The 144,179-nt window shown below is 45.0% G+C and overlaps 1 protein-coding gene across 3 annotated transcripts; it reads left to right on the top strand.

Annotated features, from left to right (window-relative positions):
- Positions 1-59,693: 59,693 nt before the first annotated feature.
- On the top strand, positions 59,694-107,078 carry LOC127585861 (uncharacterized). Of its 3 annotated transcripts, none has more exons than XM_052043566.1 (10): positions 59,694-59,848; positions 78,312-78,617; positions 90,681-90,929; positions 94,810-94,926; positions 96,931-97,011; positions 98,034-98,156; positions 98,246-98,329; positions 100,016-100,114; positions 104,801-104,838; positions 106,323-107,078. In XM_052043566.1, exons 1-10 carry the CDS (start codon positions 59,791-59,793, stop codon positions 106,338-106,340), a joined length of 1,173 nt encoding a protein of 390 aa, XP_051899526.1. In that variant the 5' UTR covers positions 59,694-59,790; the 3' UTR covers positions 106,341-107,078. The 3 variants fall into 3 exon arrangements, with proteins under 3 accessions (XP_051899526.1, XP_051899527.1, XP_051899525.1); XM_052043565.1 differs by lacking the exon at positions 59,694-59,848 and adding an exon at positions 76,790-76,908; XM_052043567.1 differs by lacking the exon at positions 78,312-78,617 and having other exon boundaries at positions 59,696-59,848.
- Positions 107,079-144,179: the final 37,101 nt, after the last annotated feature.

Here is a 144,179-nt window from a genome sequence, read left to right as displayed (position 1 = left end):
GGTTAAATTTCTCATTGAAATAATAGTTTGTTCTCAAACAGAGTCCTTTCTGTCAATGATACCAGGCGAATGAACTTATGTCTGATCACTGATAGCAAACTCTCTCAGTAATAAACTATGATATTAAACTAATGCACTGATGTGACTGATAGGGTAAAAAATCCTTGTATAAAAATCTGGGGTAAAGTTTAAAGACTTTAGCCAGTGTTTTGGGAATGTAGTTAAGACACAATTTTATACATGAAGATATTTAAAATGTAAACTTTCTTCCTCCTCCCCCTCCCCCCCCCCCCCCCCCCCCCCCCCCCCCCCCCCCCCACACACACACACACAAAAAAGACAACAGATGTCAGCTGAAAATGTTAACTTTAAGCCTGGATTGAAACAGAGGGGGAGAGAGGGGGAAAAGATTTACTGACACCCTGTCATGATCAACACCTTAGGAGGACCGTCATTTGTACAATCAAGTTCCATTTTCCCCTCATGAATCTAATTTCCATGACTCTGCCTGAACTTTCCCTCCTCCCAACCTCAGTGCCGATCTTCCACCATTCCCTATTTCTGCTTCCCATTCCACAATGCTGAAACTTCAATCATTCTGATTTGTATAACGGCTCGGATTTTATCTCACTGGTACAATAATGGGTAGTAGATCATAACCCCATATGGACTCTGCCATGGAATAGCAGATAATATCGCAGCCATGGAGGACATATACAGTAAATGGTAGGGCAGTAAGAATGTTGATTAACACAGAGACTAAGGGGTCCAAGTCCATAGTTCCGTGAAAGTGGATCACAGATCAATAGGATGGTGAAGAAGGCATATGGCATGCTTGCCTTTATAGGTCAGGGCACAGAATAGAAGAGTTGGGACATTAACTTCCAACTTTACAAAACACTGGTTAGGCCACACATTGTGTGCAGTTCTGGTCACCACACTATAAGGAGGACATGATTGAGCTGGAAAGAGTGCAGAGGAGATTCACCAGGACGTTGCCTAGATTGGAGGACTTCCACTTTTGAGTTGAGATTGGGTAGGATGAGCTTGTTTTCCTTGGAGTGAAGCAGGCTGAGGTGACCTGATAAAAGCATATTAGATCATAGGGTATAAAATATTATTGGATATATATAGATAGTCAAAATCTTTTCCCCATGGTAGGGTTATCAAAAGGAGAGCATAGGTTTAAGGTGAGAGGATGGAGTTTTAAAGGCGATCTGAAGGGTATTTTAATTCTTTTTACATAGAAGAGTTGTGTAAAAGAATAAATGGTGTCTTTTGACTATACTGGTGCTGATGGGATACTTGACATTGTATTAGAGAACTATGCTTGCAGTCAACAGTAAATCTTAGCTTGAAGCCAGCAGGTCTACAGAAGACTTCTGAAACCAGACTTTGAAGTAAAACAGGTTGCGAGGTCAGCCTTGAGTGCACTGATAAGGGGAACTAATTGGTGTTTCTTTGTCTTATCTTGATCTACGTGTAACAACTGTAACTGAACTACTCAGGTGATATAGCTGTTGTTTTAACATATAAGCTAAGCTTGTAACCTTCTGTATGTTAGAATCTGGGTGACAGTGGAGATCGCTGCCCACTCTCCATGGTACCATGTAAAATAAAGCCTTGGAACAAAACTCGGAGTTATCATCTCTTATTGTAGATTAGAGTTTCCACGAGAAGTTGATATCCGGAATGTGTTGCCAGAGGAAGTGGTGGAATTAGACCATGTTTAAGAGGCATTTAGATAAGGCAAGGCATGGAAGGCTACAGTCCTAATGTGGACAAAGGGGATTAGTGTAGGTGGGCAAAAGGTTGGCATGTACGTGCTGGGCCAAAGACCCTGTTTCTGTGCTGTACAACTGTGATTGAACAGCTGCATTCATTTGCTAATTTTTTTTTTCTACTGGGTGAAGAAATCAGTTTAGTTTGTAATGAAGGCAACAGTCAAAAACCCCGTCTGGACAGTCAGTAAATGAGTAAATAATTCACCATCTTCAATACTTCCAAAATTTACAAACAAGTGAATACTTACAGAAGAGAAACAATTCTATTATGCTTGTCGTTCTCTCATCTACAACAAAATTAAAAACCCCTTGATCCTCAGGTTTCAGGCTGTGAACCAGCAGACACCCACTAGAAGCGTTCAACTGTAAACGGGATCTGAATTGTTCATTTGGTTCCTCCACAGGTTTATCTGGAACGTAATCCACAATAGTAACAGGGCGTTTGTTGCTGACAGTGAAGGTCCATAAAATTTCACTCCTGCTGAGATCACCTTGGTGTTCCGGGTCCAGAAAAACCGATGAACCAATGGTCCCAATTGCTTCTTTCCTTTTCACTGATCAGGATAAAAAAGAAAATCATTATACTGTAGCGGTGAAACACATATATTCAACAGCATAAAGTAAAGCAGCAAATGAGAACATATTGACTTTTTTTTTGAAGTGGTAACAGTGTATCGCTGAAGACAGTGCAGTAGATGTGGTTTACATGGACTTCAACAAGGTCCAACATAGGAGACTGGTCCAAAATATTAGGACCAATGGGATCCAGGGCAGGTTGGCAAATTGGATCCAAAATTGGCTTGGTTAATGGAGAGAAAGTGATAACAGAGTGTCATTTGTGATTGTATGCCTGTGACGTAGGGATCGGTGCTGGAACCCTTGCTATCTGAAATGTCCATAAATGATTTGGATGTGAGTGTACAAGGCATGATCAGTAATTTTGCAGATGACACAAAGATCGGTGGAGTTGTTGATAGTGTGGACAGTAGTCTTAGGCTACAGGGTGATATCAGCGTGTTGGTGAAATGGGCTGAGAAACAACAGATGAAGTTCAATCCTGATAAATGTGAGGTGATGCATTTTGGGAGTACTACCGAGGCTAGGACATACATCATGAATGGCAAGGTCCTATGGTGTATTGAGGGACATTGACGTCCAAGTCTAACGATCCTTGAATTTGGCAGCACAGGTAGATAATATGGTTAAGAAGGCATATGGAATACTGGCTGTCACTGGTCAGGCCATTCAACACAAGAGCAGGGAGGTTATGCACAACTTTATAAAACATTGGTCAGACCTCAGCTGGAGTACTGTGTGCAGTTCTGGTCACCATAGTACAGAAAGGCAGTGCTCTATAACTTGCTGCAGCCATTATTTGCTTTCACAGCCATAGAGATCTAACGTTCATCTTCTCTGTGATTCACAGCTGAAGACTCATTTGCTGACGTTTTCAGATTCAGCATAGGTCATTATGGCTTCTCTAGCAGCTTGGCAGAAGTCCCACATACTTCACCCTGCAAGATTGTTCTCTGCTTAGGCTGTTGCCTTGCTTCCATGAGAAGAGATGAGACTGGACTTGTTGGAGGCTCATATATCAGTACAGCACAGGAGAAGGCTACCTTGCTATTCATGCCTCTTCTGAATCTTTCAAAGAGAAACATAAATCAATCCAGTAAAACTCACGCCCACTCATTTCCCTTCAAATTATTTTCTTTTCAAACAGTATCAAATTCCCTTTTGAATGTTCCTACTATTGTTTCTGCCAGCCTATCAGGTAGCTTGTTCCAAATCCTGTTCAGGTGTTGCATAAAAGTTTTTCACTTGAGGGGACACACAAGTTCCCTCAAATCTGTATTATTATTTAATACAGGTTGCCTCTACCTTGCTTGTGAAGTAAAATTTTAAGCCCACAAACTGACAGCAGCTAAATGGAATGTTGGAAAAAACAGCATTAACCAAATTTTAAAGCTGATATCTTTGAACTTCAGACTGTGAGGCTACAGCTGCTCCTGGCAACCAAAGGATAAGGATTGGATTTCATACGCTGTGGGTTTAGCCTGGAAAAAGCAACGCATTTTACAGAGGAAATGAGAATAGAATTATTTGACTGAAAGCATGGAAACATGATCAGATTAATCTGATCAGTCCCAGGGATAAAACCAGCTTGTTATTAACTATTTGGCTTATTTCAGGTTAAAGATTTAGCAACAGAAATGTAAGAACAAGAACAATCTGAAGCCTATTCCATCTGCAAAATCCCACCCATTCTACAAGCCATTCTATATTGCCCTGAAGACTCTCAATCCTCCTCATACCAGTTTGTATCTTCAGTAGACTCGAATATACCAAGGAATTGATTGTGGACTTCAGGCAGGGGAAGTCAGGAGAACACACACCAGTTTTCATTGAGGGGTCAGCGCTGGAAAGGGTGAGCAGCTTCATGTTCCTGGTATCAACATCTCAGAGAATCTATCTTGGGCCCAACACATTGATGCAGTCATGAAGAAGGCACACCAGCACCTTTAGGAGATTGAGGAGATGTGGTATGTCAACAAAGGCTCTTACAAATTTCTATAGATGCACAGTGGAGGTCATTCTGACTGGTTGCGTCACAGCCTGGTATGAAGGCTCCAGTGCACAGGATCACAAGAGGGCTGCAGATGGTTGCAGACTCAGCCAGCATCACGGGCACAACTCTCCCCACCATTGAGGATGTCTTCAAGAGATGGTGCCTCAAGAAGGCAGCATCCATAAACTAAGGACCCTCACCATCCATGACATGCCCTTTTCTCGTTACTACCATCAGGGAGGAGGTACAGGAGCCTGAAGACCTCGCACTCAACTATTCAGAACAGCTTCTTCCCCTCTGCCATCAGATTTCTGAATGATCCATGAACACTGCCTTCATTATTCCTTTTCTGTGCACTAGTTGATAGCACTTTCTATGTTGTTGCACTGTACTGCTTTTCCCACATCCAAGTTTACTGAACAATTAGGGGACAGCACTGATCCCCACTTGTGTAGCCAAACCTACAATAAAAATGCATGTAACTCATGGTAGATACTGACCAAAATTTCAAGAGACACACGAGACTGCAGACGTGAGAATCTGGAGCAAAACACAAACTGCTGGAGGAACCCAGCGGTTCAGATAGCATCTGTGGAGGGAAATGGACAGTTGACATTTCGGATTGAGATATTTCATCCTGACTGAAAGAGCGGAGATAGCCGGTATAAAGAGGTGAGGGGTGGAGCAAAAGCTGCCAAGTGGTAGATGGATCCAGGTGCTAAGATAAGATTTCTTTATTAATCACACGTACATCAAAACACGCAGTGAAATGCATCTTTTGCGTAGAGTGTTCTGGGGGCAGCTCACAAGTGTCGCCATGCTTCCGGCACCGACATCGCATGCCCACAACTTCCTAACCCGTACGTCTTTGGAATGTGGGAGGAAACCGGAGCACCCGGAGGAAACCCACGCAGACACACGGGGAGAACGTACAAACTCCTTACAGACAGCGGAGGGAATTGAACCTGGATCACTGGCGCTGTAAAGCGTTACACTAACCACTACACTACAGCTAGGTAGCTGTGGGAGTCAGTGCATTTGTAGTAAATGTCAGTGGATAGTTTGTCTCCTGAGATGGAGACAGAGAGATCAAGAAAGGGGAAAGAGGTGTCAGAAATGGTCCAAGTGAATTTAGGTTGGGGTAGAAGCTGGCAGCAAAAGTTAATGAAATTGACAAGTTCCACACAGGTTCAGGAGGCAGCACCAATGCAGCTGTCAATGCAGTGGAGAAAGATTTGGGGAGTGGTGCCAGAATAGGTTTGGAACAAAGACTGCTCCACACAGCCAACAAAAGGTTGGTCAAGACTAGGGCCCATGCATATGCCCATGGCTACACCTTTGATTTGCAGAAAGTGGGAGGAATCAAAAGGGAAAGTAGTTCATGGTAATCACAAGTTCTGTCAGGTAGTTTTCTGCCAGGGTAATAGCAGAGGGCAACTGGGTGGATCTATGTTCTAGAAAGAGACGGAGAGTCCCAAGGCCTTCCTGATGGGGGATGGAAGTGTATAGGGACTAGACGTCCAGGCTGTAAGGAGCCAGGGAATTGAAAAGTTGTTAAAGTGATGGAGAGGGTGCGAGGGTGTCCCAGATGTAGGTGGGAGGGGACTGGACAAGGGGGAATAAGATGGAGTCGAAGTATGAGGAGATACGTTCAGTGGGGGCAGGAGCAGGCAAAAGCAATGGCCTGATGGTCATTGGTGGGGCCATGGTCAAGGGGTAGGTATGAGCTGCCTTCTGGCCTCTTCAAGGTAGCAGTCAGTCCACCAGACCATAACAGCACCGCCCTCACCTGCAGGTTTGACTGTGAGGTTGGGATTGGTGCAGAGTGGAGAGCAGTATGTTTAGAGGGGCTGAGGCTGGAGTGGGTGAGGGGATGGAGAAGTCAAGACAGTTAATGTCACATCTGCGGCTGGAAATGAAAAGGTCGAGAAAGGGTAAAAGGCCAGAAGGGGCAGAGCAGTGTTGGAGAGGGGAGAAGGGGTCATCAGTGGGGGGGGGGGGGGGGGGGGGTAAGGACTCCTTACCAAAGAAATAGGCACGGAGGCAGAGGTGATGGAAGAGCTCAGCGTCATGGCAGGCCCGGAACTGGTTGACATATGGGCGCAGGGGTACAAAGGTGAGGTCTCTGCTGAGGACAGACCACTCTGCATCAGAGGGGATGGTAAAGACATGGCAGGGGTTGGAGCTGGGGTCAGGTGCAGGATCAGAAGAGTGCAGTGGGGTGGAGGTGGGGGGGGGGGTGAGGTGGTGGGGGGAAGGGGTCTTTGAGGAGAGTGGAGGGCAAGGGGTTGAGGGTGGGATATGAGATCAGGGGTGGGTGGGGGATTGTGGTGTGATCGATAGCGGGGACGAGCGGTGGGAACTGTAAGGAACCAAGGGCTTTTAAATGAGCTTTTAACGTATGCTGGAAACTGAAGTAAATCTACTGCCTGTTTTCTCCTCAGGGCATCTGTGATGCAGCTGTCACCAAGATTTACATATTGCTCCACCAACTCAACTGGTTTCTTTCCCCAACAACCGTTAAAAATAATCAGCCTCAAAATTATCACTAGAGTCTAGTCAACCGTTCAGAATCATGAGCAACACACACAAAATGCTGGAGGAACTCACTCAGCAGGTCAGACAGTATCTATGCTGTTTGAGGTGTTTCAGAATGATGACCTTTCTCAAACTTTCCCCATCGCAAGATACTTGGTGTAAATGGAATAACATCCAGTTTTTAATCATTGACTGGTTTGCTAAATCAACTAATTCATAGTCTTGCAACAAACAGATAAAAGTGGTACATTCCAAATAGAGATGTGTGATTTATACTTTACATGTGTGACTTATATATTACAAAGTAAGGAGATCAAGGGAAAAAATTTGCATCCAAGAGCTCCAAATAAGATGATCTCACGACTTAAACATTTAGCTGCTGTGGCTGAGCTTCCCCCTACCTCCCCCCACCCCCCACCTCCCCCCACCCCCCACCCTCCAGTTACTCTGGATACAGTCTCCTTATTTTGTCCCATTCCCTTGTTCAATGTCTCAGGCCTGCAGGAATTATCGGAGGTCTCATTAGGGAGTACATTGTTCCTTTTCAAGCACCAGTGAGTCTTGTTCACATCATCCTCATAGGACAGGGCCTGCTGACTTTGTCAATTTAACTAAAAAGAAACTGCTGCTGTTTTATGTTTGTGAGTTAACCCTGTTTATCTAAAGTTTCCCCTCAAGGTTGAACACAGAGAATAGGTGTAAAAGGCAACTGCCAACCTGCACCACTCAGGGTAAAGGGAGCGTGGAAAGTGGCGTTGAGGCCAAAACTGGATCAGCTGTGATCTTACTGAATGGCAGAACAGGCTTGAAGGGATGACTGATATATTCCTGTTCCCAGTAACCCATATCGATGGTTCCCTTCACATATTCTACTTGTTCCACCCACAAAAACAGATTTGTCAAGTATTTTTTCCTTCTCATAAATCTATGTTCATTATGACCAATCCTGTGACTACTATCTTGGTGCCCCGTCACCATTTCCCAAATAATTCACTCTAATATTTACCCAACCACTAATGTCAGGGTAATGGTACAGAACTACACACTTTCTTTTTCCATTCTAAAACAGTGGGGATACATTTGCCACCTTCCAATCTGCAAAATCCTTTCTAAAGTAAATGGAATTTTGGGAAATGGCAAACGGAGTGTTCAGTCTTAGGGACTTGCTCGACTTTCAGTCCAATCAATTTCTGTGTATTTTCTTTTCCTTCAGTTAATAATTTACTCTACAGCCATTGTTCCCCTCTATTTCGGGGAGGCTTTCTGTGTCCTCTTTCATGAACAACAGCTAAAATATTTGTTTTATTTCTTCTCCAAATATAATTTAGAACAGAACAGTACGTACAGTACGGGCCCTTCGGCCCATCATGTTGTGCCGACCTATATAAACCTACTCCATGATCAATCCGACCCAACCCCCCAACACAGCCATTAACCCTCCATTTTTCTTACATCCGTATGTCTATCTAAGATTCTTTTAAATGCTCCTATTGTTTCAGCCTCTACCGCACCCCTCCCCACCCCCCGGCAGTGCATTCCAGGCACCCACTACTCTGTGTAAAAATAAACCTACCTCCAATATCTCCCCGAAACATCCCTCCACTCACCTTAAATGGATGTCCTTTGGTATTGGCCATTGCTGCCCTGCGAAAAAACTGCTGGCTCTCCGCTCTATGTCTCTCTTAATCTTATACACCTCTACCAAGTCACCTCTCGTCCTCCTTCGCTCCAAAGAGAAAAGCCCGAGCTCGCTCAACCTTTCCTCATAAGACATGTTCTCTAATCCAAGCAGCATCGTGGTAAATGTGCTCTGCACCCTCCCTAAAGCTTCCACATTCGTCCCATAATGAGACAACCAGAACTGAACACAACTGAATTCTCCATCTACTACCACCCTCTGCCTTCTGTGGGCAAGCCAATTCAGAATCCACACAGCCAAGTTTCCATGGATCCCATGCCTCATGACTTTCTGGATGAGCCTACCATGTGGGGAAGGTTATCAAATGCCTTACAAAAATCCATATACTGTACATCACATCCACCGCTCTACCTTCAATTTGTTTGTCACTTCCTAGAAAAACTCAATTAGGCTCGTGAAGCATCACCTGCCCCTCACAAAGCCACGTTGACTATCCCTGGTAAGACTATGCTTCTCCAAATGCTCATATATCCTGTCCCTAAGAATCCTCTCCACTTGTTTGCTCACCACTGACAAATCACGGGTCTATAATTCCCAGGATTATCCCTGTTACCTTGAACAATGGAACAACACTTGCCATCCTCCAATCCTCTGGTACCACTCCTGTGGCCAGGGAGGATGTAAAGATCATCGTCATCGCCCCAGCAATCTCTTCCCTTGCTTCCCGTAGTAATCTGGCCCCAGTGATTTATCTATCCTAATGGTTTTCAGAAGGTCCAACACTGCCTTTTCCTTAATCTCTACATGCTCCAGCATATTAGCCTGTTCTGTGCTGTAGTCACATTCAAGGTTCCTCTCCCTGGTGAACACTGAAGCAAAGTATTCATTAAGGACCTCCCCTACCTCCAGGCGTGTTTCCCCCTCCCCCCCCCAGTGGTCCTACTCTTGCTCTAGTCATCCTCCTGTTCTTCACGCATGTGTAGAATGCCTTGGGATTTCCCTTACTTAGATCCTACTCACCAAGGCCTTCTCATGTTCCCTTCTATGCACCATCCTGTCTACCTTACGACTCTGTCAGATTTTTCCTTCCTAAACCTTAGGAATGCTTCCTTCTTCTTGACTAAATGTTCCACCTCTCTTGTCAACCATGGTTCCTTCACCCTACCTATCTCAGTGGGACAAACCTATCCAGAGCCCCACACAAGTGGTCCCTAAACAACCTCCACATTTCTGCCGTGCCTTTCCCTAAGAACATCCGTTCCCAGTTTACGCTCCCAAGTTCCTGCTTAATACTATCATAATTAGCTCTTGCCCAATTAAGTACTTTCCCATATCATCTGCTCCTATCCTTGTCCATGGCTTTGCTAAAGGTCAGGGAGTTATGGTCACTATCTCTGAAATGCTTGCCCACCGAGAGGTCTGTCACCTGACCAGGTTCATTGCCTAGTTCTAGATCCAGTATGGCCTCTTCTCTAGTTGGCCTGTCCACATACTGTGTCATGAATCCTTCCTGTACACACCTCACAAATTCTGCCCCATCTAAACCTTTTGCACTAAGGAGGTGTCAATCAATACTAGGGAAGTTGAAGTCACCCATGACAACAACCCTGTTATCTTTGCACCTTTCCAACATCTGCCTACTTATCTGCTCCTCAGTGTCCAGGATGCTATTGGGCCTGTAGAATACTCCCAATAGAGTGATTGCTTCCTTCCTATTTCTGACTTCCACTACACTGACTCAGTAGACGAACCCTCCCTTTCTGCAGCTGTGATACTAGCCTTGATTAGCAATGCCACCTGCTCCCCACCCCCCACCCTATCTTTTACCTTCCTTCCTATCTCTTTAGAAATACTTAAACCCCGGAACGTCAAGCAGCCAATCCTGCCCTTGTGACAGCCAAGTCTTGTAATGGCCACACAACATCGTAATTCCATGGTCTCAGTTCATCACCCTTATTCTTAATACTCCTGTCTCAGTCTGTAAAGGACCCACATTTAGTTAGCTACTCTTTTCCATTTTTATACATCTTTGGCTATTTTAGCAGTCTGATTTTGATCCTTCTTGCTCAACTATTCTTGTATTTCTTCGTCCTTCTGTGCTGAATTCTAAAAATTTTCCAGTCCTCCCACAAATCTATCTCCCACCTCTCCAGCCACACATTTATCTCTGCCATCCTCCTCTTTCTACTCTCACTGTTGTGTAACACAGGAAGTAATCCAGAGACTGCTACCTTTGGGGTCCTACTTCTTACTCTCTTCCTTAACTCCATAAAACCCACCTACAAGAACTCACCCATGTCTCTACCCATGGCACTGGCACCAATGCAAGCTAAAATCTCTTCATTAGTCACATGTACATCGAAACACATCTTTTTGTGTAGAGTGTTCTGGGGGGCAGCCCGCAAGTGTCGCCACGCTTCCGGCGCCAACGTAGCATGCCCACAACTTCCTAACCTGTACGTCTTTGGAAAGTGGGAGGAAACCAGAGCACCCGGAGGAAACCCACGCAGACACGGGGAGAACTTATAACCTCCTTACAGACAGTGGCCAGAATTGAACCCGGGTGGCTGGCGCTGTAATAGTGTTACGCTAACCGCTACACTACTGTGCCTGCCCACAACTGCTGATTGTTCACTTTTCCAGAATTTCACACAGCTGCTCGGCGCTATCCTTAACTTCGGAGCCGGGGATGCCACAACCCTCTCCTCTCTACATTTAGGAAGCTAAATGCAGATTGGGTACCCAGTTTGCTTAACAGTCTGCCAGGGTAACCCTGAGCTTTATCACTTGCCCTCCCACTCTGACCTCTCCTACTCTGGTGCCCAACAATCTCAAGAAACAGCACCTCACCTTCCAGACTCAGTGAAGAGTTTAGTGATTTCACATTACCAGCCTTCTCATTTTGTGTCAGTACTGGCCAATTCTGATGAAAGGCCATCGACCTGTAATATTAACTCAGGTTTTTCTCCTCTCTCCACAGACATTGCCTGACCCGCTGGGTATTTCAGCATTCTCTTTTCTTCCATCTTTCCCAAAATGCTGTGTTCTGTATCTCACATTTCCAGCATTATTTTTTTCCCCATAACTGCACAGCACAAGACCAGGCCTTTCCCCCCAACCACGTTTTTCTCTATCTGCCTTCATCCATCTCCATCTATTCCAGACAGATCAGCTGTGATTAACAGGTATTCACCACCCTCTCGCAGCTAGCGCCAACACACCGCTATCGATCAGTCTCTTCTGGTCTCCACTCTATCAGATATTCCCTGTTCTCTCCACTTTTTCTGTAACTTAAAACATGTTTAGAACATAGAACAGTACGGTACAGGAACAGGCCCTTCGCCCCACTATGTTGTGCTGAACTAATAAAGCTAGTAATTAAATATCCCTTCTGCCTACACAATGTACATATCCCTCCATTCTCTGCACATCCATGTGCCTATCTAAGAGCCTCTGAAACACCTCGGTCGTATCTCCTCCACCACCGCCCCTGGCAGCCCGTTCCAGGCGCCCACCACTCTCTGTGTAAATAAACTTTTCCCACACATCTCGTTTGAACTTTCCCCCTCTCACCCTAAATGAATGCCCTCTAGTATTAGACATTTGGACCCTGGGAAAATACCTGCTGCCTATCTCTGCTGCTCATAAACTTACGAACTTCTATCAGCAACTTCTATTGTTTTTTTTAATTTTCAGTGTTCTGATGAAAGGTCATCAAACTGAAATGTTAACTCTGTTTCAACTCCCCTCTCCACAGATGCTGCCTGACCTGCTGGTATTTCCAGCGCTTCTGTAATATTTCAGGTTGATAGCATCTGCAGGGGTTTTTTTTGCTTTTCAATTTAGGTAATATACCATCCTGGAACATGACCACAAAATCCCCCTAACCATAGAATTCCCCTGATAACTGTGCTCTCTTCTCATGTGGTTGAGCTTATCCGGTGCTCTGGAATTGACTTTGGCTGCATACTGTTGGAGACATCTCAACCCCCATCAGTACTCAGAAATGAATACTGTTATAAGATAAGATTTCTTTATTAGTCACATGTACATCGAAACACACAGTGAAATACATCTTTTTGCATAGTGATTTGGGGGGCAGCCCGCAAGTGTTGCCACGCTTCTGGCACTAACATAGCATGCCCACAATTTCCTAACCCGTACGTCTTTGGAATGTGGGAGGAAACCAGAGCACCCGGAGGAAACCCACGCAGACACGGGGAGAATGTACAACCTCCTTACAGACAGCGGCCAGAACTGAACCCAGGTCGCTGGCGCTGTAATAGCGTTACGCTAACCGCTAAACTACCATGTCTGCCCACAACTGCTGTTCACTTTTCCAGAATTCTACACAGCTGCTCAGTGCTATCCTTAACTCCAGAGCCTGGGATGCCACAAGCCTCTCCTCGCTACATTTAGGAAGCTAAATGCAGATTGGGTACCCAGTTTGCTTAACAGTCTACCAGGGTAACCCTGAGCTCCCAAACAACTGTCGTTCTACCCCCTGCCCTCCCACTCTGACCTCTCCTACTCTGGTGCCCAACATAATCTCAAGAAACAGCACCTCACCTTCAGACTCAGTGAAGAGTTTAGTGATATCAGATTACCAGCCTTCTCTTTTGTGTCAGTACTGGCCAATTCTGATGAAAGGCCATCGACCTGTAATATTAACTCAGGTTTTTCTCCTCTCTCCACAGACACTGCCTGACCCGTGGGTATTTCAGCATTCTCTTTTCTTCCATCTTTCCCAAAATGCTGTGTTCTGTATCTCACCTTTCCAGCATTATTTTTTTCCCCATAACCGCACCACAAGACCAGGCCTTTCCCCCCACCACATTTTTCTCTATCTGCTTCATCCATCTCCAAATCTATTCCAGACAGATCAGCTGTGATTAACAGGTATTCACCACCCTCTTGCAGCTAGCACCAACACACCGTATTGTTCAGTCTCTTGGTCTCCACTCTATCAGATATTCCCTGTTCTCTCCACTTTTTCTGTAACTCAAAGCATGTTTAGAACATAGAACAGTACGCAGGAACAGGCCCTTTGCCCCACTATGTTGTGCTGAACTAATTAACTAGTAATTAAATATCCCTTCTGCCTGCACAATCATTATCCTCCATTCTCTGCACATCCAGTGCCTATCTAAGAGCCTCTGAAACCCTCGTTGTATCTGCCTCCACCCACCACCCCTGGCAGCCTTCCAGGCACCACCACTCTGTGTAAATAAACGTTCCCCCTCTCACCCTAAATGAATGCCTCTAATTAGACATTTGGACCCTGGGAAAAGTTCCTGCTGCCTATCTCTGCCGCTCATAAACAAGAACTTCTATCAGGAATGTTTTTTTTAATTTTCAGTGTTCTGATGAAAGGTCATCAAACTGAAATGTTAACTGTTTAAACTCCCCTCTCCACAGATGCTGCCTGACCTGCTGGTATTTCTAGCACTTCTGTTTTTATTTCAGGTTGATAGCATCTGCAGTTTTTTTTTTGCTTTTCAGTTTAGACAATATACCATCCTGGAACATGACCACAAAATCCCCCTAACCATAGAATTCCCCTGATAACTGTGCTCCTTTCTCATGCAGTTGAGCTTATCTGGTGCTCTGGAATTGACTTTGGCTGCATACTGTTGGAGAAATCTCAACCCCCATCAGTACTCAGAAATGAATACTGTTCTCTTCTAATTTATTCATTTCCTGGGGGTTGTGTCTGGGTAGAGTTGTTTAAGATCAGGACCAGTCTGAATAGTGGGATCTACAGCAGTGAAGCACCCCGGCGATGGTTACTGCTGAGAATGAGGAATGGACATTTGAAAAAGATACAAGACTAGCACTTACTGACCACCTCAAATGCTCTTGTGAGGGTGGTGACCACCTTCTTCGTCCGCAGCGGTCTTACTGGTAAGGTACTCCAATAATACTGTTGGGGAGGGAGTTCTAGGATTTAGACCCAGCAACAATGAAGGACTGCAGTTAGGATAGTGTGCGAGTTGTATCTGCTGACCTTGTCCTTGGTGGAAGTGGTTGGCACTTTGCCTGTGCTGTTGGGGCAAGTAATCGCAGTGTATCTTATAACAGTACACTCTACAGATACTGGGCCCCTGTGGTGGTTGAATGAATATCTAGGGTAGTGGATGGGATGCCGGACAAGTGGGAGGCTTGGCCACAAGTGTGCAGCTTCTTGAACATTATCGAGCTGCATTCACCCCCACTTCTCAGTCGTGGAGAGACACGGCACAGAAACAGGTTGGTTGGTGGCCTGCCTGCTGAGGTCCATGCCAACCATCAACCGCTCATTGACTTCATGGTGAAGGAAGGTCATTAATGAGTAGCTGAAGATAGTTGGACCCACTGCCCTGTGGAACTCCTGCAGTGATGTCCTGGGACAGGGATGATTGCCTCCAATCATCACAACTGTCTTCTCTTGTGCAAGGTATGACTGCAGTGCAGACCCTTTGGTTCTTCATGTTTAGCCAGGTGCCTTGATGCTGTGGTTAGTCAAATGCTGCTCGGTGTAGAACACAGAGCAGTACGGCACAGGAACAGGCCCTTCGGCCCGCGACATCTGATGGTGCCCAACATAATGCCAAATTACATTAAATCTCTTCTGTCTGTACATGATCCATATCCTTACATTCCCTGCATTTTCATGTGTCTAAGAGTCTCTTAAACACCACAGCCGTATCTGCTTCCACTACAACTGCTGACAGCACATTCCCTGCACCCACCACTCTCTGTGTAAATAGACTCGACCCCTACATCTCCTTTAAACTTCCCCACCACCAAGCACCCCCCACCTTAAATGCATGTCCCCTAGTACTCTTCTACCCTGGAAAAAGACTTTGACTGTCCACCCTATCTGTGCCTCTCATCATTTTACCAACTTCTGTAAGGTCTCCCTTCTGCCTCTGACTCTCCAGGGAAAACAGCCCAAGTTTGTCCAACCTCTCCTTATGGCACACCCCCTCTAATCCAGGCAGCATCCTGGTGAACCTCTTCTGCACCCTCTCCAAAGCCTCCACATCCTTCCTGTAATGGGGCAACCAGAATTACACATAATTAGGGCAATCAACTCATCTCATCTTTGAAATTCTCCACCCAAAGGGCCGGTGGCAGCTCAGTATGTTCAAGAAAGAGACCGATAAGTATTTAGATACTCAGGAAATTAAAGTGAGGGAAGGTGGCGCTTTCCGAATGGTGGAACGGGGACGAATGGTCGACCCCGACTGCTGTTCAACAGAATCGCAGAACTGGAGTTACCCTCGACCCTGAGCGAGGGCCAGAAGAAGAGACTGAAAATCCTGATTCCCGCTCCCTTTAAACTCCCCGGGTTCATTGAAAAGGTATACTACTGTGTGACATTTAAAATAAAGTTCATTGGATTATTAAGGGAAGTAATAATCCAAAAGTCCGGACCCAGTCCGTCACCAAAGCCCGAGTGTGCTGGATTATCTAACTTTCACCATATCGCAGCTTTCTTCTCCGTGTTTTAATCCCCGGCTCCGTTTGACACAAGGAATTTCCACGCTCACTACACATGGTCCTTCCACGCACATGTTTCACAGTCGGAGCCGGGATTCAGGGAGCGAGGGAGAGGTCACACCCCGGCTGTGCCCTTTACAACAGACCCCGGTTCCTACCTGCGGCTCCGAACGACAGCCCAAGCAGCAAAAAGAAGAAGAAGGTAGAACGACATAACCGGAGCTGTTAACCCTCGCCGTGTGGTGTCTGCTTCAAATTTCCATTTCACTCAGTGATCAATGAGCTTTGTGGGCGCGATATCGCAAATGCGGAAATCCTGTGCAAATAGCAAGTGGGTTCCCTTCCATCACCATCAATGCTGCCCTAACCTGTATCTCCTCCACTTCCCTCACTCCCTTCCCCCCACCCCACATATAACCTTGTCCTCACCTACCACTCCATGAGCCTCTGCATCCAACACATCACTCTCCACAACTTCCACCACCTCCAACAGGATCCCACCACATCTTCCCCTGACCCCTCTCTCTCTGCTTTCTGCGGAGATCGCTCTCTCCGCGACTCCCTTGTCCACCCGTCCCTCCCCACTGATAACCCCCCCCCCACCCCCGGCACTCATCGCTGCAACCGCACCAAGTGCTACACCTGTCCCTGCACCTCCTCCCTCACCACCATTCAGGGTCCCAGACAATCCTTCCAGGTGAGGCAGTGCTTTACCTGTGAGTCCGAGGGTGTCGTTTATTGCACCCTGTGCTCCGGTACGGCCTCCTGTACATCGGTGAGACCCGACGCAAACTGGGGGACCGCTTCGTCGAGCACCTTTGCTCCGTCCGCTGCAACAGCCAGGACCTCCCGGTGGCCGCCCACCTCAATTTCACATCCCACTCCCACACTGACATGTCTGTCCACGGCCTCCTCGACTGCCGCGTTGAGGCCAGGTGCAGGTTGGAGGAACAACACCTCATATTCTGCCTTGGGAGTCTCCAACCTGATGGCCTCAACATCAATTTCTCTAACTTCCGGTAACCCCACTCCTTTTTCTTACCCCCCAACCCCCCGTCTTCCCTTATTCCTGTGGCTCCCTTCCCCCACCTTAATGACCTGCCCATCTCCTCTCCTCCCCTTCCCCATCCTTTATTCCATGGTCCACTGCCCTCTCCCACCGGATTCCTTCTTCTTCAGCCCTCAGCCTCTTTTACCGATCACCTCTCAGCTTATTACATCTTCCCCCAACCTACCTTCCCCCCTCACCTGAACTCACCCGTCCCCTGCCTGCGTGTGCTCCTCCCCCTCCCCCCCACCTTCATATTCTGGCTTCTGCCCTTTCTTTCTGGTCCTGATGAAGGGTCGTGGCCCAAGATGTCAACTGTTTATTTCCCTCCATAGATGCTGCCTGACCTGCTGAGTTCCTCCAGCACTTTTTGTGTATTGAGCAAAAAGAAACACTGCTGGAAGACAGTGGGTTGAGCAGCACCTATGGGGGGGGGGGGGGGGCGCGGGGGAGGGGGGAAAAGAAGGAGAGAGAGAGAACGAGAGAACTGTCGAGACCCTGCGTTGGGACAGAGGGAAGAGGTGTATAAAGAGGGGTGAGGCAGGGGCTGGGACAGCTGCTGGAGGATGATAAGCTGACAATAAAGGCGACCGGTGCAAGTAAGGAGGGTGATAATGGGAATCCATTGGGGAGAGGTTAAGGGCAGGTGGACCCAGATGGGGGAGAGGATATGTGTGGGGAGAGGGTAGATAGAAGCAGTACGGGGATGAGAATGGATCATGTGGGGCGGTGTATGGGAAAGGAAATAAAAATAGGAGGACTGGCGGTGAATCAGGGAACACCAGAGGTGTGGGCGACCTGAAACTGGAAAATTCATATTTATGCCATCGGGTTATAGACTACCCAGGCAGAATATAAAGTGTCATACTTCTGGTTGGTCTTCGGCCTCACCCCGGCAGTGAAGGAGGCAAGGATGGACAGGTTGGTATGGGAATGGGAACAGGAGTTCGAATGGCAAACAACTGGGTGCACAATTAGTCCATTACACATGAAGCACAAGTGCTCTGCAAAATGGTCACCCAGTCTGTGCTTGGTCTCGTCGACGTAGAGGAGGCCACATTGCCAGCACCGATTGCAGTAGATGAGGCTGGAGGAGATGCACACGAGTATTTTCCTCATTTGGAAGGGTTGCTTAGGTCTCTGGATGGTGGTGAGGAACAAGTGTTGCAGGGGAAAGTGCCAGGGGTCAGGGAGGGATGGGTGGGGAGGGACAAGCAGACCAGGGAGTCGAAAAGAGAGCAGTCTCTGCCGAAGGTGTAGAGGAGTGGGGAGGGGAAGATATGGCTGGTGGTGGGTTCCTGTTGGAGCTGGCGGAAATGATGAAGGATGATGTGCTGGATGCAGAGGCTGGTAGAGTGAAGGACCAGGGGAACTTTCTCTCTGTTCTGTCTGGAGGGAGGGGTTGAGAGCAGAAGTAGGGTAGGCACATTGTTTCTGCCTGCTCTTGTCCACTGAACTTATCTCTTCATACCCTGACTCTATCTTGTCTCCCCTTGTCCCATCCCTTCCCACCTACATCCAGGTCATCTCACACGCCCTCCACCATTCTGCACCCTTGCCCCTACCACCTCATCTTCACGATGGATGTTCAGTCCTTATACACTTCCGTTCCCAATCAGGGAGGTCTCAAAGCCCTTCACTTCTTTCTGCAATAAAGATCCAACTAGTTCCCTTCCACCAATACTCTCATCTACCCGGCAGGACTTGTTCTTACCCTGAACAATGTCTCTATTTGATTCCTCTCACTTCCTACAAATCACTCACGTGGGCCCAAGCTATTGCCTGTCTTTTTGTTGGCGATGGGCAACAGTCCTTGTCCAAACCTCCTCTGGTACCACTCAACTCTTTCTCCGTAACATCAACAACTGCATTGGCGCCACTTCCTGCACCCAATCAGAACTCGTCAATTTTATCATTTCTGATACCCCTCTCCCTTTTCTGAATCTCTCTGACTCCATCTCGGGAGACAAACTTCCACTGGCATTTACTATAAACCAACTGGCTCCCACAGCAACCTTCACAACACCTCTTCCCACCCTCTCTTCTAAGGAAGCCATCCCTTCTCCCAGCTTCTCCATCTCCACAGCATTTGCTCCCAAGAAAAGGCCCTCCATTCCAAAACATCTGAAATGTCCTCTTTTTAACCAGAAAATCTGGTTTCCCCTCTACTGTGATTGATGGAGCCCTGTTCCTCATTTCATCCATTTCCTGCACTTCTGCTTTCAAACCCCCTCCCTCCAAACAAAGCGAGTTCCCCAGTCCTCACCTTTCACCCTACAGGCATCCACATCCAGAACATCATTCTTCTTCAGTAGTGAACAGTTTTGGTTTTCCCTGTTACAGGAACGACTTTATTAAGCTGGAAAGAGTGCAAAGAAGATTTACGAGAATGTTGCCAGGAATTGAGGGATTGAGTTGCAGGGAGAGGTCGGGCAGGCTATGACTTTTGAAGACTGAGGGGTGACATTGAAATTTCAAATTTGAGATAATCCTCACCTCCTGTGTGTTCTCTCTCTCTCTCTCTCTCTCTCTCTCTCTCTCTCTGTCGCTCCTCTCTCTCTCTCTCTCTTTCTCTCTCTCTCTCCTTCCAATCCACCCCCTCTCACCCAGGACCACCACCACCTGCCTTTCAGTCTCTCCTGATCTCCACTCGATACTTTTGATATCTCCACCTCTCCCACTTTCTCTGCAACTCAACACTTGTTGCATTATCTGGGTTATTGAATCTAAGATCACTCTGAAGGATCAAGGAAAGTATAATTACAATTGATTTGGTATAACTTATCAAATTTTGTTGGCCTTTTGCATTGTACCAGCCAGTTTAGCCTAGACTGAGAACTCTGGCCCTTTGACCAACTCTGCCATAACTACGATATGTTCTTATTTGTTCTGGGGCTTCTGATTTTTGCTTCTCCATTTCAGAGTCTCACGTGTGGAAAATTCGAAGGATTCACGATCACCTGAGGAGAGATTCCTCCTCAACAGTCTCGTGCTGCCAGTCTTTATCCTGAGACTATGCCTCCCAGTTCTGGATTCCCACCAGAGGGAGTGTCCATAATCAAGCCCCCTCAATCCAATATGTTTCATGGTGATCACTTCTCATTCTTCTCAATACCAAGTACAGACCCGGGCCAATCAATCGTTCCTCACAATCCTTTGGTGGTTTCATTCATAAGGGTAACAGGTAGGGGTTTCTGTGTCCACAAGCAAGACTCCAGGATGCCCTGTTGCCTCTGCACCGTTAGTGTCCAGGATGTCTCGGAGCAGTTGCAGGCTCTGGAAGGAGAGGTTAAACAGCCAATTCGAGCCATGGGAAACAGGCCCTTCAGTCCAACTGGTCCATGCTGACCAAGATGCCCATCCAAGCTAGTCCCATTTGCCAGTGTTTGGCCCATATCCTTCTAAACCTTTCTTAACCATGTACCTATCAAATGTCATTTAAATGTTGTTATTGTACCTGCCTCAACCACTTCCTCTGGCAGCTCGTTCCATATACGGACCACCCTATGGGTGAAAAAGATGCCCCTCAGGTTCCTATTAAGTCTCTCCCCTCTCACTTGAAACCTATGTCCTCTAGTTCTTGATTCCCCAACCCTGGAAAAAAGATTGTGTGCATTGACCCTATCTATGCCCTTCATGACTTTATACAACTCTATAAGAGCACACTTCATCCTCCTACACTACATTGAAAAAGTCCCAACCTGCTCAACCTCTCTCTATGACTCAGTCCCTTGAATCCTGGCAACATCCTGGTAAATCTTTTCTGCACTCTTTCCAGTTTAATGGCATCTTTCCTATGGCAGGGTGACCAAAACTGAACACAATATTCCAAATGGGGCCTCAGCAATATCTTGTACAACTGCAACATTACATCCCAACTTCTGTACTCAATACCCTGAATGACGAAGAAAAGCCTTCTTCACCACCCTGTCTACCTGCAATGCCACTATCAGGCAACCATGCACTGATCCCTCTTGTTCTACAACACTCCCCAGGGCCCGACCATTCACTGTGAAAGTCCTACCCTGCTTTTTCTTCCCAAATTGTAACATCTTGGAGTAGGGAGCAGCTTGGAATCCACAGGCTGGGAAGCCTTATATCAGTGGTGGGGAAGTTTTAGAGAAGATTCTGAGGGACAGGATATTCACTTTGAAAGGCAATGACTGATTAGAAGTCAGCATGGTTTTGTGCATGGGAGATTGTCTCTCACAAAGCTGATGGAGCTATTTTGAGGAGCTAACACAAATTGCCAGAAAAAACAGCTGGCCTGGGATTAGGAGCAGTTTAGAATTCAGAAAGGAGGACAGAAAGATTAAAAGGGTGAAGATGGAAGATGAGAGAAAACTTCCACAGAACATAAAATACGACTGTAAATGCTTCTGTAAATAAGTAAAGAGAAATAGATTAGTGAAGTCAAATATAGTTCCCTACATTCAGAAACGGGCAGCACAGTGGTGTCTCAGGAGGTGCAGCTGTCTCACAGCTCCATGACTAAGATCCTATTCTGACCTCTGGTGCAGCCTGTTTGGAGTTTGCAGTTCTTCCCGTGTCTGTGTAGATTGGCCCTGGATGTGACAGGGTTTCCCCTGGGTGCTAGAGTTTCCTCCCACAACCCAAAGATGTGCTGGGTGTGAGGTTAATTGGCTACTGTAAATTTCTCTGTTGTTTATGGGAGCGGCTGGAGAATCAATGGGGTATAAATGGGCATGTGAGAGAAAATAAGTTATGGGGAATTAGGTTGGGGGGGAATGGGATTACTCTGAGAAGAAGCATGGACGATGGGTCAATGGGCCATCTATGTCATAAATATGAAATACAAGGGAAATTATAATTGGAACGAAGAAATGGCAGAGCAACTCAGCACGTACTTTGATTCTGTCCTCTTAAAGCAGGACACAAATAATGTCCCAGATATGTTAGAGAATCAAGGGTCTGGAGAGAGGGAGGTCTGAAGGAAGCCAGTACAGTGTAACCTCGATGTACCGAGTCTGTCTGGCAACAGCTTGAACATCTGCATTATGAGCCACCACATTAAATGAGAAACTAACGGATACCTAACTTTGGACCTTGCATTTCTATAAACACACAGTTTAAACAGACTTCAACAGCTACCAGCATGGATTGTTGTAGGGATCAGTGCTTGAGGCCCAGGGGTTCACAATATACAGTATATCAATAATTTGGATGAGACAACTGGATGAAACATTTCCAGGTTTGCGGAGGACACGATGCGGGGGCTTCGTGAGCTGCGAGGAGGATGCAGAAGGCTCCTGTGTGATTTAGACAAGTCAGATGAATAGGCAAATGCAGCTTAATGTGGATAAAGTAAAGGTTATCCACTTTGGTTATGAAAGCAGGAAGGCAGATTGTTTCCTGAATGGGGATAGATTGGGAAAAGGGAAGGTATAACAAGATCTGGGTTCCCTTTACACTGAAGGCAAGTGTTCAGTTGCAGCAAGTGGTTAGGAAGGGAAGTGGTCTTCACTGCAAAGTTTGACTCCAGCTGCAGCTGTACAGGGCCTCAGGGGAGTTGTGTGTGCAGTTTTGGTCTCCGTGTCTGAGGAAGGGTGTGCTTGACGAGAGGGAGTGCAACAAGCAATACATTTTTGCACAAAATTCACTTACTGGAAATTAAGAGTGTTGATCTAAGTAGTTCAGCCTCCACTCTTTGCTTGTGGATCATGTAAGGAAGAGATTCTTGGCTCATTCATGCGAGATGTGAGCATCGTTGCAAAGCCCATTCCCAATGGAGCCTGTGAACCGAAGATGCTCCCACAGGGCTGCGAGTTAGGGAGTTCCTTGATAAAGAGCAACAAGAATGAAGGAACAAACTCTTTCCAAATCAGGAGCCTCCGGAGTGGGGCGAGTGATGCAACGAGCAGTTGGACACTAGAATCAGAGGAGTGAAGGGCGGATGGAAGCCACAGAAGAAATGTTTACGTGATGACAAATCTGCAGAGCAGGAGACCAGCAAGGAAAATTTTCACATGAATATAAAGAAGGGAGGTGGGAGGGCTGTCATTTTAATTGCTTATGGCAGAGGTCCTGAACGGGATCCGAGTGATGGTAACGTTGAGAAACCAAAACTGACTGGATCTGAGAGAGAGAAACTTCAGAGCAAAAAAAGGAACTCAGCAGATCAAGCAGCAGCCGTAGAGGCAAATGGATAGTCAATGATTTGAGTCGAGACTCTGCCTCGGAACCCGCTGAGTTTCTCTGACAGTTTTCTTTTTGTTCCATATTTCAGCACCTGCAGTGTCTTATGTCTACATGAAACTTCAGAGTTTGGTTTCTGGGTCCACCAAGTGGCCAAGTACATACACAAACTTATTTTGTTCCATCTTTGTTTAGACACAACCGTCTTGAAGAATATCCCCTCCACTGCTCTGGAACTGGTTTCCAATACCCCAAGAATCTGAAGCCCTCCTTACTTCTCCACCCTGACCTGCCAAAGTCAAAGTCGGGTTTATCGTCATCTGCAAAGTCCATGTGTGCGCAGGTGCAATGAAAACCTTACTTGCAGCAGCATCACAGGCACAGAGCATCAGATAAGCAGCATTCACCTTATGAAGGAGATCACTCCTCTAACGTTTGGTTTGTTAACTTCCTTCCTGACTGCCTGGTCCTTTACTGCTGGACGTCATCCTTCTTCTTTCCTCTGCCATTGGTTCCCACGTGAACCATCACTTCTGGCTGTTCCCCTTCCCACCTCAGAATGATCTTGCACACATCATAATCACCTGTATTGGAGACCATTGAGGGGTCAATGGGAATGTGGGGAGAATAGGTTACAGAGAAAGTTGGTAGAAAATGGGATTGCTGTATGAGTCAGTATGGACCTGCTGGGCTGAAAGGGCATCCTTCTATGCTGTAGCGATCTTGGTAAATGGTCTGGTGAGAAATGCTATGCAATCAACTTGTTAAAGCTGGGAAGGTTCACACTCCAGAATGAGTCTCATCTCTCCTCAAGCTGTTCCAGTACCGTTGCATCACTGGTTTTGTAGATGATTGCCATGTCTACGTCTACCAAAAGCAGGAGGAATCCATTCTGGTATATTACCCTTCAATCAGACCACTCTCAAGTTACCAGTGAAATGATATGAAGTGCTGTCGGCATTCCCTCACCGACGTGCTCAACAATGATTGGTTTGGATGTGCTAGCTTCACTCAGCTGCTGAGTGCATTGCAGCTTTATTTCAAATTTAGACTGAAGAGCTGAATTCCAGAAAATGCTGGGATCATTCAGCAGGTCAGGCAGCATCTGTGGGGAGAGAAACAGAGGTAATGTTAGGTCCAAGTCCTGCTCATATTTATCGGCTTCCATCATGATAACATGCTGCTATCACCAACTACTCTTTCCCTTCTTACATTCCCAGTGACACTGCCCCCAGCTGAACTAATCATCCACTGTTATTTGGTCTTGATTCATTTTTGACTGCATCCATCTGTCTCACCTGGCTTCCCATGTTTCAACAGTCCATTGAAAATACATTCCTCTAGAAAACCTGATGCAAACCTCCAAATGGACTCCTGAGAAAGTATCACATTCTCAATACTAAGGTTGGATCTCTGGGGACAGTCTGTCCACTGAAACATGCAAGGAGCACAACAAGAGGTCAAAGTAAATACATCCCAGGGGATCTGTGCAAAGAAACAGGTCTTTGAAGGTGAACTGCATTATAAAAGAACTAGGCATGTATAATGGGCCAGCAAAAGACTAGTATTCAGGGAAGCAAGTAATTAGGAAAGTGAGCAAAATGTTAAGGAATATTATTGCTGGAGGAATTGGTAGCAGGTCAGCAAGTTCCAGTGGAATGATAAACTGTTAATGTTTCAGGTCCTAGACCATTTATCAGACCCGAGAGAAAACAAGTTTACAGTAGAAGAGAATGTGGGGGACAGGTGGGTAGAACAAAGGGAATATCTCTGATAGGGTGACACCAAATGACTTAAAGTGGGAGCAAACAGTACATCCTACTGCTTTGTCTGTGTTGTGTTGGTAATAGTGAGACTATGGGACATGCCCAGTAGGCTGGACTATACTAATGGAGAGAGAGAAAAACTGAGCCAAAAACATAGATGAATGATTGGCAGAAACCAGCCAGTTCTGATTCAGACAGAAAGAAAAAACAACTTACCCAAAGTCAGAGAATTCAGTATTGAGTCTGGAAGCTTGCAAAATGCCCAGATAGAAGATGGGATGTTGGGTCTCTTTTAACAGGGCAGAAGGCCACAGACAGGACCTTAAAGTGGCAGGTAACTGGAAGTTCAGGGTCACTTCTGTAGACTAAAGATAGGTTTTGCAAAGTGATCACCCAGTCTGTGTTTGGTTTCTCCAGTGCAGAGGAGACCACCTAGTGGGTACTGAGTTGAATGAAAGAAGTGAAAGTGAATCACTGCTTCACCTGGAAAGATTATTAGGCCCCTGGATGATGAAGGGACAAGGGTTGCATCTTCATTAAGGAATAACTGTATATGAGGGGTTTGTTCTTCAATGTAAAGTCACCGTGCAGTTCCACATTACGTTGCTTCACGAGCAACCAATCACATTTGCACACTCACTGCAGTGTCCCAGCATCATGCCACATGTGTCACCCAGTGCAAGACAACCTTTCATCTTCAGGTGACCTGCAAATGAGTCTGGAGATCTAGGCACAATTCTCCATGTCGCAGGCAGTGGTCAGGTTATCAAATGCGGTTCTGTTAAAAAACAAAATGGTCATAGATGAGAGAGGGAATAAATAATTCTTTTTAATTACACCCTTTCTGCCTTTAATTTCAAAATCAAACTAATACCTGCAGGTGAATTATACCAGGTACTTTAATCCCATTCAAATACACTTTTGGAAAGCTTCCCAATTTGTGATGTTGAACGTACAACTGAAATTACCATTACCAAAATCACTATGGTCCAATATAAACATTTCCATAAAACCATTAAAACATGAACTTACTATCACAATCTCCTTTGATTTTTCCTTTAATTTTTAGTATATATTTTTTGTTCTAATTGCCCTTTCCTGTAAATATTGTGTACAATTTGTTTATGTTTTTCTTGTGAATGTTGCTTATATAATGTTATGTGCCTGTGATGCTGCTGCAAGTAAGTTTTTCACTGCACCCGTGCACACCTGGACTTGTGCAGATGACAATAAACTGGACTTTGACTTTTCAACTTCGACATGTAATGCCTTTGTTTATTTTCCCAGTCCTAAAACAAACAACCTTTTGTTGGACTGACAGGTTTTATTCAACTTCAGTTTTGTTTTCCCCGATTAAACCTTATGTTTTGATATTCAGCAAACTCCAGAATACACTTCTTTTTCAAAAAATTGCAATCAATGTTTGATCATTCCCTTAGACTTAAGGTAAACTCTTCTCTGTATATTTGTTCCTGAAAAAGGCAATAGAGTCTCATTGTGTTAAGTCCAAATCTCTAAAAGGTAAAGGCTGATGGCCAAACTGTAGCAATGCTTTGTGCTTAAGTTCTGGAAGCTGAATGGGTTTCAGTTGAAAGGCCATCATCACCAGTTCAGGAAGAATAGAATCCCCTGTCAGGACCATGGGGTTAATTTATCACTTTTGGGACAACTGCAAAGATATCAACAGCCTACTGCTTTGTAATCAAACACAGAGAAGTACAAAGAAGACTTGTAAACCTTGATTTGGATGGAATAATTCACAGAGTTGGGGAGTGGACTGAAGTCCTGTGATGCCTGCTCGTTCTGCAAAATCAGATACAATTGTCTTTCATTCATGTGGTCTGCTTGCCAGGATATGTGCTCTGTACATGTCATTGTAGACGTTGAGTATGGTGGTGTCTAAAGTGAACAGTTTTTAAGTAAATAATGAATAACAAAGCAGGTGTTATTTAAAGTGTATTATATTGTTTCCATAATGCATAAGGTGGAACCCCGTTCAATTATTTTTATGTTTCTATTTTAAAAGCATTAAACAAAAAAATTACTCTTTCAACTCGATTTATGTGCTGTAAAATAACTTAAATATGTGAATAAAAATAAAGTATATATAATTATTTACATTAAACACGTATTAATGCTCCAAAACACATTAAATTACAGAAAATTAATCTGCCATAGAGCCCGGAGCTTGAATTTGGGCTGGTGTGCATGAAATGCCAGGGCTGATTTTTAGTCCCAACCCATCATTGTGTAATCCTCAATAGTTAATGTAAAAGAAAGATTGCCAGTCTGAAATAAAACAGAAAACATAGGACATACCCTCCACAGATGATACCTGACTTTATATTGCCAGCATTTTATCTTTATTCCTACAGTCCTTCCCTTTGTTGACTGTACTGAAATACCAACCGATTGCTCCATTACAAATATGATATTTAAGTACTTTCACTGAAATGTAATTGGCCCACCAGTTAACACGCCTGCTGCACCGAGCGGAAACGTTGGACACAGGTCTGGTACTAACGTTCCCTGTTGCCCACTCAACCCAGTCGGGTACTGGGCTGTCGCTGTCACCCGTCTCTCTCCCCACCCCTGTCCTTCTCCTCCCTTCCCCTGTCCTTCTCCAACTTTGTAAAGTTGCCAGCGCACCTTCGCCGCGGGTGCTTGCGGCTCAGGGTAAAGCAACACGGCTGTCAATGTAGAAGCTGCTCTGGTCATCGCCGTTGACCAGGGCAGGTTTCCTGGGTCACCCACCACACCGTCCTGCCCTCCTTTCATCTCGCTGCTTCCGCTGCCGTCAGGTACAGGTCTGGAAGGGAGAAATGTTTTCCTCTCGGGGGCGGCAGACGCAGTTCCGGGCTGATGTCACTGGTGTCATTTGATTTATATCGATCTAGATCGAAAGCTACGGACCAAATGCAGGTGAACGGGGCTAGTATAGAGGAGTACCATGGTCGTGGTGGGCCGAAGGGCCTGTTTCTGTGCTGTACGACTCAATGACTCTAACCCACCACCTCTGGGCACTCGGGATTCCTCCCACATCCCAAAGATTAATTGGCTGCTGTGAACTGTCCCCAGTTCAGGCAGGTGGTTGGAAAACCTGCAGGGAGTTGATGGGCGTGTGGGAGAGGGGAATGAGATTGACGGGACTGTTCTGAGATCTGGAATAGACTGGATGGGCTGAACAGAAAATCTGAAATAAATATATGTGAAATGAATGCTGGCGCTGTCAGTAAATGGCAAATTTTTCAAAAAAAAACTGCGGACGCCGGAAATCTGAAAGATAAACAGAAAATGGAAAAGTTCAGCAGGTCGGACAGCATCTGTGGAACAAGGAACATTCTCTGTTTTTGCTTCTCGCCTAAGTCCTGGCAAATGAAGAAAGTTAAAAAAAAGTATTCCATCTGAGTGGGAGAAGTTTCCCCTGAGGTGCGCGGCAGGAGCCAAGAACATTTAAAAAATGGATTACTGTGGGATTAGTGTAATTGGGCGCATGATAGTTGGCACACACTAGTTGGGTTTAGGGGCCTGTTTCTGTGCTGTATCTCTCTCTGACTCTGGGAAGGGGAGATGGAAGGATGAGAGAGCAAAAGTTATAAGGAATTCTACAGCTGGGGGAGTTGGCAGGCATTCTGTGGTGCTGCTAGTGATTCCAGGATGGTATGCTGTCTGAATCTCTTGCACTTGATCCGGGTCACTGCTGGTGTTGCTGGTATTCCTTCTTACATTGGTGATACTGCTCAGCCTTTGATGGCTGCCTGACATGCCAGTCAATGAGCAACTGTCTCATAACCCACTGTAGATCACCAGTCAGTGTGCACAGAGTGCAGACAACAGGACCAGCCACAGAAAACAGGTGTTCTGATTTACTGAACGCAATAATTGCCCACGTCAGAGACTAATAGTATGGATGTCTTGGAATCATTTTTAACAAAATAATACTTAGCATTCCTCTGCACATCATCGATGCTTGGAAACTCTTCAAGCAAGGAGTTTCTGTTTGTATTATAATAGATTTACATAGAACACTACAGCACAGTACAAGCCCTTTGGCCCACAATGTTGTGCTGACATTTTATCCTGCTCCAAGATCTATCTAACCCTTCCCTCCCACATACCCCCCTACTTTTCTATCATTCATGTGTCTATCTATACATTAAATGTCCCTAATGTATCTACCCCCACAACCTCTGCAGGCAGTGTGTTCCACACACCCACCACTCTCTGTGTAAAAACATCCCCCTTGTACCTTCCTCCAATCACCTTAAAATTATGTCCCATCGTGTTAGCCATTGTCGCTCTGGGAAAAAGTCTCTGAATGTCCACTCAATCTATGCCTCTTATGATCTTGTACACCTCTATCAAGTCACCTCTCATCCTCCTCCTCTCCAAAGAGAAAAGCCCTAGCTCACTCAACCTATCCTCATAAAACATGCTCTCTAATCCAGACAACATCCCGGTAAATCTGCCCTGCACCCTCTCTAAAGCTTCCACATCCTTCCTATAATGAGGTGACCAGAACTGAACACAATACTCCAAGTGTGATCTGACCAGAGTTCTATAGAGCTGCAACATCACCTCATGGCTCTTGAATTCAATACCCCGACTAATGAAAGCCAACATCCATACGCCTTCTTAACAACCCTATTGACCTGCATTGGCAACCTTGAGGGATCTATGGACATGGACCCCAAGATCCCTCTGTTCCTCCACACTGCTAAGAGTCCTGCCATTAACCTTGCATTCTGCCTTCAAATTTGATCTCCCAAAGTGTATCACTTACCACTTATCCAGTTTGAACTCCATCTGCCACTTCTCAGCCCAGCTCTGCATTCTATCAATGTTCTGTTGTAATCTACAGCAACCTTCTACACTATCCACAACACCACCAACCTTTGTATCATCAGCAAACTTACTAACCCACCCTTCCACATCCTCATCCAAGTCATTTATAAAAATCACAAAGAGCAATTTACCTGCAACCTTGTCAGAATTGAGGGCTCAAAGTTTGTTCGCCATTAAGAAGCACAGTTATGCTTCACACGTGAGGCAGAGTAGGTCAGCAAGCTCGGGCATAATGGGTGAACAAGGCTTGGAAGGCATCAGTGAGGGCAGCAAATATTTGTATAATGGAGGATGGAAGATCAGGCAGGGGAACATTGAGGTAGCCTGGGTATGATAGAGACGTTAAGGAGGAGGTCAGGAGCAGATGAGCCAAGGCAAACTTGGGGGTTGGCAATGGTGGAAGCAGGCGTCCTGATGGAGCAGATCTGTGGTCAGGAGTATATTTCAGGGTGATTCACGTCATCCAGAGTGACCAATAGTCTCATTGACTTCAGACCAATGCAAAGACGGAGGTTGAAAGGAGTTTGTTTGGTGTTTAAATCAAATCCTTCCCCTCATGTGACAATTGGAATTGCATACTGTGCTCCAGCTGTGGCCTAACCAACATTTTATAAAGCTGTACCATGACCTACCTGCTCTTGTATTCTGTGCCATATCTGATAAAGGCCAGCATCTCATGACTCCTTCATTACCTTAACTAGCTGTGCTGTCACTTTCAGAGATCTATGGGGCTTCATGCACCGAGGTCCCTTTGGCTCATCAACACTCCTTTCGGCCTCTCTCTGCCAGGTACAATGGGCCAAATGGTTTCCCGTGTTGTGTTACTCTATGACATTCACCATTTCTTTCCCAATTAGCCAGGTTTGCTGCTGCGATCAATTGATTTGTGATATATAGCACCAGTGAGACCTTGACCACCAGCAACTCAGCAATTTAGCTGAGGATATAAACGCACACCTTATGTCAGGCACCATCATTTCCCTCTGAGCTCATGCGTGGTTGAGGTAGATACTGCAACACATGTGGAAAGAAGCATGGTCTGATCAGGTGCTGATTAGTCCTGGTGACCAAGGACTCAAAGGACATCTCTTCCACTGGCTCTGCTGCCCAAAGAACAAACAGTCTCAGAGGATGGCAATCAATGGCTTTGATCAGCTTGCAGTAGCAGGGAGCGGGTTACCAGTCCTGCCAGCTGAAACAGAGCAAACCTACTACATTAACATTGTGACAGCAGTGGAGATTTTCACAGGTCCTGCAGACAGCACCTGCAAAAATAAAACCATTTTACTATCTTGCTCTTTACTCCCCCAGGACACCTAAGCTGTCTTAAGAAAAATCTAGCAGCAACATCATAGTCTCACCTCCAGGGTGGCAGTGGCCCAAGATGGCTCCTCTCCACTGAGGAAAGGGCAATAAATGCCGCTCCACCTTGCAAATGAATAAAAAAGAATATTATTAAAGTACAAGTTGCTGATGTAACATAGAAACTCTGCACAGCAAGATCTCACAAAGAGGCCAAGTTAATGACTTGACAATTTGCTTCTGGGTTTGCTGGCTAAGGGCTAATTATTGCCGAGGACACCCACTGACAGAAGCCCAGACCTTCCTCCCCTTTAAAGTATTGAGAGAGAAGATGGAGCTTGTGCTTAATGTCCCATCCAAGAGGCAGCACCAATGACAGTGCAGTGCTCCCTCAGTACAGCGGTGAAGCTACAGCCTGGATCCCACGCTCAAGTGAAACTTGAACCCACAATGCCATTAAAGAAAATATGGTTTGTATTGCATTAACCTCAGAAGAACAACATTGCACGATGGTGAACAGCCAAAGCCATCTGAAAAGACATTCACCTGCAGTCATCTGCATGTTATTCTGACAGGGTACGGTGCAGGAGAGCTGGAGTTATTCCCCGAATTCAGCAAGTAGTTTGAGGGAAACAATTTCACTCTGGTCTGTTTGACAGCAGCTATATGCAGAGCAAGGTAGTTAGTTCCAAGCAGTCCATTTCCTTAAAGATTTTCAGATTTTAAATACTTTCATTGTGTAGTTCAAGGTCACTTCCAATGGATCTGCATGTAGTTAGAGAGCACATCGATTCACAAAATACTGGTCAAGGTAAGGGGCAGGGGCACAGAGCGAGGGAGGGTGCAGGGGTATGGAGTGGGAGTACGGTGAATGGAGCATATTACAGAGAGGGTGTACAAAGAAGGGGTTCAGGGCAGGATACGAAGTAGGGTACAGCAACTGACACAAAGCAGGGGTGCAGGGCAGGATACGAAGTAGGGTACAGCAACCAACACAAAACAGGGGTGCAGAGAGGCGTAGAGAGCTGGAGTGGAGGGTGGATGTATGGAGAGAGACATGGAATGGGGGACAGAGTTGGGGGACAGAGCAGGAGTAGAGAGAAGGATACAATGCAGGGGTATGTAGCAGGTGTACTGAACACTATACTAAACAAGACGATGCAGGGTGATTACTGAGATCACTAATGACTGTACTAACCAAGAGGAAACAGAGTGAAGCGTCACCAAACAATACACTAACTACAATGGCAGAGTGTGATAGTGGAGGATCGTCACCCATTGTACTAACCAGATGGGCACAAGTAATGCTAGGTCACTAATCACCATACCAGCTCAGAGGGCACAGGGTTGTCGCTGAGATCACTAACTATTGTGTTAACCAGGAGGATTCAGGTTAATGGTGGGAACACTAACTATGTTAATGAGGATAGCACAGAGTAATTGGTGGAAGCACTTGGAGAATCCATGTCAAATACACGTGGATTATTGCATTATTTAAAGAGGAACAACACAATCTGAACTAAACATCTTCAACCAGGTATACTCTATCACCTGGGGTAATACGGTCAGGTACACAGCATTTCAGGAGATAATCCTGCACCTACACAGTTTAAAACAAACTCTGCCAAGGAGTCTTTGACCCAAAACTTTGATCCATTTTCTCTCTCCACAGATGTTGCCCGATCTACCTTTTCTGTTTTGATTAGAGAAAACTCCTTTACTCTGCTAACCCTAATCATTTCAAAAAATATCATTCATAGTAGACAGACACCAAATTCCTATTTAACCCCTAACATCTATCTTTAACTCTACCCCTGACTGCAACCTCAACCTTAAATTTATACTAATGCTGTCTATTCCTAATGCTACTCCAACTCTATCCCACATCCTAATCCTATTCTGAATCCTGTTCCTAACCCTAATTAGGGAGCCCAAGGTTAACAAGATTGACAGCTACAAGAAGGAAATAGATGGACACTGACAATGAAGCGCTTGCCTTGGGCGGAGACAAAATGAACATTAACTGAGATAAGAAGTCTGCAGATCAGAGCAGGAGCTGTGGCCGCACTGAGAGAAGTTGAGGAGCTGGGGACGTTTGCAGCTTCAGCTGGAACTCCCACAGGCTGTGGAGGCTGGCAGCGTAGTGCCTGTGTTAGTTAACCCTTTCCTTGCTGGATCAACTATTTTTGCCTTTGCTGAAAGACAAGAGTTAATAAACTAAAAGCTGACAGTTCTAGTCGCACAAAGGGTGTAGGAGTACTGAAGAAGGTACACATAAGACTTGGTAGAGTGGTGTCAGGCAATGAACCATCCTGTGGCTGGTTTCCCTGGAAAGGGAAGGCTGAGAACAGATGTGATGGAGGGATAAGTACTGGCGCAGGGCACCAGAGGTAATCTCCCTCTGTACAGATGGAATTTCCTCTGGATAAGATCAACCAGGGTCCAGAATGCTGGAGGAGACTGAAGGAGCCAAGTGGCCCCCTCCCTCTCCTGTATCTTAGCATTTCTCCCAATCTGCCTCCAAATCCCACTGTGTCTCGAGCTACTGGTGAGGTACGATGGTGGAGTAGGATTGGCTCTGAGGGAAATTCCCGACTGATAACCCTCAGGGAGAACTCTGCAGGTTCCCCATCTGAATGAGGTGTAGTCGTCACCATCAAATTTTGGCAAGAATCGCAGAACCTTCCAGATTCTACCTATCTGTCCTTACCCCCACTTGCAGAGTGCAACTCATCTGAAGCTCTGCTCTCTATATCCAAGTCCCATTTTCTCAACATCCCCATCACTGTCTCACAGTCCACCAAACTTTTAAAATTCTCAGGCTTGTTTTCAGGTCTTCCATGGTCTCACCTCCTTATCTCTGTAAGGAATTCTGGCTTCACCATTGCCAAGATCTCTTCACTCCCCTATCATACATCCCTGATTCTAAGCACCCTGCATCTGGCAACCATGTCTTCAACTCCCCTGGGTCGAAATGCCGGCATTTCCTGAATTTCTTCATTTCTCTTTCTTAGCCTAGCTCCTGTAGTCTGTCCTAATTATTGCCATTGTGACTTCCTGTTTCATTGTTGACCTGAACGTTGCCATGAAGTGCTTCGGGACATTTTACCACCTTAAAGGTGCTATATAAATATAGTATATTGTTGTTGTCTATGTTTGCCATCATTTGATTTTGTCGCTGATTACAGCTTTAAGCTTTTCAGAACTTTTCCCATTCAGTGCCGTCTTTGCTGAGAATACTGGAAAATTGTTCACTCCACGAGACTGACAAATCACTGCCTTGGAGTGTAAGGCTTTAAGCTCATTCACGTCACCTGGGCACTGATATCAGGTGTTGCCTTTCTGATGGACGATAAAGGCCACTATTTCTGCTGAGTTCTTTTGAGGGTCTTTGTTTCTCTTTTCACAGATGCTGTCTGACCTTTTGCGTGTTTCCATCATTTTCTGTTTTTATTATTAAAGATAAGGCCACTGTTTCAAAGAAGAGCAAGACAGTTCTCCTGGGAAAGATTTAAAAGAGACCCGAGGAGCAGGTTTTTCACACGGAGGGTAGTGGGTATATGGCGTGAGCTGCCAGAGGAAGCTGTAGAGGCAGGTACAATTACAATATTTAAAAACACATTTGGACAGGTACCCGGATAGGAAAGGTTTAGAGGGATATGGGCTAAACACAGGCAAATGGGACTGGCTCAGGCAGACAACGATCGGCATGGATGAGATGGACTGAAGGGCCTGTTTCTGTGCTGTATTACTCTAGGGACTCAATGAGCTCTGGCCAATATTTATCCTTCGAACAACATTTCTAAAACAGATAAACTGGACGTTGTCGCACCGCTGTCAGTGAGGCCTTGATGTGTTTCCTATATTACAACAGTGATTATACAGTGTATTTCTGAAGATTGCTTAGGACTCCCCTGGTGTTCAGAAAGAAGCTATAGATATGCAAGTTGTTCTTGTTGCCTTATGAACATAGAACAGTACAGGCTCTTCAGCCCACAATGTTGTGCCAACCTACATAAGCCTACTCCACAATCAATATAACCCTTCCTGTCTTCACAGCCCATAATCCTTCATTTTTCTTACATCCATATGCCTAGCTAAGAGTCTTTTAAATGCCCCTATTATATCCGTCTCTATCACCATCCCCGGCAGCGTGTTCCAGGCACTCACCACTCTCCGTGTAAAAAAAAATCTACCTCTGACATCTCCTCTAAGCTTTCCTCCATTCACTTTAAACAGATGTCCTCTGGTATTGGCCATTGTCTCCCTGGGAAAAAGGTGCTGGCTATGCCTCTCATAATCTTGTACACCTCCATCAAGTCGCTTCTCATCCTCCGTTGCTCCAAAGAGAAAAGCCCCAGCTCACTCAACCTTTCCTCATAAAACATATTCTATAATCCAGGCAACATCCCGGTAAATCTCCTCTGCACCCTCTCTAAAGCTTCCACATCCTTCCTATAATGAGGCAACCAGAACTGAACACAATACTCCAAGTGTGGTCTAACCAGAGTTTTATGGAGCTTCAACATTACCTCATGGCTCTTGAACTCAATATCCCGACTAATGAAGGCCAGCACACCAATACACCTTCTTAAACACCCTATCAACTTGCACAGCAACTTTGAGGAATCTATGGACTTGGACCCCAAGATCCCTCTGTTCCTCCACACTGCTAAGAATCCTGCCAGTGACCTTAGAGTACGTTTGATTTTCCAAAGAATATCACTTCACACTTTTCCAGATTGAATTCCATCTTCCACTTTTCTGCCCAACTCTGCATCCTGTCTATATCCCGTTGTAACCTATAATAACCTTCTACACTATTCACAACAGCTCCAACCTCCGTGTCATCTGCAAACTTACTAACCCACCCCTCCACTTTCTCAGGCAAGTCATTTATAAAAATCACCAAGAGCAGCGGTCGCAGAACAGATCCCTGCGGAACACCACTGGTCAACGACCTCCAGGCAGAATATGCTCCATCTACTACCAACCTTCTGTTTTCTGTGGGCAAGCCAATTCCGAATCCATGCAGCCAGGTCTCCGTGGATCCCATGCCTCATGACTTTCTGGATGAGTCTATCATGGGGAACCTTGTCAAACAAGGGCACAGCCTCAGAATAGAAGGACGTCCCTTTAGAACAGAGATGAGGAGGAATTTCTTTAGCCAGAGGGTGGTGAATCTGTGGAATTCATTGCCACAGACGGCTGTGGAGGCCAAGTCATTGGGTATATTTAAAGCGGAGCTTGATATGTTCTTGATTAGTAAGGGTGTCAAAGGTTACGGGGAGATGGCAGGAGAATGGGGTTGAGAGGGAAAAATAAATCAGCCATGATTGAATGGCGGAAAGACTGGCCGAATGGCCTAATTCTGCTCCTACATCTTATGGTCTAAACACCTCTAAAGTCCATGTACACCACATCCACCGCTCTACCTTCATCAATTTGTTTTGTCACCTCCTCGAAAAAATCAATTAGGCTTGTGAGACACAACCTGCCCCTCACAAAGCCATGCTGACTATCCCTAACAAAACTATGCTTCTCCAAACGCTCATAAATCCTGTCCATAAAAATCCTCTCCAATAGTTTTCCCACCACTGACGTAAGACTCACTGGTCTATAATTCCCAGGATTATCCTTTCTTGAACAACGGAACAACATTTGCCATCTTTTCATCCTCTGGTACCCCTCCTGTGGCCAGGGAGGATGCAAAGATCATTGTCAACACCCCAGCAATCTCTTCCCTCAGTTCCCGTAGTAACCTGGAGCATATCCCATTGAGCCCCAAGGACTTATCTATCCTAATGTTTTTCAGAAGCTCTGACATTACCTCTTTCTTAACCTCAATGCTCCAGCACATTAGCCTGTTCTACGCTGACCTCACATTCATCAAAGTTCCTCTTCCTGGAGAGCATTGAAGCAAAGTATTCATTAAGGACCTCCCCTACATCCTCCACCTCCAGGTACGTTTCCCCCTTTATCCCTCACTCTAGTCATCCTCCTGTTCTTCATGTATGTGTAGAATGCCTTGGTGTTTTCCTTAATCTTACTCACCAAGGCCTTCTCATGTCCCCTTCTAGCTCTCCTAAGTCCCTTCTTAAGCTTCTTCCTGGCTACCTTAATTCTCAAGAGCCCTATCTGATTTTTGCTTCCTAAACTTAAAGTATGTTTCCTTTTTCCTCTTGACTAAATGTTCCACCTCTCTTGTTAACCATGGTTCCTTCACCCTACCATCCTTTCCCTATCCAGGACCCCATGCAAGTGGTCCCTAAACAACCTTCAATGAATTTCCCTGAGAACACCTGTTCCCAATTTACACTCCCAAGTTCCTGCTTAATACCATCGTAATTAGCCCTCGCCCAATTAAATACTTTCCCATATCGTCTGCTCCTATCCTTTTCCATTGGCTATGCTAAAGGTCAGGGAGTTGTGGTCACTATCTCCAAAATGGTCACCCACTGAGAGGTCTGTCACCTGACCAGGTCCATTGCCTAGTACTTGATCCAACACGGCCTTTCCTCTAGTTGGCCTGTCCACATACTGCATCAGGAATCCTTCCTGGACACACCTAACAAATTCTGCCCCATCTAAACATTTGCACTCAGGTGGTGCCAATCAATATCAGGGAAGTTGAAGTCACCCATGACAATAACCCTGTTATTTTTGCACCTTTCCGAAATCTGCCTACTTATCTACTCCTCAGTATCCCAGTGGCTATTGGGGGACCTACAGAATATTCCCCTGTTGAATTGTTTTGGACATAGCAGCCTGGTTGATCAATACTGTTACATTCCCTCACTCCAGTACCAGCAGTCTGTACCATCTACAGGATACACTTCAGCAACTCACCAAGACTCCTGAGACAGCACCTTCCAAACTCACGACCTCTACCAGCGAGAAGGACAAGGGCAGCAAAAGCATGGGGGACACCACCACCCAGTGTCCTCCAAGCCACACACCACCCTGACTCAGAAATATATCACCGTTCCTTCACCATTGCTGGGTCTAAATCATGGAACTTCATTCCTAACAGCTTTGTGGGTACAGCCACACCGCAAGGACAGCAGCCGTTCAAGAAGGAAACTCACCACCACCTTCTCAGGGGCAACTAGAGATGGGCAATTAAATGCTGGCTCAGCCTGCAAAGCCCACGTCCCTTGAATGAATAAAAAAAGTTTACTTGTGGTGATAACACACACGGCAGATCTGTCAAACCGGCTGTTGAGTTCCTGCCCATACACTGCACATTGTATAAAAGCACCTACACAGCTGGTCTGAATCTGCAGCAAGCATTGTGATTGGTATCAATTGGCTGGTGAGTAGACAGTCTCGATCTCAGTTTTCCTTTACATGTGAAGCATCTCTAAGACCCTATTAATCTGTGTATGAACAAAATGTTCCAGATCCAGGATCTACCTTCCAGAATTGTAGAGTTGCTCCAGTACAGAACGAGGTGTTCAGCCCTCTGAGTCCATATCACTGTTGTAAGAGCTGCCCAGCTAATTTCATTCCTTTCTCTTCACTGTTAGTTCAATTTTTATCCCCTCAAGTATATCTCCACGTTCTTGTGAAAGTCACAGCTGACTCTGCATCCCCCACCCTTTCGGGTGGTGAATCCCCATCTTATCCCAGGTCACCCTTGGTTCTTGCGTCAATCACCTGAAATCCAGCACATGCAATCTTCTGTGTCTCCACCTTAACCCCATGTCTCTGGTTCTCAACCCTTCGACCATGAAAGCAGTTACTCTTCCTTTACTTCACTCAGATCCATCATGATTTTGATTAAATCTCCTCTCAGCTTTCTCAAAGAGTGCAGTCCCAGTGTCCCAGCTACCCATGCAACCGAACTCCCTCATACCTGGGACCATTCTTGTTCATCTCTTCTGCTCTTTCTCCAAGGTGGTTGCATCCTTCCTCCTGCGCAGTGCCAGCATTGAGCACGTCGTTCCAGTTGGGGGTGAACTGTGGCTTAAATACTCATTTTTTACAAGTCTCCAGTGTTGCTGTTTTCCTTCAGTTCTGGGCTCCTGTGCATGTTCATCACTCCACCACTGACAGCTCTGGAATTCCCTCCCTGTCCTGTGCATCCCTACACTCCTCTTTTAAGATGCCCAGCTCCTTGGTCGATCTTTGGGTCGCCTATCCTGTGCTCTCCTTCTGCGCCGAGTCAACATTTTATCACACTTCTTGACCAGCTTGATAAGCTTTGCTACGTGAATGGTGCTATATAAATGTGAGACACCACTGTTATCATTATTGTTCCTGCTGGAAAGTGATACTCAGTGTTACAGCCTTAAAAAGTTCAACAATAGCCCATTCAGACCATCAAACCTAAGCTGCCATTGGGTGAGATTACATCTGATTAGCACCTGAAATCCTTTCACTCTCCTTGGTTCCATGTTCCATAACCAATAAAAATCTACTCACCTTACCTCTGTGTTAGAAAGTCATGTTCACTTTCCACCTCCAATTTTGACCGTGACATTGAAGCTCTGTTGAAATCCCTTCAACTTGTTCATTCAGGGATTCTTCAAAGAAGCTTGAGCAATCATTCAAAGCCCAAAATAATATTCCTCAACATATAAACACTGATCTCATTTGCTAAACAAATTCATTGCGGATGGTTGATCAAATGTCAACACCCATCATGTCACAACAAATTAAGTGACTGTGAATGACTTTGGGAAGCCTCAGGCTCGAAGTGGTATTAGGTGTTCTCCCATTCGCTACAAATGTACATGCCTACTGTGGTGAAGTTTCACAGTGTGGATGCTGATACTTGTCGGTACGTACTCTGTGGAACTCATGCTGCAAGTATTATGTACCAGCAATAATAGAAACACAATGAACCATGTTTAAATGTTAGAATCTATTTATTAATAACTAGTTGTAATAATAAGAGAAATAAAAATGTTAGATATCAGACATTGACCCCCAAAATAAACCCTAAGTGTGTGCGTGGCAAGTTCCCAACCCCAAGTCTGGGAACAGATCTCAAAGTTCAGTTCAGCAAGTCACAGAGCAAAACAATGAGCAAAGTCTTCTGAAAACCACAGTAGAATGTAGAGAAAATAGAGAGAAGGAGTTTACGAAATCCACAAGTTCCATGATGGAACAATACGACACCTCAATTGCCAAAGATCTCCATTGCTTTGTTCTGAAGTATCTGCCACACCAAGGGCACTCGATACGTGGCTGCCCACAGATATACCTGATTCCTGGTACAGGTTAACGACAAAGTGGACGCCACAGATTGTTCCAAAAATGCATACAGGGATTGTATAGTGACAGTCACAATGATTGTGCTTCACTCGTAGACACAGAGACTGGCAGTCAGTGCTACCAACTCTCTCTCTCTCTCCGTCAGTCTGTGCAATTGCCAGCATGTTCCAGTTATAGTCGCTTTTTCTGCTCCCACTCGTAGTAGTCAGATAAAACCACACACACACACTACCACACTACCGTCCAGTGCAAGTAGCAACCTGGCTTGTAACATAAGACATACCAATTAATGAGACATGATATAGACGTGGAATTGTTTACTGCTGCTGGTTCAGGGTTAGCAGAGCTCTGGGCACTGGGACTGAATAGAGGCATATACCTCCTCCCTCAGCCATGTGTCTCCTTGGCATTGCCATTGCCCAGCAGAGTACAACAAAATGAGGCTCGCCCGATCTCCCACCAGCTCCAGAAGACATAATGTGGAGCTGGACTTGTCCACATCCCTACTCATCTGATGGAGTCGTTTAGATAGCCCAGACATTCTGCAAGCACCCCAGCTTTCTCCAGAATGTTTCCCTATCAAGAGACTTGCCTGACCTCTTGGACTCAGGACTACTGAGTGGGTGTAAGCTCTGTGGAGCCACAATATTGGGTTCCTTTCTCTTCCTGCCTGGCTTCAACCATCTAGTGCCAGGTGTGTAAAGGGGCCATTGTTTCCACTTGCCTAATGGCCAGATATTCTTGCCTTCTGATATCAGAAGGGACCATTCATTGACGGTGCTTGTCCAGGATCCCGCTTGGATAAGGGGCACACTGCCTGCAGGTGAAGGTACCTGTGCCGATGAATGAGTCTGAGGAACAGTGCCGGAGGTTTTGTGTTTCAATCACTTCTGGTCAAATATCACCAACTGGGAGATCTGACTGTGCTCTTTTGGTTGCAAATTCCCCGTGTGACCCCAGTGCAATTCCTGTGTCAGGGACACGCGATGACACCGTTCTCTGTGTAAAACTCCTTTTGGATATTTGCTGGGGAACGTGAACCACTGACCCTGGGAGCATTTGTCATTAACTGCTTCTGGGACAAATGGTCTTAATCCCACACTGCTTGACAGGCAGACCCACAGGTAAGTAAAATTACCTATTCAAATCCTTGGCCTTGTTGGATTCGACTGTTTAATATATTTATATCTTTTCTTTTTAGGTAATTTTTGCATGTATAGAGTTTGATATACCTCTCGTGGCTGTACGAGGTATAACTGCTTCTTCCCTGGTGTGTTCTTTCACCAGGTGAATGAGAGTCTTTCCATTGGTTGATTTTTGCCACAGTAATCAACAGGTATTTTCTGATTGGACCATTGTTATCCAAGGAGTGTCTCTTATCACAGGTGTAAAAGGAGCTGTTTTCTGTTTAAAAGCTTTCTTGCTTATCTTGCTCTCTCTCTCTTATCTCACTTATCGTGCACCTGTGCTTCCTGCTCTTCTATTTTTTTAAGTTGCCACATGCCTGTAACCGTTTCCTTTGTTCTCTCAACTCTCAATAAACGACCGTGAAGCAACAAGAATTTATGCTTCGTTCCTGACTCAGAAAAGAACCCAGGAACCAAACACCAGAACTCCACAGCCTCTCCACATCCTCATGGCAGCAACCCACTCCCCCCCCCCCCCACCACCTAACCCCTTCAGGATGTGCAGTTGGTGTTCCATCACCCCTCCCCAAATACTCCAATGCGCCCTCTCCTGTCCATGGGAAGTACCATCCTGTTTCTCCTCCCACTCTTGGCCACAAGCACCTGCTTCTTCATCTTCCCAACACCCAACCTCTCTGGCACTTCACCTCACGACCCCGAGTGGTCTGGAGTCTGCACTGCCAATGATGTAATATAAGCTCTAAGCTCCACCTCACTGTGGGTCCAATTGAGCTCAAGCCCAACCTCCCAAACCCGTCTTCAGAAGAGCAAGGCCAGGCGACAAATCTTCCAGTACTCACACGTGTCACCTCAAGGCCTTGGTCACAAGGAAACCTTGATGCAGTGGGGCAGAAACAGAAATGACATTGTTCCAACCCTATCACCACCCTTCCAATGCCCCTCTAGGGTGCACCAGAACTTCTGAACACTTGTTCCTTTTCTACATCTGTAAGTTGAAGAGTTTTTTTTCTCAATTTACTTAATGTCTCTTTAAAAAGCTTGTGTAAATGTCAGTGTCCACAATGTGTGGGAAGCTCCACCATCTTCATCTCACTTGTACGGTGAAATTTTTGCTTTGAAAACACACAACACCCTTCCCAATCACACCCAACACCCACGGCTTCTTCCCACACAGGCACCCCCCTCAATGCAACACCTGCCCATCACCTTTCACACCTTCCCACCATCCTGACCACCCCTTCAGTCAAGCAGCAGCTTATGTTATTCCTTCTTTAGAACACTTGTGCTTACTGCCCACAATGTGGTTTCTTCCAGACTGGGGACAACTAACACAAGTGTGACCCAAGTTTCCATGTTCCTGACACTTTACTTTTGGTTCCAGTCCCACTCTAACCTCTCTGCCCTTGGTTTTACTGCTTTGCTGTAATGAAGCTCAGTGCAAGTTCAAGGAACAACATCTCATTTTACATTGAGCCACTTGACAGCACGTCAAGATGCATTTTCAATTTCAGGTCATAACCACCGGAACCATTTTGCAGTAAGTGTTGGAAATGACACTGCTGTTGCCCTTACAACCATTTCAGTTGTGTTTCTTTGTTTCATCACTCTACTTGTTCTTTGCACCATCATTATTTGCTATTGAATCTTTCCTGCATTCCACTCCCACCAGATCACAAACTTTCCTTTTTGTCTTTTCCTCCTATTTCCCCTTTCCCTGACTCTGGAACCTTTTAAATCTCTACTCTTTTCCAGCCCTGACAATCAGCCTGAGAGTTGCTTTGGTTTCTCTCGACACAGATGCTTCCTGACCTGCAGAGCATTTCCATCATTTTTTGTTTTGGTTTCAGATTTCCAGTATTGGTGTTTTTTGCTGTTTTATTTCTATTATGTTTGCTCTTACAGTGCAAAATTCATTCAAACACCTGTACATTAAAATTACAAGTAGCAAATTTCATTCACGGTGTGCAAAGAAGGTCTTGCTTTGTACATGCACCACAAGTACAACAATTAGATGGATCCCTTTTCCCAAAATGGTCCAATGTAATTTAATCATTTCGTAATCACTTTCTCAATTTTTTATTTCGAACATTTTTAGTCTTCATACCACTAACGTGCATTTTCTCCTCATTAGTTCCTGAAGGCATCTCAGCATGTAACGCAGCTGAATTGTCATTGATGAAGTCTGCAACCGAATTAGACAAAAGTAGTCACAAATTGAGCTGATAAACAAAACCAGCAACAACATGAATTTTCAAAGCACTTTTAACAAAGTAAAATGACCCAAGGCATTTCACTGGAGCATTACTGATCAAAGTTCGACACCAAGTCATAAAAGGACTTAATACATATGCCGTCGCTGGGTAACGAGTGGGTTCTGTTTGTCCATTTTGTCCATTTTTGTCCATTCCTCAATATGGTAATCATACCTCCACAGTATTGTAATGAATGGCATCAAAACCATGTAACACTGATAAGAAATTACTAAAAGTGGAGAGAGGGACAAAACCAGTTCCGTCATTCATTGGAACAAACATATGTATGTACGTCAGACTTTGAATTTAGTAATATTATAGGAGCTCATTTCTATGTAAGGGTGTCCATAAGTCAGGCATTTGTCACTCAAGGATGGCCTGTATTAAGATTGAAAGCCAATGATGGGTCAAAGATGGGGTTTAAAGGAAAGTGAGGCAAAGATGGGGAGAGGTTCAGGGAGGAAATCCCAGCCTAGCAAACTGACAATGCTGCCCCAAAGAGCGGCTTAATTAACATCCTAGTTGACCCCGGAGGCAAGAGCAGGAGAAACACAGATATTGGGCATTTCTGGACCAGAGGAGGTCACAGAGAAAGAAAGATTTTGCAAAAGAGATTTGCAAGAATGATTCCAGAGGCAAGAGACTTTAGTCATGGGGATAGACTGAAATTAAGGTGGTTTTCTTTGGAACTGAGAAAGTTGAGAGTGGATCAAATAAAGGGATTTAAAATCATGAAATGTATAGACAAGATAAATAGAAGAAAACTGTTTTCATTGGTGAATGTGTCAGGCATTCAGAGGCATGAAATGAAGATGATTAACAGAATAGCTGAAAGTGAGCAAGGAAGACTTCTTTGCTGTGAGTGGTTAGGGTCCGGATTGTACGATTAGGGGGGTACTGGAGGCAGATTCAATTGTAATATTCAAAAGGCAGCTGGATAAGTATTTGATAGGCAAATACTTGCAGAGTTGGGTGAGAGGAACAAGCTGGATTGTTTCTACATGGAGCTGGTATAGACTTGACAGGCCAAATGGTCTCCTTCCACACTGTAACATTGTGGATTCTGGGGCCAAGAGATGAGCCGAAGGCTGTGAAAACTCTGAAAAATGTTGCAGTATCAAGACACCAGGAAGAGTTTGTAAAGACGTTGCAGGTACCAGTGCTTCAAAGGGCGTTTCAAACAGAATCATCGCACAGAATTTCTGTGGTCTCACTGGACTATAAGGTCTATAACATCTTTCAGTGTTGAAATAAAGAAGCTTCAGACAAGAAGCTTTGGTAAATCCAAGTGCTGATCTGCTTGTACCTGCACTCCCAGTAACAGCTAGTACCTTGAGACAAATCAAGCGAGGTCAGCAGTGATTCAGGTGACCACACACATTCAACATCACCTTGCGAACTAAATACTTATTAGAAGCTGCAGCTTAGTTGGTAGTTTGGCTTGTACATAGGGAGGTGTTGGCTGAGCTAGTGTTTTCTTTATTTAAACTGATAACTCTTCTATTTCCACTCCACAATGTGCACCTGAGGAAAAAAAACGGGTTGTCTCTAAGGCCTCCTGAGTCTGTAGACTCTGGTGAATAAATGTGCACATGTATGGAAGAGATAGCTTTGGTGACAATTAATTCTTAAACCCTTGTCTAAACTCTTCCTAGATCTATTCATAACATTAAGAGAAAGATATTCCATAAAAATAGTTTCTCTGGCTGCAAAGCAAAATAGAACTCAGAAAAACTCCTCTCAGACTCCAATATACTAAGATCACTGGGCAGACAAAGAAATCTTCAATAGGTCCCTGGGCATTTTGTAGTGGTTATTGTGAATGCTGATATCTAAGAGAAACTTAAGGTCCAAATGGTATACCTGTGTTCTGCACTGTGGCACCCTCAACCGTTTCTTTGGGAAAGTGGATTTTTCTTTTCTCCTTAGTATGTTGAGGCCATTGGAGTTCAGCATAGAGTGCGCCAGCTCGTTCCTGTGATTTCTGTTAAAAAGAGAAGCACTTTACTGAAAGGTGCAGTGCCAGCAGGTCCTTACCGAACAAACCCTGGCCTTGCTACAGCATTGGCATTGGTCCTGGACACACTTCAGTTGAGATATACATACATATCTGGAATATTGAATTACACCCATGTTGTAAATGTGATCATTAAGAAACATAGGAATTCCTTCCTATAACACTGCGTGGAAGAGTGCTGTGTGAATGAAAATAGGCTTAAGTGGAGCATGAACTCCTCCTGCCCATCTCACTGAGCTAGTGTGACAGGCCAAACACTCTTCCAAGCATTTTAGAGTGGCTATCAATAATCTTCTTCTCAATGCCTCCTTCTGTTGAGCTCATCCAACCCCATGGAGAGCACCTCTGACTGGGCTCAACTTCTATGGGGCGAAGAAAGGAGCTCCATCAAAGAAGCCCCGTGTTCCTTTCACACTCCCACCAATCCACCCAGTTTCTAGTTCCATTTGTTCACCTGTTCCTCCCTCCACCACTATCCATAAGACCATAAGATATCAGAGCAGAACTAGGCCATTCGGCCCATCGAGTTTGCTCGCCCATTCAATCATGGCGATTTTTTTAAAACTCCATTCTCCTGCCTTCTCCCTGTAACCCTTATCCCCTTTACCAGTTAAGAACCTATCAATCTCTGCCTTAAATACACCCAATGACTTGACCTCCACAGACAACGAATTCCACAGATTCACCACCCCCTGGCTGAAGAAATTCCTCCTCATCTCAGTTTTAAAGGGACGTTCCTTTATTCTGAGGCTGTGCCCTTGAATCCTGGACTCTCCCACTGATAGAAACATCCACCCTCCGTCCACTCTATCCAGGCCCTTCAAGTATCTGGCAGGTTTCAATGAGATTTCCCCTCATCCTTCTGAACTCCATCGAGTACAGGCCCAGAGACATCAAACGCTCCTCATTACTCAGACTCGTTACCCTTCTCTATGGGCCGGTCACCCACAGGCCTTTCTCCCTGGGTTTCTTGGTTGACCTTTCCTATCCCCTGCCCCACCTTGTTCCAACGGCCCATCATCCTTCCCTTATCTGACGCCACCTTTCAGTCTCTGTCTCTACTCTCCCCTCCCTGTTCCACCTGCCTAATTTTTTTCCCCATATCTGTTTCCACCTATCACTTACCAGCCTTTCACTGACCATCACTCTCTCCCCCCACTGGCTCCTCCTGCCCATCCCCACCTCATCTCGTTCCACGTCACTTACCAGCCCCTGCCTCACCCGTCCCTCTCACTTCTGTATACTGGCTATCTATGCTCTACACTCTCAGTTCTGATGCAGAATCTCAACCAGAAATGTTAACCATCCCTTTGCCTCCACAGATGCTGCCTGACCTGCTTAGTTCTTCCAGCAGTTTGTTCTTTGAAGAGAGGACTTCCTATTTCCCTCCTGATCAACTGCAGGCCACTGGTGCTCTGCATTCTAATCTCTGGCCACAAGGTGTCAGTATCTGAGCTGGTGTCCTGAGAAGCAGGCGGTGCCTGAATCTCCTGTGCCTCAGAAAATTTCTCCAGGTCCTGTGGAGTGACAACTTGCTGCACAGAGCTCACTTCCCTGCCTCTGCAGAAATGCTGAGAAGAAAAGGAATATGTTAGGTGATTCTACAGCAAGGGTCAACTCTAGTGAGTCTACCTTTGCATCAAGTGAGTCTCATGATTGCAGAACTCAACATCTTTCTGCTACTATTGACTTTTGGATGTCTTTAAAGAGGCCACTGGGTCCTAGTGCTAGAGATAGAAGTTGTGCTTAATGACCTATGATTGCCTGGCACTACTGGACACGTTTGGAGGAGTCAAAAGTTTTTAATGAAGTCTACAATCACCCATTACTTTCTGAGAAAGTAAGCATACACCAGCTTACAAATTTTCACTCAATATTGATATTTCATCTGTAGGAAGAGTTCTGCAGATGTAAAAATTTAATGTTACTTGACCCTTGTATGGCACATCTTTAACCATTGCTTTTTTTTATCTAAAGTAGTGTACTTGAGTATGCTCTGTGCTGGTGCCTGTGTTAAATGTGTGATTTTATATATCTTGAAACATGCTTGAGCGTTAGATCCATATCTGTGCTGCTATCACCTTGACATGATGTGCTATACTGTGAAGGAAGAAGTGATAAATACACAAACCTTTTTGCAGACAGCTGCTTGGTGCAGTTCAGAGATACTGTATATGTGTGCGATGGACTATTGTTTCCAACCGCCTCATGGTCAGCTATTCTTCACTGCTGATGCCAGAAGACTGAATCACTTTGAAAGTAGAAGTGCTTTTGTACAGGATCCCTCTTGGATAGAGGTGGCCTGCCTACAGGCAAAGACTCCTGAACTGCTGGGTAAGGCTGAGAAATGGTGCAATTAAATCAGACCCAGCAGATCTCAGATGCACACTCTCCTGCAGCAGCATCAACATGTTCCACCAAGGTGTCCGGCTGTGCCAGCCACCTATTCCTGGGAACCTTCACCAGTAAGAGAGAACAATTCCAAGAGTTGGGGTGGTGCAGTAGTGCAGCCTGTAGGGCTGCTGCTGCACAGTTCCGGCAATTCAGGTTTGATGCTGATATGGGGTCCAATTAGTGTATAGTCTGTATGTCCCCAGGTGCTCTGGTTTCCTCCCACATCACAAAGATATGCTGATAGGAAATGGCTGCTGAAAATTGCCCCTTCTGTCTCCTTCTGTCCTGTAAAGAAATAGGGGATGTTTGAGCAGGCTCAACACTATGGCATTTTTGCATGACTGTGCAAAACTGCCAGAGGAGTGGATGCCAGGGGAGTAATGGAATGAGGGACAAAGTATGCTGTTGAACTATTGCCAAGGCCCTCCCCCTCCCTTTAAGATGCCAGCTTTAACTCGATTTATGTGGCCCAGTCGCAGATTTATTTGCTGATTTTTCTGTGAAATGTCTCAGAACATTTTACGACATGACGTCCCAGAGTCCATGGATGCGGCATGGTACAAAAGACAAAAAGGCAAGTGCTGAGATTGTGGTGTGATTTTACTTTTGAGGTTTAATTTGGTGTAAGATGGGAGACCAGCAAAGTTTTAGAATGGTCAAGTCCAGTGATTACAGAGGCACGGATGAAGGTTTCAGCAGATAAGCTGAGGTGAGAACAGAGTATGACAATGTAAGGGGGGTGGTTTACGATGGTGTAGATTTGTAGTCAGAAATTCATTTTTACAATTGATTCTCTGTGTTTGACAAAAAGTTCCGTTTCTGATTAATTGGGTAAGTTGTTAGAGTGAAATTTTTTTTTAAATTGCAGATGCGGGAAATGGGTATGCGCACCTTCTTAGGGTTAGTAAATTTCTGCAGGCAGTGGCTACCTAACGTGGCGCTCCTTACTTAAGCACCTCACACCCTTGGCCTCAAGCCAGTCCGTGGGACCCTTTGAACTTACCAAGGAACAAAGGGAGGCCTTTGATAGCCTCAAGCAGGCTCTTGCCAGTGCCCCGGCCCTGGGTGGACGCCCTTTGTATGATCACCCATTTCAGCTGTTCGTGAATGTCCTGGAGGACTGCGCTACAGCCGTCCTTACTCAAACCCATGGGGATAGGAAAAGACCGGTGGCATACTACTCCACTCGGCTGGACCCAGTTGCAAGGGGACTTGACTTCCACCATGCTCACAAGTGCTTCCAGCCATTTATTCCCTAGTAACAGCAGCCTCCAATATAACCCTGCAACAGGCAGTGGTGGTTTATTCCTCCCATACCGTAACGGCACTCTTAACCTCTCACCAGACGCAACACCTTACCCAGGCCCGCTTAAACAGATGCGAGGTAGCTCTTCTGAATAACCCACTCCTCACTTTTGCCTACTGTACGACCGTTAATCCCGCCACCTTCCTAGAGGCCCCACCTGAGGATCTTGTGGACCCACCTCATGACTGTCTAATGCGTAACCACTTTTTAACTGCACCCCGCCCGGACCTTTCAGATAAGGCCATCCAGTCAGCCGACTTAAACCTGTACGTCGACGGTAGTTCCTACATTTCTGAACAGAGCATCCGCCTTAGCGGCTATACCGTGGTAAACGATTCCCAGAGTGTGGAATCTGCATCTCTGCAGCCCCCAGTCTCTGCCCAAAAAGCAGAACTCTTTGCCCCGACCCGAGCTTGCATCTTAGCCAAGGACAAAGTAGCTAATGTTTTCACTGACTCCCGCTATGCTTTTGGAGTTGCCCATGATTTTGGCCAACTCTGGGCACACAGGGGATTTCTGCCCTCTACAGGTAGCCCCATACAGAATGCGGTTTATGTAAAGAACTTCCTCCAAGCCATCCTCCTCCCAAACAAATTGGCCATCATTAAATGCTCCGCTCACCTTTCAGATGCCTCCCTAATAACCCAGGGCAATAACAGGGCAGATACAGAAGCGAAATTGGCAGCACGCCAGGGGTCTAAAATCGTTTCCACTATGGAAAAACAAGCAGTTGTTTGCAAGCCAAAGATAACAACGCCGGGCACCCCAGACATGGTCACTGTGCAGCACTTACAGGGGGACGCCCCTGACTCAGAAAAACACATGTGGAAGGCGCACAGGTGTACGCACTCTGCACTACACGGCCTCTGGGTTACTCAGTAAGTCGGTCAAGTATGTATACCTGATTCTTTGTTGCCAATGCTTATTGACTGCGTACATTCTGACACCCACCTTGGCAAGGAGGGAATGAGTAACATTTTACTACGTACCTGGTGGCACCCTAGATTGGAGGAAGTAGCACAAGGCAAAATATGGTCGTGTTTGATATGCCAACAAGCCAATGCTGGGAAAGGGGTGAAGTGCACCCCAGGCAAAACCCCCTTGCCAGGTGGTCCTCTTGAATGCATACAACTCGACTTGATTGAATTACCGCGTGTACATTGTTACAAGTACTGTCTTATTATTGTTGATGTATTTAGTAGATGGATTGAAGCTTTTCCAACCACCAACAATAAGGCCTCAACGGTGGTAAAGTTATTGCTCACAGAGGTTATACCAAGGTTTGGGGTACCCTGATGGATAAGTTCTGACAATGGCCCCCACTTCATAGGGAAAATAAATAAGGAATTGTGCGAGGCACTGCATATCGAACAGCAGTTCCACTGCACCTACCACCCTCAGTCAGTGGGTGTAGTAGAGAGAGCTAACAGCACCCTTAAGAATAAACTAACCAAATTAGTGTCAGAGACAGGTCTAAGCTGGTTGAAGGTTCTCCCCTTAGCATTATACCTTATGAGAATCACCCCCCACTCAGCCACCGGGGTATCTGCTGCTGAAATCGTCTATGGCCGTCCGGGAAGAACCCCATGGGACGCCGCCACCCAACCCCCCACACAGGTTGACCTTAATATCATGGGGGATGAACTACAAAGGTATTTCAGACAACTTACATCCTCTTTAAAGTTTCTTCATTCGCAGGTAGAGAGTGCCTTTAAACTACCTGAAGGGCAGAACACGGAATTGCCTGTCCTGGAAATCGGAGACTCGGTACTGATACGGGATTGGGAGCACCCTAAACTGGGACCTCGGTGGAAAGGCCCCTTCCAGATATTACTCCAAACACTGACAGCCGTGAAAGTAAAAAGCCAGGAACGTTGGATTCATCTGAGCGACTGCAAACGATGGCCACCGGAGGAAAGCTAATACCTTTTAAATTCGGACTCCTCACCATTACCAGTACTCTTGTGTGGGCGTTAGAGGATAATTTGTTTTACAGAATACATATGCAGCTACATGGGAATCGCACCGTTTGTTACCCCTTGGCAGAGTCAGTGGAAGGCCTTTTTAAAGCCACACCAAGCTGGAGCCCCAGGGCCCTCTTAAAGTATGAATTTTCAAAAACAAAGTGTGTTGGACAGATGGGAACTTACAGGAGGGTGCTGCCAGGTAAATGCTTGCAAGGAACAGTAACAGGACCTAGTAGTACAGCCCACCACCAGTCCTTCTCCCACTGTTTCACCGGCATAGGGTGGGGTTGTGGGCTAGCAATTGTACGGCATACGATAGCATGTGCCGCCACTACCTGTACAGAGAGGAATTGCGGGTTTAAAGGGGGATGGTTTAGCTGTGAGTGCGCTGCCACTAGGTGTGCTACGTTACTTGCAGGAGAGCGATGGGTTTGTGGAGAAGGGAACGGGACCCACGTGAGATTGTCTAACGTCTCTTTAGAATGGCTAACCAGGGAGAATTGCCTGAGGGAGCATGGGAGAAATGTTGCTGGGATCTCTTGGTATTCTCAAATGCCCAGTCCACGGCAATCGGGTAATGTAACCTGCTACAGGGCTAAGGAAGGGTATGTGTTCCTCTTTAATGGCACTTACACCACAGCCACCCCCACTCTGCCAGCCTGGTTTGTAATAGGAACGATCGGGCCGGTCACGGTCCCCTGCCCCCAGAAGGCTCATGTCTGACGAAGACTTGTGGTGCGGTCAGTTAGTGAGGAGTTCTGTGAGGATTGGAGGGATCCTATGTCATTGGGATCTCCCTTAGCATTGTTAGGCCATGGATTCCTGAGTACTCTTTCTCTGGGGGGTTCGGCAGGAACTATAGCCGCAAACAACCAGAACTACCTTATCTGTGGACTGGCTGCACTGGGAAACAGTACTATGGTGGGCCTGAAGGCGGTGAACCGGGAACCGGCAGAGCTTCGACTTTATGCTCAGCAGACCCGGTATGCTGTGGACTACCAGCTGGCTCAGCAAGGAGGAGTATGTGCTATAGTTGGGGACAAATGTATCACCAACGTGAGAGATGAGTCCTACAACATCTCCCATGCCATTCAGGACATTCAGACGCAAGTAGATAGCTTTAGACAGGGATTAACGGGAGGGGCAAGTTGGTTGGGATGGCTGCTAGGAGGGTCGTGGGCATCATACCTGCTGCATGGAGCTGTGGGACTAATCATGATTATAATAGTATGCTGTGTGGTGCTGGCCTGTCTAAATACCTTATTAATAAGCTCTCGGCCCCGTTCTCAGCGCCGCTCTAGTTTATCATGAAATGATAAAAAGGAGGGAATGAGGAAGTGAAGGGTTAATAATTGCAACCATACCTATAACTGGCAAATAAAATATATGTATATATGCATTTATATTTCTTTAGCAAGGACTAGCAAGCTGCTGACCCACTAGTTAGGTTGGAATGTTAAGTATGTTAACTGCTTTTGTTTCGGGTAACAAAACATTCCGATATGTCAGACGGTGGCGATACTGAGTGTAATTAACATCGAGGTGAAGACTCGGTCTGAACAATGAAGGGTGATACCTGCCTTTGAAAGCCTTGATTATAACTCAATTATACTAAGACAAAAGGTGTGATAGCTGTCTCGGGATCTCTATAGCTTGACCGAAACTCACGGCGCCGTTTGCATGGGATGTGCGTGACAATTCCTGTATAAATGTCTGTCTGCCCTTTGTTCGGGGAGAACTCGGGAAGCGACTCTTAGTGAGTGCTGAAGAGAATTCTCCGAGCGGTGCACTGCTAATAAAGGTACTTGTTCGAATCGACCTTGTGGCACTGTGTTATTTACAGCGGACAGAAGAAAAAATTGATTTTGGGACGACAATCCGACCTCTCCTCATAGCCAGGCAACCCTCTTCTGCACCTTCTCCATATACTTCCCACTATGAGTAGACAATGCTACAGATGTGGCCTAATTAAAGTTTTATACAGTTGCAACGTGACTTTTATACTCAACACCCTGACCAACGAAGGTATGCATGCCACATGCCTTCTTTACCACCTTATCTACTTGTGTTGCCACTTTCAGGGAGCTATGGACTTGCACCACAATATTCCTCTGCACATCAATGCTCCCAAGAGACTTGCCATTTACTGTATACTTTCCTCTTTGACCTCCCAAAATGTAACACCTCATATCTATCATTTCTCCACCCAAATTTCCAACTGGTCTACATCTTGCTGAATCATTTGATAACCTTTCTCACTATCCACATCTCCACCTACAGGCACATAGGTACAGACAACAAACAGAATATAAATTATACACAAAATATACAAGACACCAAAGAGAGGGAGAAAAAAGACTGTTTTTTTTTACAATATGGTCTTATTTTTGCAAAGACACAATCAGAGATAAGTCCATGGTAGTGCAGGAGGTGATCTGTAGTGTTCATTGCTGAGGTAGGGTTAGGGTTGTGCAGATCAGTTCAAGAACCTGATGGCTGTAGGAAAGTAGTTGTTCCTGAACCTAATAGTGTGGGACTTCAAGTTTCTGTACCTCCTGCATGACCCAAATGATGGGAATCCTTGATGGTAGATGCTGCCTTCTTGAGGCAGCACCTCCTGTAGATGCTGTCAAGGGTAGGGAGGTCTGTGTCCACTACTCTCTGCAGTCTCTTGCGTTCCTGTGTATGAATTTTCATACCAGGCCACGGTGCAACAAGTCAGGATACTTTTAACAGTGCACCTGTAGATGTTTGTTGGAGTATTTCGTGACATGCCAAATCTCCTTAAGCTTCTAAGAAAGTAAAGAAGATGGCGTGCTGCCTTCATGAGTGCATCTATGTGCTGGATCATCCAAGGGTCTATGTACAGGTCATCTGAGATGCTTACACCCAGGAATTTGAAACTGCTTGCTCTCTCCACCTCTAACCTACCAATGAGGACTATTTTAAAACCTACAAAATTATGGTCACTGTTCACAAAATGCTCCCCCATCGAAACTTCGCTCTCCTGACCAGGCTCATTCCCAAGGTCCAGTACTTGCCCATCACTAGTTGGACTATCTACATATTTTTCAAGAAACAATCCTGAATGCACCAAAAAAATCCTGCCCCATCTAAGCCCCAGGCATTAAGGGAGTACTGGTCAATGTTAGGAAAGTTAAAATCACACATAACAACCCATGTTGTTTTTACGTTTCCATGATCTGCCTGCAAATCTGTTCCTCTATTTGATGCTGGTTATTGGGAAGCCTGTAGTATAACCTCACCATAGTGAATGCACCGTTCTTACTCCTGAGCTCTATGCATATGGCCTCTCGGGATGAGCCCTCCAAGATGTCCTCTCAGTGCAGTAGTGGCAATCTCACAACTGCAAGTTCCCATTTTTTTTTACAACCCTCCCTATCACGTCTGAAACATCTACACCCTGGAACACTGAGCTGCTAGTCCTGCCCTTCTCTCGACCAAGTTTCTATTGTGACTATGACATCGTAGTTCCACGTACTAATCTAGGCTCTAAACTCACTTGCCTTACCTGTTACACTCCTCGCATTAAAATAAATACACCTGAGACTGTCAGTCCTGCTGTGTTCATTAACCTGGCCCTGCATATTATTGATATTGGACTTACTTGACTGAACCCCTACCTTCTCCTCAATCATTCTATCTGCTAACCTACTGCTCCAGTTCCCACCCCCACCACATTAGTTTAAACCCCCTGTTATGTCTGTTCTTCGTCAAGAGACAAATTTCGCGTCGGGTTAACATCTGAACATTTTTATTAACGAACACCAGGCTGGTTGCTTTCCCTCTTTTGAAAGCCACTTCCTGTTCCCCCCCATGTGACCCCTTGCATTGCTTACTGGGAACTGTAGTTCTTTATTATAACTACACATCTTGCCGCTTTAAAGAAAAACAAACACAATACTTTGTCATTATAGACCTGCCAAGAACCCTTGTCCACTCAGCAGCTTTCAATCAGTCTCTGAGGTGGTTTAATGATCCATTTTGGTCTGGTACTTGTTTCCACAGGTGTGTTGCTTTCATTTGCTGCATTACTATTGGTGTTGTCCTGGGAACTCTGGTCCACGTGTTCATTTTCTTCATATGCTGACTCCTTAGGTGTACTGACAGGGGATGGGTCACAGCCACCGGTTGGAGTTTGTGGTCATAGATCCACGCGGTTCCTCCTCAGAGGTGTCCCTCACTCCATCTAGATCTGATATGAATGTGGATTTACTTCCTCTTGCACAACTCCTTGCACGGACCATGTGCCAGAATCATGATCTCGGATTCACACTTGATCCCCAGGCTTCAGGACTGGTCGGCTTTTCGCTGTCTTGTCGTGATTCTATTTCTGTTTTTCTTTCCCTTCCTCTTTGGCTTGTTTGACCTTGTGTGCTTCTTCAGGTGTCAACAGGTTTTCATGTATTGGAAGGTTAGTGTGTATGTGTCGACCCATCAGCATTTGGGCTGGTGAAAGGCTGTCCTGCGGTGGTGCACTTCTGTAAATCATTAGACTTCTGTGGAAATCCTCTCGTCCATCTTGCGCTTTCTTCATGAGGCCCTTCACCACCTTAACTGAACTCTCTGCTAGGCCATTAGATCTTGGGTGATGTGGGCTTGAGGTTATATGTCGAAACCGCCAAACATTGGCAAAGGATTCAAATTCACAGCTTGAAAATTGTGGACCATTGTCTGATACTACTTCACATGGAACTCCATGCCTCGCAAACACAGCCTTCAGGAACATAATAGCTGCTTTGCTGGATGTTGATTGCAGTGTCACAACCTCTGGGTAATTAGAAAAGTGGTCTGTTACAACAATATGGCTCTTCCCATTACAGTCAAACAAATCCACTCCAACTTTGAAATACGGCCTGTCTGGTACAGGGTGTGGTGTAAGTGGTTCTGCTTGCTGCTTTGGTCTGTAGGTAAGGCATATTTCATATGAAGCAGTAGTCCGGCTGATGTCTTGGTTCATTCTTGGCCAGTACATCACTTCACGTGCTCTATGTTTACATTTTTCCTCCCAAAAATGCCCTTTGTGTATCTTCTAGAGCATCTCCTTGCGTAGTAACACTGGAATCACAAACTTGTTCCCTTTGAAGACCATATCTTTCACTACTGACAGTTCAGCTCTGCATGCCCAATAATCCCAAATGCACATTGGACAGTGATCCTTCGCTGGTATTGGTATTGGTTTATTCTTGTCACTTGTACCGAGGTACAGTGAAAAACTTGTCTTACAAACCGATCGTACAGGTCAATTCATTACACAGTGCAGTTACATTGGGTTAGTACAAAGTGCATTGATGTAGTACAGGTAAAATCAGTAACAGTACAGAGTAAAGTGTCACAACTACAGAGAAAGTGCAGTGCAATAAGGTGCAAGGTCACAACAAGGTAGATCGCGAGGTCATAGTCCATCTCATTGTACAAAGGAACCGTTCAATAGTCTTATCACTGTGCTGGCCATCCTTTCCATAAAGTATCATTGAGTACTTTCATTGTTTCATCTGCCTCTGCTGCTTTCCTAATCTGCTCTGTTCTATCTGGAGATACTGGAAGAAAGGTGACAATCGTGACAATCATATAGGCCTGTATATCCTCATTAACCTGTTGGTCACTCTTTTCTGTCTTTTCAACTGCTCGAGACAGTGCATTAGCAGCAAACATATATTTTTCCAGTGTGTAGATCATCTTCACATCATATTTCTGCAGCCTTATCAACATGCGCTGTATCCTCATGGGACAGTCATTCAGTGGTTTGGACATAATTGAGACCAATGGTTTATGGTCTGTCTCCACTTCAATAGCTTGCCCATAGATGTACTGATGGAACTTTTCACATGCATATGTACTGGTGAGAAGATCTTTCTCTATCTGTGCATAGTTGGCTTCCGCACTTGTTAAAGCTCTTGATGCATTGGCCACAGGTTGCCATGTGCTATCATGCTGCTGTAGTAGTACTGATCCAAGGCCGTGCTGGGACGCATCAGCTGATATCCTGATACACCTTTCCGGATCATAAAACTTCAGCATGGGCTCTTCAGTGAGGACCCTTTTCAATGTCTCGAAACACTCTCCTTGCTCATGAGACCAAATCCATTCATTTTGTTGCTCAAGGAGTGACCTAAGTGGTGCTGACACTGTTGACAGTCGAGGGATGAACTTAGCCAGGTAAGTCACCATCCCTAAGAAACGTCTCATCTCCTCTTTGTTTTGGGGCCTCTCCATGTTTTCAATGGCTAATGTCTTTCTTGGGTCAGGCTTCACTCCCTCCTCAGATATGACATCTCCTATGAAGATCAGTGTCTTAACAACAAACTCACATTTCTCTTTATTTAATTTCAAATTGACATTCCTTGTCACGTCAAGCACTTGTTTCAGTCGAGTATCATGTTCCTCCTTGGTGGACCCCCAGACGATGATGTCATCCATCATGGTCTCGACACCAGGTATGCCCTCAAAAATCATGTAGATGGTTTTATGGTAGACTTCTGGTGCGGACAGGATCCCATATGGCAGCCGAAGATAGTGATATCTTCCCTGTGGTGTGTTAAAAGTACACAGTCTGGAACTTGCCTCATCAAACTTCATCTGCCAAAACCCAGACGATGCGTCGAGCTTGCTAAACCATTTGGCACCTGAAAACCAGGACATGATCTCCTCCTGTGTTGGCAATTTAAAATGCTCTCTCTTGATGGCTTTATTGAAGTACTTTGGGTCTAGACATATCCGCAATGCTCCATTTTTCTTTTGCACAATGACCAGTGAACTCACCCAATCTGTTGGTTCTTCAATTTTCTGTATGACATTCATCCGCTCCATGCATGCTAGTTCTTGTTTAAGTTTATCTCTAAGTTGAAACAGAACTTTCCTGCATGCATGGACAACAAGAGCCACTGCTTCATCTATGTGAATTTTGTGTACACCAGGTAAGTATCCGAGCCCCTCAAAGACATCTGCAGACTCTTCCATGAGTGTCGTGTGGTCATCTTTGGTATGTGAAGCTACTATGAAAACTCTTTTCAATAGGTTGAGCTTTTCACATGCACTCAGACCTACTATTGGCTGCTCTCTTTTCTACAATCAGTAGCTGTGATTTTAAGTGCTGCCCCTTGTGCTTAAAGGTCACCATACAGCCCCCTTTTACTGGAACTTTCTCTCCAGTGTAGCCTGTCACTTTTAACTTCACAGTTTTATAATCATCCATGGATAACAGATTCACTTGAGCTCCGGTGTCAAGCTTGAATGGAATTACCATCTCATTCACAGTTACTGGAACAATCCATTCTGTTTTACCAGCAGCCACAGTCTGTACAGAATCCACAAAGAATTCCTCCATTTCCTCATCAACTGTGTGCACCTTTCTCTTGTTAGCCCCAGCTTGGCAGCACCTTGCAAAGTGATTCTTGTTCCCACAGCTATTGCAGGACTTCCCATAAGCGGGACACAACTTTGGAATGTGTCTACCTCAACATCTGCTATATTTGCTGTTTGAGCCTTCCTCTTTGCTTTGCTGTGGCTTTCTGAAATGCCTTGTGCGCTGCTTCTCTGTTTTCACAGCAAGCACTGTTGTGTCTGCCCTGTGCAGCTCCTTAGCTCGTGCTCGTGTGGTCTCTGCTGACCTACAGCATGGACGTGGCGGGCCGAAGGGCCTGCTTCTGTGCTGCGTGACTCGATGACCCTGTTACTCTTAAATGCTGCTCTGCCTGGCCAAAACCAGCTTCCCACACCTCTGGTGGACTAACTATTGCACGTAATCTTCTGCACACTTTCTGCATTTGTGAATCTTCTTTATGACAGATGCACCGCATCATTTACCAACTCTACAAAATAAGAAATGGGAAACGTATTTCCCATTCTCTCTGAGACTCAGACCAAGGTAACAGAAGTGGAAACATATACTGTTCCTCAATATAGTGTGACACAGCTCCTGACATAACATTGGGACTGAATACACGAGGCAGTGCAGTGGACAAGGGGGTCTGAGAAAGTTCACATTCCGGAAGCAGTCACCCTCGATCGTAATAAGTTCCACTGGGGAACATTAGAACAATATTCCGCTCCCTGGTCTGCTGCAAAACAGCTGCTTCACTTGTTTGTTCAGTGACTGCCCTTAATCTCATTTACTCTGTGCTGGTGAGATTTCTCTCCGCTTAGAATTTTTTTAACCAAAATAAACTTTGAATGGAGTGGACCTTAACAGGGTGGACACAACCACCATCTTCTTCCTGCCCCGCCCTCGCGACTGCCGCATTTCCTTTATTCTCTTTCTTGTTTCCAGTATGGGGCCAAATCCATCGCCATGTCCGCATTAACCGGACGAGTTTTATTTGGAAGCCGGCAATGTCGCCCTGCCTTCGTTTCGTCCCGTTGCTTTTGCTGCCGTTGCTTGGAGCTCAAGGTAAGGATCTGGAAGGGAGAAAAATTCTCAACTGAACGGCCCGGTGGGAATTATCGTCTCATCCCAGTTGCCACGGGTAAATGTGCCCAAATGTTATTATTTTGTAAGCGCTCTGCTATCACTTCATTAATAATATATTCCGACGCCTGACATCAGATCTGTTTGTAGTACATTGTTTCCTCTTCCCTCCTGAAATAGTGGATTGATGACTCCTGCTTCGATGAGGCAAATATGGGATATGCAGAGTCTGCTATTGATGGGTCTGGATTAGGAGGGCGGACCAGTGAGTTACGAGGTTTACACTGGGATTTCTCTTTGCGGACACAAGGTCCTCATTGCCAATCCGAAATGCTCCTCAATTTTGAACAGTCTTGAGCTCGGGAGTTACAAGCCGATGTTACACTTTTTCTAGCAGGCTTTGAGAAATCCTCCAACCCTTTCCACTGTCCACCTGACAATCTCTTACCATGACAGAACTCAGAAGATGGTGGTTCTGAAGGAGTAGAGAAAATTTACTGGAGTACTTCAGGGAAAAATTTAGGAGGTAAAAGAGGAACATGAAATGTCACTGATGGAGAAGATTACAGATATTTCCTAAGCATTTTATAAGTATACCAAGGGCAAGAGGGTAACCAGGGAAACAGTATGGCCCATCAGGGACCGAAGTGGCAATCTGTGCATGAAGCCATAGTGTTATCGCCAAATGTTAATTATTATAAATCGAGATCATCACTCAGAAACACTTTCAGGACCAAATTTCTTTATTTCTCTGAAGAGATAGAGAACTCCGTTGTTACCCCAACTCACTGTTGGCTACAGCTGGTCAGAGTCCAAGGGAGTCTGTCTTTACATTGATTAGCTAACAGATTTATACAATTCGAGTACGTGAGATGGGGGTGTTCACATTCTGTGGCGGTCTACAATGTCTATGGCAGTTACTCCTTAATTTGTGCTACTTGTTATCCTCGGCTACAAGGACATCTACAAACCGCTTGCTGACAAGTTCTTACCAAACAAAGACTTGTTATTCATTCTTTACACATTCTGTTATCCTGATATTGTGTGTCCGTACCCTTACTTCGGTACACCAACTTTTTCAGCGCTTTTTAAGGTTTCCACTGCTCTCGCCCTGAATTCTTAACCCTTTGCCATAGGACAAGAGGGGAGGACTTAAATGAATATTTCTTATATGTATTCATCAAGGAGAAGCACATTGTTGTTGAAGAAATCAGGGAGTGGCATGGCAGCAAAATTCTAGAATTTGTTATGATTGCAATGTTTAAAAGGCATTTGGACAGGTATATTGTATAGGAAAGGTTTAGAGGGATATTCGTAATTAGTTTATTATTGTCACATGTACTGACATACAGTGGAAAAACTTTGTTTTGCATGCCATCCATACAGATCATTTCACCACATTAGTACATTCAGGTAGTACAAGGGAAAAGCAATAACAGAATGCAGTTACACTTACAGAGAAAATGCAGTGCAGGCAATAAGGTGTATGGCCATGAGGAGGTAGATTGTAAGGTCAAGAGTCCATCTTATCTTCTGAGAGGTCCGTTCAATAGTCTTCTAAGTGCAGGATAGAAGCTGTCCTTGAGCCTTCTGGTACGTGGTTTTAGGCTTTTGTATCTTCTGCCTGCTGGGAGAGGGGAGAAGAGAGAAAGTTCAGGGTGGGAGATGTCTTTGATTATGTTTGCTGCTTTTCCGAGGCAGCATGAAGTGTAGAGAGAGTCCGTGGAGGGGAGGCTGGTTTTCGTGATATGCTGAGCTGTGTCCACAATCCTCTGCGGTTTCTTGCAGTCTTGGGCAGAGCAGATGCCATACCAAGCCATGATGCATCCAGATAGGATGCTTTCTATGGTGCATCTATAAAATTTGGTGAGGGTCAATGGGGACATGCCAAATTTCCTTAGCTTCCTGAGGAAGTAGAGGCACTGGTGTGCTTTCTTGGCCATGGGGTCTATGTGGTTGGGCCTGGACAAGCTATTGGTGATTTTACAGCTTGGAACTTGAAGCTCTCAACCATCTGCACTTCAGTACCATTGATGTAAACAGGAGCATGTGCACCACCCCGCTTCCTGAAGTCAATGACCAACTCTTTTGTTTTGTTGACATTGAAGGAAAGGTTGTTGTCATGAGACAATGCCACAAGGCTCTCTATCTCCTTCCTGTACTCTAACTTGTTGTTACTTGAGATTCGGCCCACTACGGTGTTGTCATCTGCAAACTTGTAGATGGAGTTAGAGCAGAATCTGGCCACACAGTTGTGAGTATATAGGGAGTAAAGTAGGGGCTGAGGACGCAGCCTTGTGGGGCATCAGTGTTGGGGGTAATCGTGGCGGAGGTGTTGCTGCCTATCTTTACTGATTGCGGTCTGTTGGTCAGGAAATCAGGGATTCAGTTACAAAGAGAGGTGTTGAGTCCTAGGTCTAGGAGTTTGGAGATTAGTTTGCTTGGAATTATGGTATTGAAGGTGGAGCTGTAGTCAATAAACAATAGCCTAATGTAAGTGTCTTTACTGCTAAATGCTCCAGAGATGAGTGTAGGGCCAGGGAGACAGCATCTATTGTGGACCTGTTTCAGCGGTAGGCGAATTGCAGTGGGTCGAGGTTGTCTGAGAGGCTGGAGTTGATGTGTGCCATGACCTGCCTCTCGAAGCACATCATGATGGTGGATGTCTGAGCCACCGGACGATAGTCATTAAGGCACTACCTTATTTTTCTTTGGTAAAGGGATGATAGTTGTCTTCTTAAAGCAGGTGGGAACCTCAGATTGAAGTAGGGAGATGTTAAAAATGTCTGCAAGTACCCCCACCAGCTGATCTGCATAGGATCTAAGGACACGGCCGGGGACTCTATCCAGGCCAGATGCTTTCCACAGGTTCACTCTCCAGAAGACCGATCTGATGCCTGTAACTGTGCCTGTGGGTACAGCTGCATTGGAGGCTGTCAGGGTGGGTAATGACATTCCATTTACCTTCTGTTCAAACATGCATTGAATGTGTTAAGCTCATCGGGGTGGGATGCACTGTTGTCAGTGATGCTGCCTGGCTCATTTGAGGGACAGCACCCCTGACTCTGCAGTGCTGTGCTGAGCTTGGAGAGCTGGACAGCTCAAGCCTCTGGTGTCCAGCACTAAACCCACACCCTCCGTCGTTCTTTGTTTGTACGTGGTTTCAACAAATTGTCCATTGGCCAAGCTACCAAATAGTACGCATGGTCTAAACAGGCTCAGGAACTTGCTTTGGTATTGTTATTAGCCAAGAGATATGTTGCAGCTCTATAGAACTTTGGAGAATTGGCTTGTTTGGAGTATTGTGCACCGTTCTGGTTGCCACATATTAGGAAGGATGTGGAGGCTTTGGAGAGGGTGCATAAGAGGTTCACCATGACACTGCCTGGATTAGAGTGTATTAGCTTTAAGAAGAGGGTGGACAAACTTGATTAGTTTCCTCTGGAGCGTTGGAGGCTGAGGATTGAAGTATATAATATTATGAAAGGCATAGATAGGTTAGATAGTCTTTTTCCCAGAGTGGAAATGTCAATTGCCAGAGGGCATAGGTTTAAAGTGAGAGGAAGAAAGTTTAAGAGAGATGTGTGAGATTAGTGATTTACACTGAAAATGTAGGTGCCTGGAACGTGCTGCTAGGAGAGGTGGCAGAAGCAAATGCGATAGTAACATTTGCTTCCACATTTGGTGGTGAGAGCCTTTTTCCCAGAGATGCGGTGCTAAAAACAAGAGGACATAGGTTTAAGATAAGAGGTAAGAGATTTAAAAGGGACATCAGGAGTAGCCCCTTCACGCAAAGGGTGGTGCATGTTTGAGTGAGCTGCCAGAAATAGTGGTTGAGGCGGGCACATTAGCAACATTTAAAAACCATCTAGATAAGTACATGGAAGGAGACATTTAGAGGGCTATAGGCCAAAGGCAGCCAGATGGGACTAACTCGCTGGGCAACACAGTCAGCATGGACGAGTTGGGCGGAAGGGCCTGTTACCATGCTGTGTGACTCCGACTCTCTTTAAGAGGCATTTAGACAGACACATGAACAGGCAGGGAATGGAAGCATATGGACCAAGTGTAGGCAGATGGGATTAGATTAGGTTGGCATCATGGTCAGCACAGACATGGTGGGCCAAAGGGCCTGTTCTTGTGCTGTACTGTTCTATGTTAAATCACTTATTTAAGACAGCACTTGGTACTAATTCTTTAATAATTCACCAAGTGGTACAGAAGCACTTTAATTCCCTAGGCAGAGAGGGCTACGGGCAAAGTGTTGGAAGAAAGGATTAATTTGGACGGGTGTCCGATGGTTGGCATGGAGTTGGTGGCTGAATGGCCTGTTTCCATGCTGCATGACTGATGCTACTTAGACACTTTGCATTAAAATAGGAGTCTGCGTGGAAGGTAGATAGCTGGTCCGGCATCAAAACACTTGGAAAACAAGTGTTTATCTGTAGTCCAATGCCTTTTATTACAAAGCACTACATTCAAAGCTGCTGTGGGAGTGTAAAGACCATCAAAATGTCCATCGTTCCTAAACCAATGCCATTATTTACATTTTTCTACCAGGGTTCAGCTGCTGCCTGACTCTCATAAATAGAACAGATGATTTTGTATCACTTGCTTCAGTACGATCTGCACTCAACATACAGTTCAAACCTGTATCAATGAGTGTATGGGGGTGCATAGCAGGATTGGCAGGGGAAACATAGTGAGCAGTACACTCCACTACTCAGTAAAATCATGGCAGTGCTACTTTCCTGCACTAGCATCTAAATATCTAGCGATCTCTCTCTAGAATAAACTGAGTGATCAAACCCCCTCTTCCCACTTGGTAGGGAATTCCAAAGATTCACCACCCTCTGGAAAAAGAAATTACTTTCCACCTCTGTTTTGAATGTTTGACTCCTTGCTTTGAAACTGCGACATCTGGTTATATGCAGTATGGCAGAGGAAATATCAGTTTCGCTTCTACTCTATCAAGCCTTGAGAGTTTTGTATGTTTCAGCTAGATCACCGCTCATTCCTCCTAACTCGAGAATATAGGCCGAGTCTCTCTGTATGATAAACAGGCATTCCAGAAGTTAATCTGGTGAATTTTTGCTGCACTTCCTCTGTCACAAGTACATCCTTTTATCAGTAGTAAAACCTGACATATACACAGTATTCTTGTGCTAACATACCATTTTCTGTCCTAATTCTTTGCTCTGTCTGCATGTAACCTTTCGTGATTTCAGTACAAGAACATCCAGGTTCCACTGAACACCAACACTTTTCGATCTCTCACCATTTAAAAAATACATTCATTAGAAATCTTTGACCAGGGACTGGAGGAGAAGGTTGTTGTTGCTAAGTTTTTTTTTTACTTATGTTCTTAATTAAATCTCTCCCCGGTGATCGTCTTTCCTAATTAATAAAATTCTTCAGCCTCTCCACACTTCATGCTATCATGTCCTTTCTGCAAGGTGATGATCAGGAATACAAAATGTGGTCTAACTACTGCTTTCCTCAATTTATGAAGAAGTTACATTTTGGGAACACGTGGTGAGTGGATACTCAGAAATCTAAAAGACCACATACTTTCCATTAACTATTCAAGATGTGAAGAATTTCAGATGGAAAAAAATCTGAATACTTAAAGGTACATCAGGTTAATAAACAGAAATAAGCTATTGTTTCTTAACAATTAGATCTTAAGATAATAAAAATACACATAACCTATCTTTTCAGGTACTCAGTAGATGAAACATACAAGATTTCTTTCTCGTCTCACTCTTGCCCCGACCGTGACACTCAACGTGACTTTCTCCCGTCCCCTGCTCCCCGCCATCACACTTCCCCTACTTAAGCCCTTGCCCTCATACTCTCCCCTCCCCAGCTTCCCACAATGAAAAACTTGCTTGCAGCAGCATCACAGGCACATAGGTTCAGATAACCTACAGAACTTAAATTACACCAGACAGTGAAGAAAATAAGACTGCAAAGCAAGACATTAGTGCAAAACAAAACCACAATCAGAGGCAAGTTCACGGTAGTGCAAGAGGTGGTCCGTAGCGTTCCATTACTGAGGTAGGGTTAGGGTCCTGCAGGTCATCTCAGAAACCTGATGGTTGTAGGGAAATAGCTGTTCCCGAACCTGGTGGTGTGGGACTTCAGGCTTCTGAACCTCCTGCCTGACAGTAGTAGTGAGAAGAGGGCATGGCCCAGATGGTGGGGATCCTTGATGATAGCTTAATTAATTTGCATTTTGAGGACCATGAACTCCCACTGCAGCCTGGAATGTAATGCATTATTGAAAAGGCACTGGCTTCAGATAAAAGGCAGTGTTTCTCAACTGTTTCGATGTTAGACCAGCTGGCTGCCTTCCTAAACTGACAAGTACCTTCTTTAAGGTCTTGAACACTTGCATACATTTTTTTACTGCTCAGTTTTGCAACATAAGCACTTGAAATTAAATGGGAATGTACATACTCTGGTCCTCAGCTCCTGATCCCTGTCATGCACCTGGATCATATTCCTGATAACATTTACTCACATTCCCATAGCATTCCCAATACCTGGCTCTGGCCAAACAGCTATCCACATTCCCACCACAACCTTAGACACACACCCAGCCCACGCTCCAGATGCTGGCTCCTGCCTCGCACCGAACCCCAGCTCCCACAGCACACTCGACTTGCAGCCAACCTCAGCTCTGACCACACACCCAGCCAATGTTTCTGACTCTGGCTCCAGCCACTCATCTGGCCTACACTCTCAACCCAACTGTGGCAGCATACAGTTCTAATATTAACACCATGCTGCTTGTTAACAGAAGACCTAAAGGCTGTGGAGAGAGTGTTTCCTCTTTTGAGAGATAAGGGGACATTCATTTAAAACAGAGATCAACTGAATTTTTTTCTCTGAGGAATGTGATTCTTTAGAACTCTTCCTTGAACTGTGGTGAAAGCAGGGTCTTGGAATATATTTAAGGCAGTGATAGATAGGTTCCTGTTAAGCAAGGGGGTGAAAGGTTATCAGGTTTAGATAGGATTGAAGAACTGAGGTTAACAGTCAGAACAGCCATGATCTTGTTCAAGAGTGGAGAAGGCTGAAGGACCATTTTCCCACTCCAGCTTGTAATTTCTAAGTTTATATATGGGTAGTTAACAGAAAGGAGCGTTTGGGTTCAGGAAACTACTGTAAATGCATCATGTCAAAGTCTGTATGTAAATAGACTGCAATTTCTTTTAGTATTCAGTATTATCAATGGTCTGTGTAAACACGAGCAGCTGTCAAGGGAGTGGATTGCGATAACAGTAAAATAAAAAAAAAACCTGGAGATGCTGGAAATCTTAAAATAAAAACAGAAAATGCTGGAAACGCAGCTGATATGTGGAAAAAGAAACGGAGTTATCACTTCAGATCAAAACTGTTCATCAGAACTGGGAAAGAGAGAAAACAAATTTGTTTGAAATTGCAGGTGAAGTAGGGTGGGATGGATAGAGCAAAAGGGAATGTCACCGATAAGGTGAAGCCAAGGTTGCTCAGATGAAAAGCAATGAAGGCCATCTGGTTGATATATTAATGAGGATAGTTAGAGAGAGACAAACAAAAGAACAGGATATAGGTAATGCCCAGCAGATCACATATTATTAATTGAGAAAAAATACCCAAGATAATATTACAGGTGGATCACCTGCAGCAGCACTGACCAGTTCTGATACAGAGAAAGTGAGTTACTTGAAATTATTGAATTCAATATTGAGTCCAGAAGGTTGCTGGTCTTCATCAGTCAGGGGATTGAGTTCAAGAGGTAATGTTGCAGCTCTACAAAACTCTGGTTAGACCACACTTGGAGTATTGTGTTCAGTTCTGTTTGCCTCATTATAGGAAGGATGTGGAAGCTTTAGAGAGGGTGCAGAGGAGATGTACCAGGATGTTGCCTGGATTAGAGAACGGATCCTATGAGGAAAGGTTGAGCGAGCTAAGACTTTTCTCTTTGGAGCGATGGAGGATTAGAGGTGTATGAGATTATGATAGGGATAGATAGTGGACAACCACCACCTTTTTCCCAGGGCGGCAGTGGCCAATACCAGAGGACATCCGTTTAAGGTGAGTGGAAGCCTGGAATGTACTGCTCGGGGTGGTGGTGGAGGAGGCTGAAACAATAGGAACATTTAAAAGTCTCTTGGATAGGCAAGTGGTTGTAAGAAAAATGTGTAGGAGGGAAGGGTTAAATCGATCGTTGGGTAGGTGATATAGGTCGGCGCAACATCGTGGGCCAAAGGGCCTGTACTGCGATGTACTGCTCTGTTCTAAATGCTGCCTGATCTGTTGTGTATTTCCAGCACATTAATTTTTTAATAAGAAACTCACGAGTCACCCAAGCATTAAAACTGTTTACAAAAGCATGGGAAGGAAATTACTTTAGAACAATAGTTTTATATTATTAGATCAGCTATGATCTAATTAAATGGAAAAAGCTCTGGGTGACATGGCTCAGGTTATCAACAATGCTGTACTGTACTTGTAACTGCCAGGAAAGACAGCTGTCTGTACTATAGCACACAAATGAGTTTTCCTGTAAATGCAATAAAGGCTAAGTAGGCATAGCCTGTAGGAACATGAAGTTATTGCCAAAGACTGATTCAGACCCAGATCCCACATGATGCTGGGCCTTGGCACCAGGGAGCAGCCTAGGCTAGTTCCTCACTGGAACTAACTATAATTTTAAAGATCTGTTACAATCATGATCAGCTGAAAGATTCTTTGAATACCACCCCTGGCCCACCCTCCATCCAGAATCTATGGTATACAGCTATTGGCTTGGTGGATTCTCAAATAAAGTGGATACTGTGCTGTGTTTGTGAAACGTCTCACCTCCTGCTTTAGGGAAGTGGGAAATATTTTCTTGCTGAGATTAAAGTGTGAATAGCCAGCTTTTTGAATATAAAGCCATCAATATTAAGTTTTTTTTTCCTGAATATCCTGGATGGTTGCCTTTAGAGTCATTCAGTAATGTAACAAGATCTTAACAGTTCAGCTGAATACCAATTTGTGCAAGTTAGAGCTCTCCAAGATACAAAAAAAGGCTATTTTTAAGTATGATGACTCTAATCTGACTATTCAGACATCCTGTGAGCCCTGGGGATGTTTGCCGTGTTTCCTTTCAAATTACTGCTTGCTGTGTGCCTGTGGAACTCACCAGGGTCCCAGTTCCTGCATTTCCTTCAAACTGACCAGGGCCCAAATTTCCTGAACCATCTTTAAACCTACCACTGAGTTCAAAGGAAAGTTTATTATAATAATGTATTATATAAGAAAGTGAAGTAAAAGTGTTTTTATGCTTCTAAATACCCCAAAACCAATAGTCTCAGAAAATCTGCCATTCAGGCATCACTAAAGTTTTGAGCATGAACATTGAACTTTTAATCCTATGGGTAAAAACCTTTTAAAACCATGGATGTGAAATTGCATCAATCAACATGCACAGTGAAAAGCACCGCATAATGTATTGCCACGTAGGGATACCTCGGCAACGTCAAGGCTAAGTACTGTTTTTGCAGGAGGCTGTCTACCACACCTCTACAACAATTGTAAGTGGTAGTGATGGTGGTCTCCTGGGCTGTCAATATTGTTGGGGGGTGGGGGGGCGTGGGAAAATTACTGATGTGCCTCCGGCCTGCGTATTCTGCTGCAGGGTATAGCAACTTCAGCAGGTCTGGTCAGCTTAGACCAGGAGGCCTTTGACAGACGATTGAACTGTATCTTGATGGTTTGTGCTCTCCAAAAGGGCTCTGGGGAGAGAATCAAGAATTGGATGCAACTGCTCTACACAGACATCAGTAGTGCAAACCAAATCAATGGATGTGAAACAGAAAGCTTCTGCATCTTAGAACAGTACTGCACAGGAACAGGCCCTTCGGCCCATGATGTCTGTGCCAACCATGATGCCAGATGAAACAAATCCCATCTGCCTGCACATGATCCATGTCCTTCTATTCCCTTCATTTTCACGTGTCTGTCGAAATGCCTCAGACACTAGTATCTTGTCTGCTTCCACCACCACCCCAAAGCCTCCACGTCCTGTAATAAGGAGACCAGAACTGAACACAATACTCCAATGCGCCTAACCAAAGTTTTATACAGCCACAAAATGACTTCCTGACCCTTGTATTCAATGCCCCTACCGATGAAGGCAGGTATGATCACTGTACCCACTGAAACCCCAATCACCTGGCCAGGCTTGTTTCCCAATACAAGGTCTACTACAGCCCCTCCTGTTTAGTCTATCTACATACTATTCCAGGAAATCTTGGATGCATCTAACAAATTCTGCCCTTTTGCACTGAGCCAATCAAGATAAGATCTCTTTATTGGTCACATGTACATCAAAACACAGTGAAATGCATCTTTTGTGTAGAGTGTTCCAGGGGCAGCCCGCAAGTGTCACCACATTTCTGGCGCCAACATAGCACGCCCACAACTTCCTAACCCCATACGTCTTAGCAATGTGGGAGGAAACCAGAGCACCCGGCAGAAACCCACGCAGACACGGGGAGAACGTACAAACTCCTTACAGACAGCTCCTGGAATTGAACCCAGGTCGCTATCGCTTTAGTAGCATTATGCTAACTGCTACACAGGTAACATCATCCACGATGAAAACCCTATTGCTTTCCCATCTTTCCATAATCTGTCAACATATCACTTCCTCTATCTCCTGCTGGCTATTAGGAGGCCTATTGGTGCTCCAGTCCAGGTGCAATCCATCCTGTTTAGGTGCAACAAATCTGGAGTAAGACAAGGCAGACCACTCTCTTGTGTCTTAGATTGAGAAAAAAGGTTCTATACATCAGGAATTATGTGGGATAAGAGGGATGACAATACCAGGCATTTGGGGGCATTCAGATCAAAATCTCCCTGTACGTGGATGACATCACTGTTTAACCCCTTGGATTGATTGGCTTAATCTGATCATGTTTCCATGCTTTCTGTCAATAATTGTTGTCATCCCCTCTGTAAAATGTGTTGCTTTTGCCCAGCTACACCTCAATTCCTTATCCTTTGGTGGTCAGGAGCAGCTCTTGCCTCAGTCTGAAGTTCAAAGATCTCACCTTTAAAAGTCCATCTCTTGGTTTTGGCTGGTTTTTCCATTATTCTATTTAGCTGCATTCAATTTTACTCCACAAGCATAATCTTACACAATAATACAGGTTTGAGGTGACTTGCCAAGGCAAAAGGAGAAAGCTTTTATGCAACAAGTTATTAGTATTTGGAATATGCTGCCTGAGGGTAGCAGAAACAGAATTAATAGTAACATTCAAAAGGGAATTTGATGGCTACTTGAAGAAAGAAATTGACTGTAAATAGGAATGGTCACAGATCACTCTAAATTGCTCTTTGAAAGATCCAGCAGAGGTATGTATTAACCACATGGCTTTCTCCTATGTTTTACTAATGTATGAGGCTGCTACAAATGCAATTTCACCTCCTCCTTGTGGCAGGTGCATAACACCCTAAGCAGGGAAAGGCATGATGGGGTGAAATATGTGGGACACACTTTAAGCTGCTGTAGTAGCCGTGAAGACGTGTCATGATTCTGAAAATGTGTCTGCTAATGAGGCTGTGGTAAGTCTTTAATTGTGAAAAAGGCAGAGGAAGATATTTGCATCACAGTGGTTGTGAAAGCAGATAAGGGCTGCTGAACATTGGAGGTTATTGATTGCCTTCCACCTGCAAGTTAAATTGTCTAGTCATTGTATGTGTAACAGCTTCCCTTCATTTAAAAGGAATCACATCCAGGAGCTACATAGTCTTACAGCATGGAAACAGGCCTTTAGCCCAACTCATCCATGCCAATTCTGTTGCTCAGAGAGCGAGTGCTGTCTGCCTGCATTTGGCCCATAGCCCTCTAAACCTCTCCTATCCTATCCATGTACTTTAGATGGCTTTTGAATGTTGCTAATGTGCCCACCTCAACCACTATTTCTGGCAACTTGTTCCAAATACGCACCAGCCCTTGCATGAAGAAGCTGCCCCTGACGTCCCTTTTAAATCTTTCGCTTCTGATCTTAAACCTATGCCCCCTTGTTTTTAACACCACCTCCCTGGGAAAAAGACTGTGCTTTTCTGTCTGTGCCCCTCATGATATTATATACCTCTATCACGTCACCCCTCAATCTTTAAGGGGACCTATTCTCTCCTTATGCACCCTTTTACTCTTAATATACCCATAGAATCTCTTGGGATTTTGCCTCACCTTGTATGATCCCTCTCATACCCCCTTTTTGCCCTCCTAACTTGCCCCCTTCTAGCTCTCCTAAGTCCATTCTTAAGCTCCCTCCTGGCTACCTTGTAACTCTCCAGAGTCCAGTCTGATCATTGCTTTCTAAACCTTAGGTAAGCTTCTTTCTTCCTCTTGACAAGATATTGTACGTCTCTTGTCAACCACGGTTCCTTCACTCTACCATCCTTACCCTGCCTCAATGGGACAAACCTATCCAGAACCCCATGCAAGTACTCCCTAAACAACCTCCACATTTCAGTTGTGCACTTCCCCAAGAACATCTGTTCCCAATTTACACTCCCAAGTTCCTGCTTAGTAGCATCATAATTCGCCTGCCCCCAATTAAATACGTTCCCGTATTGTCTGCTCCTATCCCTCTCCAAGGCTATGGTAAAGGTCAAGGAGTTATGGTCACTGTCTCCAAAATGTTCTCCCACCGAGAGATCTGAAACCTGATCAGGCTCATTGCCTAGTACCAGGTCCAGTATGGCCTCTCTTCTGGTCGGCCTGTCCACATACTGTGTCAGGAATCTTTCCTGGGCACACCTTAAACTCTGTGCCATCTATTTTCTTTACACTAAGGGGGTGCCAATCAATATTAGGGAAGTTGAAATCACTCATTGGGTAGGGGGGGTGGGTGGGGGGGTTGGTCTGTGGAATACTCCAATAGAGTGATCACTCCCTTCCTCTTTCTGACTTCCTCCCACACTGACTCAGTAGACGATCCCTCCAGGATGTCCTCCCTTTCTACAGCTGTGACACTGTCCCTGATCAGCAAAGCCACTCCCCCACCTCTTTCCCTATCCCTTTTGAAACATCTTCGCCCCAGAATATCCAGCAGCCATTGCTGCCCTTATGAGAGCCAAGTCTCTGTAATGGCCATCACGTCGTAGTTCCATGTACTTACCCATACTCTAAGTTCATCGCCCTTGTTCCTGATACTTCTCGCATTAAAGTAGACAAACTTCATCCCATCCAACTGACTGCAATTTTGCCCTTTCAACTGCCTATCCTTCCTCAGTCTTTCTACACGCTGCATCTACTTGTGCACTAAATGCACCAACCTCTGACCTATCACTTGGGTTCCCATCCCCCTGCCAAACTAGTTCAAACCCTCCCCAACAGTTCTAGCAAACCTGCCCGCAAGAATATTGGTCCCCCTCCAGTTCAGGTGTAACCCGTCCCTTTTGCACAGGTTGTACCTTCCCCAGAAGAGATCCCAATGATCAACAAATTCAAAACCCTGCCTCCTGCACCAACTCCTCAGCTATGCATTCATCTGCCAAATCAACCTATTCTTACCCTCACTGGTGTGTGAGACACAGGCAGCAATCCAGAGATTACTACCCTTGAGGTCCTGCTTTTCAGCTTCCTACTCAACTCCCTATATTCCCTCTTCAGGACCTCATCTCTTTTTCTGCCTCTTTCATTGGTACCAATATGTACCACAACCTCTGGCTGTTCACCCTCCCCCTTCACGATGCTGTGGACCCGATCCGAGATATCCCTGACCCTGGCACCCAGGAGGCAACATAACATCCGGGAGCCTCCGTCATGTCCACAGAATCTCCTGTCTGTCCCCCTTACTATGGAATCCCCTAACACTACCATTATCCTCTTCTCCCTACTTCCCTTCTGCACCACACAACCAGGCGCAGTGCCAGAGACCTGGTCACTGCAGCTTTCCCCTGGTAGGTCATTCCCCTCCTCCAAAAGTATCCAAAACGGTCTACCGGTTATTCAGGGGAACGGCCACAGGGGTACTCTGCACTATCTGCCTATTCTCCTTTCTTCCCCTGACAGTCACCCAGCTACAGGCCTCCTGCAGCTTAGGAGTGACTGCCTCCCTGTAGCTTTTATCTATGAACTGCTCATTCTCCTATAGAAGCTGAAGGTCATCCAGCTGCATCTCCAGTTCCCTAACACGGTCTGTAAGGAGCTGCAGCTGGATGCACCTTGTGCAGATGTAGCTATCCGGGAGTCTGGAGGTCTCCCAGAACTCCCACATCTCACAAGATGAACACACCACTGACCCTGGAGCTTTTCTAACTACTCTGGCCTGGAACTAAAGGAAGAACCAAAAGAAAGAAAGAAACTTAGCAGAGACTTACCTAAACCTCCACCTCCTCTTGCCAAAGCCTCAGTCCCCTACTCTAACCCTGGTCACTCACACAATGGCTTCTGCCAAAATGGCCACTCTGCTTATACCTACCTTCCTTTTATTCGCTGCCGTTAATTAGCAAATCAACTATTAACAATTTGCAAATGTGCCTCCTGTAGATTCTTGCAAGGTGAAACTCAGAAGCACGCGCACAGAGACTCACCTCTTCTCAAAGCTCCTGCTCCAAATCTGGCTCCAACTCCTGACTCTGCAAGGTGAAACTCACAAGCACACGCACAAAGCCTCAATATCTTTTGTCAACCAGGATTCCCAAAACCTGCCAGCCTTGCCCTTCTCCCTAACAGGAACATGCAGGCCCTAAATTCTTGACATGACTCTTCTAAAATCCTCCGACTTGGCAGACGCTGCTCTCTCTGCTAACAATCTCACCCAGTCAACTTCTGTTAGATCCCGCCAAATGGCTTCAAACTTTGCTCTGCCCCAGTCAGGACCCTAACCAGTGAACCGGTCATACCCTTCTCCTTAACTATTTTAAAATTAATGGAATTATGGTCACTGGACCCAAAGTGCTCGCTGACAGACACTTCGTCATTTGCCCTACCTCAATCCCAGGAGGAGGTCTGGTATTGCACCCTCTCTAGTAGGTCCCTCTTTATATTGATAAAGGAAGCCTTCTTGGACACCTTTCACGAATTGCACTCTGCCCAAGCCGTTTACACTATGGTTGGCCCAGACAATATTAGGGATGTTAAAATCTCACATTAATACTACCCTATTATGTTTACAACTAACTTCAACCTCTCTACATATCTGCTCCTCCAATTCCCACTGACTACGGGGGGGTTGGCCTGTAATACAATCCCATCAGAGTGACCATTCTGTTCTTGTTTCTAAGTTCTACCCATATGGCCTCACTGGATGATCCCCCAAGAATATTCTCTCAAAGGACCGTTGTTATGACTTCTTCACAAAGAAGGCAACTCACCCTCCTCGCACACGTTGTATAATATTCCTGCAAAGCTTCCAAACCTGAGGAAAAGATTAGACGTCTGCATATTTCAGGTATATAAAGCTGTGGTAGAGATTGCCCTCAAATCAAGGGACAATTATTCTGTGATTTGGCCACATGTAGTCACAGGAAACGTGAGGTACAGTTTCAGCTTTCGGTACGGAAGTAAATTAGTTTAAAATTAGCTGATGCAGTTGTATTAACAGAGTGCAAATGGGTTAATCAAAAATATGCATTTATATCTTTTCTGCTGCAGACTTGGTACATGGCTGGTTTATGGACAAGGCCTGATTCAGAGCAAACTGAATCTTAAACCAGTTTAAAGTCTCAAGGAAGATGCAAACATAAGTTACTTTGCATGCAACTCTCATTTTTTTTCTGACTTTTATGTTGTTTTAGCTAACGTAGGCCTGTACTGGAGATTTTAACATGCATGGGGGATTTTAACATGAAGGAGGATTGGGAAAGCCAGGAAGGCAGTGGATCTCAGGAGAGTGAGTTTGTGGAAGGTCTACGGGATGGCTTTTTGGAGTAACTTGTTGATGAGCCCACCAGCTGAATCAGCTGTTTTGGATTGGGTGCTGTGTAATGAACCGGAGGTTATTAGGGAACTGAGAGTAAAGGAACCATTAGGAACTTGCGATCACAATATGATTGAGTTCAGTTTCAAATTTGAAAAGGAGAAGCTGATATCAGATGTGCCGATATTTCAGTGGAACAAAGGAAATTACAGTGGCTGAGAGAGGAGATGGCCCAAGTTGATTGGAAAAGTAAGCTAGTTGGAGGGATGGCAGAGCAGAAATGAATGGAATTTCTACAAGAAATAAGGAAAATGCAGGATCGATATATTCCAAGAAAAAAGGTTATGAATGGAAAAATGGCACAAATGTGGATAACGAGAGAGGTGAAGGCTAAAATAAAAGCAAAAGGGAGGGGCATACAAGGCAGCAAAAATTAGTGGGAAAACAGAAGACTAGGAAACTTTTAAAAACTTACAGAAAGAAACTAAGAAGGTCATTAGGAAAGAAAAGATGAATTATGAAAGGAAGTTGGCAGATAACATTCAAAAAGATACCAAGAGTTTTTTTTAAATATATGAAGAGTAAACAAGAGACACGGGTTGATATAGGACCAATTGAAAACGGTGCGGGAGAGATTAATAATGGATAACAGAGAGATGGCAGAGGAACTAAATGAGTATTTTCCATCGGTCTTCACTGTGGAGGACATCAGCAATATGCCTGATAGTCAGGGGTCTCAGGGGATAGAACTGAATTCAGTTAAGATTACTAGAGGGAAAGTGCTCAGGAAGCTAAATGGACTGAAGGCAGATAGGTCTCCCGGACCAGATGAGGTGCACCCCCGGGTTCTGAAAGAGGTGGCTTCAGAGATTGCGGAGGCATTGGTGATAATTTTCCAGGAATCGATAGACTCCGGCATGGTTCCGGAGGACTGGATGGTCGCAAATGTAGTTCCGCTGTATAAGAAGGGTGGGAGACAGGTGGTGGGGAAGTTATTGGAATCGATCCTCAAGGATGGGGTTATGGAATACCTGGAGGTGCAAGGCAAGATAGGCCCAAGCCAGCATGGTTTCGTGAAGGGAAGATCCTGCCTGACCAACCTACTGGAGTTTTTTGAGGAAATCTCAGGTAGGGTGGATGTGGATGTTGTGTATTTAGACTTTCAAAAGGCCTTCGACAAGGTGTTGCACAAGAGGCTGATTAATGAGATGAGAGCTCATGGAATTACAGGAAGGGTATTAGAACGGGTGGAGCATTGGCTGGTCGGCAGAAAGCAAAGGGTGGGAATAAAGGGATCCTGTTCTGGTTGTCTGCCGGTTACCAGTGGTGTTCCGCAGGGGTCGGTGTTGGGGCCGCTTCTTTTTACTTTGTTCATTAATGATTTGGATGATGGACTAAATGATTTTGTGGCTAAGTTTGCAGATGACATCAAGATAGGTGGAGGAGTAGGGAGTATTGAAGGAATAGGAAGGTTGCAGAGAGACTTCGATAGTTTAGGAGAATGGGCAAAGAAATGGCAGATGAGATTCAATGTTGGGAAATGTGCGGTTGTACACTTTGGAAAAAGAAATAAACAAGCAGATTATTATCTAGATGGGGAGAAAATTCAAAGTACAGAAGTACAAAGGGACTTGGAGGTACTCATGCAGGATACCTTAAAGGTTAACCACCAGGTCGGATCGGCGGTAAAGAAAGCGAATGCTATGTTAGCATTCATTTCGAGAGGTATGAAGTATAAAGGTAAGAAAGTGTTGATGAGGCTCTATGGGGCACTGGTGAGGCCTCATTTGGAATACTGTGCACAGTTTTGGGCCCCTTATCTTAGGAAGGATATACTGATGTTGGAGAGGGTGCAGAAAAGATTTACGAGGATGATTCCTGGAATGAAAGGGCTTACTCATGATGAGCGTTTGTCGGCTCTTGGACTGTATTCATTGGAGTACAGAAGAATGAGAGGGGACCTCATAGAGACATTTAGAATATTGAATAGATTGGACAGAGTAGATGTGGTTAAGCTGCTTCCCCTGGTGGGTGAGTCCAGGACTAGAGGGCACAATCTTAGAATTAGAGGGTACCGGTTTAAAACAGAAATGAGGAAAAATTTCTTTATCCAGAGGGTAGTGAAATTATGGAATTCTTTGCCACGTACAGCTATGGAGGCCCGATCATTGGGGGCATTTAATGAGGAGATTGATAGGTATCTAATTAGTCAAGGTATCAAGGGATATGGGGATAAGGCTTGGAAATTGGGGCTAGAGAGAAATAGTATTAGCTTAGCTCATGGAGCAGACTCGATGGGCCAAATGGCCTACTTCTGCTCCTTTGTCTTGTGATCTTGTATTGAGTAAAATTGTGGAAACTCTGGTCCCACATGGCCAAGTCCTGAAACTCTATAATGGAATTCCATACATACTGTATCTGTTCATATAATGTGTTCTGATTTGCTATTTTACTTTGTTTATGCTGCTAAATAATCAGAATTTCACCACCAGAGTTCAAAGAATTTTTTTTTTCTTTTTCATCCTGATCAGTGAAAAGGAAAGAAGTGATTGGGACCATTGGTTCATCGGTTTTTCTGGATCCTGAACACCAAGGTGATCTCAGCAGGAGTGCAACTTTATGGACCTTCACTGTCAACAACAAAAGCCCTGTTACTATTGTGGATTACGTTCCAAATCAACCTGTGGAGGAACCAAATGAACAATTCAGATCCCGTTTATGGTTTAACGCTTCTAGTGGCTGGCTGCTGGTACGCATACTGAAACCCGAGGATCAAGGCATTTTTAGTTTTGTCATAGATGAGAGAAAGACAAGTATAATAGAATTGTTTCTCTACTGTAAGTATTCACTTGTTTGTAAATTTTGCAAGTACTGAAGCTGGTAAATTACTTACTCATTTACTGAAGAACTGTCCATACAAGATTTGTGATTGTTGCCTTCATTGCAAACTAAACTGGTTTCTTCACCCAGTGGAAAGAACATAAGTAGATGAATGCAGCTGTTCAATCAGCCTCCATTGCGATGACAGATTTACTCTCCCACCGTGGAGTCACTATGCGATTATGATCTACCATCTATTTCTGTACTAGTGAGATGAACCCAGAGCTGTCAGCCAAATCAGAATGATTGAATTTTCAGTTGTGGGAAAATGGTGGAATGGAAAACTGGAGGAGGAAAATGGTGGAGGATCAGGATTGAGTTGGGATGAGGAATGTTTGGGGAGATTCACAGAAATCATAAGATTCGTGAAGAGATAATGGAACTAATTGCATACCTGACAGTCTGCCTAAGGTGAAAGGAAAACTGCTGGAAGAACTCAGTGACCTGTGGAGACAAACGGATAGTTGACGTTTCGGGTCGAGACCCTGCATCAGGACCTGAAATGTTGACTATCCCTTTCCTTCCACTGATGTGGCCTGATCCTCCAGCAGTTTGTTTATTGCTCTAGACTACAGCATCTGCAGTCTCTTGTGTCTCTAGTCCCCCTGTGCCTAAATCTATCTATCTATCTATCTATCTCTCTCTCTCTCATAAAAGAAAGTAGTGAGTGATTCAAACTAGCATGAGTATTTACTTAAATTTAAAAAAAACTTAAATGGTCAAATGACATTCTTACTATAATAACAACAGAAAATGCTGGAAGTAATCAATAGCATCTGTGCAGTGTTAATATATTAAGCTGATTATTATTTATCAATTCTAATGAGTGGTAATTAACCTGAGACCATAACCCTTGTTTGTCTTGCCCCAGATGCTGCCTGATCTGCTGGGTATTTCTAGCATTTCTGCTTTTATTTCAGCTAGCCAGAGTTTGCATTATTTTTCTTTTGCGTTATTTTAACTTTGACTTGTGACTGTTGGCGGAAAAGATAAAGCAGAATCCTAAAGAGGAATAATAGGGTTGTAATAGTAGGTGACTTTAAGTTCCCTAATATAGACTGGGACTGCAATAGTGTTAAGGGACTAGAATGGGGCATAATTTGTTAAGAATGTGTAGGGAAGTTTTCTCAAGCAACATTTTTATGGCCTTGCTAGAGAAGGGACAACACTTGACCTCCTCTGGGGAGACTGGGCAAGAGGCTGAAGTGTCAGTGGGAAGAGCACTTTGGGATCAGTGACCATAACTCTATTAGTTTTAAAACAGTTATGGAAAAAATAGGACTGGTCCACAAGTTGAAGTCCCACATTGGAGCTATTTTGATGGCATTCGACAGGAGATTACAAAGTTTGATTGGGAGGGGCTGTTAGCAGGTAAAGGGACATCTGGCAAGTGGGAGGCTTTTTGTAGTGAGATAAAGAGACTTCAGGGCCAACATGTTCCTATTAGGGTGAAAGGCAAGGCTGGCAGGAATTGGGGAACCCTGGCTGACGAAGGATATTGAGGCTCTGGTCAGGAAAAAGGAGGCATATGTCAGGTAGAGGCAGCTGAGGTCAAGTGAATCCCTTGAGGAGTATAAGGGAAATCAGGAGGGCAAAAATGGGACATGAGATATCCTTCGCAAATAAGGTAAGGAAGAATCCTAAGAGATTCTATTATTAAGAGCAAAAGCGTAACTAGGAACAGAATAGGTTCCCTTAAGGATAATTTGGTTGTCATGAGATGGGTGAGGTCTTAAGCAAATACTTCTTATCTGTATTTACCATGGAGAAGGTCATGGAAGTAAGGGAATTCTGGAAACAGAACAGTTGTATTAAAAAAGAGTGGGTGTTGGTGGTCTTGAGGTACATAAGGGTGGATAAGGCCCCAAGGCCTGACCAAATGTATCCCAGGATGTTGCAGGAAACAAGTGGAAACAATTGCAGGGGCCCTGGCAGAGATTTTGGTACCTGCCTTCATCACAGGTGAGGTACCTCAAGGGATTCACTTGATCCCAGCTGCCTATACCTGCAATATGCCTCCTTTTTCCTGACCAGAGCCTCGATATCCCTCATCAGCCAGAGTTCCCAGGTCATGAGCCTTGCCCTCACTCTAACTTATTGTGCCATTATTTAAGAAGAACTGCAAGGACAAGCCAGGGAACTACAGGCCACTGAGTCTAACATCACTGGTGCAAATGTTACTGGAGGCAAGGACTGATTAGGGATCATCAACATGGCTTTGTGTGTGTGAAATTGTCTGGAAGGTTAGGTTCCATGGAGTCCAGGGAGAACTAGTTAGGTGGATTCAAAATTGGCTCAGAGGTAGGAAGCAGAGGGCGGTCGTTGGAAGGTTGTTTCTCGGAATGGAGGCCGGTGATTAGTGGTGTGCAGCAGGTTTTGGTGTTGGGACCCTTGTTATTAATTCATTATATAAATGATTTGGATGCAATTGCACAAGGCTTGATCAGTAAGTTTTCAGATGACGTGAAATTCGGAGGTGTGTTTGATAGTGAAGAAGTTATCATAGATTACGGGGGAATCTTAATCAGTTAGGGAAGTGGGCCGAGGAGTGGCAAATGGATTTCAATACAGATAAGTGTGAGGTGATGCATTTTGGAACATCAAACTAGTGTAGGACTTGTACTATGAATGATAGAGCACTAGGGAGTACTAGTGCATAGTTCGTTGAAAGTGGTGTCACAGGTAGATAGGGAGATAGGGTGGTGAAAAAGCGTTTAGCATGCTGGCCTTCAGTCAGGGCATTGAGTATAGGAGTTGGGACATCATGTTGAAGTTGTACAAGTTGTTGGTGTACTTGGGAGTACTGTGTATAATTTTGGTCACCCTGTTATAGGAAAGACGTGGTTAAACTGGAAAGAGTGCAGAAACAATTTACGAAGATGTTGCCAGGACTAGAGGGATGGCGTTATAGGGAGAGGTTGGCCAGGCTAGGACTTTATTTCTTGGGACGTAGGAGAATGAGGGGTGACCTTACAGAAATGTTTATAATTATGAGAGACCTAGATAAAGTGGATGGTAACAATCTTTTCCCCAGGGTAGGGGAGTCCAAAATTATGGGGCATAGGTTTAGGCCGAGAGGGAAAAGATTTAAAAGGGACCTGAGCGGCCTGAATTGTCCTTCTTAACTGAGTGGCTTCCTGGACCGTTTCACTCCCTCAGGTTAGACAGTTCAAGGATGGCTGATTTGGTGGTTGCACATTCATCGGTATTCATCTCATTATCTTGCAAGTTGATTGAATTTAATTCCTTCTGTGGTCTCGATGAGATTTGAATTCATGCCTCCAGGTCATCGAACCAAGTTGCTGGATTGCTCATCTTATACCACCACCACTGTGCTACCTTACCCATATTTCCAAGATACATCAGGAAGCCTTTATGGAACGTATGACACCAAGATTGGTGGAGTTGTCGACAGTGTGAAGGGTCGTAGAAGGTGATATCAATGTGTTGGTGAAATGGGCTGAGAAATGACAAGTGAAGTTTAATCCAAGTAAGTGTGAGGTGATGAATTTTGGGAGTACTAATGAGGCTAGGACATACACCATGAATGGTAAAGACCTTGAGAGTATTGAGGAACAGAGGGACTTTGGTGTGCAAGTCCAAAGATCCTTGAAGGTTGCTGTGCAGGTGGATAACATGGTTCAGAAGGATAGGGGATGCTGACCTTCATTAGTTGGGCATTGAATACAAGAGCAGAAAGGTTATGGCTCCAACTTTATAAAAGATTGGTCAGACCTCAGCTGGAGTACTGCGTGCAGTTCTGGTCACCGCGCTATAGGAAAAGATATGATAGTGCTGGAGAGGGTGCAGAGGAGATTCACCAGGTGTTGCCTGAGATGGAGTATTCTAGTTATGAGGAGAGACTGGAGAGGCTAGGTCTGTTTTCCCTGGAGCAGAGTAGGTTAAGAGGGGAATTATTGAGGTATATAAAATTACGAGGGATATAGATAGGGTAGACTGCAGGAATCTTTTCCTCTTATTGGAAGTGAATAAAACTAAAGATTTGGGATAGTGATTAAGAGATTCAGAGGGGATCTAAGGTGGACCTCTTTCTCCCGGAAAGTGGTGAGTACATGGAATACACTGCCTGAGAGAGTGTCATCACTGTCAGCATTTAGGAGGTGCCTAGATGAGAACTTGAGTCGTCTGAGGCATTGATGGCAATGGAGCAAGTGCTGGAAGGTGGGATTAATACAGATGGGTGCTTACTGGTCAGTGTGGACACTGGGCTGAATGGCCTGTTTCCCTGCTGTATGAGTCAATAACTTTATTTGCATATTCATGTGTGAGTTGAGTGGCTGAAGCAGTCTTCATGACGTTGCCATGACGTAGTTTTATCAGCACCATTTTTCTGGTCAACAATGATGAAATTACATCAGAGGTGAAACTGCAGATGTAGGTTTCCAATAGGCATTTAACTAGATGCCACATAAAAGGCTGGTGCATAAATTAACAGTTCATGGTATTAGAGGAATCGTGTTAGCATGGATTGAAAACTAGCTATCACATAGAAGACAAGGTGTTGGAACTAATTGGTCTTTTTCAGGGTGGAAGGATGTATGTAACAAGTGGGGTGCTCCAGGCATCAGTTCTTGGCCCTCAATTATTTACTGTTTGTACTAGTGACCTCGGAGTGGGTGAAATATAAGTTATTTGTTTGCCCATGACACAGAGATAGGTAGAAGGACATGCTGTGATGATGATTTGTGACCATGCAATGGGACATGTATGGAGTGATCGGGCAAAATCTTTGGCAGAAGAAGTTTAATGTGGAAAAGTGTGAAGGCATGCACTTTGATGGGTTTGAGGAATCAAAAGGCAGATTATCTAAATGGAGCGAGGCTGCAAGTGAGTGAAGTACAGAGAGATCTGGGTATTCTAGTATATAAAACATAAAGTGAGCAGCAGGTCCAACAAGTAATTATGAAGGCAAGTAGCATTTTGACCTTAATTGCAAGGGGTTTTGAGTTTAAAAATGGGGAGGTTATGTTACAGTTGTACAAGGTATTGCCATACCTGGAGTACTGTGCAGAGCTTTGGTCCCCTTGCTTAAAAACGGATGTAGTGGCATTGGAGGCATTCCAAAGGAGATTCATCAGGCTAATTCCTGGGATGAGAGGATTGTCCTGTCAGGAGAGGCTAGAGTTTGGATCTGTATTCTTTGGCGTTTAGAGGAATCAAGGAGGACCTTATTGAGGCATATAAGATCCTGCGAGGGCATGACAGGGCAGATGTTGAGATTTTTGACCAGTGGGAGAGTCTCAAATGAAGGGACGTAATTACAAGATAAGGGGTTGGTCATTTAAAACTGAGGTGCTTTGAAATTTCTTTTTACAGAGATTGGTGAATCTCTCATTCTTTATTTCAACGGGTTGTGGAGGATAGATCATTGGAAGTATTTAAGGTGGAGGTTGATAAATCTTTGAAAGATTGCGGAATTGAAGGCTATGGGAAACTGGCATAGAAGAGGAGTCCAGCATAGATAAGCCTTGATCATATTGAATGGTGGGGCAGGCTTGAGGGGCTATGTGGCATACTCCTGCTCCTATTTTCTTGAGTTCTTCTGATCATATCTTCATCAGTCATTGGATTCATCATCTTTGGAGAGCATCTCCTGTAGGACTCAGTGTTGTCTTGTTATACATGATTGGCCCATGACTCAGTTATAAGCAATAGCTTGCTTCGGAAGGACAGCACACATTGTTCTGAGATCAGGGTGAAATGTCACTTGTTGCTTTATACCAATATCTAGGCATAGATGCATTTATTGGATGTTCCTCTCACAGTTGACCTCCTTTGGCACCAGGTTCAACTGCTCCACTGAATCTGACCCTGTCTCTGTTCGCATGGGTTATTTTGTCCACTCCATGCACTTTCATTGTCCTCTTGCTTGTGCACTGTTTGTAGAAATGATCTTCCAAATCACAACTGACATGCTGTTCCCATGTGCAGGGCATTTATTTTTCAACCTGCGATACTTGCCACAGCTAAGTAACACTGGCTGTATTTCCCTTGTTCTCCTTTTTATCTTTTGCTTCACTACATGTACTTCCTTCCATTGGCTATCCAGCATTCATTTGAATAGTGCCTATACAGCTTTGCTGGTCTATATGCACTTTTCTAAAGTTAACTTTATCTGGCATGGTAGTCATTTCCTTGGACTTGACCCCCAGATTCCACAAATAATCCAATCTCTGAGTGAGTGCTTCAAATCTGCAAAATTCTAATAATTTGTTGTCATCTTAACTCCCTTGAGAAAGTGTGAAAAAAAATTCTCATTGATCCTGATTATGTGCAAAAAGTCCAGTAATTGTCAATAGGTTAATATCTGGGCAGATTGCAATATACTGCAAGGATAATTGAATAACCAAAGGAAAAGCTTATAGTCCTGAGATAACTTACTTCAAACTGTGGTTTTGTTCCACAGAAGCAGACAAACTCTAATAAGTTCCACACTAAATAGTGCCAGAAGAACACAGAGCAGATGATCAGGATACATTCTTAACACAGGTTGAAACAGTGATGTGCAGGATGGCAAAGGGCTTTACTTTTCATCTGTTTAGTTTAAGGCCCCTTCTTTCATAGGCTTTAGCAACAATGATAGAACTTGGCCTGTACATGTGATGAGATTGGAATGACTTTGGCTGTGGACTGGAGGTGATGCAAGTTGAACTATTTCCTATCTGTCCTGTAAATTTTCTTCACTTCATTGGGAAGTTCATTGCAATTGAGGTACTGCAGCAAGAAAGATTTGAGAAATGTACCGGGGTGATAAAACTACCATACTTAAAAGTGTATGCATTGAAATTGAGTCTGTTATGGACCCATTGGTTGAAATCACAACTTGCATGCCATCAACTACTTAAAGGATCTTAGCCATGCTGCTTTCTCTCAAAGCAATCATCGTTCTGTGTCTGCATGTCAGCTAGGCTCTCAACTTAAGCGCTCTTTTTTGTCTTTATCACTGGAAAGCATCAGGAGAACAACCATCCAACAACAACCCATCAATGTCATTCCCTTGCAGGAGCGCTGCACCCAGTAACATTGTACCTCATAATATTTATGCTGTTGCCTGGTATTAACACCAGGTGAAATATGCAGGGTAGGACTGTGACGCACATTTCGTGAGGAGAAACACCAGGCAGCAGCAGGCTGCAATTACATCAAAGGGCTAGGGAACCTAGTGTGAGATCTTCCCAGAGAAGATGGTTATCAGCTGATGAAGCTGGTTAGATTCACAGCTGGAGGCCATCCAAAAACGACAATGCCTTAATGGAGTATCAAACCATTCTACTTGAAGCTTAGCTTCCTGTCACTGGAAGCAGACTGCTATTCTGCAGGTACAGAGAATTGAATACCTGGAATGCACTGTTGCCAGGATGGAGCAAACTCCCACCAAATGAGAGTTGTCTGTGTTGGTGTGGCCTGAAGGCACTGATTATAGCAATGTAGGTAGGAATCACTGAGCTGAGACAGTGAAAACAGAAATCTCAGTTGGAACTGTACTGAGGTGCATAATGGCAAAATACTGTTAGCAATTTGAAATCAAATGGAGGTTGCTGGGAATACTCAGAAGGTGAGGCAGATAATATTTCATCTCAATGGCCTTCAATAAGAAATAAGCAATGAGCTGTGTAGATGGAAGTTATATTTCAGCTGTGGGGTAATCAGAGCTTTTAGTGTTTCTCAATGAAGCCACTTGGTCTGACTAAATGGTCTTTTTGAGAAATCTTTATAAATACAGCTGCTGATGATGAAACTAAATCCACTGTACCTCTTGACAGTCACTAGAGAGCAGTGTTGTCCCCTGTTCTAGATCCAAGCATTTACCGCAGCGCCAGATGAACACCAGGGAGCAGTGTTGACTGTATAGTTGAGGGACAACTGAGGTATATAGAGTCATAGAGTTATACAGTACGGAAACAGGCCTCTTGGCCCTAACTCATCCATGTCAACAAAGGTGGCTACCTCAGTTAGTCCCATTTGCCTGCATTTGGCCCATATCCCTCTAAACCTTTCCTAAACATGTACCTGTCTAAATGTCTTTTAAACATTGTAGATGTACCTGCATCAACCTCTGTCAGCTCATTCCACATACCCACCACCCTCACTTCCCCTTTAAATATTTCCCCACTCACCTTAAACCTATGCCCTCTAGTTTTAGACTCCCATACCCTTGGAAGAACACTGTGACCATTCACCTTATCTCTGGCCCTCATGATTTTATATACCTCTATAAGGTCATCCTTCAGCCTCCCATGCTCCATGGAAAAAAGCCACAGCCTATCCATGGATGCTGCCTGACCTGCTGAATATTTCCAGTACTTTTAGTTTTTATATATAGTGTATTTGGATTTTCGGAGGGCCTTTGATAATGTCCCACATGAGAGGTTATTGTGTAAAACTAAAACTAAAGCACGTGGGATTGGGGATAATATTTTGGCATTGATTGACTGGATCTCAGACAAATCTAACAGGACGAGGCAGACTAGATACGGAGCATTTTCCCAAAGCCTCCAGAATCCAGAACGACTCAAAATCTACGTTATGCCACTACTGTCCGGTAGCGCTTACATCAACCATAATGAAGTGCTTCAAGAGGTTTGTTTTAGTGCAAATCAACTCCCCCTCATACATGACTTGGATCTACTTCAATTTGCCTACTGCCACATCAGGTCAACAGCAGATGTGATTTCTCTGGCTCTTCACTCTGCTCTGAACCATCTGGGCAATGGGAACACATACACCAAGATGCTGTTCAATGAATATGGCTTGGCATTCAACACAATCATCCCATCCAAACTCATCATCAAGCTTCAACACCTGGCCCTCTGTACCTCCCTCTGCAAATGGATCCCCGACTTCCTCATCAGCAGATCCCAATCAGTGAAAATTAGTAAGATTAGATCATATATTTATTTATTAGTCACATGTACATCGAAACACACAGTAAAATGCATCTTTTTGCATTACTGACAATGTGCTGGGGGCAGCCCGCAAGTGTCGCCATTCTTCCGGTGCCGACACAGCAAATCCACAGCTCCTAACCTGTACGTCTTTGAAATGTGGGAGGAAACCGGAGCACCCGGATGAAACTGATGCAGACATGGGGAGAACATACAAACTCCTTACAGACAGTGGCAGAATTGAACCTGGGTCGCTGGCGCTGTAATAGAGCTACTCCTCCTCCCTGACCATCAATATAGCTTCAACTCAACACTGCCTGCTTAGCCCCTGCTCTACTCCCTATACACATATGACTGTGTGGCTAAGCACAGCTCCAGTGCCTATACAAATTTGCTGACAACACCATTGTTATTGGATGAATCACGAGGGGTGGTGAGTCAATGTACAGGACCGGGATAGGATACCTGATTGAGTGGTACCACAACAACAACCTCTCGCTCAGCATCAGTAAAACTGAAGAGCTGATTGTTGGCTTCAGGAAGGAGAAGGTGGGTGAACATTTGGTCTACATTGGGGGATTGGTGGTGGAGAGGGTCAGCAGCTTTAAATTCCTGGGCATTAACATTTTAGATGACCTGTCCTGGGCCCAGCACATTGATGTAATCATAAGGAAGGCACACCAGTGTCTTTACTTTCTTAGAAAGTTAGGCAAGTCTGGGTTGTCACAGAACACTGTCACAAACTTCTGCAGATGTACTGTTTAAAGGATCCTGACTGGTTGCATCATCATCTGGTACGGCAATTCAAATGTGCAGGAACGTAAGAAGCTGCCAAGGGAAGTGGACTCAGCCTAATACATCACAGGCACATCCCTCCCCACCATCAGTAGTATCTACAGGAAGCACTGCCTCAAAAAGGCAACATCTATCATCAAAGATCCTCACCATCCGGGCCATGCCATTTTCTCGCTGCTACCTGCATGAGGTACAGAAGCCTGAAGTCCCACACCACCAGGTTCAAGAACAGCTAGCTCCCTTCAACCATTCAGTTCTTGAACCAATCTGCACAACCCTAATTACTACCTCAGTACAGCAACACCATGACCACTTTGACAATTTTGCACCTCAGTGGACTTTTTTTTGTTCTAACTGTGTTTATGTTTGTTCTGAATGCTGCTTATCTGATGCTATGTGCCTGTGATGCTGCTGCAAGTGGAGGCCAAGCCATGAAATATATTCCGGATACATCCTTAATGGCAAAGGAATCCAGGAATATAGGGAGAAGGCAGGAGTAGGTAAATCATTGGCCACAATCGTGTTGAATAGTGGTCAGGCCCAAAGGACAGAATGGTTGACTCCTGCTCCTATTTTCTTCTATTATCTCATTGAAACACATAAAATTCTGACAGGGCAAGAAAGACTGGGCACAGAGCGTATGTTTCCCCTGGCTGGGAGTCTAGAACAAGATGTTATAGTCTTGGGATATGGGGTAAGACATTAAAAAACTGTTAAGAGAAAAAAACTTCTTCACTCATGGGACCAAACCCTTGGTGGTTACCCTGTGAAATTCCACTGTGGAGGCCAAGTTGCTGAATATATTCAAGCAGGTGAACAGGTTTCTAGACAAAAAAGGAAACAAGGGATATGAGATTAAACAATAAGTTTTAAAATAGAGGATCCACCATGATCATATTGAGTGGCAGAGCAGGATGAAAGGCTGAACATCCGATTCCTCCTAATAAAGTTTCTGTGCTGTTACTCTATAACTTTTGGGACTGACTGGCTGCTTAAGGCAGAAAATCCTTTTGGAGATAAGGAAGTATGTAGGTTTGTCATTACTGCACAGGAATCTCCAGTCCTTCACTGGAAGCTGGTAGCAGCTCTGACAGCTTTATGCAAGTGTTGCAGGTTTTATTGTAATTAAGTACTAAAGGTTTTCAGGCGTAACCATAAGTAAGGTCTACCATTAAAGCGTAGAGTTCAATCACACAGCCATTGAAAGCCAAACGAGGATAATCATGATAGCAACCTCTCCTTTCCGCAGTCATTATTTCCATGCCGGAGTGAGAAGCCCAAGGACTGGGGACTCTGGACAGAACAATGGGCCTGACAGAATTCCATAAAAGGCCTCTATCAACACATTTATTGGCAACTTGTGCCCCTGCCTGCTGGAGGGCCTCCTGCTGGTGAGGTTGTGTAGGAAGCAGCAGTTGATGGGTGCCCCCAGAGAGAGGCAGGCACTTATGGACACCACCATCTATGGACACTGGCATTTTCATTTAGGTTACTGCTTGGTTCCATGCCACTTTACTGCCCTTACTGAATGTGGACAGGGTTCTGAAGCCAAAGAATCAGAATTTGACCTCAAGGTCCAGCTCCCTTTGGAAGCAGTGGTGAATTCTCCAAGAACAAATGAGTCACGGAACCTCCCCAATACTTGACATTTACATTGGGAATATTTTTTGTCATGGTCAAGCACGTTGGACATTCAGGTAGTGGATGCCTTTATGCCTCACGCATGGTTATACATTGTCAAATGAAGCCTAGATCATGGGTACAATCAAACAGTACCAGAACCTTCATAAATCTGTAATGGTCACAAATCTATAGGCTTTTAACGTTAAGGGATTGAAACAATATGGAGTCCACACAGGAAAATGGCAAAGCTGAAAGATCTTATCGAATAGTGAGCAGGTAAAGGGGACTGAATGGCCTTTTACTGCATTGCTCTTTGCAGTCTGAAGGTCTCTTGCTACGGGAAAGAGAAAGTAAAGCACTTTTCCTTGAGCAGTGAGCTTTCGCAAACAGAACCATTCAAATAAGAAAGAAATATTATGTACATTGATTAACAAATATGTTTCAATCACAGATTTAAAATCAATATTTGATCTGGCATCAACTGAGTTTTCCAAACTTCAAATATCCTTTGTGTGTAAAAGTGTTGCCAAATTACATATCTAAAGTACCGGTTCCAATTTTTAAACTATGCTTATCTTTATTGGTTTGTCCTGTTGCAGTATGATCATACCATATAAATGCATTTAGTTGTTCATATCTCGACCAATGAGGGCTAACTGGAAATGAAATATCATTAATCAATATTTTCTCCTCTAGATAAGCTGTCAGAAATTGTGATAAGGAGCAACAGAGCCCCCGGTTACATCATCCAACTCACCTGTGACGTTGCTGGAAACCCTCATAAATATGAATGGCAGAAAAATGGAGGGGAAGTCTCCGAGGATCACTGGCTCATTTATGGGAACAGAAGCCTTGTCATCCCGACAAATGAATGTGGAACGTACACCTGTATCGCTACCAATCCTGTCAGCTCTGACCAGGCAAATTACACTGTAACTCTCCCTGGTAAGCTTCATATATAGATGACATCTTGAGAATAAATTTCATGATCTTTGTGGACTTTGGAATGCAGCCTGTGTAAATTACACTGCAGCAAAGATAGCCAATAGCAGCATTAATAGAAATGTTCACTGTAACTTACAAAGGGTTTGACAGAGTGAGGAAGATGACTTCTTCTGGTTGGGAAAAGGGATCGTCAATTAGTTGTCACTCAGAGAAAGAGGATGGGCAGTCAGGAGGAATTCCTTGCTTGGGGTTGGTGGAGCCTGAGCTGTTCTGTGACAGGGATTGTGTGAGGAAGTGCCCATTGCAGCTATTTGGGGAGATCAAATTGGTTTTACAACATTGCAGTTTCTAGTCCATTTCTGATCAAAGTCTTTCTCTTGCCAGCCCACAGTTATCAACTATTATATGGTTTCGTTTAGCATCTTTTCTCTTGTAAGAATGCTGATTCACGCTGAAGTAGTTTCCCGGGTCTTCAGGTACCTGACTCAAGGGACTTCCAAACAGGGGGGCTTCAACAGTAAGTGTGGACAAGATGCTTGGATAAGGCAGCACTGGTCCTGGCAAAATCAGTCTTCCTATGGAAATTACTTTACAGCGATTGGAAATGGAGAGATTGACTTATTTTAGCTTCCCTTTTCTAGTGGTACATGGAACAATTATCACACCCTGACCACTGCTGCTTGATAAGATAAGATAAAATATCTTTATTAGTCACATGTACATCAAAACACACAGTGAAATGCATCTTTTTGCGTCGAGTGTTCTGGGAGCAGCCCGCAAGTGTCGCCACGCTTCCGGTGCCAACGTAGCATGCCCACAACTTCTTATCCTGTATGCCTTTGGAATGTGGGAGGAAACTGGATCACACGGAGGAAACCCATGCAGACACACAGGGAGAACGTACAAACTCCTTATAGACAGCGGCCAGAATTGAACCCTGGTACTGTAATAGTGTTACGCTAACCGCTACACTACCTGCCCTTAGGAATAGTAAAGGGAAAAAATAACTGGTGGGGGTTGTCTATAGGCCACTAAATAATAACATTACGATGGCACAGGCAATAAACCAAGAAATAGATGTAGCAGAGGATGTGGTGAGTCTACAGAGAGATATAGATAGGTTAAGTGAGTGGGCAAGGGTCTGGCAGATAGAGTACAATGTTGGTAAATGCGAGGTCATCCACTTTGGAAGGAAAAATAGAAGATCAGATTATTATTTAAATGGTGAAAGATTGCAGCATGCTGTTGTGCAGAGGCACTCGGGAGTGCTTGTGCATGAATCACAAAAGGTTGGTTTGCTGCAACTGTACAGGGGATTGGTGAGGCCGCACCTGCAGTACTGCATGCAGTTCTGGTCTCCTTACTTGAGGAAAGATATACTGGCTTTGGAGGCGGTGCAGAGGAGGTTCACCAAGTTCATTCTGGAGATGAGGGGGTTAGCCTATAGGAGAGAGTGAGTCGCCTGGGACTATACTCACTGGAATTCAGAAGAATGGGAGGAGGTCTTACAGAAACATATAAAATTATGAAAGGGATAATAAGATAGAGGCAGGAAGGCTCTGTATGTCAGCCAGAACTTGCTGCCCAGGGTTATATGGGATCAGAGACAATTTGGGCAAACAGGGATTTAGACGCTACTAGTAGAGAATGTGCAGAGAAAATAAATATCAGTATTATGGTGGGGAAAGGAGGCAGAATGGAGAATGATAACTGTCCGCCTGTTTTTTTTCAATCAACATAAATGGAAAACAAAATAAGGTGCTATAAAACAGGCTGCTGATCATTCAGTGCCCATTCTGTGTACCACAACTGATCTCCTTGACTTACCCCTATTCTGACCATTTCCTCCTCCCCACCCCATTCCCAGCCTATCCTCAATTCCCTCACCAAAAAAATTTAGCCACCTGCTGAGCTGGAACAATTACCTAATGTTTTCTTCTTTCTATATCTATATTTTCCTGTGCCTGACCTTCTGCACACTCAATAGATCCCCAAATGTGGGAAAAGGTGATTCTATTCCCATCTGTTCAGGAGCATGCTTAGATTCAACCCTTGAAGAAGACTTCACTTTTGCCTGATTAATTAGTGACAAGGGATGTCATCTCTGAAATCACAAGAGGCCTCTTTTTCATCCTTGGAGCAGATTTTCACCACTTTGATTTCACTCTGATAGTATCACCATCCCTTGTAAGTAGATTGAGTACTGAAAAGATATTTATTATTCACATGTACATCGAAACACGGTGAAATGCATCTTTTTGCGTTACTGAGAATATGCTGGGGACAGCCCACAAGTGTTGTCATGCTTCCAGCGCCAATATAGCATGCCCACAGCTCCTAACCTGTACATCTTTGGAACGTGGGAGGAAACTGGAGCACCCGGAGGAAACCCACACGGACAAACTCCTTACAGACAGTGGTGGGAATTGAACCCAGGTCGCTGGCGATGTAATAGCCCTACGCTAACTGCTACAAGGGTGCACTGCAGTATCACCCAATGAAAACCCACTCTGTGATTCAAGGGTCACTCAGCAATTTTCCATCAACTGACAATTTGCTCACAAGACCGGATCCCAGCGGCTGAGGCACCGACAGTTCATTTTTATAGTTTCCTGAAAATCAGTGGAATGTCTTTCTGTTATTGCCTACAGTGAACCTTTCCGTTGGTGTCAGCTCTACCTCGGTTGACAGTATTCTTACCTCTGAATTGCAGGTTGGGGGTTCTGATCTCATTCTAGTCTCTTAAGCACACAATCCCAGATGATACTTGGAGCAGGACTAAAGAAGTGCTCTTTCAGAAAAAACTGCTCTCTTAGCTAAGGTCCTGTCTGCCCCTCTTGGGCGGATGTAAACAATCTCATGGCACTACTTTCAGAAGAGAGAGAAAGTTCTGTCTGGTGCTCCAGAATATTTATCACTCAACCAGTATTAACAAACCTGATTCTCTGTGTTTCCATTATCTTACAGATTAAACCTTGCTCTGTACAATTTGCAAGTTCCACATTGCAACAGTGATTGCATATAAGGCATTACATTGTCTAAGAACTCATTGGAATGATCAAGGTTGTGTTTTTTCTACCTATAGATAAATTCACAGAGGCATTTTGGTGTGATGAGATGAGTGAATGTTTTAATTAATGCAGGCATCACTGAATAGGCCACATGTCCCACCCATTCTTGCTGGCATGACACCTGTTGCAGTAACCCAGTAGACAAGAGTCTTCAATCATTGTAGATTTGAAGCCATGTCGACCAGGCCCCAAGTCAGGGATACAAGCTCAGTTTCCTGACAGATGAGAAAAATGGTCTATGTTGCAAATATTGGGGCATTTATGGTAATTCTCTCTGATATATATACATACACACACACACACACACACACACACACACACACACACACACACACACACACACACACACACACATATATATATAATAGTGAGACTGGATCGGCTTTCCCTGGTGAAAAGGAGGTTGAGGGGTGACGTTATAGAGGTTTATAAAATTAGGAGGGGCATAGATAAGATGGATCGTCACGGTCTTTTTTTCCCAAGGTAGGGGAGTCTAAAACTAGAGGTTATAGGTTTAAGGTCAGAAGGGAAAGATTTAAAGGGGAACTGAGAGGCAAGTTTTTCAGAGGGTGGTGGGTATATGGAACAAGCTGCCAGAGGGAGCAGTAGAGACGAGTACAAGTACATTTCAAATACATTTGGACAGGTACATGGATAGGAACGGTTTAGAGGGATACGGGCCAAATGCAGGCAAATGGAACTACCTTAGAAAGACACCATGGTTGTTATGGACGAGTTGGGCTGAAGGGCCTGTTTCTGTGCTGTATAACTCTCTGACTCTATATCCTATTATGTGAATATTTTAATAGGTATTTCTGGGGCGGACTCTATAATTATTATCGCATCGATCACAGGACTGGTATCTTCTTTGGTACCTCTCAGTGGATTCTTGCTTCTATCGTGGTTGGAGAAGAAATCAAAGCAAGGTATCTGTCAAATGTTGAAAAGGTTGGGAAATTTCAGTATTCATCACCAAGAGTTGCTGGGTATCACCACCATGGATGAACTGGCTGTCCTGAAAGATAGAGCTGTCAGAATGGGTCTGAGGCAGGAGGTGTGCCAATCCACGGGAGGGAGAAACTGACTTGGCTTTGTCCTTCCCAATCTACCTGTGGCAGATACATCTGCCCACAATAGTATTGGTGGAAGTGATTGCCACACAGTCCTTGTGAAGACAAGGCTTTGCACACCCTCCATCATGTTGCGTCACACTGCAAACATGCTAAATAGGATTGACTCAGAACAGATGTGGCAGCTCAAAACTGGGCATCCATGCAACATTGTGGATCGTTTTCATCAGCAGAAATGTATACCTGTATCCTTTTCATGGTCTAGCATATTCGTCACTACCATTACTACCAAACCAGGGGATCGACCCTGGTTCAATGAAGAGTACAGAATGGTATTGATGACATACACTCCAGATAGGAGTGCATGTCATCAATACCACAGGTTAAATAATATTTGGTCTCAAATTTTGCTGTATCCAGTCCAATCATCTTTCTTGATCTCATGTGAAGTGAATTGAATTGATTGGAGAATGGCCTCTGTGATGTTAGGGATCTCAGCAGGAAACTGAGATGGACCTTCATTTGACACTTCTGGCTGGCACTTCATCACTTTTAGGAACACATGATTCTGTTCCTGGCATGCTATTGCATACAGTTGCAACACTGGCATCTTCCCAACAATGTGGAAAATTGACCAGGTGATAAACAGCAGGACAATTTCAATCCAACTATTTGCTGCCCAATCAGCCCATTTGCAATAGTCAGCAAAGTGATTGAAGCTGTCATCAAAAGTGCATTAAATGGCTACTCAGCAGTAACCTATTCACTGATGCTCAGACAAGGGCAATTAGGGATGGGTAATAAATTGCCAGCTATACTCAGATCCCAAAAAATGAATAAATTCAAAGTATTTACCTTCAGGTTTTAATGTATATCTCCAAGTTATTCTTGACAAATGTTGAATTTTTAATAAAAGTACTTTCTATAGAGAAGAAGGTGAGTTAAGACCAAACAACTTTACCCAGGGCCTTTGTCCTGAGGGGTACAATAAAACTGGTATTTTTGTGTCATTGTGAAGTAGTTTCCAATTTTATTGACATAGAAGAGCTGGGGAACCTCTGGCAAAACCCCAGACAGGTTCTTTTGGTTTGAATTTAATCTACCAAGTGAGTTATTAACAAAGTTGGGGATGGTGGAAGTGATTCCCTTAACTGTGATATTGTTTGAAGCGGGACCTTCTCCTAGCCCTGGCACATGGTCCCCTTTGGGTCTGGTGACAGGAGAAGGTGCAGAAAAAGGGTTGCCTACTGTTGGACCTGGTCATATACCTTGGATCTTCACATATCTTTGGATAGGCAATAGAGTTTGGAGATGGGCTGCTAATTTTTGTGAATAGGTTTTTATGCAGAAGGGTGATGTCAGATTTGAAAACAGTAGGAACCGTATTTGAGGAGAGGGAACCGTTGGGATTATGAGCCAACTGAGAGCTCTGGAATAGTGTTGTGACCAGGAGTTGGATATTATCGACATGTGTTTAGAGTAGTTCCCATACTAGGCAGTGAAGAATGCTTGGTGAGGTTGGTCCAACAGAAAAAAGGAACGGAAGGAAGGTACAGAGAAACTGATGGTTTTAATCATTGAATCAGAAAAATCCAGGAGCACCTAGTATGTTATTGAAAGTGAGGTGTAGGAGGCAGAAAAGATGAATTTAATAGAGTAAAAGCTGAGGGTTAGCTTTGTATTTCTGAACAATCTTTGAGCGATCAGTGTCACCTTAAATCTTACCCGTCCAGAGTCCTTCGACATTACCAAGTCACTCAGTTGATGGTTGTTGTACATTTTATTCATATTTATAAATAGCTGTAAAGTAGGTTAAAGTGAAATTAAGCCATTTTAATGTTATTGTTCATTTCTCTGTAGCGTCTCAGAGCCTCATTATCTGCAGCATTCTGTCTTTTGTTGCTACCTTCATCACCCTCATATCCTGGATTGCGATTAAAGGTATGTGCACAGTGTTCGGCCCATATGCCTCTAAACCTTTCCTATCCATGAACCTCTCCAAATATCTTTCAAATATTGTTATTGTATCCACCTCTACCACTTCCTCTGGCAGCTCTGACATACCCACCACACTCTCTGTGTGGGAAAACTTGCCCCTCAGATCCCCTTTAAATCCTAACCTTAAACCTATGCCCTCAAGTTTTAGATTTCCCTCCCCTGGAAGAAGACTGACCTCATGATTTTATAAACCTCCATAAGGTCACCCCCTCGGACTCCTTCGCTCCAGGGAAAACAATCCCAGTGTGTGCAAGAGTAACACGACCTTCAGTACATTGAATTCATGGATGCCATGGTAATTTTGGTCTTTAAGAAATGTCCAAAATTTAAAAGCCTTCTGTCTACTCTGCATTTTGTGTCTATTTAAGCAGAAAGGAATATTTAGTAAGGAAAAGGATGATTGGTAGGAAAGTGAAGAATGCAATGAAATTACTGGGTCTATCTCCAAACCCTTGTGAGAGAATGTATGCATTCTGTCTGCTCGTGTAGAAAGCTTAGACTCTGAAAGAACTTTTAAGGGTATCCAACTCAGGCTAGAAAGACCTTTGTCAAGTTGATCAAAGCAATGTACAGGTGCAAATGTTATTCTTAATGCTTAAACCTGCCGTGCAATGAAAATTGTGTTGGTTGCCCCACATTGAATCCACACCAACGTTCCAGAAGGATAGTACCTCCCAAATCCACAACCTCACACCCCAGGACAAGAACAGCACGTGCATGGAGACACAACCACCTTCAGCTTCCTTTCCAAGTCGCTAACTACCTTGATTTGTAAATATGTCACTAGCTCTTCATTGTTGCTGAGTCTAACACCACCAGGGAGCATTTTCACCAGAAGGACTGCAGTTTTGCAAGTTCACCACCTCCTCCCAAGAGCTGCCCAGATCCAAAATGAAAAAATGAATACAAAACAAAATTAAATACATTACGAATTACCAACCACTATTGTTGAATCTTTCCTCCAGATGCTGCCTTTGTACCTGCTGTTGCTTTAGGCACTGTCTCTGCCCTGCTTTTGGTCATAATTGCACCAATTGTTATTCCGAAGTTAGGCTGCTCATTTAAAGGGAAATTCCAAGGAAAGAAAGGTAAAGAACGGTTCATGTACTGTATAAAATTTCTAGGTTTAAATATAAAACTATAACTTCCAACTTATTATATCATTTATATTTGACAGGATCTCAACCTTTCGTTTTCTTGAGTGGCTTCATTATAATCCCCATTACAATCGTTATCTTAAAGGAAGAGATTCAGCAAAACAGTGAGTTTACTGTCAATGATTCCTGTGTCTAACGTTGCAAACAACTGCATTTACTTCTGTGTACTCAGCGTGCTTTTGTTGAATCCACAAATACTGTATGAAGTGACCACTCCATCGCTAATGTTGAGCCAGATTAATCTGTAATGGATACATTTTAATTTCAATGGATCAACAACCTTTCCCTCTATGTCAGCACAACAAAAGAGCTGATCATTGACTTCAGGGAGGGGGGCAGTGCGCACACTCCTGTTTACGTCAATGGCACTGAGGTCGAGAAGGTTGAAAGCTTCAGGTTCCTAGGAAGGAACATCACCAATAGCCTGTCCTGGTCCAACCACACAGATGCCATGGCCTAGAAAACACACCATGCCTCTACTTCCTCAGAAGGCTAAAGAAATTTGGTACGTCCCCTTTGACCCCCCACCGATTTTCATAGATGCACCATAGAGAGCATCCTATCCCGATGCATCACAGTTTGATGTGGCAACTGCTCTGCCTGAGACCACAAGAAACTGCAGAGAGTTGTGGACACAGTTCTGCACATCATGGAAACCAGCCTCCCCTCCATGGGCTCTGTCTACACTTCTTGCTGCCTCGAGAAAGCAGCCAACATAGCCAAAGACCCCACCCAACCCGGACATTCTCTCTTCTCCTTCCTCCCATCGGGCAGAAGATAACAAAAGCCTGAAAGTATGTACCACCAGGCTTAAGGATGCCTTCTATCCCTCTGTTATAAGAATATTGAACGGTCCCCTAGTACAGTTAGATGGATTCTTGACCTCACAATCTACCTCATTATGGCCTTGTACCTTATTCTCTGCCTGCACTGCACTTTCTCTGTAGCTGTAGCACTTTATTCTGAATTCTGTTATTGTTTACCCTTGTACTACCTCAATGCACTGATGTGATGATCTGTATGGATGGCATGAGAAACAAGTTTTTCACTGTACCTTTGTACAGGTGACAATAATAAACCAATTTAATTTGTGTGGATGAGGCTCAAGAGGTTTTTCATCACATTGGTTCTCTTCCCACCTGCCACAACCCCGCTGTGCCCTTCAGAACTCCGTCAACAAGGTCAATCCTGATGCCATACTGTTGAATGCTGAAGACTCCCACCAGAGTAGATTCGGTCTCCTTACTCTACTCCATGCTGGTTCCAAGTGGTATTCAATGTGGAGTGTTCTGATTCATCAGCTGAGGGAGGGTAGTAGGTGGTAAACAGGAGGCTTCTTTGATCATACTTGTTGATGCCCAGAGAATTTATGGAGTCTAGAATCAATAAAGAGGACTCCCAGGGTCAGTGGCTTCCCACTATTTACCATGGTCTGCTTCCCTGGTGGGTCTGTTTGGGCAAAGATATACCCAGGCATGGTGAAAGACTCTGGGGCATTGGTTACAGGTCATGATACCCAGTACGTCCATTACTTGACTATTCTTTGGTTCAGCCTTCCCAATTTTGATATAAACACCCAGATGTTAGTGAGAGGATTCTGCATGATTGTGCTGAATGTGATATGTCTAGTGATTAGGTCTCCATGTATGTCATAACATTTCCTCCTGTGGTTTGGTGTCAATGCTCCTAAAAAAGTTCTTTGGATTGTCTTACCACAGTAAAGGTGCTAAATAAATGCTGCACTGGGAGACATTCAACTTGCTCAGTGTTTCATTGTCATATATTTTCAGATCAAAGTTGTCACACCAGTATTTTAACGTGGAGCATACCTATTGCATTATTGGCCAGCTGTGTTATTATAGTCTCTGTGTTCCTTGCAACATATCGCTGTAAGTATCAAATCATTTGCTCACTTTCACTTTCTGAAGAATTATCAGTTGTGAAAATGTTTACCTAACTATCTTGCCATTGCATTAACTTTTAAAGTAGAACAACTGTGAAGAAATTGCCTCAGCACATTACCTTCTTTTCCCTTATACCCACAGTGTAATCATAGGCATTTTGATTCCCTAGCACAGGTTGAAACATAAAGTCGGTGTTCTTGGGGTTAGCAAATGGATAAGCCTGGGAGTGTTTTTATTACAAATTACACAGTCGTGTATCCTACTTTCCCTCAGGCCCACCTGTGAAGTCAGAGGCCAGCAGGAATTTCCCCAATTCCCCTTAGGCTGAAAGCCTCTCACTGGCCACAAACCCCTGACCCCAAAGGCGATGCTGCCAGCTCAGCCTGCCCCAAGGCTACGGTCACTATGACACTTGACTTCTGCCTTATTGAACTTGGATTAGGGAGTGAACAGACCGTGACCTGTAAAGATCCAGGACTGCAGGCTCCTGCTGCTGAGAATGAGGAGGGGCAAAGAGGTGAGAGGGAGGGTGGAAAGGAGGGAAGACTCAGCTCCTTGGATTGAAAACATGGAACTGGTTTGGTTCATTCACCCTCCCCAACTGCTGATTTGGGCCAACAGTAACACCTGCTTTCTGTATTTCTCCTCCCTCTCTCTGCCCCCACAGATGCCTTAATATTTCTGAGCCCTGCAACAATGCAAGATAAAGTGGATCTACTTGAGTAGTCACTGCAAGGAGATTTTAAGTAATATACTTAACATTATGCAAAACTTGCAACCCATCACCAGCTTCTCACCTCTAGCTTTTGACCCCCAGCCCCAGTTTGCTATGTTCTTTTAACCTTGTCACACTTAAGCACCAACCAGCAAGCCCTCACCAACATGGGGCAAAGTATCTGCTTGATCACCGTCACCTGCCCCACATCAATCACAACCATTGATCTGTGGTCATTGCCCTTCCCTCACTGACTGTATATTCCATAGATGCTGTATTACTGGAAACAACTAAATTAAGTTGAATCTGCAGCAGGGCAAGGTAAGGGATGTGTGGATTCTGGGAGGACGAGCAAATAGATACTTTCCACCCATAACCACTCTTACGACAAAACAAAGTAAAAGAAAATTCCCATGATCATCATCCTGGTAGAGTGGACATATGTAACTGGGGCTCATGTTGGTCAAGGGAGAAAAACTCATTGAGGATATATATATCAGAATTTGTCCACACATTGATATTATATATTTGAAAATTGTGTACAGCATTGACAGAATCTTTGATATGACTCATGACTGTGTGGCCAGATTCTGCTCTAACTCTATCTACAAGTTTGCAGATGATACCCCCGTAGTAGACCATATCTCAAACAACGATGAGTTGGAGTACAGGAAGAAGATAGAGAGCTTAGTGGAATGGTGTCATGGCAACAACCTTTCCCTCAATGTCAACAAAACAAAAGAGCTGGTCATTGACTTCAGGCAAGGGGGCGGTGTACGTGCACCTGTCTACATCAACGGTGCTGAGGTCGAGAGGGTTGAGAGCTTCAAGTTCCTGGGAGTGAACATCACCAGTAGTCTGTCCTGGTCAAATCACATAGATGCCATGGCTAAGAAAGCTCATTAGTGCCTCCACTTCCTCAGAGGAGGCTAAAGAAATTTGGTATGTCCCCTTTGACACTCACCAACTTTAATCGATGCATCATAGAAAGCATCCTATCTGGATGCATCACGGCTTGGTACGGCAACTGCTCTGCCCAGGACCGCAAGAAACTGCAGAGAGTTGTGGACACAGCCCAGCACATCACAGAAACCAGCCTCCCCTCCTTGGACTCTCGTCTTTACCTCTCATTGCCTTGGCGAAGCAGCCAGCATAATCAAAGACCCCACCCACCCAGGACATTCTTCTTCCATCAGGTAGAAGATACAAGAGCCTGAGGGCACATACCACCAGGCTTAAGGCCAGCTGCTATCCCACTGTGATAATACTATTGAACGGTTCTATTATACGATGAGATGGACTCTGACCTCACCATTTACCTTGTTGTGATGTTGCACCTTATTGCACTGCACTTTCTCTGTAGCTGTGACACTTTACTCTGTACTGTTATTGTTTTTACCTGTACTGCCTCAATGTAACTGCACTGTATAATGAATTGACCTGTACGATCGGTATGCAAGACAAGTTTTTCACTGTACCTTGGTACAAGTGACAATAATATACCAATACCAATATGAAGCTCTGCTGGAAACTAACATACAGAAAATAACACCTATGAATTAGAATATCAAGGAAAATATTATTATTCCAGGAGTGCCTTGCATTTGGGAAAGAAGTGTTTCTGTCCTGGCACAATGAAAGGCTATTTCCATATTCTCTGCTCTCTTGAGCCCTGGAATTTATATCTAAATACATTCACAGGCCACATGAGTATAATTTCACAATACACCCAGTGAAATCAGCCCCACAAAGATTATTTATGGACAATATGAGTAAAACGACTTTTCCATTGATGGTTTAGCCCTCTCCTAATGTCTGCTGTCCATTCCTCTGAGTATACCTATGTTCAATCACAATTATAGGGAAACCACACTGACATGGACCAAAGAATAAGAAAGAATTAGTCAATTAGTCAAGTCAGAGAAAGAATGGCAGGGTGAAGGAACCATGGGTGACATGAGAGTTAGAACATCTAGTTAGGAGGAAGAAGGCAGCATACATAAGGTGCAGGCAGCAAGGATCAGATAGGGCTCATGAGGAATATAGGGTAGCAAGGAAGGACCTTAAGAAGGGGCCAAGGAGAGCAAGAAGGGGACATGAAAAGGCCTTGGTCAGTAGGGTTAAGGAAAGCCCCAAGGCATTTTTCACTCATGTGAAGAGCAGAAGGTAGACGAGAGTAAAGGTAGGACCGATTAGAGACAAAGGTGGGAAGCTGTGGAGGTGGGTGAGGTCCTCAATGAATACTTCTCTTCAGTATTCACCAGGGAGATGGGCCTTGATGATGCTGAGGATAATGTTGGTAAGGTTAATGTTCTAGAGCATATGGATATCAAGAGAGAAGATGTGTAGGAGCTGTTAGAAAATATTAGGACAGATAAGTCTCCGGGGCCTGACGGAATATTCCCCAGGCAGCTCCGAGAGGCAAGGGAGGAGATTGCTGAACCGTTGGCTGGGATCTTTGAGTCCTCGTTGTCCACGGAATTATATACTAGTGAGCCTTACATCTGTGGTGGGCAAGCTGTTAGAAAGGATTTTTAGAGATAGGATCTATGAGCATTTAGAGAATCATGGTCTGATCAGGGATAGCCAGCATGGCTTTGTGAAAGTCAGATAGTCTCTCACAAGCCTGATAGTGTTCTTTGAGGAGGTGACCAGGCGGATTGATGGGGGTAGTGCAGTAGATGTGGTCTACATGGATTTTAGTAAGGCATTTGACAAGGTTCCACATGGTAGGCTTCTTCAGAAGGTCAGAGGGCATGGGATCCAGGGAAGCTTGGCTATGTGGATACAAAATTGGCTTGCCTGTAGAAAGCAGAGGGTTGTGGTGGAGGGAGTGCATTCAGATTGGAGGGCTGTGACTAGTGGTGTCCCACAAGGATCGGTTCTGGGACCTCTACTTTTCGTGATTTTTTTTTAATGACAGATGAGGGGGTGGAAGGGTGGGTTGGCGAGCTTGCAGATGACACAAAGGTTGGTGGTGGTGTGGATAGTGTGGAGGATTGTCGAAGATTGCAGAGGGACATTGATAGGATGCAGAGCTGGGCTGACAGTGGCAGATGGAGTTCAATCCGGAGAAGTGTGAGGTGGTACACTTTGGAAGGACAAACTCCAAGGCGGAGTATAAAGTTAATGGCAGGATTCTGGGTAGTGTGGAGGAGCAGAGGGATCTTGGGGTCCACATCGACAGATCCCCGAAAGTTGCCTCATAGGTGGATAGGGTAGTTAAGAAAGCTTATGGGATGTTATCATTCATAAGTTGAGGGATCGAGTTTAAGAACCGCAAGGTAATGATGCAGCTCCACAAAACTCTGTTTAGACCACACTTGGAGTACTGTGTCCAGTTCTGGTCACCTTATTATAGGAAGGATGTGGAAGCTTTGGAAAGGGTGCAGAGGAGATTTACCAGGATGCTGCCTGGTTTGGAGAGTATGGATTATGAGGAGAGACTGAGGGAGCTGGGGCTTTACTCCTTGGAGAGAAGTAGGATGAGAGGAGACATGATAGAGGTGTACAAAATATTAAGAGAAATAGATAGAGTAGACAGCCAGCACCTCTTTCCCAGGACACCAATGCTCAATACAAGAGGGCATGGCTTTAAAGTAATGGGTGGGAAGTTCAAGGGAGATATCAGAGGAAGGTTTTTTTACCAAGAGAGTGGTTGGGGCATGGAATGTGCTGCCTGGGGCGGTGGTGGAGGCAGGTACATTGGTCAAATTCATGAAATTGCTAGATGAGCATATGGAGGAATTGCAAATAGAGGGATATGTGGTAGGAAGGGGTTAAATAGTCTTAGGTGAGGTTTAAAGGTCGGCACAACATTGTGGGCTGAAGGGCCTGTATTGTGCTGTACTGTTCCATGATTCTATGAATTGTGACTTTTCCACAGAAAATGGTGATGAGAAACAATATTCTCTTAACTATCTATGATTTATAAAGATTCATTTTATTTGTTACAGACAGAAATGAAGATACAAGCATTGAAATAAAACAGCAGGTATGTTATATTCTAAACTTCTGCAGTTGTCTGGAATACTTATAAGGCTAGTTTAACGTATATTTATGCAAACTAGAAGGAATGTTGGCTTCAGTGGGGAGGGGTGGATTTGGGGATTCAATTCCATTGCACGTGCACCATATGTTTGATAATTTAACATAGTTTCTAAAATCCATTGTTTCATAGAATGGTTACAATGCAAAAGGAGCCATTTAGCCCATTAGATTTATGACAGGTTTATTACTGAAATCCCATTAGTTTCATTCCACTGCTCTTTCCCCCTCAGACCTGCAAATTATTTTCTCTCAATTCCCTGAATTATTCACTTCTGAAGGCCTTGATTGATTCAGATTAGACCACCCCTACAAGCAATGAGTTCCAAATTATAATCATACTGTGCAAAAAATCACTTGCCATTTGTATCTTTTACCCATCTGTGCTTCCTGGCCCTTGAACCATCTGCTGAGGATAACAGCTGTCCTCCATTTAACCTAACTAGGTCAGTCATGACCTTGTATACCTGTCTCAAATGTATTCTCAGCTTACTCTGCTCCAATGAGAATAATGGCAGTTCACCATCTAACCTTATACCTGAAATACCTCATTCGTGGAATCATTGAGAAAATACTTTTTATATCCTCTCTAGGACCTCAGAGTTCCTGAAATGGACACATGGGTCCAGTTGTAGTCTATCAGTTAGCTGGAATCAATATAACATCCCTACCTTTTTAATCTATGCTTTTAGTTATGAATACCGGGATCCCATATCCTTTGCTAACGACTATCTCAACATACTCTGGCACTTTCACATATACTCCATTAGCCTTTCTGTTCCTGCATATCCTTTAGAATTGTGCCATTTAGTTATATTGTGTCTCCACATCATTTATGCCAAAGTGCATTATTTCACACTTCCTTGCATTGAATTTCATCTGCCACTTGTCTGCCTATCTATATTTTCCTGGAATCTATTAATTTCCTCATCATTGTTTGGCACACTTTCAAGCATTATCATTCATAAATTTGGAAATATTAGCCTCCACATCCTCGTCTATATCATTGATTTTATCAGTTAGAAAAGTGGTCCCAGCAGTAACCCCTGTCGAACACAAATGTCTACCATGCTACTAGTCTGAACAACAACTGTTTACCACAAATCTCTGTTTTTTGTCCTTAAATCAATTTCTTCCCCATTCTGTTATGATCTTTTAATTTCATGGGCCTTAATTTTGCTAACCAACGTTTTGCTTGTTTCTGAAAATCCGTGCAGATTATATCTTTTGTCTCCCTTTCTTGAAGCATTTGCTTTCATTAGGTTACCTCCCCACAGTGCATCTGGTTATAAGGATCGTTGTAAACCTCCCACCATCTGTTTTGTCCATTTCACCATTCCTGTTTTTCTGTTCAGTAGGGTTTTCTGCTGCTGGTATTTGGGTGGAGACATCTGATCATTGCATGTAACAAATATGCTTTGTTCATTTTAGGGTAATGAAGACTTATAAGATTTCATTATTGTTGACGTAGAGCTGGATGCTGCACCTTATTCTCTTCAGACTATTGTTACGGACTCAGTAAATGTCCCTTTAAGATAGAGAGAGAGAGAGTGTGTGTGTGTGTGTGTGTGTGGCGTGCTTACGTCAATAGAAGATAAAGGACGTAATGACGTTATTGAAGAAGTCAGAAGAAAGAAGAGAGAGGAGAGAGAGAGAAGGGAGAGAGACACCAGCCTGCTAGTTTTCTCTATCGATGGATGAGAAACAATAACTGTGTCTGCCACTGAAATCCATGTATGGAAATTGGAAGTAATCCGGTGGAGTTCACTTTGTTGCTGACCTGTAGAAGGAAACAGGTATTTGTGTGTGGACGACCACGATTCGGATGCTTTTCGGGGTGAGGAAGTTACTACCGAGTAAACACTGAAGTGTCGTTTGGGTTCCATCGTGGAACATTTGGATTTCGTAATTACTCTCTCTCTATGTTTCTCTACGTCTACATCTTATCTTCAGACAACGGTGGTTGTTGAAGAAGCGTTTGCTGATGTTTCACCTTATGGCTTGCGGAACTGAACTTTAAGAACCATTCCTGAACTTGGAGTTTGGGACTTCGCCACACACACACGAAGAGTTTAGTTTTTGGGGTTAATGTTCAAGGTTTAACATTTTTGAATTCTAACATACTAACATTTTTACTTTTATGTATTATCATAAGTAGTGATTAATAAAATAATTTTTAACACTGAATCATGCTCAGTGTGTTTCCTTTGTTGCTCGTTCGTGACACTATTTAAAATGGGCATGACAGATCTTATTTTTGGACTTGAATGCCAGCGGAAAAATTTTGTCCATCAATACAGCAAATACTTGCCTTCACTCCTATAGACTGGACACTGCTATTTGAAACACATTATTACAGCCCTCTGTATGATTTCAGCATGTATTCCTTCAATGCACTGCTGAGACACTGCTGGTTGGTAGGTCTGATACAAGAAACAATGTCACCAGACCAAGTGTTTCTGACCAAAGTATCGATCCTTGAAGTGGGCTAGCAGCCCTTTAACACTGTGCTGGAGTTTGATGTGAACAGAAAATCAGTGGAGCACCAATTATAAGACTTACATTTGACCATTGCCTTTTGGTGAACTTTTAGACAAGGATACACAAGAGACTACAGATGCTGGAATCTGGAGCAAAAAAGGAAACTGCGGGAGGAATGGAATAGCCTAAATTTCGGGTTCAGGTCCTGCATCAGGGCTGAGAGTGTAGAGATAAGATAGCTAGAATGTAGAAGTGAAAGGGAGGTATGAGACACGGGCTGGTAGGTAATAGTTGATACCAAATAAGGAAGGGAGGATGGGCAGTTGGAACCAGGAGGGGAAGGGTAAAAGTCCAGGTGACGGGGGGAGAGAAGGGATGGAAAAGGTAACAAGGGGAGAGGGAACTGGGGTGGATTGGTGGAAGTGGGAAAGGAACACGGGGTGTGAATTACCTGAAATTGGAAAATTACATATTTATACCGTGCTATAAACCTGATTCTGATTCATTGAGATATAAACTCCCGAAGTGGAGTATGAGGTGTTGTTCTTGTTGGATTAGGGTCCAGGTTGCTGTTTTCTTGTCGTTTTACACTTGCTTATTTGTTTGTATGACCACCTGTTTGTAAATATTTTCAGACTGGTTTGCAGTATAAAGTGAGAGCTCAAGCACAAATTCTTTGTTACTTTGCCTTTACTTGCTGTTCCCTGCTGTTACTTGCTGTTCCCTGTTTTTGCTTGATGTCACATGCTGACACTGCCTGACTGTACACTCTCTGATGAACATCTAATAAAAGAATGTGTTACGGACTCGGTGAAAGTCCCTTTAAGATAGAGTGTGTGTGTGTATGGCGTGCTTACGTCAACAGATAAAGGACGTAATGACGTTGTTGAAGAGGTCAGTCGAAGAAGAGAGAGAGAGAGAAGGGAGAGAGACACCAGCCTGCCAGTTTCTCTGTCGATGGAGGAGAAATAATAACTGTGTCTGCCACTGAAATCCATGTATGGAAATTGGAAGTAATCCGGTGGAGTTCACTTTGTTGCTGACCTGTAGAAGGAAACAGGTATTTGTGTGTGGACGACCACGATTCGGATGCTTTTCGGGGTGAGGAATTCACTACCAAGTAAACACTGAAGTGTCGTTTGGGTTCCATTGTGGAACATTTGGATTTCGTAATTACTCTCTCTATGTTTCTCTACATCTACGTCTTATCTTCAGACAACGGCGGTTGTTGAAGAAGCCTTTGCTCATGTTTCACCTTATGGCTTGCGGAACTGAACTTTAAGAACCATTCATTGAACTTGGAGTTTGGGACTTTGCCACACACACACGAAGAGTTTAGTTTCTGGGGTTAATGTTCAAGGTTTAACATTTTTGAATTCTAACATACTAACATTTTTACTTTTATTTTACGTATTATCATAAGTAGTGATTAATAAAATAGTTTTTAACACTGAATCATGACTCAATGTGTTTCTTTTGTTGCTGGTTCGTAACAAATGGCAGTGTGCATAAGATTGGTGCCTCAATCTCAACTTCCAAAGAACCTTTTAGTTAACATCATATCCAGATCTAACAACTTGGCATAGTCGGCAGGATAGTTGAGAGGTTGAAGGATAGTGGAGAACCCCAGGCGAGATGGAAAGTTTCAATGCGTGCATTCAACAGGAGGTAAGACTCTCCTTGCTGTCCTAATCATTAGAGAAGCACCTCATTTTTACCTCAGTACACTATTTAAAGGAAGTCTAAGAGTGAAGTTAAAACCCAGGGATGCAGTGGAGAAAGATTTGGGGAGTGGTGCCAAAATAGTTTTGGAACAAAGACTGCTCCACACAGCCAACAAAAGGTCGGTCAAGACTTGGGTCCATGCAAGTGTCCATGGCTACACATTTGATTTGCAAAAAGTAGGGGGAATCAAAAGGGAAGTAGTTCATGGTAATCACAAGTTCTGCCAGATAGTTTCTGCCAGAGTATTAGCAGAGGGCAACTGGTTAGATCTATGTTCTCAAAAGAGACAGAGAGCCCCAAGGCCTTCCTGATGGGGGATGGAAGTGTATAGGGACTAGACGTCCAGGCTGTAAGGAGCCAGGGAATTGAAAAGTTGTTAAAATGATGGAGAGGGTGCAAAGGTGTCCCAGATGTAGGTGGGAAAGGACTGGACAAGGGGGAACGAGGGAGTCGAAGTATGAGGAGATACATTCAGTGGGGCAGGAGCAGGCAAAAACAATGGCCTGATGGTCATTGGTGGGGCCATGGTCAAGGGGAAGGTATGAGCTGCATTCTGGCCTCTTCAAGGTAGCAGTCAGTCCACCAGACTATAACAGCACTGCCCTCACCTGCAGGTTTGACTGTGAGGTTGGGATTGGTGCAGAGTGGAGAGCAGTATGTTTAGAGGGGCTGAGGCTGGAGTGGGTGAGGGGATGGAGAAGTCAAGACAGTTAATGTCACATCTGCGGTTGGAAATGAAAAGGTCGAGAAAGGGTAAAAGGCCAGAAGGGGGTGTCCAAGGGGCAGAGCAGTGTTGGAGAGGGCAGAAGGGGTCATCAGTGGGGGGGGGGAGGGGTTAAGGACTCCTTACCAAAGAAATAGGCACGGAGGCAGAGGTGATGGAAGAGCTCAGCGTCATGGCAGGCCCGGAACTGGTTGACATATGGGCGCAGGGGTACAAAGGTGAGGTCTCTGCTGAGGACAGACCACTCTGCATCAGAGAGGGATGTCAGAGGGGATGGTAAAGACGTGGCAGGGGTTGGAGCTGGGGTTAGGTGCAGGATCAGAAGAGGGCAGTGGGGTGGAGGTGGGGGGCTGAGGTGATGGGAGGAAGGGGTCTTTGAGGAGAGTGGAGGGCAAAGGGTTGTGGGATATGAGATCAGGGGTGGGTGGGGGGTTGTGGTGTGACCAATAATGGGGACGAGCAGCGGGACCTGTAAGGAACCAAGGGCACTTAAATGAACTTTTAACATATGCTGGAAACTGAAGCAAATCTACTGCCTTTTTTCTCCACAGGAGATCTGTGATGCAGCTGTCACCAAGATTTGGATATTGCTCCACCAACTCAACTTTTTTTTCCCCCAACAACCGTTAAAAATAATCAGCCACAAAATGATCACTAGAGTCAAATCAACCTTTCAGAATCATGAGCAACATGCACAAAATGCTGGAGGAACTCAGCAGGTCAGGCAACATCTATGAACAGAAATAAACAGTCGATGTTTGAGGTTTGAGTGTGTTGCTGCAGTATCTGCAAATCTCACCTTTCTCAAGCTTTCCGCACTGCAAGATACTTGGTGTAAATGAAATAACATCCTGTTTTAATCATTGACTGGTTTGCTAAATCATTGTCTTGCAACAAACAGATAGAAGTGATACATTCCAAGGAGAGATGTGTGATTTATATATTACATGTGTGACTTATACATTACAAAGTAAGGAAATTAAGGGAAAATTTGGCAACCGAACTCCAAATAACATGATCTCACAACTTAAACATTTAGCAGCTGTGGCTGAGCCCTCCCCCAACCTTCCCCCCTTCTTCCCCCCCCTCCCCCACCCACCACCCAAACCCAGTTACTCTAGATACAGTCTCCTTATTTTGTCCCATTCCCTTGTTCAATGTCTCAGGGCTGCAGGAATTATCGGAGGTCTCATTAGGGAGTACATTGTTCCTTTTCAAGCACCAGTGAGTCTTGTTCATGTCATCCTCACAGGACAGGGCCTGCTGACTTTGTCAATTTCACTAAAAAGAAACTGCTGCTGTTTTATGTTTGTGAGTTAACCCTGTTTATCTAAAGTTTCCCCTCAAGGTTGAACACAGAGAATAGGTGTAAAAGGCAACTGCCAACCTGCACCACTCAGGGTAAAGGGAGCGTGGAAAGTGGCGTTGAGGCCAAAACTGGATCAGCTGTGATCTTACTGAATGGCAGAACAGGCTTGAAGGGATGAAGGATGAGGTTACGGAATACCTAGAGGTGCAAGGTAAGATAGGTCCAAGCCAACATGGTTTCGTGAAGATCCTGCCTGACCAACCTATTGGAATTTTTTGAGGAAATCTCAGATAGGGTGGATAAGGGAGAAGCAGTAGATGTTGTGTATTTAGACATTCAAAAGGCCTTCAACAAGGTGCCGCTCAAGAGACTGACTAATAAGATGAGAGGTCATGGAATTACAGGTAGGATAACAGAATGGGTGGAGCATTGGCTGGTTGGCAGAAAGCAAAGGGTGGGAATAAAAGGATCCTGTTCCGGTTGGCTACCCGGTTACCAGTGGTGTTCCGCAGGGGTCGGTGTTGGGGCCGCTTCTTTTTACCCTATACATTAACAATTTGGATGATGGAGTAAATGGTTTTGTGGCTAAGCTTTCAGATGACACCAAGATAGGTGGAGGAGTAGGGAGTATTGAGGAGACAGGAAGGTTGTAGAGACACCTAGATAGTTTAGGAGAATGGGCAAGGAAATGGCAGATGAGATTCAATGTTGAGAAATGTGCAGTTGTACACTTTGGAAACAGAAATAAACGGGCAGATTATTATCTAGAAGGGGAGAAAATTCAAAGTACAGAAGTACAAGGGACTTGGGGGTACTCGTGCAGGATACCCTAAAGGTTAACCACCAGGTCGAATCGGCGGTAAGGTAAGCGAATGCTATGTTGGCATTCATTTCAAGAGGTATAGTCTATAAAAGCAAGGAAGTGTTGATGAGGCTCTACGGGGCAACAGTGAGGCCTCATTAGGAATACTGTGCACAGTTTTGGGCCCCATATCTTAGGAAGGATGTGCTGATGTTGGAGAGCGTTCAGAGGAGATTTACGAGGATGATTCCCGGAATGAAAGGGCTTACATATGACGAGTGTTTGTTGGCTGTTGGACTGTACTCACAGGAGTTCAGAAGAATGAGAGGGGACCTCATAGAAACATCTCAAAACATTGAAAGGACTGGACAGAGTAGATGGGGCCAAGCTGTGTTTCCCTTGGTGGGTGAGTCCAGGACCAGAGGGCACAATCTTAGAATTAGAGGGTACAGGTTTAAAATAGAGATGAGGAGAAATTTCTTTAGCCAGAGGATAGTGAATTTATGGAATTCCTTGCCACGTACAGCAGTGAAGGCCAGATCATTGGAGGCGTTTAAGGAAGAGATAGATAGATATCTAATCAGTCAAGGTATCAAGGGATATGGGGATAAGGCCAGAAATTGGGGTTAGAAGAGTTTATTTTTCTGCTCATGGAGCAGACTCCCCCTCCCCGCATTTCTCATTTCTTTTTTCTTTTTCCCCTTTTCTTTGGAGCGGACTTGATGGGCCGAATGGCCCACTTCTGCTCCCTTGTCTTGTGATCTTGTGACATATTCCTGCTCCCATTTCTTATTAAATACTATCTGAAAGTCCCAGTAACCCATATCGATGGTTCCCTTTACATATTCTACTTGTTCCACCCTCAAAGTACTTTGTCAAGTACTTTTTCCCTCTCATAAATCTATGTTCATTTTGACCAATCCTGTTACTACTAGCTAGGTGCCCTGTCACCATTTCTCGAATAATTCACTCTAACATTTACCCAACCACTAATGTCAGGGTAATGGTACAGAGCTACACACTTTCTTTTTCCATTCTAAAACAGTGGGGATACATTTGCCACCTTCCAATCTGCAAAATCCTTTCTAAAGTAAATGGAATTTTGGGAAATGGCAAACAGAGTGTTCAGTCTTAGGGACTTGGTCGACTTTCAGTCCAATCAATTTCTGTGTATTTTCCTTTCCTTCAGTTAATAATTTACTCTACAGCCATTGTTCCCCTCTATTTCGGGGAGGCTTTATGTGTCCTCTTTCATGAACACAGCTAAAATATTTGTTTTATTTCTTTTCCAAATATAATTTAGAACAGAACAGTACGCACACTACGGGCCCTTCGGCCCATCATGTTGTGCCGACCTATATAAACCTACTCCACGATCAACCCGACCCAACCCTCCTACACAGCCCATAACCCTCCATTTTTCTTACATCCCCATGCGTCTATCCAAGATTCTTATAAATGTTCCTATTGTTTCAGCCTCTACCACACCCCTCCCCACCCCGGCAGTGCATTCCAGGCACCCACTACTCTGTGTAAAAAAAAACTACCTCCGACATCTCCCCTAAACATCCCTCCACTCACCTTAAACGGATGTCCTTTTGTATTGGCCATTGCTGCCCTGGGAAAAAACTGCTGGCTCTCCGCTCTATGTCTCCCTTAATCTTATACACCTCTATCAAGACACCTCTCATCCTCCTTTGCTCCAAAGAGAAAAGCCCTAGCTCGCCCAGCCTTTCCTCATAAGACATGTTCTCCAATCCAAGCAGCATCGTGGTAAATGTGTTCTGCACCCTCCCTAAAGCTTCCACATTCATCCCATAATGAGACAACCAGAACTGAACACAACTGAATTCTCCATCTACTACCACCCTCTGCCTTCTGTGGGCAAGCCAATTCAGAATCCACACAGCCAAGTTTCCATGGATCCCATGCCTCATGACTTTCTGGATGAGCCTACCATGTGGGGAAGGTTATCAAATGCCTTACAAAAATCCATATACTGTACATCACATCCACTGCTCTAACTTCATCAATTTGTTTGTCACCTCCTAGAAAAATTCAATTAGGCTCGTGAGGCATGACCTGCCCCTCACAAAGCCATGTTGACTATCCCTAACAAAACCATGCTTCTCCAAATGCTCATATATCCTGTCCCTAAGAATCCTCTCCATTTGTTTGCTCACCACTGACAAATCACTGGTCTATAATTACCTTGAACAACGTAACAATTCTTGCCATCCTCCAATCCTCTGGTACCACTCCTGTGGCCAGGGAGGATGCAAAGATCATCGTCATCTCCCCAGCAATCTCTTCCCTCGCTTCCCGTAGTAACCTGGGGTATATCCCATCTGGCCCCAGTGACTTATCTATCCTAGTGTTTTTCAGAAGCTCCAACACTGCCTCTTTCTTAACCTCAACATGCTCCAGCATATTAGCCTGTTCTATACTGTGCTCACATTCATCAAAGTTCCTGTCCCTGATGAACACTGAAGCAAAGTATTCATTAAGGACCTCCCCGACCTCGTCTGCCTCGAGGCACATTCCCCACCGCCCCCCCATCACCGACTGGTCCTACTCTTGCTTGAGTCATCCTCCTGCTCTTCACGCATGTGTAGAACGCCTTGGGATTTTCCTTAATCCTACTCACCAAGGCCTTCTCATGTCCCCTTCTAAGCACTTTCCTGGCTAGCTTACAACTCTCAAGAGCCCTGTCAGATTTTTGCTTCCTAAACCTTAAGTATGCTTCCTCTTGACTAAATATTCCACCTCTCTTGTCCACCATGGTTCCTTCACCCTACCTATCTCAGTGGGACAAACCTATCAGAGCCCCTCACAAGTGGTCCCAAAACAACCTCCACATTTCTGCTGTGCACTTCCCTGAGAACATCTGTTCCCAATTTAGGCTCCCAAGTTCCTGCTTAATACCATCATAATTAGCCCTCGCCCAATTAAGTACTTTCCCATATCGTCTGCTCCTCTCCTTGTCCATGGCTTTGCTAAAGGTCAGGGAGTTATGGTCACTATCTCTGAAATGCTTGCTCACCGAGAGGTCTGTCACCTGACCAGGTTCATTGCCTAGTACTTGATCCAACATGGCCTTTCCTCTAGTTGGCCTGTCCATATACTGTGTCACAAATCCTTCCTGTACACACCTCACAAATTCTGCCCCATCTAAACCCCAATCAATACTAGGGAAGTTGAAGTCACCCATGACAACAACCGTGTTAATTTTGCACCTTTCCAACATCTGCCTACTTATCTGCTCCTCAGTGTCCAGGTTGCTGTTGGGGGCCTATAGAATACTCCCAATAGAGTGATTGCTTCCTTCCTATTTCTGACTTCCACCACACTGACTCAGTAGACGATCCCTCCACAACATCCTCCCTTTCTGCAGCTGTGATACTAGCCTTGATTAGCAATGCCACCTGCTCCCCACCCCCCCCCACCCCATCTTTTACCTTCCTTCCTATCTGTTTAGAAACATCTAAACCCCGGAACATCAAGCAGCCAACCCTGCCCTTGTGACAGCCAAGTCTCTGTAATGGCCACAACATCGTAATTCCATGGTCTCAGTTCATCACCCTTATTCTTAATACTCTTGTCTCAGTCTGTAAAGGACCCACATTTAGTTAGCTACTCTTTTCCTTTTTTTATACATCTTTGGCTATTTTATCAGTCTGATTTTGATCCTTCTTGCTCAACTATTCTTGTATTTCTTCGTCCTTCTGAGCTGAATTCTAAAAATTTTCCAGTCCTCCCACAAATCTATCTCCATCTCTCCAGCCACACATTTATCTCTGCCATCCTCCTCTTTCTACTCTCACTGTTGTGTGACACAGGAAGTAATCCAGAGACTGCTACCTTTGGGGTCCTACTTCTCAATCTCTTCCTTAACTCCCTAAAACCCACCTACAAGAACACACCCATTTCTCTACCTATGGCAGTGGCACCAATGTAAGATTTCCTTATTAGTCACATGTACATCCAAACACACAGTGAAATGCATCTTTTACATAGTGTTCTGGGGGCAGCCCGCAAGTGTCAACATGCTTCCGGTGCCAATTTAGAATGCCCACAACTTCCTAACCCGTATGTCTGTGGAATGTGGGGGGAGACCGGAGCACCCGGAGGAAACCCACGCAGGCACGGGGAGAGTGTACAAACTTCTTACAGACAGCGGCCAGAATTGAACCCGGGTGGCTGGCGCTGTAATAGTGTTACGCTAACCGCTGCACTACCGTGCCTGCCCACAACTACTGATTGTTCACTTTTCCAGAATTTTACGCAGCTGCTCGGCGCTATCCTTAACTTCAGAGCCGGGGATGCCACAACCCTCTCCTCTCTACATTTAGGAAGCTAAATGCAGATTGGGTACCCAGTTTGCTTAACAGTCTGCCAGGGTAACCCTGAGCTTCCAAACACCTGTTGTTTTACCCCCTGCCCTCCCACTTCACTCCCACTCTGACCTCTCCTACTCTGGTGCCCAAAAGAATCTCAAGAAACAGCACCTCACCTTCCAGACTCAATGAAGAGTTTAGTGATTTCACATTACCAGCCTTCTCATTTTGTGTCAGTACTGGCCAATCCTGATGAAAGGCCATCGACCTGTAATATTAACTCAGGTTTTTCTCCTATCTCCACAGACACTGCCTGACCCGCTGGGTATTTCAGCATTCTCTTTTCTTCCATCTTTCCCAAAACTGCTGTGTTCTGTATCTCACCTTTCCAGCATTATTTTTTTCCTCCATAATCACACAACACAAGACCAGGCCTTTCCCCCCACCACATTTTTCTCTCCTTTATATGCTTCATCCATCTCCTTCTGTTTAAATCTATTCCAGACAGATCAGCTGTGATTAACAGGTATTCACCACCCTCTTGCAGCTAGCACCAACACACCGTTATCGTTCAGTCTCTTTTGGTCTCCACTCGATCACAGATATTCCCTGTTCTCTCCACTTTTTCTGTAACTCAAAGCATGTTTAGAACATAGAACAGTACAGCACAGGAACAGGCCCTTTGCCCCACTATGTTGTGCTGAACTAATTAAGCTACTAATTAAATGACTAATTAAACTAATCCCTTCTGCCTGCACAATGTCCATATTCCTCCATTCTCTGCACATCCAGGTGCCTATCTAAGAGCCTCTGAAACGCCTCTGTTGTATCTGCCTCCATCACCACCACCCCTGGCAGCCTGTTCCAGGCACCCACCACTCTCTGTGTAAATAAACTTTTCCCACACATCTCGTTTGAACTTTCCCCCTCTCACCCTAAATGAATGGCCTCTAGTATTAGACATTTGGACCCTGGGAAAAATACCTGCTGCCTATCTCTGCCACTCATAAACTTATGAATTTTTATCAGGAATGTTTTTTTTAATTTTCAGTGTTCTGATGAAAGGTCATCAAACCAAAATGTTAACTCTGTTTAAACTCCCCTCTCCACAGATGCTGCCTGACCTGCTGGTATTTCCAGCACTTCTGTTTTTATTTCAGATTGATAGCATCTGCAGTTTTTTTTTTGTTTTTCAGTTTAGGCAATATACCATCCTGGAATATGACCATAAAATCCCCCTAACCATAGAATTCCCCTGATAACTGTGCTCCTTTCTCATGCAGTTGAGCTCATCTGGTGCTCTGGAATTGACTTTGGCTGCATACTGTTGGAGAAATCTCAACCCCCATCAGTACTCAGAAATGAATACTGTTCTCTTCTAATTTATTCATTTCCTGGGGGTTGTGTCTGGGTAGAGTTGTTTAAAATCAGGACCAGTCTGAATAGTGGCATCTACAGCAGTGAAGCACCCCGGTGATGGTTACTGCTGAGAATGAGGAATGGACATTTGAAAAAGATACAAGACTAGCACTTACTGACCACCTCTAACTGCTCTTGTGAGGGTGGTGACCACCTTCTTCGTCCGCAGCGGTCTTACTGGTAAGGTACTCCAATAATACTGTTGGGGAGGGAGTTCTAGGATTTAGACCCAGCAACAATGAAGGACTGCAGTTAGGATAGTGTGCGAGTTGTATCTGCTGACCTTGTCCTTGGTGGAAGTGGTTGGCACTTTGCCTGTGCTGTTGGGGCAAGTAATCGCAGTGTATCTTATAACAGTACACTCTACAGATACTGGGCCCCTGTGGTGGTTGAATGAATATCTAGGGTAGTGGATGGGATGCCGGACAAGTGGGAGGCTTTGGCCTGGATGGTGTGCAGCTTCTTGAACATTATCGGAGCTGCATTCACCCCCACTTCTCAGTCGTGGAGAGACACGGCACAGAAACAGGTTGGTTGGTGGCCTGCCTGCTGAGTCCATGCCAACCATCAACCGCTCATTGACTTCATGGTGAAGGAAGGTCATTGATGAAGTAGCTGAAGGTGGTTGGACCCACTGCCCTGTGGAACTCCCGCAGTGATGTCCTGGGACAGGGATGATTGGCCTCCAATCATCACAACTGTCTTCTCTTGTGCAAGGTATGACTGCAGTGCAGACCCTTTGGTTCTTCAGTTTAGCCAGGTGCCTTGATGCTGTGGTTAGTCAAATGCTGCTCGGTGTAGAACACAGAGCAGTACGGCACAGGAACAGGCCCTTCGGCCCACGACATCTGATGGTGCCCAACATAATGCCAAATTACATTAAATCTCTTCTGTCTGTACATGATCCATATCCTTACATTCCCTGCATTTTCATGTGTCTAAGAGTCTCTTAAACACCACAGCCGTATCTGCTTCCACTACAACTGCTGACAGCACATTCCCTGCACCCACCACTCTCTGCGTAAATAGACTCGACCCCTACATCTCCTTTAAACTTCCCCACCACCAAGCACCCCCCACCTTAAATGCATGGCCCCTAGTACTTTTCTACCCTGGAAAAAGATTGACTGTCCACCCTATCTGTGCCTCTCATCATTTTACCAACTTCTGTAAGGTCTCCCTTCTGCCTCTGACTCTCCAGCGAAAACAGCCCCAGTTTGTCCAACCTCTCCTTATAGCACACCCCCTCTAATCCAGACAGCATCCTGGTGAACCTCTTCTGCACCCTCTCCAAAGCCTCCACATCCTTCCTGTAATGGGGCGACCAGAATTGCACATAATTAGGGCAATCAACTCATCTCATCTTTGAAATTCTCCACCCAAAGGGCCGGTGGCAGCGCAGTATGTTCAAGAAAGAGACCGATAAGTATTTAGATACTCAGGAAATTAAAGTGAGGGACGGTGGCGCTTTCCGAATGGTGGAACGGGGATGAATGGTCGACCCCGACTGCTGTTCAACAGAATCACAGAACTGGAGTTACCCTCGACCCTGAGCGAGGGCCAGAAGAAGAGACTGAAAATCCCGACTCCCGCTCCCTTTAAACTCCCCGGGTTCACTGAAAAATTATACAACTGTGTGACATTTAAAACAAAATTAAAAGTTCGTTGGGTTCTTAAGGGAAGTAATATCCAAAAGTCCGGACCCAGTCCGTCACCAAAGCCCCGAGTGTGCTGGATGATCTAACTTTCACCATATCGCAGCTTCCTTCTCCGTGTTTTAATCTCCGGCTCCGTTTAACACAAGGAATTTCCACTCTCACTACACATGGTCCTTCCACGCAGGCGTTTCACAGTCGAAAGAGGTCACACCCCGGCTGTGCCCTTTACAACAGACCCCGGTTCCTACCTGCGGCTCCGAACGACAGCCCAAGCAGCAAAAGAAGAAGAAGGTAGAACGACATAACCGGAGCTGTTAACCCTCGCCGTGTGGTGTCTGCTTCAAATTTCCATTTTACTCAGATCAATGAGCGTTGTGGGCGCGATATCGCAAATGCGGAAATCCTGTGCAAATAGCAAGTGGGTTCCCTTCCATCACCATCAATGCTGCCCCAACCTGTATCTCCTCCACTTCCCTCACTCCCTTCCCCCCACCCCACATATAACCTTGTCCTCACCTACCACTCCATGAGCCTCTGCATCCAACACATCACTCTCCACAACTTCCACCACCTCCAACAGGATCCCACCACATCTTCCCCTGACCCCTCTCTCTCTGCTTTCTGCGGAGATCGCTCTCTCCGCGACTCCCTTGTCCACCCGTCCCTCCCCACTGATAACCCCCCCCCCCCCCACCCCCGGCACTCATCGCTGCAACCGCACCAAGTGCTACACCTGTCCCTGCACCTCCTCCCTCACCACCATTCAGGGTCCCAGACAATCCTTCCAGGTGAGGCAGTGCTTTACCTGTGAGTCCGAGGGTGTCGTTTATTGCACCCTGTGCTCCGGTACGGCCTCCTGTACATCGGTGAGACCCGACGCAGACTGGGGGACCGCTTCGTCGAGCACCTTTGCTCCATCCGCCGCAACAGCCAGGACCTCCCAGTGGCCGCCCACTTCAATTTCACATCCCACTCCCACACTGACATGTCTATCCACGGCCTCCTCTACTGCCACGTTTAGGCCAGATGCAGGTTGGAGGAACAACACCTCATATTCTGCCTTGGGAGTCTCCAACCTGACGGCCTCAACATCGATTCCTCGAACTTCTGGTAACCCCTCCCTTTCTTTCTCTTCCCTCCCACTCCTTTGTCTTCCCTTATTCCTATGGCTCCCTTCCCCCACCTTCTCTCCTTCCCTCCCCCATCCTTTATTCCATGGTCCACTGCCCTCTCCCACCGGATTCCTTCTCCTTCAGCCCTCAGCCTCTTCTACCGATCACCTCTCAGCTTATTACATCTTCCCCCCACCCCACCCACCTACCTACCTTCCTCCTCTCACCTGGATTCGCCTATCACCTGAACTCACCCGTCCCCTGCCTGCCTGTGCTCCTCCCCCTCCCCCCACTTTCTTATTCTGGCTTCTGCCCTTCCTTTCCAGTCCTGATGAAGGGTCTTGGCCCAAAACATCGACTGTTTATTTCCCTCCATAGATGCCGCCTGACCTGCTGAGTTCCTCCAGCACTTTTTCTGGATTGAGCAAAAAAAAACTTCTGGAGGACAGCAGGTTGAGCAGCATCCATGGAGAGAGAACTGTCGAGAACCTGCATCAGGACAGAGGGAAGAGGTGTATAAAGAGGGGTGAGGCAGGGGCTGGGACAGCTGCTGGAGGATGATAAGCTGACAATAAAGGCGACTGGTGCAAGTAAGGAGGGTGATAATGGGAATCCATTGGGGAGAGGTTAAGGGCAGGTGGACCCAGATGGGGGAGAGGATATGTGTGGGGAGAGGGTAGATAGAAGCAGTACGGGGATGAGAATGGATCATGTGGGGCGGTGTATGGGAAAGGAAATAAAAATAGGAGGACTGGCGGTGAACCAGGGAACACCAGAGGTGTGGGCGACCTGAAACTGGAAAATTCATATTTATGCCATTGGGTTATAGACTACCCAAGCAGAATATAAAGTGTCATACTTCTGGTTGGTCTTCGGCCTCACCCTGGCAGTGAAGGAGGCAAGGATGGACAGGTTGGTATGGGTATGGGAACAGGAGTTGGAATCGCAAACAACTGGGAGCACAACTAGTCCATTACACATGAAGCACAAGTGCTCTGCAAAATGGTCACCCAGTCTGTGCTTGGTCTCGTCGACGTAGAGGAGGCCACATTGCCAGCACCGATTCCAGTAGATGAGGCTGGAGGAGATGCACAGGAGTATTTTCCTCATCTGCAAGGGTTGCTTAGGTCTCTGGATTGTGGTGAGGAACAAGTGTTGCAGGGGAAAGTGCCGGGGTCAAGGAGGGATGGGTGGGGAGGGACGAGCGGACCAGGGAGTCGAAAAGAGAGCAGTCTCTGCCGAAGGTGTAGAGGAGTGGGGAGGGGAAGATATGGCTGGTGGTGGGTTCCTGTTGGAGCTGGCGGAAATGATGAAGGATGATGTGCTGGATGCAGAGGCTGGTAGAGTGAAGGACCAGGGGAACTTTCTCTCTGTTCTGTCTGGAGGGAGGGGTTATGAACAGAAGTAGGGTAGGCACATTGTTTCTGCCTGCTCTTGTCCCACTGAACTTATCTCTTCATACCCTGACTCTATCCTGTCTCCCCTTGTCCCATCCCTTCCCACCTACATCCAGGTCATCTCACACGCCCTCCACCATTCTGCACCCTTGCCCCTACCACCTCATCTTCACGATGGATGTTCAGTCCTTATACACTTCCGTTCCCAATCAGGGAGGTCTCAAAGCCCTTCACTTCTTTCTGCAATAAAGATCCAACTAGTTCCCTTCCACCAATACTCTCATCTACCCGGCAGGACTTGTTCTTACCCTGAACAATGTCTCTATTTGATTCCTCTCACTTCCTACAAACCACTCACGTGGGCCCAAGCTATTGCCTGTCTTTTTGTTGGCGATGGGCAACAGTCCTTGTCCAAACCTCCTCTGGTACCACTCAACTCTTTCTCCGTAACATCAACAACTGCATTGGCGCCACTTCCTGCACCCATGCAGAACTCGTCAATTTTATCATTTCTGATACCCCTCTCCCTTTTCTGAATCTCTCTGACTCCATCTCGGGAGACAAACTTCCACTGGCATTTACTATAAACCAACTGGCTCCCACAGCAACCTTCACAACACCTCTTCCCACCCTCTCTTCTAAGGAAGCCATCCCTTCTCCCAGCTTCTCCATCTCCACAGCATTTGCTCCCAAGAAAAGGCCCTCCATTCCAAAACATCTGAAATGTCCTCTTTTTAACCAGAAAATCTGGTTTCCCCTCTACTGTGATTGATGGAGCCCTGTTCCTCATTTCATCCATTTCCTGCACTTCTGCTTTCAAACCCCCTCCCTCCAAACAAAGCGAGTTCCCCAGTCCTCACCTTTCACCCTACAGGCATCCACATCCAGAACATCATTCTTCTTCAGTAGTGAACAGTTTTGGTTTCCCTGTTACAGGAATGACTTTATTAAGCTGGAAAGAGTGCAAAGAAGATTTACGAGAATGTTGCCAGGACTTGAGGGCTTGAGTTGCAGGGAGAGGTTGAGCAGGCTATGACTTTAGAAGACTGGGAGGTGACCTTACAGAGGTGCATAAAATCATGAGGGGCACAGATTGAGTGAATGTTCACAGTCCTTTTCCCAGGCAATAGGAGTCAAAACCTAGAGGGCATAGGTTTAAGGTAGGAGGGGAAAGATTTAAAAGGGACCTGAGGGACAACGTGCAGTGGGCGGTGCTTATATGGAACGAACTGCCAGAGGAAGTAGTTGAGGCAGGTACAGTAACAACAGTGAAAAGACATTTGGACAGGTACATGGATAGATCAGGTTTAGAGGGATATGGGCCAAATGTGGGCAAAAGGTTTAGTTGGGCATATTGGTTGGTATGGACCAGTTGGGCTGAAGGGCCTGTTTCCATGCTGTATTACTCTATGACTCTGTGACTTCCACCAGCTGCAATGGGATCCCACACTAGCCACATCTTGTGCTCCCCACCCTTTTCCGCCTTCCGCAGGGACCACTCTCTCAGTGTCCTGATGAAGGGTCTCGGCCCAAAACATCGACTGTTTTCCTCCATAGATGCTGCCTGACCTGCTGAGTTCCTCCAGCATTTTGTGTTCGTTGCTCCAGATTGCCAGCACCTGCAGTCTCTCTTGTGTCACCACTCTTTCTGTGACTCCCTGGTCTGCTCAACTCTCCCCACCCACCCCTCCCTGATCCCTGGCACTTTCCCCTGCAACCACAAGAGTTGCAACACTTGTCCCTACACCTTCTCCCCCACCACTATGCAAGGACCTAAACAGCCCTTCCAGGTGAGGCAGAGATTCACATGCACCTCCTCCAACACCATCTACAGCATTCAGTGCTCCCAATGTGGCCTCCTCTACATCGGCGAGACCAAGCACAGACTGGCTGACCGGTTTGCATTGCATATACGCTCTGTCTGCAATAGCCATCCCAAGCTCCCAGTTGCATGCCAATTCATCTCCTCTTCCCATTGCCACACTGCCCTATCTGACCTCGGCCTTCTCTACTGCCAACGCAAACTGGAAGAAGAACAACTCATATTCCACTGAGGTAGTCTACAACCCAGAGGTACCAACATTGAAATGTCAAATTTGAGATAATCCTCACCTCCTATGTGTTCTCTCTCTCTCTCTCTCCCCCGCTCCCTCCCTCCCTCTCCCTCTCCCTCTCTCTGTCCTTCCACTCCATCTCCAGGTGGATGCCATCCCCTATCACCCAGAACCACCACTGCCGGCCTTTCAGTCTCTCCTGATCGCTACTTGATACAAACCTTTTGACGTCTCCACCTCTCCCACTTTCTCTGCAACAAAGAACAAAGAAATGGCAGAGCAATTAGGCACCTACTTTGATTCTGTCCTCTCAAAGAAGGACACAAATAATGCCCAGAAATGTTAGAGAATCAAGGGTCTAGAGACATGGAGGTCTGAAGGAAGCCAGGACAGTGTAACCTCGATGTACCGAGTCTGTCTGGCAACAGCTTGAACATCTGCATTATGAGCCACCACACTAAATGAGAAATTAACAGATACCTAATTTTGGAACTTGCATTTCTATAAACAGTATAGCACACACAGACAGTTTGAACAGACTTCAACAACTACCAGCATGGATTGTTGTAGGGATCAGTACTTGAGGCCCAGGGATTCACAATATACAGTATATCAATAATTTGGATGAGAGAACTGGATGTAACAGTTTTGCAGAGGACACAATGCGGGGGCTTTGTGAGCTGTGAGGAGGATGCAGAAGGCTCCTGTGTGATTTAGACAAGTCAGATGAATGGGCAAATGCAGTTTAATGTGGATAAAGTAAAGGTTATCCACTTTGGTTATGAAAGCAGGAAGGCAGATTGTTTGTGCTTAAGTTCTGGAAGCTGTATGGGTTTCAGTTGAAAAGCCATCATCACCTGTTGAGGAAGAATAGAATCCCCTGCTGCTCTGTGTAAGGACCATGGGGTTAATTTATCACTTTTGGGACAACTGCAAAGATATCAACAGCCTACTGCTTTGTAATCAAACACGGAGAAGTACAAAGAAGACTTGTAAACCTTGATTTGGATGGAATAATTCACAGAGTTGGGGAGTGGACTGAAGTCCTGTGATGCCTGCTCGTTCTGCAAAATCAGATACAATTGTCTTTCATTCATGTAGTTTGCTTGCCAGGATATGTGCTCTGTACATGTTATTGTAGATGTTGAGTACGGTGGTGTCTAAAGTGAACAGTTTTTAAGTAAATAATGAATAACAAAGCAGGTGTTATTTAAACTGTATTATATTGTTTCCATAATGCATAAGGTGGAACCCTGTTCAATTATTTTTGTTTCTATTTTAAAAGCATTAAACAAAAAATTACTCTTTCAGCTAGGTTTATGTGCTGTAAAATAACTTAAATATGTGAATAAAAATGCAGTACTGTATATTTAATTATTTACATTAAACACATATTAATGCTCCAAAAACACATTACATTAGAGAAAATTAAGCTGCCCTGGAGCCCGGAGCTTGAATTTGGGCTGGTGTGCATGAAATGCCAGGGCTGATTGTTAGTCCCAACCCATCATTGTGTAATCCTCAATAGTTAATGTAAAAGAAAGGCTGCCAGTCTGAAATAAAACAGAAAACATAGGACATACCCTCCACAGATGATACCTGACTTTATATTGCCAGCATTTTATCTTTATTCCTACAGTCCTTCCCTTTGTTGACTGCACTGAAATACCAACCGATTGCTCCATTACAAATGTGATATTTAAGTACTTTCACTGAAATGTAATTGGCCCACCAGTTAACACGCCTGCTGCACCGAGCGGAAACGTTGTACACAGGTCTGGTACTAACGTTCCCTGTTGCCCACTCAACCCAGTCGAGTCCTGGGCTGTCGCTGTCACCCGTCTCTCCCCTCCCCTCCTCACCCCTTGCTCTCCCCACCCCTGTCCTTCTCCTCCCCTCCCCTGTCCTTCTCCAACTTTGTAAAGTTGCCAGCGCACCTTCGCCGCCGGGTGCTTGCGGCTCAGGGTAAAGCAACACGGCTGTCAATGTAGAAGCTGCTCTGGTCATCGCCGTTGACCAGGGCAGGTTTCCTGGGTCACCCACCACACCGTCCTGCCCTCCTTTCATCTCGCTGCTTCCGCTGCTGTCAGGTACAGAGAAATGTTTTCCTCTCGGGGGCGGCAGACGCAGTTCCGGACTGATGTCACTGGTGTCATTTGATTTATATCGATCTAGATCGAAAGCTATGGACCAAATGCAGGTGAACGGGGCTAGTATAGAGGAGTACCATGGTCGTGGTGGGCCGAAGGGCCTGTTTCTGTGCTGTACGACTCAATGACTCTAACCCACCACCTCTGGGCACTCGGGATTCCTCCCACATCCCAAAGATTAATTGGCTGCTGTGAACTGTCCCCAGTTCAGGCAGGTGGTTGGAAAACCTGCAGGGAGTTGATGGGCGTGTGGGAGAGGGGAATGAGATTGACGGGACTGTTCTGAGATCTGGAATAGACTGGATGCGCTGAACAGAAAATCTGAAATAAATATATGTGAAATGAATGCTGGCGCTGTCAGTAAATGACAAATTTTTTAAAAACTGCGGACGCTGGAAATCTGAAAGAAGGACAGAAAATGTTGGAAAAGTTCAGCAGGTCGGACAGCATCTGTGGAACAAGGAACATTTTCTGTTTTTGCTTCTAGCCTTGCCAGTGAATCCCAAGTCCTGGCAAATGAAGAAAGTTTAAAAAAAAATATTCCATCTGAATACTGAGTGGGAGAAGTTTCCCCTGAGGTGCGCAGCAGGAGCCAAGAACATTTAAAAAATGGATTACTGTGGGATTAGTGTAATTGGGTGCATGATAGTTGGCACACACTAGTTGAGTTTAAGGGCCTGTTTCTGTGTTGTATCTCTCTCTGACTCTGGGAAGGGGAGACGGAAGGATGAGAGAGCAAAAGTTGTAAGGAATTCTACAGCTGGGGGGAGTTGGCAGGCATTCTGTGGTGCTGCTAGTGATTCCAGAATGGTATGCTGTCTGAATCTCTTGCACTTGATCCGGGTCACTGCTGGTGTTGCTGGTATTCCTTCTTACATTGGTGATACTGCTCAGCCTTTGATGGCTGCCTGACATGCCAGTCAATGAGCAACTGTCTCATAACCCACTGTAGATCACCAGTCAGTGTGCACAGAGTGCAGACAACAGGACCAGCCACAGAAAACAGGTGTTCTGATTTACTGAACACAATAATTGCCCAAGTCAAATAGTATGGATGTCTTGGTTGCATTTTTTAACAAAATAATATTTAGCATTCCTCTGCACATCCTTGATGCTTGGAAACTCTTCAAGCAAGGAGCTTCTGTTTGTATTAGAATTTACCTGTGATCTTGTCAGAATGCAGTCACATCTCCTCAGAATTGAGGGCTCAGAGTTTGTTCGCCATTAAGAAGCACAGTTGTGCTTCACACATGAGGCAGAGTAGGTCAGCAAGCTCGGGCATAATGGGTGAACAAGGCTTGGAAGGCATCAGTGAGGGCAGCAAATATTTGTATAATGGAGGATGGAAGATCAGGCAGGAGAACATTGAGGTAGCCTGGGTATGATAGAGACGTTAAGGAGGAGGTCAGGAGGAGATAAGCCAAGGCAAACTTGGGGTTGGCAATGGTGGAAGCAGGGATCCTGATGGAGCAGATCTGTGGTCAGAAGTATATTTCAGGGTGATTCACGTCATCCAAAGTGACCAATAATCTCATTGACTTCAGACCAATGCAAAGACGGAAGTTGAAAGGAGTTTGTTTGGTGTTCAAATCACATCCTTCCGTGTGACAGTTGGAATTGCATACAATGCTCCAGCTGTGGCCTAACCAACGTTTTATAAAGCTGTACCATGACCTACCTGCTCTTGTATTCTGTGCCATATCTGATAAAGGCCAGCATCTCATGACTCCTTCATTACCTTAACTAGCTGTGCTGTCACTTTCAGAGATCTATGGGGCTTCATGCACCGAGGTCCCTTTGGCTCATCAACACTCCTTTCGGCCTCTCTCTGCCAGGTACAATGGGCCAAATGGTTTCCCGTGTTGTGTTACTCTATGACATTCACCATTTCTTTCCCAATTAGCCAGGTTTGCTGCTGCGATCAATTGATTTGTGATATATAGCACCAGTGAGACCTTGACCACCAGCAACTCAGCAATTTAGCTGAGGATATAAATGCACACTTTACGTCAGGCCCCATCATTTCCCTCTGAGCTCATGCATGGTTGAGGTAGATACTGCAACAGATGTGGAAAGAAGCATGGTCTGATCGGGTACTGATTAGTCCTGGTGACCAAGGGCTCAAAGGACATCTCTTCCACTGGCTGTGCTGCCCAAAGAACAAACAGTCTCGGAGGATGGCAATCAATGGCTTTGATCAGCTTGCAGTAGCAGGGAGCGGGTTACCAGTCCTGCCAGCTGAAACAGAGCAAACCTACTACATTGTGACAGCAGTGGAGATTTTCACAGGTCCTGCAGACAGCACCTGCAAAAATAAAACTATTTTACTATCTTGCTCTTTACTCCCCCAGGACACCTAAGCTGTTTTAAGAAAAATCTAGCAGCAACATCATAGTCTCACCTCCAGGGTGCCAGTGACCCAAGATGGCTCCTCTCCACTGAGGAAAGGGCAATAAATGCCGCTCCACCTTGCAAGTGAATAAAAAAGAATATTATTAAAGTACAGTTGCTGATGTAACATAGAAACTCTGCACAGCAAGATCTCACAAAGAGGCCAAGTTAATGACGAGACAATTTGTTTCTGGGTTTGCTGGCTAAGGGCTAATTATTGCTGAGGACACCCACTGACAGAAGCCCAAACCTTCCTCCCCTTTAAAGTATTGAGAGGGCAGATAGAGCTTGTGCTTAATGTCCCATCCAGGAGGCAGCACCAATAACAGTGCAGTGCTCCGTCAGTACAGCGGTGAAGCTACAGCCTGGATCCCATGCTCAAGTGAAACTTGAACCCACAATGCCATTAAAGAAAATATGGTTTGTATTGCATTAACCTCAGAAGAACAACATTGCACAATGGCGAACAGCCAAAGCCATCTAAAAAGACATTCACCTGCAGTTATCATATAATCTGCGTGTTATTCTGACAGGGTATGGTGCAGGAGAGCTGGAGTTATTCCCCGAATTCAGCAAGTAGTTTGAGGGAAACAATTTCACTCTGGTCTGTTTGACAGCAACTATATGCAGAGCAAGGTAGTTAGTGCCAATCAGTCTATTTACCTAAAGCTTTTTAGATTTTAAATACTTTCATTGTGTAGTTCAAGGTCACTTCCAATGGATCTGCATGTAGTTAGAGAGCACATCGATTCACAAAGTACTGGTCAAGGTAAGGGGCAGGGGCACAGAGCGAGGGAGGGTGCAGGGGTACGGAGTGGGAGTACAGAGACTGTGAATGGAGCATATTACAGAGAGGGGGTACAAAGAAAGGGTGCAGGGCAGGATATGAAGTAGGATACAGCAACTGACACAAAGCAAGGGTGCAGGGCAGGATACGAAGTAGGGTACAGCAACTGACACAAAGCAGGGGTGCAGGGCAGGATACGAAGTAGGGTACAGCAACCAACACAAAACAGGGGTGCAGAGAGTTGTAGATAGCAGGAGTGGAGGGTGCATGTATGGAGAGAGACATGGAATGGGTGACAGAGTTGGGGGACAGAGCAGGAGTAGAGAGAAGGATACAGCGCAGGAGTATGTAGCAGGTGTACTGAACACCATACTAAACAAGAGGATGCAGGGCGATTACTGAGATCACTAATGACTGTACTAACCGGGAGGAAACAGAGTGAAGCATCACCAAACACTACACTAACTACAATGGCAGAGTGTGATAGTGGAGGATCATCACCCATTGTACTAACCAGATGGGCACAAGTAATGCTAGGTCACCAATCACCATACCAGCTCAGAGGGCACAGGGTTATCGCTGAGATCACTAACTATTGTGTTAACCAGGAGGATTCAGGTTAATGGTGGGAACACTAACTGTTACTGAGGATAGCACAGAGTGATTAGTGGAAGCACTTGGAGAATCCATGTCAAATACACGTGGATTATTGCATTATTTAAAGAGGAACAACACAATCTGAACTAAACATCTTCAACCAGGTATACTCTATCACCTGGGGTAATACGGTCAGGTACACAGCATTTCAGGAGATTAGGCAAACGTAAAAGAGGTGGACAACTGAAAAGATTCAAAGGCATCTTAAAAGCCAACATGAAGAAATGTAACATCGACATCAACAATTGGGAAACCAATGCCAAGGACAGGAACCTCTGGCAAACCACCATCTGAGGAGGAACAGCAACCTTCGAAGCCAACATGTGCAGAATTAGAGGAAAAGAGAAGAAAATGGAAAGAGAGGCAGCAACAACCAAAGCCCGATCTGCCATCTGGAACTACCTGTCCTGAATGCGGACGAACTTTCAGAGCCAAGATTGGACTCATAAGCCATTTGAGAGCCCATAAATAGATCGACGGAATGAAGACCATCATCCTCGACCTCGAGGGATAGCCACGATGATGACGACGATTTCAGGAGATAATCCTACACTTACACAGTTTAAAACAAACTCTGCCAAGGAGTCTTTGACCCAAAACTTTGATCCATTTTCTCTTTCCACAGATGTTGCCCGATCTACCTTTTCTGTTTTGATTAGAGAAAACTCCTTTACTCTGCTAACCCTAACCATTTCAAAAAATATCATTCATAGTAGACAGACACCAAATTCCTATTTAACCCCTAACATCTATCTGTAACTCTACCCCTGACCACAACCTCAACCTTAAACTTATACTAATACTGTCTATTCCTAATGCTACTCCAACCCTATCCCACATCCTAATCCTATTCTGAATCCCGTTCCTAACCCTAACCAGGAGCCCAAGGTTAACAAGATTGACAGCTACAACAAGGAAATAGATGGACACTGACAATGAAGCACTTGCCTTGGGCAGAGACAAAACGAACATTAACTGAGATAAGAAGTCTGCAGATCAGAGCAGGAGCTGTGGCCACGCTGAGAGATGTGTTTACTGAATGCTGCAGTTTGCAGCTTCAGCTGGAACTCCTACAGGCTGTGGAGGCTGGCAGCGTAGTTCCTGTGTTAGTTAACCCATTCCTTACTGGATTAACTATTTTTGCCTTCACCGAAGGACAAGAGTTAATAAACCAAAAGCTGACGGTTCTAGTCTCCATGTCGCACAAAGGATGTCGAAGTACTGAAGAAGGTACACATAAGACTTGCTAGAGTGGTGTCAGGCAACGAACCATCCTGTGGCTGGTTTCTCTGGAAAGGGAAGGCTGAGAGCAGATGTGATGGAGGGATATTGGTGCAGGGCACCAGGATTAATCTCCCTCTGTACAGATGGAATTTCCTCTGGATAAGATCAACCAGGGTCCGGAATGCTGGAGTAGACTGAAGGAGCCAAGTGGCCCCCTCCCGCTCCTGTATCTTAGCATTTCTCCCACTCTGCCTCCAAATCCCACTGTGTCTCGAGCTACTGGTGAGGTACGATGGTGGAGTAGGATCAGTTCTAACGGAAATTCCCAACTGATGACCCTCAGGGAGAACTCTGCAGGTTCCCCATCTGAATGAGGTGTAGTCATCCCCATCGAATTTTGGCAAGAATCGCAGAACCTTCTAGATTCTACCTATCTGTCCTTACCCCCACTTGCAGAATGCAACTCATCTGAAGCTCTGCTCTCTATAATCCAAGTCCCATTTTCTGTCTCACAGTCCACCAAACTTTTAAAATTCTCAGGCTTGTTTTCAGGTCTTCCATGGTCTCACCTTCTCCCTATCTCTGTAAGGTCTTCTGGCTTCACCACTGCCAAGATCTCTTCACTCCCCTATCATACATCCCTGATTCTAAGCACCCTGCATCTGGCAACCATGTCTTCAACTCCCCTGGGATGAAATGCCGGCATTTCCTGAATTTCTTCATTTTTCTTTCTTAGCCTAGCTCCTGTAGTCTGTCCTAATTATTGCCGTTGTGACTTGCTGTTTCATTGTTGACCTGTACATTGCCATGAAGTGCTTCGGGACATTTTACCACCTTAAAGGTGCTATATAAATATAATATATTGTTGTTGTCTATGTTTGCCATCATTGCATTTTGTTGTTAATTACAGCTTTAAGCTTTTCAGAACTTTTCCCATTCAGTGCCGTCTTTGCTGAGAATACTGGAAAATTGTTCACTCCACGAGATTGGCAAATCACTGCCTTGGAGTGTAAGGCTTTAAGCTCATTCACGTCACCTGGGCACTGATATCAGGTACTGCCTGTTTGATTTGAGACTTCGTCAGATGGACAATAAAGGCCACGATTTCTGATGAGTTCTTTTGCAGGTCTTTGTTTCTCTTTTCACAGATGCTGTCTGACCTGTTGCGTGTTTCCATCATTTTCTGCTTTTATTATTAAAGATAAGGCCACTGTTTCAAAGAAGAGCAAGACAGTTTTCCCAGGAAAGATTTAAATGAGACCCGAGGGAAAGGTTTTTCACACAGAGGGTGGTGGGTATATGGAGTGAGCTGCCAGAGGAAGCTGTAGAGGTGGGTATAATTACAATATTTAAAGAAAACATTTAGACAGGTACATGGATAGGAAAGGTTTAGAGGGATATGGGCTAAACACAGGCAAATGGGACTGGCTCAGGTAGACAACTTGGTCGGCATGGACGAGATAGGCTGAAGGGCCTGTTTCTGTGCTGTATTACTCTATAACTCAATGAGCTCTGGCCAATATTTATCCTTCGAACAATATTTCTAAAACAGATAAACTGGACGCTGTCGCACTGCTTTCAGTGGGGCCTTGATGTGTTTCCTATATTACAACAGTGATTATGCAGTGTATTTCTGAAGATTGCTTAGGACTCCCCTGGTGTTCAGAAAGAAACTATAGATATGCAGGTTGTTCTTGTTGCCTTATGAACATAGAACAGTACAGGCCCTTCGTCCCATGATGTCGTGCCAACCTATATTAACCTACTCCACAATCAATATAACCCTTCCTTTCTAAACAGCCCATAATCCTACATCCATGTGCCTATCTAAGAGTCTTTTAAATGTCCCTATTGTATCCGTCTCCGTCACCACCCCCAGCAGTGTGTTCCAGGCACCCACCACTCTCCATGTAAAAAAAAATCTACCTCCGACATCTCCCCTAAACTTTCCTCCACTCACTTTAAACAGATGTCCTCTGGTATTGGCCATTGTCTCCCTGGGAAAAAGGTGCTGGCTATGCCTCTCATAATCTTGTACACCTCCATCAAGTCGCTTCTCATCCTCCGTTGCTCCAAAGAGAAAAGCCCGAGCTTGCTCAACCTTTCCTCATAAGACATGTTCTCTAATCCAGGCAGCATCTTGGTAAATCTCCTCTGCACTGTCTCTAAAGCTTCCACATCCTTCCTATAATGAGGCAACCAGAACTGAACACAATACTCCAAGTGTGGTCTAACCAGAGTTTTATGGAGCTTCAACATTACTTCGTGGCTCTTGAACTCAATATCCTGACTAATGAAGGCCAGCACACCAATACACCTTCTTAAACACCCTATCAACTTGCACAGCAACTTTGAGGAATCTTATGGACGTGGACCCCAAGATCCCTCTGTTCCTCCACACTGCTAAGAATCCTGCCAGTGACCTTGTACTCTGCTTTCAAGTTTGATTTTCCAAAGTGTATTACTTCACACTTTTCCAGATTGAATTCCACCTTTCACTTCTCTGCCCAACTCTGCATCCTGTCTATATCCTGTTGTAACCTACAACAACCTTCCACACTATTCACAACACCTCCAACCTCCGTGTCATCTGCAAACTTACTAACCCACCCCTCCACTTTCTCAGGCAAGTCATTTATAAAAATCACCAAGAGCAGGGGGCCCAGAACAGATCCCTGTGGAACACCACTGGTCAACGACCTCCAGGCAGAATATGCTCCATCTACTACCAAACTTCTGTTTTCTGTGGGCAAGCCAATTCCGAATCCATGCAGCCAGGTCTCCGTGGATCCCATGCCTCATGACTTTCTGGATGAGTCTATAATGCGGAACCTTGTCAAACGAGGGCACAGCCTCAGAATAGAAGGACGTCCCTTTAGAACAGAGATGAAGGGAATTTCTTTAGCCAGAGGGTGGTGAATCTGTGGAATTCATTGCCACAGACGGCTGTGGAGGCCAAGTCATTAGGTATATTTAAAGCGGAAGTTGATAGGTTCTTGATTAGTAAGGGCATCAAAGGTTATGGGGAGACGGCAGGAGAATGGGGTTGAGAGGGAAAAATAAATCAGCCATGATTGAATGGTGGAAAGACTCAATGGGCCGAATGGCCTACTTCTGCTCCTATGTCTTATGGTCTAAACACCTCTAAAATCCATACACACCACATCCACCGCTCTACCTTCATCAATTTCTTTTGTCACCTCCTCAAAAAAATCAGGCCTGTGAGACACGACCTGCCCCTCACAAAGCCATGCTGACTATCCCTAACAAAACTATGCTTCTCCAAAAGCTCATCAATCCTGTCCATAAAAATCCTCTTCAGTAGTTTTCCCACCACTGACATAAGACTCACCAGTCTATAATTCCCAGGATTATCCTTTCTTGAACAACAGAACAACATTTGCCATCCTCCAATCCTCTGGTATCCCTCCTATGGCCAGGGAGGATGCAAAGATCATTGTCAACACCCCAGCAATCTCTTCCCTCAGTTCCTGTAGTAACCTGGAGCGTATCCCATCGAGCCCCAAGGACTTATCTATCCTACTGTTTTTCAGAAGCTCTGACATTACCTCTTTCTTAACCTCAATGCTCCAGCACATTAGCCTGTTCTACGCTGACCTCACATTCATCAAAGTCCCTCTCCCTGGTGAACACTGAAGCAAAGTATTCATTAAGGACCTCCCCTACATCCTCCACCTCCAGGTACGTTTTCCACTTTATCCCTCACTCTAGCAATCCTCCTGTTCTTCACGTATGTGTAGAATGCCTTGGTGTTTTCCTTAATCACTCACCAAGGCCTTCTCATGTCCCCTTTTAGCTCTCCTAAGTCCCTTCTTAAGCTTCTTCCTGGCTACCTTAATTCTCAAGAGCCCTATCTGATTTTTGCTTCCTAAACCTAAAGTATGTTTCCTTTTTCCTCTTGACTAAATGTTCCACCTCTCTTGTTAACCATGGTTCCTTCACCCTACCATCCTTTCCCTATCCAGGATCCCATGCAAGTGGTCCCTAAACAACCTTCAATGAATTTCCCTGAGAACATCTGTTCCCAATTTACATGTCCAAGTTCCTGCTTAATACCATCGTAATTAGCCCTCGCCCAATTAAATTCTTTCCCATATCGTCTGGTCCTATCCTTTTCCATTGGCTATGCTAAAGGTCAGGGAGTTGTGGTCTATCTCCGAAATGGTCACCCACTGAGAGGTCTGTCACCTGACCAGGTGCATTGCCTAGTACTTGATCCAACATGGCCTTTCCTCTAGTCGGCCTGTTTACATACTGCATCAGGAATCCTTCCTGGACACACCTAACAAATTGTGCCCCATCTAAACCTTTTGCACTCAGGTGGTGCCAATCAATATCAGGGAAGTTGAAGTCATCTATGACAATAACCCTGTTATTTTTGCACCTTTCCAAAATCTGCCTACTTATCTATTCCTCAGTATCCCAGTGGCTATTGGGGGACCTACAGAATACTCCCATGTTGAATTGTTTTGGACATAGCAGCCCAGTTGATCAATACTGTTACATTCCCTCACTCTACTACCAGTGCTCAGTACCAGCAGTCTGTACCATCTACAGGATACACTTCAGCAACTCACCAAGACTCCTGAGACAGCACCTTCCAAACTCACGACCTCTACCAGCGAGAAGGACAAGGGCAGCAAAAGCATGGGGGACACCACCGCCCAGAAGTTGCCCTCCAAGCCACACACCACCCTGACTCAGAAATATATCACCGTTCCTTCACCATTGCTGGGTCTAAATCATGGAACTTCATTCCTAACAGCTTTGTGGGTACAGCCACACCGCAAGGACAGCAGCAGCTCAAGAAGGAAACTCACCACCACCTTGTCAGGGGCAACTAGAGATGGGCAATTAAATGCTGGCTCAGCCTGCAAAGCCCACGTCCCTTGAATGAATAAAAAAAGTTTACTTGTGGTGATAACACACACGGCAGATCTGTCAAACCGGCTGTTGAGTTCCTGCCCATACACTGCACATTGTATAAAAGCACCTACACAGCTGGTCTGAATCTGCAGCAAGCATTGTGATTGGTATCAATTGGCTGGTGAGTAGACAGTCTCGATCTCAGTTTTCCTTTACATGTGAAGCATCTCTAAGACCCTATTAATCTGTGTATGAACAAAATGTTCCAGATCCAGGATCTATCTTCCAGAATTGTAGAGTTGCTCCAGTACAGAACGAGGTGTTCAGCCCTCTGAGTCCATATCACTGTTGTAAGAGCTGCCCAGCTAATTTCATTCCTTTCTCTTCACTGTTAGTTCAATTTTTATCCCCTCAAGTATATCTCCACGTTCTTGTGAACGTCACAGCTGACTCTGCATCCCCCACCCTTTCGGGTGGTGAATCCCCATCTTATCCCAGGTCACCCTTGGTTCTTGCGTCAATCACCTGAAATCCAGCACATGTAATCTTCTGTGTCTCCACCTTAACCCCATGTCTCTGGTTCTCAACCCTTCGACCATGAAAGCAGTTACCCTTCCTTTACTTCACTCAGATCCATCATGATTTTGATCAACTCTCCTCTCAGCTTTCTTAAAGAGTGCAGTCCCAGTGTCCCAGCTACCCATGCAACCGAACTCCCTCATACCTGGGACCATTCTTGTTCATCTCTTCTGCTCTTTCTCCAAGGTGGTTTCATCCTTCCTCCTGCGTAGTGCCAGCATTGAGCATGTTGTTCCAGTTGGGGGTGAACTGTGGCTTAAATATTCATTTTTTACAAGTCTCCAGTGTTGCTGCTTTCCTTCAGTTCTGGGCTCCTGTGCATGTTCATCACTCCACCACTGACAGCTCTGGAATTCCCTCCCTGTCCTGTGCATCCCTACACTCCTCTTTTAAGATGCCCACCTCCCTGGTCAATCTTTGGGTCGCCTATCCTGTGCTCTCCTTCTGCGCCAAGTCAACATTTTATCACACTTCTTGACCAGCTTGATAAGCTTTGCTACGTTAATGGTGCTATATAAATCTGAGACATCACTGTTATCATTATTGTTCCTGCTGGAAAGTGATACTCAGTGTTACAGCCTTAAAAAGTTCAACAATAGCCCATTCAGACCATCAAACCTAAACTGCCATTCGGTGAGATTACATCTGATTAGCATCTGAAATCCTTTTACCCTCCTAACTAGGGAAAAAAGAAAGGTAGTCAGATGGAGGACATGGTGGTGTGCTGCAGCTGTTTGATGTGGGAACTCGTGGACCTTGCTGCGGTCCAAGATGGCCACATCTGCAGTAAGTGCTTGAGGCTGGACGAACTTCGCCTCAGAGTTGATGAGCTGGAGTCGCAGCTACAAACACTGCGCAGCATAAGGGAGGGAGTTATGGAGACACGGTGCATCAGGTGACAGTCACCCCCCCTTAGAGCAGGTACATCTGAGGTTCAGGAGGCAGATAGAATGGTGACTGTCAGGGGAGGGAAGAGGAAGAAGAAGTCAGGCAGGCAGACAGAGCAGAGAACCCCAGAGGCTGTTCCCCTCAGTAACAAGTTTTCTGCCTTGGAAGCTGTTGAGGGGGATGACCTGCAGGGGCCTAGCTGTGGTTACCAGGTCTCTGGCACTGGGACTGGTACTGCTGCTCAGGAGGGAAGGGTAGGAAAGAGACATGCGGTAGTGATAGGGGACTCGATAGTCAGGGAAACAGATAGGAGGTTCTGTGGCAGTGAGCATGAATCCCGGATGGTATGTTGCCTCCCAGGTGCCAGGGTCCAGGATGTCACTGATCAGGTCCACAGGATTCTTGAGCGGGAGGGAGAGCAGCCAGAAGTCATGGTCCATGTTGGCACCAACGACAGAGGTAGGAAGGCGGATGAGGTCCTGAAGAGCGAGTTCAGGGAGCTAGGCAGAAAATTGAGGAACAGGACCACAAGGGTAGCAATCTCGGGATTGCTGCCAGTGCCACGTGATAGTGAAGGCAAGAATAGGAGGAGGTGCCAGATAAATAAATGGCTGAGAAGCTGGTGCGGGAAGGAGGGTTTCAGATTTCTGGATCATTGGGATCTCTTCTCGGGAAAGTGGGACCTGTACAGAGAGGACGGGTTACACTCGAACCAGAAGGGGGCCAATATCCTTGCGGCGAGATTTGCTGGGGTGGTTCCGGAGGGTTTAAACTAGTTTATGAGGGGGAAGGGAATCGGAGGAGTAGGTCAGAGGAAGAAGGGAATGGGGAAAAGTTAGATCAAACAGGTAGAGAGGCTTTGGGGAAGGAGAAGCAGAATACAAGCTATAAAAGTCGTAAGGTAGATGGACTGAAGTGTGTTTACTTAAATGCAAGAAGTGTCAGGAATAAGGGGGATGAACTGAGGGCTTGGATAAGTATGGGGGACTATGATATCGTGGCTATTACTGAGACATGGCTGACGTCAGGAGAGGAGTGGATATTGAATATTCCTGGTTTTCAGTGTTTTAAAAGGGATAGGGAAGGGGGGAGAAGAGGAGGAGGGGTGGCGATACTGGTCAGGGACACTGTTACGGCTGTAGAAAAGATGGATGTTGTAGAAGGATCATCTCTAGAGTCCGTATGGGTGGAATTAAGGAACAAGAAAGGAGCAGTTACTCTACTAGGAGTATTCTATAGGCCCCCCGGTAGCAGTAGAGATATAGAGGAGCAGATTGGCAGGCAGTGTTTGGAGAGAAGCAAAAATAACAGGGTTGTTATAATGGGAGACTTCAACTTCCCAAATATAGACTGGAACCTGCTCAGTGCCAAAGGTTTAGATGGGACAGAATTTGTTCAATGTGTCCAGGAGGGATTCCTGACGCAGTATGTTGACAGGCCGACTAGAGGGAATGCCATGCTAGATCTAGTTGCAGAGAGGACAAGAGGTTCTTCAATTGGGGAAGGGCAAATTATGAGGCTATAAGGAGAGAACTTGGGAGTGTAAATTGGGATGTCCTTTTTGAAGGAAAATGTACCATGGAGATGTGGCCGATGTTCAGGGATCTTATGCAGGATGTTAGGGATAAATATGTCCCGGTGAGGCAGAGAAGGAATGGCAGGGTGAAGGAACCGTGGGTGACGGGAGAGGTGGAACGACTTGTTAGGGAGAAGAAGGTAGCATACGTGAGGTATAAGCAGCAAGGTTCAGACAGGGCCCGTGAGGAATATAGGGTAGCGAGGAAGGAACTTAAGAAAGGGCTGAGGAGAGCTAGAAGGGGACATGAAAAGGCTTTGGCTAGTAGGGTTAAGGAAAATCCCAAGGCCTTTTTCAAGTACGTGAAGGGTAGGAGGATGGCTAGGGTAAAGGTAGGTCTGATTAAGGACAAAGGTGGGAGAATTTGCCTGGAGGCGGCAGAAGTGGGAGAACTTCTGAATGAGTACTTCTCTTCGGTATTCACCAGGGAGAGGGGTCTTGATGATGCGGAAGGGAGTGCTGGTAGGGGTAATGTTCTCAAGGTTGTAGATATCAAGAGAGAGGATGTGTTGAAGTTGTTAAATAATATTAAGACAGATAAATCTCCGGGGCCTGACGGGATTTTCCCCAGGCTGCTTCGAGAGGCTAGGGAGGAGATTGTTGAACCGCTGGTAAGGATCTTTGAGTCCTTGTTGTCCACGGGGATGGTGCCGGAGGATTGGAGGGTTGCAAATGTTGTCCCCTTGTTCAAAAAAGGTAATAGGGATAGGCCAGGGATTTATAGACCGGTGAGTCTCACGTCTGTCGTGGGTAAGCTGTTAGAAAGGATTCTAAGGGATAGGATTTATGAACACCTAGAGAATCATGGACTGATTAGGGACAGCCAGCATGGCTTTGTGAAGGGAAGATCTTGCCTCACAAGCCTGACAGAGTTCCTTGAGGAGGTGACCAGGAAGGTTGATGAGGGCAGTGCGGTTGGATGTGGTTTACATGGATTTTAGTAAGGCGTTTGATAAGGTTCCTCATGGTAGGCTTCTTCAGAAGGTCAGAGGCCAAGGGATCCAGGGAAGCTTGGCTGTGTGGATTAGGAATTGGCTTGCATGTAGAAAGCAGAGGGTTGTGGTGGAAGGAGTGCCCTCGGATTGGAGGGCAGTGACTAGTGGTGTCCAGCAGGGATCAGTTCTGGGACCTCTACTATTTGTGATATTTATAGATGACTTAGATGAGGGGGTGGAGGGCTGGGTTAGTAAGTTTGCGGACGACACTAAGATAGGCGGTGTTGTGGATAGTGTGGAGGGCTGTCGGAGCTTACAGAGGTATATTGATAAGATGCAGAGCTGGGCTGACAAGTGGCAGATGGAGTTCAATCCGGAGAAGTGTGAGGTGGGACACTTTGGAAGGACAAATTCCAGGGCAGAGTACTGGGTGAATGGCAAGGTACTTGGCAGTGTGGAGGAGCAGAGGGATCTGGGGGTTCATATTCACAGTTCATTGAAAGTTGCTTCACAGGTAGAAAGAGCAGTTAAGAAGGCCAATGGGATGTTGGCTTTAATAAGTCGCGGGATTGAGTTTAAGAGCCGCGAGGTGATGATGCAGCTTTACAAAACTCTAGTTAGGCCACACTTAGAGTACTGTGTTCAGTTCTGGTCGCCTCATTATAGGAAGGATGTGGAGGCGTTGGAGAGGGTGCAGAGGAGATTTACCAGGATGCTGCCTGGATTAGAGAGTATTGAATATGATGAGAGGCTTAAGGTGCTAGGACTTTATTCACTGGAAAGGAGGAGGATGAGAGGAGACATGATAGAGGTATATAAAATACTGAGAGGAATAGATAGACAGTCAGCGCCTCCTCTCCAGGGCACCAATGCTCAAGACGAGAGGGCATGGCTTTAAGGTTATGGGTGGGAGGTTCAGGGGAGATGTCAGGGGGAGGTTTTTCACCCAGAGAGTGGTTAGTGCATGGAATGCACTGCCTGGGGTGGTGGTGGAGGCAGATACATTGAACAGGTTCAAGAGCTTGTTGGATAGGCATATGGAGGAGTGTGGGATGGGAGGATATGCAGGAGGAAGGGGTTAGGTAGTGTGAGGGTGGTTTGATGGACGGCACAACATGGTGGGCTGAAGGGCCTGTTTTGTGCTGTATGGTTCTATGGTTCTCCTTGGTTCCATGTCCCATAACCAATAAAAATCTACTCACCTTACCTCTGTGTTAGAAAGTCATGTTCACTTTCCACCTCCAATTTTGACTGTGACATTGAGGCTCTGTTGAAATCCCTTCAACTTGTTCATTCAGGCATTGTTCAAAGAAGCTTGAGCAATCATTCAAAGTCCAAAATAATATTCCTCAACGTATAAACACAGATCTCATTTGCTAAACAAATTAGTTGCAGATGGTTGATCAAATGTCAACACGCATTATATCGGAACAAATTAAGTGACCGTGAATGACTTTGGGAAGCCTCAGGCTCGAAATGGTATCAGATGTTCTCCCATTCGCTACAAATGTACATGCCTACTGTGGTGAAGTTTCACAATGTGGATGCCGATGTTTGTCGGTACATACTCTGTGGAACTCATGCTGCAAGACATATCGATTAATGAGACATGATGTAGACGTCTCCAAGAAACTTGGAATTGTTTACTGCTGCTGGTTCAGGGTTAGCAGAGCTCTGGGCACTGGGACTGAATAGATGCATATACTGCCTCCCTCAGCCATGTGTCTCCTTGGCATTACCATTGCCCAGCAGATTTCAAAGAAATGAGGCTCGCCTGATCTCCCACCAGCTCCAGAAGACATAATGTGGAGCTGGACTTGTCCACATCCCTACTCATCTGATGGAGTCGTTTAGATAGGCCAGACATTCTGCAAGCACCTCAGCTTTCTCCAGAATGTTTCCCTATCAAGAGACTTGCCTGACCTCTTGGACTCAGGACTACTGAGTGGGTGTAAGCTCTGTGGAACCACAATATTGGGTTCCTTTCTCTTCCTGCCTGGTTCCAACCTTCTAGTGCCAGGTGTGTAAAGGGGCCATTGTTTCCACTTGCCTAATGGCCAGATATTCTTCCCTTCTGATATCAGAAGGGACCATTCATTGATGGTGCTTGTCCAGGATCCTGCTTGGATAAGAGGCACACTGCCTGCAGGTGAAGATACCTGTGTCGATGAGTGAGTCTGAGGAACGGTGCTGGAGGTTTTGTGTTTCAATCACTTCTGGTCAAATGTCACCAACTGGGAGATCTGACTGTGCTCTTTTGGTTGCAAATTCCCCATGTGACCCCAGTGCAATTCCTGTGTCAGGGACACGCGATGACACCGTTCTCTGTGTAAAACTCCTTTTGGAACGTGAACCACTGACCCTGGGAGCATTTGTCAATAACTGCTTCTGGGACAAATTGTCTTAATCCCACACTGCTTGATAGGCAGACCCACAGGTAAGTAAAATTACCTATTCAAATCCTTGGCCTTGTTGGATTCGACTGTTTAATATATTTATATCTTTTCTTTTTAGGTAATTTGTGCATGTATAGAGTTTGATATACCTCTCGTGGCTGTACGAGGTATAACTGCTTCTTCCCTGGTGTGTTCTTTCACCAGGTGAATGAGTGTCTTTCCATTGGTTGATTTTTGCCACAGTAATCAACAGGTATTTTCTGATTGGACCATTGTTATCCAAGGACTGTCTCTTATCACAGGTGTAAAAGGAGCTGTTTTCTGTTTAAAAGCTTTCTTGCTTATCTTGCTCTCTCTTATCTCGCTTATCTTGCACCTGTGCTTCCTGCTCTTCTATTTTTTTAAGTTGCCACGTGCCTGTAACCGTTTCCTTTGTTCTCTCAACTCTCAATAAACGACCGTGAAGCAACAAGAATTTATGCTTCGTTCCTGACTCAGAAAAGAACCCAGGAACCAAACACCAGAACTCCACAGCCTCTCCACATCCTCATGGCAGCAACCCACTCCCCCACCACCACCTAACCCCTTCAGGATGTGCAGTTGGTGTTCCATCACCCCTCCCCAAATACTCCAATACGCCCTCTCCTGTCCATGGGAAGTACCACCCTGTTTCTCCTCCCACTCTTGGCCACAAGCACCTGCTTCTTCATCTTCCCAACAATCAACCTCTCTAGCACTTCACCTCACGACCCCTAGTGGTCTGGAGTCTGCGCTGCCAATGATGTAATATAAGCTCTAAGCTCCACCTCACTGTGGGTCCAATTGAGCTCAAGCCCAACCTCCCAAGCCCGTCTCCAGAAGAGCAAGGCCAGGCGACAAATCTTCCAGTACTCACACGTGTCACCTCGAGCCTTGGTCACAAGGAAACCTTGATGCAGTGGGGCAGAAACAGAAATGACATTGTTTCAAACGTATCACCACCCTTCCAATGCCCCTCCAGGGTGCACCAGAACTTCTGAAGAGTTGTTCCTTTTCTACATCTATAAGTTGAAGAATTTTTTTCTCAATTTAGTTAATGTCTCTTTAAAAAGCTTGTGTAAATGTCAGTGTCCACAATGTGTGGGAAGCTCCACCATCTTCATCTCACTTGTACGGTGAAATTTTTGCTTTGAAAATACACAACACCCTTCCCAATCACACCAACACCCACGGCTTCTTCCCACACAGGCACCCCCCTCAATGCAACACCTGCCCATCACCTTTCACACCTTCCCACCATCCTGACCACCCTTCAGTCAAGCAGCAGCTTATGTTATTCCTTCTTTAGAACACTTGCGCTTACTGCCCACAATGTGGTTTCTTCCAGACTGGGGACAACTAACACAAGTGTGACCCAAGTTTCCATGTTCCTGACACTTTACTTTTGGTTCCAGTCCCACTCTAACCTCTCTGCCCTTGGTTTTACTGCTTTGCTGTAATGAAGCTCAGTGCAAGTTCAAGGAACAACATCTCATTTTACATTGAGCCACTTGACAGCACGTCAAGATGCATTTTCAATTTCAGGTCATAACCACCGGAACCATTTTGCAGTAAGTGTTGGAAATGACACTGCTGTTGCCCTTACAACCATTTCAGTTGTGTTTCTTTGTTTCATCACTCTACTTGTTCTTTGCACCATCATTATTTGCTATTGAATCTTTCCTGCATTCCACTCCCACCAGATCACAAACTTTCCTTTTTGTCTTTTCCTCCTATTTCCCCTTTCCCTGACTCTGGAACCTTTTAAATCTCTACTCTTTT

This window comes from Pristis pectinata, chromosome 34 (assembly GCF_009764475.1).
Source record: "Pristis pectinata isolate sPriPec2 chromosome 34, sPriPec2.1.pri, whole genome shotgun sequence".
Taxonomy (NCBI): domain Eukaryota; kingdom Metazoa; phylum Chordata; class Chondrichthyes; order Rhinopristiformes; family Pristidae; genus Pristis; species Pristis pectinata.
The sequence above is the reverse complement of the archived record's forward strand: the minus strand, read 5'-3'. Positions and strand labels throughout refer to the sequence as shown.

Coding starts and splice junctions, on each gene's coding strand:
- LOC127585861 (XM_052043565.1), top strand. CDS start 76,803: ATGGAATACCTGGAGGTGCAAGGCAAGATAGGCCCAAGCCAGCATGGT. Junction 90,930..94,809: donor TTACACTGTAACTCTCCCTG/GTAAGCTTCATA, acceptor ATATTTTAATAG/GTATTTCTGGGGCGGACTCT. Junction 100,115..104,800: donor GTTCCTTGCAACATATCGCT/GTAAGTATCAAA, acceptor TATTTGTTACAG/ACAGAAATGAAGATACAAGC.